The following is a 144,179-nucleotide window of genomic DNA, read 5'->3' as shown; positions in this document are numbered from 1 at the left end:
TTTTCCTGGTAAGGTTTAACTTTTCAGAGGTCAACTTCTGACTTTTGGTTTTCCAAGAGCGATAATGGTCTGCTCCCAGGTTTCCATGGTTACCACTCGGAGGTCAGCTTGGGATGATGTTGCCTTCCTGTATGGAAGCACGTGGCTTCCACAATGCACCTGATCACCACAGTGATACAGCTGAGAGCAGCAAGTACACCCGAGTTTACGTGTGTTAATCTGATACTCTACCCTCGCATTTAGTATTATGCAACACTAGAGTTCTAATGTGGTGGCTCACTCCTGACTGCTTATTAAAAATAATTGAAGAAATTCCTCTAACGGCTGAGGATAAGTGCATTTTATGTGCTACTGAAGCACACAGACCAACAGAGACACCAGGTCACTACTGAGTCAGTCAGGCTGAGCCAGAGCAGCACCTGGGGGCTCCAAAACTGACTGCAGTGACCTTGAACAAAGGGGAAAAAAACAGACTAAACTCATCTAGTACTTTCACTTATCACCCCCGTCCAGACATTGCTGCAGGAAAGTGTACAAGCGGGTATCAGGCAAGGTCAAGATTAGGCTTGACTGTGAAGCAACCCATCATTGAGTAAACAGCTGATATTGTCTGGGTGTATACTTGAAGGGCAGGGCACGGGAGACTGCCAGGAAAAGCCTTTGAAAAATCCTAGCTATTGCTGAATTGCATAAAGCCTGTCAATAGGCTACTTACACAATAGGAGCTAGAGTTGAATCGAACCTGTTCACTAATTACTAAACCAGATACCCGCTCCACGAGATACAGAAATAGTTTGTTCAAAAGGAGCTTCAAAACAGGGTGTGCACATGGCTATTGTGAAAGATGGTCCTATTAACAGGCCTTTCGAGTCCGATTTCTATTGCATACCTCAATTATTTACAATCTATATCAATGACTTGGATGAAGGGACAGAATGTATGGTTGCTATATTTGCTGATGACACAAAGATAGGTAGGAGAGTAAACTGTGAAGAGGACATAAGGAGTCTGCAAAGGGATATAGATAGGTTAAGTGAGTGGGCAAAGATTTGGCAGATGAAGTATAATGTGGGAAAGTGTAAACTTGTCCACTTTGGCCAGAAAAATAGAAAAGCAACATATGATTTAAATGGATAGAGATTGCAGAACTCTGAGGTGCCGAGGGATCTGGGTGTCCTAGTACATGAAACACAAAAAGTTAGTATGCAGGTACAGCAAGCGATGAAGAAGGTAAATGCAATGTGCTCATTTATTGCAAGGAGAATGGAATATAAAAGTGGAGATGTTTTGCAACAGTTGCAGGGCATTGGTGAGACCACATCTAGAGTATTGTGTACAATACTGGTTTCTTTACTTAAGAAAGTAAGTAACTGCATTGGAAGCAGTTCAGAGAGGGTTCACTCGACTGATTCCTGGGGTGAAAGGGTTATCTTATGAGGAAAGGTTGGACAGGTTGGGTCTGTATTCACTGGAGTTTAGAAGGATGAGAGGTGATCTTATTGAAACATATAAGATCCTGAGGGAACTTGACAGGGTGGATATTGAAAGGATGTTTCCCCTTGTGGTAGAGACTAAAACTAGGGGGAACAGTTTAAAAATAAGGGTCGCCCATTTAAGACAGAGATGAGGAGAAATTTTTTCTCGCAGAGAGTCGTGATTTTGTGGAACTCTCTTCCCCAGAGAATGGTGGAGGCAGGGTCATTGAATGTTTTTAAGGCACATTCTTGACAAACAAGGTAGTCAAAGGGTATTTAGGGTAGGCAGGAATGTGGAGTTGAGGTTACAATCAGATCAGCCATGATCTTATTGAATGGTAGAGCTGGCTCGAGGGGCCGAATAGCCTATTCCTGCTCCTGGTTCGTATAATAAATACATCGAGATAGAGTCATAGAGTGATACAGCACTGAAACAGGCCCTTCGGCCCACCGAGTCTGTGCTGATCAACAACCACCCATTTATACTAATCCTACATTAATCCCATATTCCCTACCACATCCCCACCATTCTCCTACCACCTACCTACACTAGGGGCAATTTACAATGGCCAATTTACCTATCAACCTGCAAGTCTTTGGCTGTGGAAGGAAACTGGAGCATCTGGCGAAAACCCACAAGGTCACAGGAAGAACTTGCAAACTCCGCACAGGCAGTATCCAGAACTAAACCCGGGTCGCTGGAGCTGTGAGGCTGCGGTGCTAACCACTGCACCACTGTGCCCAGTGTTGAAATTTCTACCAAACAAACTATTTTGTATCACCTATAACTGACATTTAGTTGTTAAAGTAAAAAATCTAATTAAGGACATTTCCTTAAAGAAATTTAATTTGCTGAGTCACATCCAGCTCCTGTCATGTGAGCAGTCTGCTTGCCTTACACAACTAGATGCATCACAGCCTGTCCTGGTGTGGAGTAATAATGCTGGGTGGTCTTTCAATTGTTCATTTTGTCCGTGGGCAGTCACACAACACAGTTCCAATACGCACGTCTTCACTATTTAGGAATCCAGAATGCAAGCACAAGCAGAGAAACTGGTTTCCTTTTGGAACTCAGCCTGTGACAGTTCAAAAACCCTAAAGGAAAACCCAACTTCATCAACACGGTCAATATTTAAACTCTGCTCAGGCATAAATTAGAATATATCTCATTCTGTGTCCAAAATGCACAATGGACAGGTTGCTGACAGATATTCTACTTTCTAGGAAAGACCATTTCTCTCTAACAGCATGAATATCTAATTATGAGGCTGATGAAAAAACTAAGCAACTAAAGGCAGCTATGATAAATAGCTAATGATTAGTGTCTACATTTATTGGGAGATGTTTACCAAGTAAGCTCCATTGCTCCTCCTTTTTCTCCACGGAGACACTTTTTTTTTTAAAGATTTAGATTTAGAGATACAGCACTGAAACAGGCTCTTCGGCCCACCGAGTCTGTGCCAACCATTAACCACCCATTTATACTAATCCTACACTAATCCCATATTCCTACCACATCTCCACCTGTCCCTATATTCCCCTACCACCTATCTATACTAGGGGCAATTTATAATGGCCAATTTACCTATCAACCTGCAAGTCTTTGGCTTGTGGGAGGAAACCGGAGCACCCGGAGGAAACACACGCAGACACAGGGAGAACTTGCAAACTCCACACAGGCAGTACCCAGAATTGAACCCGGGTCGCTGGAGCTGTGAGGCTGCGGTGCTAACTACTGCGCCACTTCTGCTTAAGCTGCAGCTGGTGTGCAAAATTCTTCCTCCTCCTTCCAAAGTTATTTTCTCACTTTTACGTATCCCACTAATATATTAACATTTTAAGTGGAGAAACAACTACATTTTACTTGGATGGTGTAAAGATGAGATAATATTACTGCTGAAATTCTGGCTTACTCTCATCATTTATTTGTGTTCAAGGTAAAAGAGCATTTCTATAATAAGACCTGCATCTCCCATAATCTAAAACTTGCAACAATATGGGAGACAGGAATCGGGTAACATACCACAGATAAATTTATTGTAGAGAATATAATTAAAAGCAAGTGAATACAGAAAGTAACCAGCAGTTCAATACTTAAAAACCTATGAGACTTTAAAAAAAAAAGTTCAAGATAGCAGCAGACCCATCCAAATTCTGTAATATTCTTCAATGAATGCAACTTGGGCACTCGGCTCAATGTTGCAATATAGAAACTGGCAGGCAAAAAGGGAACTAGAGATATGGGAAAGCCATAACCATTACCATTCTTGGAACTCCAAGACAAATTTCAACACAGTCAGAAGTTTTGCTTCCCTCCGTTAATCAAAGAGTTTTATTTGGATCAGCACTGTCTTTGTTCACTGTCTCAATGGGTATTTGATTTGATATTTGATAAGCTAGAAAGCAAAAATAGTTTAAAAGACATCAGATGTTCCAGTTTGAATGGCTGGTGCATTCTGTAAAAGCCAGATCATCTTAGGAAAGGAATGTGGTGAAGAAACAAAAAAGAGTCTTCGCGTGTACTCATCCATCAAGAACCTTGGTGCTACAAAACTGATTGTCTATCTTCACTGCTTCATCACAGCATTCAAAGGAGTAATTAATCCCTTGTAGACATTGCTAAGCACATTTATGTTTGATTATTGGACTATTCTAATATTTCATAATCCAAATTCTGAAGCTTTCCCGTGATCCTTAAATTCTAAATAAAGACTGGAGTTAGAACAATAGAATCATAGAAAGTCTACGGCACAGAAAGAGGCTACTTGGCCCATCACGCCTGGGCTGGCCGATAAACAATCCACCCAGTCTAATCCCACCTTCCAGCATCTGGTCCGTAGCCCTGTAGATTACGGCACTTAAGGTGCCTTGAGGTTACTTTAACCTGCAAGAGCTCCGATTTGTGAGAGGAAATTCGGTTTACCAAAGACTTGGTTACCTAACTTCTATAGAGTTTTCGACAATGTGATGGAAATCACACATGCCAAATGGAAACATATTAATTTTGTCATTTGGGATAATACTGGAAACATTTTACTGAACATTGCAAATAACTGGTTTAAAAAAAAGCAAAGCTGAGCGGCTGAAAACATGGTTGCACATTTGCATTCTGAGAGACAGTTGAATAGAGAGACAATTGGAGTGCTCCTTGATTCAATTAACAAGATTGGTCTGGACAATAGTGATGATCAACATCCTCTGACTGTTTAAAAGCCAGAACTCCACCCCCCACCTAGTGTGTCTGGAAAGCTTTGAAATCAACAACCCTCCAAGAAGCTGCTGTTTCAAACAAAGATGGTCACATGACCTACCTGCTGGTAAGACGAGGCTTTTTGAATTGTGTCTCAGAAAAAGAAAAAGACTGCAACTGGACTGGCAGAAGAAAAGTCCCTCTCTCTCTCCAGCAAAGTCCCAGGGAACCCAGGGTGGCAGCGTAAACTGCAAGACTACAGACAAAGCATCGCTTCGGTCTTCTGGTACCACCGAAGCAAGTTTGAAATTGTGCACCGGGCCCCAGCAAAAACTCCAAGACCTTAACTTCAAGCACGGACATTACATCAAGAACACAAAAGACAGTAGCTGTATTCCATTTATGGCCAACTCTACTTCAACCCCCCCTCCCAATTCCTTCTCCCCCTCTGTATCTATTCGTGTGTGTGTGTGTCTCTCGTGTGCGTGCAAGCCTGGTTGCGTCACGTATTGTAGTAATTTTAACTGGGTTAGAGTGGCAAGGCTAATAAACTTGCATCTTTCTTGTTTAAACTCAAGCAAACCTGTCTGATTGGTTCATTTGCAATAACAGTTAGAGTGCAGTGAACAAGGGTTGTGTTTTAAAAGATAAACCCTGTTACGGCCAAACCAGGTAAGGGGGGAGCCTGAGACCCCTTCCACACCCGGTCATAACAAGTTGAGTGATGCTGAGTCAATTGAGTAATTAGCAGCTCTGGGCTGTAAGGACAGATTGTGTAAAATGCAGAGCTTTCAGATAAGTCAGGGACAAGGTCTGCTTACAGTAATAACAGTGAAACAGCTGGAATGGAAAAGAGGTCTTTGACAACATGTAGCACTTGTCTCTTACAGATTTTGAGCTCATCGTTCAAAGTCCTAGAGGTGAAAGGTCAGTGATCTAAAACATACTGTAAATAATTGATTGTGAATCCATTACTTAAAATCCTACAACCGTAACTTGTTGCATTCTATTACAACATATACTTTATCTGGGATTTTGATCAAATATTATTAGCATGCAAGCATTTAGTTTTCCATTACTTTCATCTCTTATTTCTTAGTAAATTGGAAACACCAGAGAATTTCAAAACGATTCCAATAGTATCTTTTGAACAAATTAAGTTTCTACATTTATCATTGGTTGCTGAAAGTTCTCTATTCCAGATTATAACATTTGTTGCACCACACTGTCAGTACTTGACTATTCAGCTATTTCTTAAGAATGTTGTCCAGAGACTAGCTCGTTTGTCTGAATTTGACAGCTTGTCTGACATCACATCAACTTCCTCCAGCTGAACACTTTTTATCTCCCCCTCCCCCACTCACCCCAGTAAACACTTTGGAAGCTGGAAGTCATCGATTTCAGCTCCCAACACGTCCCGCTGCATGCCACAGGTGCTATACTCTCCACTCACTTATTCACACTAAACCAGAGGATGCAAAACCTTGCCGCATGTTCAACCATAAGCAGAGCTATAATACCCCTCATCCTATTCATCACCAACTGCTTATTCCAAATTCATTTCACTGCACGTCAGCAAAACCATGTTTTTGTCACCTCTGAACTAGATTCCTCGAATGCACTCTTTGATGGTCACATCCTTCATCCCCTCCATATACTCAATGACCCTGAAACACAAGCTGCCTGTATCCTGTCCAGCATTAAGTCTTATTCACCCATCTCCCTGTCCTCACTGACTGACACCCAAAACATTACAAACACCTTTAAATCGCTCAATGGCCTTAACTCAATCTTTGCAACTTCCTCCAGCCTTGTATCCCCTCTGATGTTCTCGAATCCTGACCTTTTGTGCACACTCTCCTCCCTTTGCCCCAACATTGTTGTTAAAGCCTTCATTGACCTCGATCCCATTCTCTGAAACTCTGCCTCAAATCTCTCCAGCTTTGAAAACCTTCTCAAAACTCGACAGTCCTAATCTTACCATCCATTCCCTTTATAGTCATACAGAGATACAGCACTGAAACAGGGCCTTTGGCCCACCAAGTCTGTGCCGACCATCAACCACCCATTTATACTAATCCTACATTAATCTCATTTTTCCCTCTCACATCCCCACCTTCCCTCAATTCTCCTACCACCTACCTACACTAGGGGCAATTTTTTTTTACAATGGCCAATTTACCTACCAACCCGCAAGTCTTTGGCATTTTCTCCCTCCATTCCTCAACTCACCAGCGTAAGTCATTTTGGAATGTTTTCCAGAAATGAAATTGAACAGAAAAGTGACAACATTTCAATCATAGATTGGTCTTCATGGCACTGCTCTCTCTCAACTTTACTGTCCCATGTAGTCACTGCATCTCCTTTAATGGTTTCTTGTCGCAAGCTCATGTTTACTCCTGGTACATCACCTGATTATGCCTCTCTGCCTCCACTGTTAACTCCAGAATTGGTGCTCTACTTCCTGACTACATTGTCCAACAAAGCCCTGGATGAGAGGACATTCCCTCCATCTCAACACTGGAAAACTGAAGCCTCTCTCAAACTAGCACCTTTCAACCTCGGGCCTCAACTCCATCAACCTTTCTAATGGTCCAATCAGGCCAATTCGGGAGATGCACCGTTTCAGCAGTCTGTTCATGCTACGTTTAACTTTTTACCAACAGCTGATCCATTGCCAAGAGAAAAACTCTTACATCTCAGCAATATTGTGTATTCCTTATTACTTCCAAATCCCTCATCCAGTTTCATCACTTCAAGAATAGACTTCTCCAATATTCTTCATTAACCCCAAGTTCGGCACAAACTCTAACTTCTTCACAACTCTCCTGTCCATACCTTCTCCTGCACCAAGTTCCACAAACCCATCCACACCTGCTCTCTAAACCCTCAACTTAATTTCTAAATCCCATCATGGCTTCACTCCACCCTATCTGACAGATGGATATTCTCCAGTTATACATTTCACACAGCACTAACCCTCCAGAAAACAATTTGCTGCACCATCCTTTCAATCTGTTGTTCATAAACCCCTCTCTCTGACGATGCCTTCAGATTCCACTCAGATTTTTTTCTTTTGAAGTAGACTTTTTTTTAAAGTTTCCAATGCACCAAAGAAGAACTGATGCCTTGGGCTCATCCAAAAGCACTAATAAAACAAATTAACTGGCCACTCATTTCATTTCTGATTGTGGGACATTGCTAGTGCAGAATGGTGCCACATCTGACAAATTAACCATCATTGCACTACAAAAATAAATGTTTGAAGGTCTTGGGAGATGTTTTCAGGATTTGTTGGTCATTAAAAAAACATTTATTTAAAATTACTTTGGGTTTATTTTGTTGCAGAGTGCTAAAATATTAAAACAATAAATCTCTTCCTAACATTTTGGTAGCTTTATTATTGCAATATTAGACTGCAATAAGCTGAAAACTTTTTTTAAAACCCATCCAGGACCCTGGAATTTTTATGGACTTATCAAAGAATTTAAACTGCACAACTTGTGCTGGATCTCATCAAGAGAGATCTTCAAACGGAGACTCATGATCTCCAATCACCAGTCAAAAGGCTGTTACCGCACCTGGATATTGATGGTCTCTGTTAGAATTGGCCCTTGTTTCCCACGTTGGGACCTGTGAAAAGGTAGAGCTGGAGTGCTGTCACAGAGTGATGCTGCCTCCTGTACACAGTATTGTTCCACTGACATTCTCTGGAGTTTAGAAGAATGAGAGGCGATCTAATTGAGACATACAAGATTCTGAAAGGGCTTGATAGGGTAGAAGCTGAGAGATTGTTCCCACTGGTCGGGGAATCTACAACACGGGGACACAGTCTCAGGATAAGGGGACAATCATTCAGGACTGAGATGAGGAGAAATTATTTCACTCAAAGGGTTGTGAATCTTTGGAATTCTCTACCCCAGAGGGTTGTGGATGCTCCATCATTGAATATATTTAAGGCTGGGATAGATAGATTTGTGATCTCTCAGGAAATCATGGGATATGGTGAGTGGGTGGGAAAGTGGAGTTGAATCCTAAGTTCAGCCATGATCGTTTTGAATGGTGGAGCAGGCTCGATGGGCCATATGGTTTACTCCTGCTCCTATTTCTTGTGTTCTTGTGGCACAAGGATTACAGTAAATCTGCTGCAAAGACCATGTCAATTTAACAGCGTCTTTTACAAAATGTATATTTTCAACTACTTGGTTGGCATTTCAAGTGATACTAACAAAATGCCCTTCGGATGAGATGTTAAACCCTGTCTGACTGCTCTCAAAGATCAAAGGCACAATCAAAATGAAGTATAGGTTGTCGTGATGTCCCATCAATATTCCTCCTTCAAGCAACCCCACTAAAAACAGATGAATTTGTCTTTCACATAATTTCTGTTGATGGACATTCTTGTGAGCAAAATGCTGCTTCAGTTGTCTACATAACAGTCACTTCTACTCCAAGCAATGTCTTTGATTGTGAAGCACTTTGAGATATAACCGAGTGCCACATAAACACAAGTCTCTCTTCACCAATTTGGAATCCTAATGGGCTTAAACACATGGTTCGGAATGCAAGTTTTATCAAATCACACTTGGTTAGATTCCAGCTGTAATGAGAAATTTCACATCGAATTACAAATAACTAGGAGCGAAAATGCTGGCACTTTAACTGATGGAGTTCAAGTGACATCATTATGAGCTTGTCATTAGAATCTCTGCATTACTCCACAATGGTGATGATATCACTCACAGCCTCTCTCTTCAGTACTTTACCCTATTCTCTTTTCGGCAGAGTTTGCTATAAATCAATGGGACGGTTTAGAGAGCTAAAAATCAGTCAACCTTTGCCATCATGATTAAATTACATCATTACTGTCTCTCAGCAATACAGCTTGGTCCATTATATCAACAACCAACTGGAGGCAAAACACAAAGAGAAGTGGAATGCTGCACGAACACCATTTGATAAAGTTTTCCATCACCATCTTCTAAATCATTAAGTTATTGCTGACTAGTCAGGGCACCATTTTATTGTAAGATACCTGGCGTGTTGGTCAAACAAAATGCATTAACATCCTATACATCACCTTTACATGACAACTCATAATCCAAACTTTTGAAAGTGAAATAAAACGAACAGAATATTCCTGTTCATGGTGTTAAAAGAAGTGGCTAGTGAGATAGTTGATGTGTTAGTTTTAATTTTCCAAAATTCCCTAGATTCGGGGAAGGTTCCTTTAGATTGGAAAGTAGCAAAATTAACTCTTTTATTCAAAAAGAGGGAGACAGAAAGCAGGAAACTACAGGCCAGTTAGCTTGACATCTGTCTTAGGGAAAATGTTAGAATCTATTATTAAAGACGTTATAGCAGGGCATTTAGAAAAAATCAAGGTAATCAAGCAGAGTCAACATGGTTTTGTGAAAGGGAAATCATGTTTAACCAATTTATTGGAGTTCTATGAGGGAGTTACATGTGCTGTGGATAAAGGGGAATCGGTGGATGTATTGTACTTAGATTTCCAGAAGGCATTTGATAAGGTGCCACATCAAAGATTATTGCAGAAAATGAAAGCTCATGGTGTTAGGGGGTAACATATTGGCATGGATAGAAGATTGGCTCACTAACAGGAAACAGAGAGTAGGCATAAATGGGTCATTTTCTGGTTGGCAAGATGTAACGAGTGGTGTGCCACAGGGATCTGTGCTGAGGCCTCAACTTTTTACAATTTATATAAATGACTTAGATGAAGGGACTTTGTATGGTTGCTAAATTTTCTGATGACTCAAAGATAGGCAGGAAAGTAACTTGTGAAGAGGACATAAGGAGGCTACAAAGGGATATAGATGGGTTAAGTGAGTGGGCAAAGACCCAGCAAATGGAGTATAATGTGGGAAAGTGTGAAATTGTCCACTTTGGCAGGAAGAATAAAACACAAGCATATTATCTAAATGGTGAGAGATTGCAAAGCTCTGAGATGCAGAGGGATCTGGGTGTCCTAGTTTATGAATTTCAAAAGGTTAGTATGCAGGTACAGCATGTAATTAGGAAAGCTAATAGAATGTTATTGTTTATCGGGAGGGGAATTGAATACAAAAGTAGGGAGTTTATGCTTCAGCTATACAGGGCATTGGTGAGACCACACCTGGAGTACTGTGTATAGTACTGGTCTCCTTATTTATGGAAGGATGTAATTGCATTGGAGGCCGTACAGAGAAGGTTTACTAGACTAAAACCTGGAATGGGTGGGCTATCTTATGAGGAAAGGTTGGGCAGGCCAGGCTTGTATCCGCTAGAATTTAGAAGAGTAAGAGGCGACTTGATTGAAACATAAGATCCTGAGGGGTCTTGACAGGGTGGATGTGGAAAGGATGTTTCCCCTTGTGGGAGAATCTCGAACTAGGGGTCACTGTTTAAAAATAAGGAGTCATCCATTTAAGACAGAGATGAGGAGAATTTTTTTCTCTGAGGGTCGTGAGTCTTTGGAATTCTCTTCCTCAAAAGGCAGTGGAAACAGAGTCTTTGAATATTTTTAAGGCAGAGGTATAGATAGATTCTTGATAAGCAAGGGGGTGAAAGATTATCAGGGGTGGGTGGAAATGTGGAGTAATCAGTTCAGCCATGAACATATTGAATGGTGGAGCAGGCTCGAGGGGCCTACTCCTGCTCCTAATTCATATGTTTGTGTGTTCACTGTTCATTTTCAGCGAACAAACTAATCAGGTCCTTAAACATTCCACAGATGCTGCCAGACCTGCTGAGTATTTCCAGCATTTCTTGTTTTTATATACCTTAAACACGTGGCGTAGGTAACTCAGAGAAAGACACCAGCACAGACTGGATGGACCAGGTGGCCTGATCTGTGCTATAAAATTCTATGAATGCAGTATTCCCTTTATTCATTCTATACAAACTTTACCCTGTCATTTCGAGTCACTGTACCCTGCCTTTAAACCACTCACCATTCCCTCTCCTGTGCAGTCTGAGGGTAGACTTTAATGTATTTTCATAAAATGACAATGAGACTTTTCATCACAGAAATACATTACATCCCAGGCCCCAAACAACAGCAGCTCACTACAGCCCACCAACACCAGCATCACAACCAATTCAAAACACTTGCAATTGGAATTTTAAACTAACGAAACCACCTAAAATAATCCGGAAATTGAAAACAGCTACAATCGCTTAGGAAGTTAAGGTATAGTTCGTGAAATGTCACAAGTGGAAAATGATCCATTTGTGAATTGGACTTCATTCATTCTATTTTTTTTTTTGTCTGACACCAGCCTACCCATGAATTACTTTCCCACTTCTTTAAAATAATGAAAATGTCAGGGACAGGAGCTCTTGCCAGCTGACAATCAGCCTGTGTTGGTTACCTGTACACCTTTCCACTGATCATTGCAGGGGAAGCAGACAGGCTCCTGGACTTGGCTCTCCCTCTGAGCTGGGATTCCCCGGAGAATTCCTCACCACAGCAGCAGTAACAGCCCAACTCTTGCTCCGTGTCCAGGGGCTCTGGGCCGAGAGAGGTTTCCTGGGTACAATCCATCATCGCCGCGTCAGGGATTCATGTGGAAAAAGTCAACGACAAAACTGCCTGTTCAGGAGAAAGACAGAGGAGGGGGGAAAATATTTCAAAACATGAAATATAAAAACAAAGTTCAATCACCCAATCTAAAGTTCTATTTAAAATAACTTTGATTGGTATTGCTGGATACATTCGGTGACCAATAGAAATCAGGAAACTCCAAGTTGTTACTTACTGAAACTTACACGGTTACAATGTATCTATTTCATTGGAACCCGGGCCCGGGCGCTCACTCCAGCGATAACGCCAGATCAACGCCGGATCAGCACCGACTCGCCAAAACCCGGAAACTCCCTTAAAGCTGCGCCGTTTATTCCGGGCCAGGGCATCTGCTCGTTACACCGGCAACGGAGGGCTGCCGTGCCGTTAGGCCGGTCTCAACAATGAGGAGCATCTGCCCACAGGCTCCGTCCGCACCGCCTTCCCCACATGCGCACTGCTGCTCTACCGTATTACCTCCAATACTCCCGGAGCTCATTTCTTTCATCTTCCTTCCTCCCAAAAACAATGTTTTTTTTCTCCCTCTCCCCACCCCATTACTGTTTTTCTAATGCAGCATTACAATCGAGTAACAAAGGCTCTGCTACCCCTATCCTAACCTCTACTTAGTCCTATTTATTCATCACCCCCCACCTTTCATTGACTTCCTGTCTACCAACTCCTCAGTTTAAATTCTTATCATCCTGTTTAGATCCCTCCATAGTCCCCCAGCCCTGTCTCTGCAACCTCCCCCAGCCCTACAACCCTCTGCGATCTCTGGTATATCCTCCACTTCTTGCGCCCGGCCGTGCCTTCAGCTGTCTAGGTTCAAAGCTCTGGAATTCTCATCCCAAACCTATCCAGCCTCCCCTCCTTCTAGATGCCGCTTAAAAGAAGTATCTCTTTGACCAAGCTTTGGGTCACCTGTCCTTTTGTCTCCCTCTTTGGCTCGGTGTCAGTTTTCGGCTGACTCTTGTGAAGCACCTTGAGATGTCTCGTTAAGGGTGTGATGTAAGTGCAAGTTGCATGACTGACTGAGCTGCTGATATTGGTGATGTGAGCCAGGAGATTTCTGATCAAAAAGATTAACCTAATTTTTTCCCGGTTAGAGTTCTGCGTTGATTCAGTCTTTTCTCACCACATGTTGACTGGTCTTTTGTGTATTTCCAATATTTCTGTTTTTGTTTCAGAATCCACCGAGGCTGTTGTTGAAATAGAGACAAGGCAGCATACTTGCAGCTGAAGGCACAGGGCACTACCTCACAAAGCTGTTTCACACTCTGCTTCCACAGGCAAAGCAACACCAATAGCAAACATTGAATTTGCTGCAACCTTGTGCCATAGTAAAGTAACATATACAGTGGACAACAATATGATGGTGCAGAAATTCCAGAACATTATGGTGTGAGTGCCTAATATACAAGTAACTATGGTGTGCCCCAATTTCCTGGGACTTTTGCACCAATCCACCATTACCTCTCCCAAAAACAGTTGGAAGATAAATAAAAATGGAAAATGCTGGAAATAGTCAGCAGTTCAGGCAGCATCTGAGGATTAGATTAGATTAGAGATACAGCACTGAAACAGGCCCTTCGGCCCACCGAGTCTGTGCCGAACATCAACCACCCATTTATACTAATCCTACACTAATCCCATATTCCTACCAAACATCCCCACCTGTTCCTATATTTCCCTACCACCTACCTATACTAGTGACAATTTATAATGGCCAATTTACCTATCAACCTGCAAGTCTTTTGGCTTGTGGGAGGAAACCGGAGCACCCGGAGAAAACCCACGCAGACACAGGGAGAACTTGCAAACTCCACACAGGCAGTACCTGGAATCGAACCCGGGTCCCTGGAGCTGTGAGGCTGCGGTGCTAACCACTGCGCCACTGTGCCACCCTAGGAGAGAGAAGCAGAGTTAACATTTCAGATCTGCGACCTTTCCAGCATTTTCTGTTTTTATTTCAGATTTCCAGCATCCGCAGTATTTTGCTCTTATTACAGAAGATAATTATAATAGCTCCCTCACTACATCGAAATGAATGGCAAGTGTGAATTTGCTGCATTTAAGCCGTTCTGCATATTGCTGCCACTTGTGCTGGAGAACTGGCAGCAGCTTGGGTTAGGATTGTGCTTGTTAAATTTCTCAGGGATTGGAAATCTTTGCACAGCTCAGCAAAGGACACACACCAACTCTTCCTTATTGATCCAGAGTAGCATGCAATAAACATTAATGAGACACAATCTAAGCCATCCTGATCTCTCCCATAATCAATACAAAGCTTTGGAATTATCCTGATCTTCTGGAACCTCATGCAAAAGTGAATTCCTATGAATAAAATATGGTGGTGAATCAGCCAATAATGAGAGCAATGAACTTCTATCAATGAGACCAAGGCAAAAAATCATGAGAATAGTAGCACATTGAATAAGTGAGTTCCTGTGAGAAATCAGGGAATTGTTACAAAACTAGTATAAAAAAAGCATTGCAGCAAATCTCTGAGAAGTAAATGCTGCAGTGAATCGCTCCTCAGTAAGAAATGGAACACAATCACATGCCATATTTATTTATAATAAAGGCCGGTTCGGGTCTGCAAATGAAACCCGACCAGAGCCCAACAGAACCACATCTGACCCAAGCCCGACCCGGCCTGAGTCCTTTCATTTTTTTTCCCGCGCCTGACCCGACCCAACCACAGGAATGTTCAGTTCACCTTGCTTCTGTTTTTCACTTTTTAAGCTTGTGCAGATAAGCAACAAAAACTGTAACTGGACTTGAAAGATTGTTTAAAAAATACATTAAGATAGGAGCCCACATACCGGAGGTGGTGATAGAGTGTGTCTGACCTGGCCCGACCCGAACCCGACACACGTCGGGTCCCGTCGGGTTCTGGTCTGGTAGCCACGCTCTATTTCTTACGTTCTTATATCCTCTTCCCCTTTCATTTTCTCAGATGCTCCTTAAAATCTATCTTTTGAACCAAGCTTTTGGTCACCTGTCCTAATATCTTTCTTTGGCTTGCTGTCAATTTTTGTCTGAATACTCTGCTGTGTAACATCTTGCGATGTTTTACTATGTTAAATGTACTAGATAAATGCAAATTGTTCTTTATATCTGGTTTATTATTTATTTATTATTTTACTGTGATGTAGGTTTTAATTTTTTTTTCCTTCATCTATTGTCAGAGTCATGTTTTAAACTGTTAGAAGAATGAATTGACTGATGAACAGACCAGATATTTTGAGAATTTAACCAATCTTTAAACACATATTACCACCCTCTAGAAAATTCACCTATCTTTAAAGGGACCCTGAAACTGAAGCAGACTCATGCAGAGTACAAAATTACTCTTAAAACCTTGAAAGTTTGGCATTGGTGAAGGCCACTGACTCAGAATTAGAATCAAAATTGAAGGACTGATACCTATCGTTGGAGGACTTTATTCCTAATTCTGGTTGCATTGATTCCTTTGGAATAGTTATTTTAGAAGTAAGTCTTTTGGATGAATTTGGGTGGGGCCCTACTTCTGGTGGACAGGTCTGAACCGAACAAGTGCAACTCGTCTTGTAGTTTCAAGGCCAAGATTGAGTCATCTAGTCAACATCGCTGGCAGCATAATCAGTGGAAATGAGCTGGAAACATTCCAAGGACAGGGTTGGAGAGGCAGCACAGGGTTGGAGAGGCAGCACAGGGTTGGAGAGGCAGCACAGGGTTGGACAGGCAGCACAGGGTTGGAGAGGCAGCACAGGGTTGGAGAGGCAGCACAGGGTTGGAGAGGCAGCACAGGCTCAGGTTTGTTGGGGGTGGGTGGGGGGGAAGAAGCCTGTTTGCAAGGACAGGTAATGACTAGGGCCCTGGATGAAGCTTCCCAGTGTTTCAGAAGACTAGAATGAGCTAGGAACCAGTTTGATGACAGTTTTATACCTTGCATGTGTCATAGGAGAGGTGAATTCCTTGATATTTGGTGGATTGCAAACTTTGTGAGAAAGAAATATTGTTAATCTCTGTTTCTAAAATTGCCATCATTTGATAAAGTTCTGCTTCTCAGGCTTTAATAGAAGATCAAGCATGTGGAACTATTGGCAATTTGACTAACTGGATTGGCAATAAAAGTAAATGGTGGTGATAAATGAGCAGTAGCATTTGCTGTTTATACAATGCAAAAATGATATGGAAAAGGGTACTTCAAGTACAATATTAGTACATTAGCTGACAGTAGTAATGTATGTGTGAAGTGAGCATTGCAGGAGAATTCTATGCAATTGAATGGAATGTGGACAGTTCAGTTGTGCAGGGTCTATTGGAAGGATGAGCTCAGTTGGCCAAATAATCTTTGTGAATCCATGCCATCTTTGTTTTTTCTAACAGGCTTGTCTGGTCATCATTTGACATGGACATACCTGTCCTTGGCTTACTTTGTAATCCATGCTTCCAATTGCAAATTTAACAAGATAGATTACTTCACAGATCCCTGAACAGAGTGAAATCAGATTTCTACTTCAAGAAAGCCCATGGGATTCAAGGGAATGTGGCAGGTTGGATCCAAAATCGACTCAGTGAAAGGAAACAAAGTGTAATAGTCGACGGATGTTTTTGCGAATGGAAAGCAGTTTCCAGTGGTGTTCCACAGGGCTCAGTGTTGGGTCCCTTGCTGTTTGTGGTATATATTAATGATTTGGATTTAAATGTGAGAGGCATGATTGGAAAATTTGCTAATGACACAAAAATTGGCCGTGTAGTTGATAGTGAAGAGGATAGCTGTAGATTCCAGATGAGTGGGCGAAAAAGTGGCAAATGGAATTCAATCCACAGAAGTTTGAGGTAATGCAGTTGGGGAGGGGAAATAAAGCGAGGGAATACACAATAAACGGGAGGATATTGAGAGGAGTAGAAGAAGTGAGAGACCTTGGAGTGGATGTCCACAGGTCCCTGAAGGTGGCAGGACAGGTAGATAGAGTGGTGAAGAAGGCATATGGAATGCTTTCCTTTATTGGCCGAGGTATAGAATACAAAAGCAGGGATGCAATGCTGGAACTGTATAAAATGCTGGTTAGGCCACAGTTGGAGTATTGTGTACACTTCTAGTCACCACATTACAGGAAGGACATAATTGCTCTGGAGAGAGTACAGAGGAGATTTACAAGAATGTTGCCAGGGCTTGAAAGTTGCAGCTACGAGGCAAGACTGAATAGGCTAGGATTGTTTCCCTTAGAACAGAGGAGTCTGAGGGGTGACTTCATTGAGGTGTACAAAATTATGAGGAGCCTAGATTGAGTAGACAGGAAGGACCCGTTTCCCCTAGTGGAGAGGTCAATTACCAGGGGGCACAGATTTAAGGTGATTGGTACAAAGAACAACAAAGAACAATACAGCACAGGAACAGGCCATTCGGCCCTCCAAGCCTGCGCCGATCTTGATGCCTGTCTAAACTAAAACCTTCTGCACTTCCGGGAGCCGTATCCCTCTATTCCCATCCTATTCATGTATTTGTCAAGATGCCTCTTAAACGTCGCTATCGTACCTGCTTCCACCACCTCCCCCGGCAACAAGTTCCAGGCACTCACCACCCTCTGTGTAAAGAACTTGCCTCGCACATCCCGTCTAAACTTTGCCCCTCTCACCTTAAACCTATGTCCCCTAGTAACTGACTCTTCCACCCTGGGAAAAAGCTTCTGACTATCCACTCTGTCCATGCCGCTCATAACTTTGTAAACCTCTATCATGTCGCCCCTCCACCTCCGTCGTTCCAGTGAAAACAATCCGAGTTTATCCAACCTCTCCTCATAGCTAATGCCCTCCAGACCAGGCACCATCCTGGTAAACCTCTTCTGTACCCTCTCCAAAGCCTCCACGACCTTCTGGTAGTGTGGCGACCAGAATTGCACGCAATATTTTAAGTGTGGCCTAACTAAAGTTCTGTACAGCTGCAGCATGACTTGTCAATTTTTATACTCCATGCCCCGACCGATGAAGTCAAGCATGCCGTATGCCTTCTTGATTACCTTATCCACCTGCGTTGCCACTTTCAGTGACCTGTGGACCTGTACGCCCAGATCTCTCTGCCTGTCAATGCTCCTAAGGGTTCTGCCATTTACTGTATACCTCCCACCTGCATTAGACCTTCCAAAATGCATTACCTCACATTTGTCCGGATTAAACTCCATCTGCCATTTCTCCGCCCAAGTCTCCAACCGATCTATGTCCTGCTGTATCCTCTGACAATCCTCATCACTATCCGCAACTCCACCAACCTTTATGTCGTCCGCAAACTTACTAATCAGACCAGCTACATTTTCCTCCAAATCATTTATATATACTACAAAGAGCAAAGGTCCCAGCACTGATCCCTGCGGAACACCACTAGTCACATCCCTCCATTCAGAAAAACACCCTCCACTGCTCCCCTCTGTCTATGACTGAGCCGGTTCTGTATCCATCTTGCCAGCTCACCTCTGATCCCGTGTGACTTCACCTTTTGTACCAGTCTGCCATGAGGGACCTTGTCAAAGGCTTTACTGAAGTCCATATAGATAACATCCACTGCCCTTCCTTCATCAATCATCTTTGTCACTTCCTCAAAAAACTCAATCAAATTAGTGAGACACGATCTCCCCTTCACAAAACCATGCTGTCTCTCGCTCATAAGTTAGTTTGTTTCCAAATGGGAGTAAATCCTGTCCCGAAGAATCCTCTCTAATAATTTCCCTACCACTGACGTCAGGCTCACGGGCCTATAATTTCCTGGATTATCCTTGCTACCCTTCTTAAACAAAGGAACAACATTGGCTATTCTCCAGTCCTCTGGGACCTCACCTGTAGCCAATGAGGATGCAAAGATTTCTGTCAAGGCCCCAGCAATTTCTTCCCTTGCCTCCCTTAGTATTCTGGGGTAGATCCCATCAGGCCCTGGGACTTATCTACCTTAATGCTTTGCAAGACACCCAACACCTCCTCCTTTTTGATAATGAGATGACTGAGACTATCTACACTCCCTTCCCTATGCTCATCATCCACCAAGTCCTTCTCCTTGGTGAATATTGATGCAAAGTACTCATTTAGTATCTCGCCCATTTCCTCTGGCTCCACACATAGATTCCCTTCTCTGTTCATGAGATGGCCAACCCTTTCCCTAGTTACCCTCTTGCTCTTTATATATGTATAAAAAGCCTTGGGATTATCCTTAATCCTGTTTGCCAATGACTTTTCATGACCCCTTTTAGCCTTCCTGACTCCTTGCTTAAGTTCCTTTCTACTGTCTTTATATTCCTCAAGGGATTCGTCTGTTCGTAGCCTTCCAGCCCTTATGAATGCTTCCTTTTTCCTTAGAAGGATTAGAGGGGACATGAGGAAAACCTTTATCACCCAGAGGGTTGGTGGGTGTCTGGAATTCACTGCCCAGATTGGTGGTGGAGGCAGAAACCCTCAATTCTTTTAAAAGGTACCTGGACATGCACCTGAAGTGCTGTAACCGGCAAGGCTACGGACCAGGTGCTGTAAGGTGGGGTTAGATTGGGTGACTAGTTTTTTCGGCCGGTGCAGACACGATGGGCTGAATGGCCTCCTTCTGTGCTGTAATTTTCCTGTGGTTCTACGGTTCTATTTTTGCTGAAAAGGTTTGTGTCTAGTCTCACTTGTAAATATTGGCGATTTGGGCGGGAAAGTGGAGTTGAATCCCAAGATCAGCCAAAGTCATATTGAATGGTGAAGCAGGCTCGATGGGCCATATGGTCTACTCCTGCTCCTATTTCTTGTGTGCTTTTGTTCACTGCAGAAGACAGTATATGATGGTTGAGGTACTATGTTACAGCATGCAGCAACATCTTGAGGAGCAGAGAGGAGGGGAGGGATAAAGATACTCAAGAAAAGAACTTTGCTGGATGACACCCTGTCAGTCTGAAGTTGCTTGATCTTTGAAATGAGGATGACCTTGATAATCCCAACACTTGAACAATGCAATGTTTGTTAATCTATTACTGTTACTGTAATTTTGATATTCTGTTCATTAACTGTCATTATATGAAGAGATCTGAATGAGAGTTTTTAAAATCTGGGGAATTTCAATTCTCATGATTAGTTTAGGCATGTTGTAGAGTAGCCTCATTATGATCTTTAATTAATTGAATTTTCTATGCACCTGGGTCTCTCCGTTGGGAGAAGGATTTCATTGTTGCAACATTAACTGACCTCCCTTAAAGATGAGTTATGTTATTGTTAACAATATGGCAGGAGACTTTTAAAGGGAGTTACATATTTTTCTACATGATTTGTTGGGGCATTAATATCCATGGAACAAAACTTTGCAATGTAATATTAAATTGAAATTGTATTCAGGGGAGCTGAACTGACTGGAGGTAATCAAGAAAGAGGACCTCTGCAAACGGACACTTCCACTTGTCATGGTTCTCAACTGTATGGATCGGCTAAAGTCGTGGTTCTCAAACTCCTTTTACTCCCATTACTTTCCAAAACCCCCCCCCCCCAAGGGTCTCTATGGATCCCCAGGGGTCCGCAGACCCCAGTTTGAGAAATACTGAGCTAAAGTAACTGCAAACTCACAGTAAACCAAGCTCTGAAAGTATCTCAATATCTCAATGCCCATCGCCCATCACACAGAAAGCATTCATTGCATTAAATTCTGGACAGAGATTCTCAAAGGTAGAGTGGTCTCATGCACATTAATGAGTAATACTCAATGAATCAGGAAGCTTTGTTAATATAACATTCACCTTTGGTTGTAGTAATTTGACAGGACTACCTTTTGAGACAGGGTCAGTTCTGGCCAAATTAAAGAAAATGTGAATTGTATTAATGTGTTTAAAGGGAGTTGATTCCATTTCAGACGATCTCACAGTCACAGGTGATAATTCTCACAATCCTAATCCCACTCTAAAAGTTTTGGAAATTCTGGAATTGAACAAAAGGGACTTAAGTATGTATTGATGAAACCACTGGTAAAATATTTGCATTTATCACAGATAAAGAACACCTACACTCATCCCATTTGACCATGACCTGGGAATAAGGCACCAGTCAACCAGGTGGGGTTCCGAAGAAGGGTCACTGACCCGAAACGTTAACTCTGCTTCTCTTTCCACAGATGCTGCCAGACCTGCTGAGTGAATCCAGCATTTCTTGTTTTTGTTTCAGATTTCCAGCATCCGCAGTATTTTGCTTTTATTATAACCAGGTGTGGTGTTTGGTAAAGAGAGCAGCAGAGGAATCTGCAGGTAGGAATGAATCAACTTTAATAAGAAATGCACTTAGAACTCTTGATGATGGATTTTTAAGAGTAGATTTGACGATGACACATGCCCTTCGGTAATTTATTTTTAATGTTCTCCCTATTGTCTACCTGTGCCATACCTCTGAGAGGACAGGTCCCTGCCATTGCTTTTCTATTGTGGTTGTTAACTGGGTCTCTTAAGCTGACTGGGTTCTCTGACTTCCCCTCCCTCACTGATCCCCACTTGATGCCTCTTCACAGAATCACATTTGAGACTGAGAGTCACTGCATACATAACTTTGTTTAATATCCAACATCCCACCAGTCCATGGCACATAACATGAGATTCTTTCCCATGCATCTTTAAACAAGATGGTATATTACAGTGCAGGGACAAGACAGCTTCATTTGTAATATGGTGCCAAGTAACTGAAATGAACAGAATGATATTGAGTATTAAAGGGACTCCACATAATTAGAATAATTTGTAATAAGCGACATTCAATTTATCTTTACACTCATGGTGGAAACAGAATGTTCAGGGCGTGTCCTTCATAAGAAAAAACCTCACAACCCATTTACACTTTTGATCTTTGTGATCTAATTGATCTTCATTCATGAAATAAGATGCTATTTCATTGTTACTGGTTAAATGCCAGTCAATAGTGATATTATATTCTGCTGTGAACATATGGAACAAAAAGAACATAAGAAATAGGAGCAGGGGACCATTCAGCCCTTCGAGTCTGCTCCACCAGTCAATACATGGCTGATCTTCTACCTCAGTTACACCTTCCAGCACTTTCCCCTTGGCTTTTGATTCCCTTAGTGTCCAAAAAGCTATTAATCTCAGCCTTAAATATACTCAGTGACTGAGCATCCACAACCCTCTGCAGTAGAGATTTCCAAAGCTTGACAATCCTCTGCCTGAAGAAAATTCTCTTCATCAAAAGTACAGGAAAATAATCACAATTTCTACAAAGCTATATTTGTTTTTGTTATAATAGTTTTGAAATCATATGTTCCTTGACAGCCGGTGATGATTTAGGACAGTGGCAGCTGTAACCTTCGCTAGTTCAGGGAAGGGGTTGCAAAACATGTAAAGCACTCGGAGCTTGGTCCTCTGCAATGATAACTGCTCTATAATCCAGCCATGCCTCTCACGACTCTTCCACTGTTACTAAATTATCAGATTGCTTATTCCACATCCAGTACCTGATGAGCAGAAATTTCCTCCAATTAAATATCGGGAAGATTGAAGCCATTGTTTTTGCTCCCCACTCCAAACTCCGTTCCATAACTACCGACATCACCCCTCTCCCTGGCAACATTCGAAGATTAAACCAGTCTGTTTGCAGCCTTGGCATCACATTTGACCCCAAGATGAACTTCCAACCTCATATTTGTGTCATCACTAAGACTGCCTAATTTCACCTCCATAACATCGCCCAACTTCTCCCCTGTCTCAACTCATCTGCTGCTGAAATCCTCATTCATGCCTTTGTTATCTCTAAACTTGATTATTCCAATGCACTCCTGGCTGATCTCCCACATACTAACCTCTGTAAACTTGAGATCATCCAAAACTCTGCTGCCCGTGTCTTAAATCGCACCAAGTCCCGTTCCCCTATCACCCCTGTGCTCACTGACCTACACTGTCAAGCAACATCTTGATTTTAAAATTCTCATCCTTGTTTTCAAATCCCTCCAGGGCCTCACCCCTCCCTATCTCTGTAATCTCCTCCAGTCCCACAATCATCCAAGATATCTGCACTCCTCTAATTCTGGCCTCTTGTGCATCCCCAATTTTAATCACTCCACTACTGGTGGCCGTGCCATCAGCTGCCTGGGCCCCAAGCTCTGAAATACCCTCCCTACACCTCTCTGCCTCTCCACCTCACTTTCCTCCTTTAAGACACTCCTTAAAACCTACCTCTTTGACCAAGCTTTTGGCCATCTGACCTAATATCTCCTTATGTGTCTTAGCGTCATATTTTGTTTTATAATGCTCCTTTAAAGCGCCCAGGGATGTTTTATTTTGTTAAAGGTGCTATATAAGTTGTTGTGATTGTCTCATTATCCTTTTCTTCTGATTTATGGTCCAGACCGATTTTATCTGTAACATCCAAATGATATGACCAAGAAATACCCTTCTTGTATCCTGCTGCCTCTTTGTTCAATTGATTTCCTGCAATGAAATATGGCCACTTTCCTATACATTCATTTCTGCCCCCAAACACTATCTATCTGCCTCTGCTTCCATCAGAATGAATAATAATTTGGGATAAAGCAGATTCCCTTCTTGGGATTTTGTCTTCTCAGGTTTGCAAATGTTTTCTTGCTTTATTAATTAAAAGTTGTAAGCTCAATGTGCTCTTAATCTGTTTTATGATGGAGAATTTGTTTAAATATATTATTATTGATTAAGGAGATACAGAAAGGTTAGGGTAAATTGATATTCTTGTCCTTTGGTAACAGATATCACCTTTTTCACAGAATCTTTAGCTCTTTGACCATCTCTAAACATAAACAAACATAAACATAAAGACTACATTTGGAAATTGTTGGCTTCTTTAATGTCATTGTTGAATCAACCACCTGAGGGAGCAGTAGAGCAACATGGGTTGACTCAACCTTGGATTTTTTAAATCAGTTCTCCTCAGCTTGGTATTTTCCACAGGCATCCCAACTCACATAACCTTGTGAAGTTACTATGTGAGGAAATCATGGACATGCCTCACAATTCTCTTGCTAAATCCAGGAAGTTCCTGGATCACACATGCCAGCTCCTAATAACCCACTGCAACGTCAGAATCCAGGAATCAGCACACATCACCCAGAGTCCTCATGTCTATATCAGGAGTGCTGTAAAGTGTACATAGGTACATACACAAGCCCTACTCCAGGATGTGAGTACCTAAAGTTAGGTTGATACTTCAGTGCAGTACTGTAGGAGTGCTGCACTGTCGGAGGTGTCATATGCCAGTTGAAATATTAAGCTGAGGTTCAGTCTCCCTGTTCAAGCTGATATAAAAGATCCCACAGTGTTAGTCAAAGGGCAGGGAATTCTTCCAGGGTCCTGACAAGCAGCCAAAAGAGATTAACTGTGCATTAATTTTGTTACTCAGACCTTGCTGTGAGCAAGCCTTTTGAGCTACTTTTGTCTATAAAACATGAGTGATTACATTTGAAAAATAATTCAGTTGCTGTGAGTTGCTCATGATAATGTGAAAGGCACTTTATAAACAGAAGTTCTCTCTACTATTCTGTAGAGGTCACTTAAGGGAAAGTTTGCTGCAAACCCATTTCCTTTAATGAATCCTTATGGATTGACAGGTTGGTTCGGTGGGACAACTGCTGTTGGAGCTTCCTAAATTGCAGTAGGAGGAAGGAGTTGGGCTAGTGTTCCTTGTAGCATTACAGTCTATAGTGCTCAGCAAATATAGGATTTCTATAAATTAAGGGCTTGAAAGGAAATCTTCTTGTGAAGTCAGAGGCCATGGTTGATATACTAAATGTGTACTTTGCACCTGTCTTTAATCAAGAAGATTCTGCCGGTGTCACAATAAAGCAACTCCATAACATCATTAGCAGCATCCCCAACACCGAACACCTATTCCTGCTGGGGGACTTTAATGCCAGGGTTGGGGCCGACCATGACTCATGGCCCTCCTGCCTTGGGCGCTACGGCGTTGGAAGGATGAATGAGAACGGGCAGAGACTGCTTGAGTTGTGTACCTATCATAACCTCTGCATCACCAACTCGTTCTTTCACACTAAACCCTGTCACCAGGTTTCATGGAGGCACCCAAGATCACGTCGTTGGCACCAGCTAGACCTCATTGTCACAAGGCGAGCCGCCTTAAACAGTGTTCAAATCACACGCAGCTTCCACAGTGCGGACTGCGACACCGACCACTCCCTGGTGTGCAGCAAGGTTAGACTCAGAACAAAGAAGTTGCATCATTCCAAGCAGAAGGGCCACCCACGCATCAACACGAACAGAATTTCTCACCCACAGCTGTTACAAAAATTTCTAAATTCACTTGTAACAGCCCTTCAAAACACTCCCACAGGGGATGCTGAGACCAAGTGGGCCCACATCAGAGACGCCATCTATGAGTCAGCTTTGACCACCTACGGCAAAAGTGCGAAGAGAAATGCAGACTGGTTTCAATCTCATAATGAAGAGCTGGAACCTGTCATAGCCGCTAAGCGCATTGCACTTTTGAACTACAAGAAAGCCCCCAGCGATTTAACATCCGCAGCACTTAAAGCAGCCAGAAGTACTGCACAAAGAACAGCTAGGCGTTGCGCAAACGACTACTGGCAACACCTATGCAGTCATATTCAGCTGGCCTCAGACACCGGAAACATCAGAGGAATGTATGATGGCATGAAGAGAGCTCTTGGGCCAACCATCAAGAAGATCACCCCCCTCAAATCTAAATCGGGGGACATAATCACTGACCAACGCAAACAGATGGACCGCTGGGTTGAGCACTACCTAGAACTGTACTCCAGGGAGAATGCTGTCACTGAGACTGCCCTCAATGCAGCCCAGCCTCTACCAGTCATGGATGAGCTGGACATACAGCCAACCAAATCGGAACTCAGTGATGCCATTGATTCCCTAGCCAGCGGAAAAGCCCCTGGGAAGGACAGCATTACCCCTGAAATAATCAAGAGTGCCAAGCCTGCTATACTCTCAGCACTACATGAACTGCTATGCCTGTGCTGGGACGAGGGAGCAGTACCCCAGGACATGCGCGATGCCAACATCATCACCCTCTATAAAAACAAAGGTGACCGCGGTGACTGCAACAACTACCGTGGAATCTCCCTGCTCAGCATAGTGGGGAAAGTCTTTGCTCGAGTCGCTCTGAACAGGCTCCAGAAGCTGGCCGAGCGCGTCTACCCTGAGGCACAGTGTGGCTTTCGTGCAGAGAGATCGACTATTGACATGCTGTTCTCCCTTCGTCAGATACAGGAGAAATGCCGTGAACAACAGATGCCCCTCTACATTGCTTTCATTGATCTCACCAAAGCCTTTGACCTCGTCAGCAGACGTGGTCTCTTCAGACTACTAGAAAAGATCGGATGTCCACCAAAGCTACTAAGTATCATCACCTCATTCCATGACAATATGAAAGGCACAATTCAACATGGTGGCTCCTCATCAGAGCCCTTCCCTATCCTGAGTGGTGTGAAACAGGGCTGTGTTCTCGCACCCACACTTTTTGGGATTTTCTTCTCCCTGCTGCTTTCACATGCGTTCAAATCCTCTGAAGAAGGAATTTTCCTCCACACAAGATCAGGGGGCAGGTTGTTCAACCTTGCCCGTCTAAGAGCGAAGTCCAAAGTACGGAAAGTCCTCATCAGAGAACTCCTCTTTGCTGACGATGCTGCTTTAACATCTCACACTGAAGAATGCCTGCAGAGTCTCATCGACAGGTTTGCGTCTGCCTGCAATGAATTTGGCCTAACCATCAGCCTCAAGAAAACGAACATCATGGGGCAGGATGTCAGAAATGCTCCATCCATCAATATTGGCGACCACGCTCTGGAAGTGGTTCAAGAGTTCACCTACCTAGGCTCAACTATCACCAGTAACCTGTCTCTAGATGCAGAAATCAACAAGCGCATGGGCAAGGCTTCCACTGCTATGTTCAGACTGGCCAAGAGAGTGTGGGAAAATGGCGCACTGACACGGAACACAAAAGTCCGAGTGTATCAGGCCTGTGTCCTCAGCACCTTGCTCTACGGCAGCGAGGCCTGGACAACGTATGCCAGCCAAGAGCGACGTCTCAATTCATTCCATCTTCGCTGCCTTCGGAGAATACTTGGCATCAGGTGGCAGGACTATATCTCCAACACAGAAGTCCTTGAAGCGGCCAACATCCCCAGCTTATACACACTACTGAGTCAGCGGCGCTTGAGATGGCTTGGCCATGTGAGCCGCATGGAAGATGGCAGGATCCCCAAAGACACATTGTACAGCGAGCTCGCCACTGGTATCAGACCCACTGGCCGTCCATGTCTCCGTTATAAAGACGTCTGCAAACGCGACATGAAATCGTGTGACATTGATCACAAGTCGTGGGAGTCAGTTGCCAGCATTCGCCAGAGCTGGCGGGCAGCCATAAAGACAGGGCTAAATTGTGGCGAGTCGAAGAGACTTAGTAGTTGGCAGGAAAAAAGACAGAGGCGCAAGGGGAGAGCCAACTGTGCAACAGCCCCAACAAACAAATTTCTCTGCAGCACCTGTGGAAGAGCCTGTTACTCCAGAATTGGCCTTTATAGCCACTCCAGGCGCTGCTTCACAAACCACTGACCACCTCCAGGCGCGTATCCATTGTCTCTCGAGATAAGGAGGCCCAAAAGAAAAGTAGAGAAATCAGATAGGGTAAACATAGTTAAAGAGGAGATACTAAAAAGATTGGTAGTGCTCAAAGTAGAAAAGTCTCCTGATCCAGATGGGATGCATCCCAGGGAAGTAAGGGTTGAAATAGCTGAGGCTTTGGCCACAATCTTTCTATCTTCCTTCGATATGGGAGCAGTGACAGAGAACTGGACGATTGCAAATGTTACAACTATGTTTGAAAAGGGGGAGAGGGATAAACCCAGCAAATACAGGACAGTCAGCCTGACATCGCTGGTGGGGAAACTTCTAGAGACAAGAATCTGGGACAAAATTGTCACTTGGAAGAACAAGAGTTAATAAATGACAGCAAGCACATATTTGTTAAAGGCAAATCGTGTCTGACTAACTTGATTGAGATATTCAATGAAATAATGGAGAGGGTTGATGAAGGTAGTGCAGTTTATGTTGTGTATATGGACTTTCAAAAGGCACTTGATAAGGTACTACATAATAGACTTGTTAGTAAAACTGAAGGTCATGGAACAGTGGCAGCGTGGATATGAAATTGGCTGCGTCTAAGGAAGCAGAGAGTAATGGTGAGCAGGGGTTGATATTAGGACCACTGCTCTTTTTCAATGATATTAATGACCTGGACTTGGGTGTGTAGGGCATAATTTGCAGATGACAAAAGCTTGGAAATGTAATAAACAGTGAGGAGGATAGTAGCAGACTGGTAACATGCACAGACAGGTTAATTTGGCCAAGCAGTTGAAATCTAATGTAGAAATTTAGGGTAGTAAGGGGTGGAGTGGAACCTATTAGGGACCAAGAGGTAATATATGCTTAGAGGCACAGGGCAAGGCTACTATACTTAATGAGTGCTTTGTATCAGTTTTCGCAAAGGCAGTCGAATCTGACAAAATATCAGTAGAAGTGGAGAGAGTAGAGGCAATGGACAGGATAAAAATTGAGAAGGGGAGATACTAAAAAGGCTGGCTATGCTTAGGGTAGATAAGTCACCTGGTCCAGATGGCTTGCACCCCAGGTTGCTAAAGGAAGTGGGGATGGAGATAACGGAAAGACTTGCCATAATCTTCCAGTCTTCCCTGAACTTGTAAAAGGCAGATTGTGCTTGACTAATCTAATTGGTTTTTTGATGAAATAACAGAAAAGGTTGATAAAGGGAATGTGGTGGATGTTGTTTATGTGGATTTTAAGAAAGTATTTGATAAAGTACCACATAAAAGGCTGGTTAACAAAATTGAGGCTCATGGAATAAGAGGGTCAGTGTCCAATTGGATAAAAAAAATTGGCTTAAGGACAGAAAACAGCGACTTATAGTAAATGCTTGTTTTTCAGACTGGAGAATGGTAGACAGTGGTGTTTTCCAAAGGTCAGTGCTGGGACCACATATAGCTTTTTTTTGCTATATGTAAATGACTTGGATCTTGGAATGCAGAGCAGAATCTCAAAATTTACTGATACCAAACTTGGACTTATGGCAAACAGTGAGGATGTTATGAACCACCTACAACAGGACACAGATAGACTAGCAGAATGGGCGGACAATTGGCAGATGAATTTAATACTGACAAGTGTGAGGTGATGCATTTTGGCAGAAAGAATAGGAAGAGGCAATATATACTTAATGACACGGTTCTAAAGAGTGTGCAGTAACAGAGGGACCTGGGGGTGCATGTACATCAATGGTGGCAGGATAACCTTCTCCGCTGTGAAGAACTTCAACCTGAGAAGGAGAAGGATGGGGAGGCAGCTGAAACCAGCGACCCAGCACCTACCCTGTACCCGGAAACCCCTCCTCCACAGACAGAATCAATGGAGGAGGAGGCAGCAGATGGACAAACAGGTCAGTGGCAAGTGGTCCAGAGGAAAACCACAAAAAAAACCCATCCAAAAGCAGAACAGGCCACCACCCAAACCAGTGGCAAGAGGAGGCTACCTTCTGAAACAGACTGCAACAACTCCTCTTCACTGGATGGGGAAATGCTGGAATGACAGCCCCTTCAAAAGAGGCGGCAGAACTCCAAGGAGAGCTTCCCGGGCACGGCTCCGGGAAGCCGGGAGCAAAGACACGTCTGGCGCACCTCAGCTCCGGGAAGCCGGGAGCAGTGATGTTTTCGAGGAGGAACAGCAGAGGAAAACCCAATCCTTGCTGCCTACAAGACCCCCCCCCCGATGTCACCCCAGCGGAACAAACCCTGCATGAAAAACCAGGAGGGGTTTCTGAGCCCAACTGATGTGAAACTGCATGCTCACACGATGGGTATGCAGGAACATCCCGAAGGACTGGGACTAACAAGGACAAATGGTATGGGAAGCAACAACTAACTTTTAAAAAATGGGTGTAAGGATTGCTTCCATTAATGTGCGGAGCATTAAATCTACTACGCGATGTGTTTCAACCTTGGATTACCTCGCCAAGGTCAAAGCTGACCTACTGTTTCTGCAGGAGTGTGGAATACCACACCTCAGCACCTACAGGCAGTGGTTGCGATGGTGGTCCCACGGGCCATTGATCTGGTCAGGGGGTAATGATTGCCGTTCCTCCGGCCTGGGTATTCTGCTGCGGGGAGGTAACTTCACCATCTCTGAAGTTAAGGAGGTGCTGGGCGGTCGCCTCCTCGTAGCAGACGTAATGTACAACAACGCTCCGCTCCGGTTGATCAACGTGTACGCCCCGGTTCAATGCAACGAACTGCTGACCGTCTTCCAGACGATCCGGCAGTGACGACAGCAAACTGGACGCTACGTCCAGATTCCTAATAGAAACAGTTAAAGATGCCAAACTGCACGACGTCTTCAGCAAACCTGCAGACGGAGCGCAGCGCAGATACACATGGTCAAGATCGGACGGGTCTGCCCGTTCCAGGATTGACTTCCTGTTTGTATCCCGTGCTGTCACGGTCAGATCCACCGACGTCAAGCCGGTGTTCTTCACCGACCACTGCCTCTTACTGGCCGACTGTCACTTACAGGACGACCAGCGGGTTGGAGGGGGACATGAAAGCTCAATGCTACACTGCTGACCCCAGAGAACGTTGAGGAACTCAAAAGGGATTACAAAGGTTGGAGGACTGTGAAACCCCTCTTTGAGTCTCCAGTTCACTGGTGGGAAGCGATCAAGGAGAACATCAAGAGGTTCTTTATCCACAAAGGTGTTCAGAGGGCGAGAGAGAGACAGAGGGAAATGTCCCGACTCCAGAAGAGTATGCAAAATCTGCTCCGGCTGCAGTCGATGGGGGTCGAGGTCAAGGAGGACCTCCAAGAGGGACGTGCTTTCCAAAATGGTGTTTGGGGAGGGAATCTGCAATTGGATCAAACTGCTCTACACAAACATCAGTAGCGCAGTCTCAATCAATGGGTGGGAATCGGAAAGTTTCCCGATCAAATCTGGAGTCAGACAGGGCTGTCCTCTCTCCCCGGTCTTGTTTGTTTGCTGTATTGAACCCTTTGCTGAGTCTATCAGGAGGGATGCGAGCATAAGAGGGGTGACAATCCCAGGCAGCGGAGGCACTCGGGTTAAAACCTCCCTGTACATGGATGACGTCGCCGTCTTCTGCTCGGACCCGCTGTCTGTGCGCAGACTGATGAGCATCTGCGACCAGTTCGAACTGGCCTCGGGAGCCAAAGTTAACTATGGCAAGAGCGAGGCCATGTTCTTTGGGAACTGGGCCGACCGATCCTTTGTCCCCTTCACCGTCAGGTCAGACTACCTGAAGGTGCTGGGGATATGGTTCGGAAGGGCCGGGGCGTGCATCGAAACCTGGGAGGAGCGAGTAGCCAAGGTACAACACAAGCTGAGCATGTGGGGGCAGCGATCTCTCTCCATTGTGGGTAAGAACCTGGTCATCAGGTGTGAGGCGCTCACGTTGTTGCTGTACGTGGCGCAGGTCTGGCCCATACCCCACTCCTGCGCCGTGGCAGTCACCCGAGCCATTTTCCGTTTCATCTGGGGATCTAAAATGGACCGGGTCCGGAGGGACACGATGTTCAAATCTCTGGATAAGGGCGGGAAAAATGTACCCAACGTCGTCCTCATCCTGATGACTACCTTCATGTGCGGCTGCATCAAGCTGTGTGTAGACCCCCAGTACGCAAACTCCAAGTGTCACTATGTGCTGAGGTTCTATCTGTCCCCGGTGTTGCGAAGGACGGGCCTGGTCACATTGCCGCGGAACGCTCCATGCAGTTGGACCGTGCCGTTCCACCTATCCTTCATGGAGCAGTTTCTGCGGGAAAACACCTTTGACCACCGATCCATCAGGCGGTGGTCTGCACGGAATGTCCTCAAGGCCCTACGGGAAGAGGAGACGGGGGATCCTGTCGGATGGTTCCCCGAGCAGACCTCCAAAGTCATTTGGCGGAATGCCTCATCACCAGAACTTTCAAACAAGCACCAAGATGTAGCTTGGCTGGTGGTGAGAAGGGCCCTCCCCGTCAGATCTTTCCTGCACGCCCGAAGTCTCGCCCCCTCCGCAAAATGCCCCCGCGGTGGCTGTGGTGGGGAAGAGACGGTCGCCCACCTCCTTCTGGAATGTGTATTTGCAAAGCAGGTGTGGAAAGAGATGCAGTGGTTTTTGTCGAGGTTCATCCCAAGCAGCTCTGTAACACAGGAGTCTGTGCTCTACGGGCTGTTCCCAGGGACGCACACCGAGACAAACATCAACTGCTGCTGGAGGACTATCAATTCGGTGAAAGACGCCCTTTGTTCTGCCCGAAACTTGCTGGTCTTCCAATGCAAAGAGTTGTCCACGACCGAATGTTGCAGACTGGCACATTCCAAGGTCCAGGACTACGTGCTGAGGGACGCACTAAAGCTTGGGGCAGCCGCAGCAAAGGCTCAATGGGGAAAGACCACTGTGTAAGGTCTCCCCCGCCAAGCTGAACTGAGGGGCTGGATCCATGGGAAACACCTCGAACTGTATCCGGAAAATTTTCATTTGCTGTAAAATGTAAAAATGTATCTGGCATGGCAAATGTGAAATGGAAGGGTTGTGAAGAAACTCATGATTGTACAGAAGGAAACTGATCACCTTTGCACTGTTTGTATTTTTTGACTTGGTGCTGTTTGAAACTGGTAATGTAATTTTTACAGATTTTCATGAATAAAGTATATTTTGGAAAAAAAAATAGTGGCAGGATATATTGAGAGAGTGCTTAGTAAAGCATAGGGGATCTTGGACTTCATAAATAGAGGCATTGAGTACAAAAGCAATGGAGTTATGCTGAACCTTTATAAAGCTCTGATTAGGCTCTAACTAGAGTATTGTGTCCAGTTCTGGTCACCACAGTTTAGGAAGGACGTGAGAGTCCTTGAGAGGGTGCAGAGGAGATTTACCAGAATGGTTCCAGGGATGGGGGATTTTAGCTACAAGGTTAGATTGGCACCAGAGATGAAAGACTTCAGAATGTGGAAAGACTGGAGAAGCTGGATTGTTCTCCTCAGTGAAGGTTAAGGAGAGATTTAGTGGAGATGTTCAAAATTATAAGAGTTTTCATGGAGTAGATCGTGCTAAACTGTTTCCACTGACAGGAAGGTCAGTAACCAGAGGATGGGAGATTTGTTTTAACTCAGCGAATGGTTGTGACCTGGAATACACTGCCTGAAGGGGTGGGGGAAACAGCTTCAATAGCAACTTTCAAAAGGATTTGGATATATACTTGAAAAGGAGAAGCTTACAGGGCTATGGGGAAAGAGCAGGGAAATGGGATTAGTTGAAAATGGGACTAGTTGAAAATGGGACTAGTTGAAAATGGGACTAGTTGAAAATGGGACTAGTTGAAAATGGGACTAGTTGAAAATGGGACTAGTTGAAAATGGGACTAGTTGGGCCAAATGGCCTACTTCCATGCTGTAGGATTCTACAATTTAATTAACTCTGTGTAAAATCTGAATAAACATACTCCTTCCTGCTCGACTGAATGCTGGAAATGCAGAACAGATTGATCAGTATCTAAAAGAGAAAGATTGGCTGGAGTTTCCACTGTTGAAAATTTAACCACTTCATTTGCTTCACCCATGGAAATGAGAGATAGTGCTCATCCAGTCTGTCCACTTCATGCACATTCGGCCACAAAGGAGGGTGCCCATTGGCATCAAAGATGGCAGCTTTCGCCAACAGTGCATCTAACGCCTATTCATCACAGATCAGCCCCTGAAGCATTAATCTTTCAGTTACTGTTTGACCTGGGGCGTCCTTCAAATAATTCTTTGTTTTTGTTTCTTTGCATGATAGTAATTTGTAGGCCAAGGTAAATGTTATTGTTGTTATGAAAGATATTCTCCTATCTAATTTTGAGCGGTTTATCAGGTTTCACCCACTTTTTTTGTTGTTTGATTATAGTTCATGGAAAGAGCAGTTCAGCTGAATTGACTGTGATTTCACTCAGAACCTTGGTTTCACCCACAGGTGGCGCTCAGGTACTGTTGGCGCAAGCGGAGCCTCTGAATTGCTTTGGCAATCTATGTCCATTAATTCATAACCTTTTCCTAAACAGAAAAACAATCCAATCCCAAATTTACAGAAGTCAATTCTAGCTGCTCAGTAACAGTGGTCTATTTCTAAATACAAGCAAAAGTCTGGATTGAAACAAAGTGGTTGAAATCCTGTATCTTCTTTGGCCTCCTTATCTCGAGAGACAATGGGTAAGCGCCTGGAGGTGGTCAGTGGTTTGTGGAGCAGCGCCTGGAGTGACTATAAAGGCCAATTCTAGAGTGACAGGCTCTTCCACAGGTGCTGCAGAAAAATTTGTTTGTCGGGGCTGTTACACAGTTGGCTCTCCCCTTGCACCTTTGTCTTTTTTCCTGCCAACTGCTAAGTCTCTTCGACTCACCACACTTTAGCCCTGTCTTTATGGTTGCCCGCCAGCTCTGGCGATCGCTGGCAACTGACTCCCACGACTTGTGATCAATGTCACGTTTGCAGACGTCTTTAAAGCGGAGACATGGACGGCCGGTGGGTCTGATACAGCGAGCTCGCTGTACAATGTGTCCTTGGGGATCCTGCCATCTTCCATGCGGTTCACATGGCCAAGCCATCTCAAGCGCAGCTGACTCAGTAGTGTGTATATGCTGGGGATGTTGGCCGCCTCGAGGACTTCTGTGTTGGAGATACGGTCCTGCCACCTGATGCCAAGTATTCTCCGGAGGCAGCGAAGATGGAATGAATTGAGACGTCGCTCTTGGCTGACATACGTTGTCCAGGCCTTGCTGCCATAGAGCAAGGTACTGAGGACCTACATTTATTCTGAACTGACGTGTTATAAATTGGAATAATTTCAAAACTTCTGAGTGTAAACTTTGCTAACAAAAAAAATTCTAACTATAATGGCACTCACTTGGACAAGGATCAAGTTTGAATCGTTTAGGGTGCGCTTAACTCGTACACATACCTTTATTTCATGTTTGTGTCCTCATGTCCCTTGCTAGCTGAGCAGCTGTTTTCCTCATGTCTATTTGTGAAGTAACTTGGGACATTTATTTACACTACAGACACTATATAAGCATAAGTTGTTGTTGTTGTCATGCAGGATTTGCCATGCAAATATTCCCAGTGCAAGAATGAGCTAAATAATAATTCTGTCTTGCTGTGATCAATGTTTATCAAACTGAACTTCTCAAAATGTGGAAACTGATAGACATCATATTCCTTTATTGATAATCCAGCCATACTTTTCACAGTTAAAATAAAATTGTTACTTAACATCCTGCACACCTATATTAGAGTTAGAACAGGGCCAATCAAGGATAGTAGTGGGAAGTTGTGTGTGGAATCAGAGGAGATAGGGGAAGCGTTAAATGAATATTTTTCGTCAGTATTTACAGTAGAGAAAGAAAATGTTGTCGAGGAGATTACTGAGATACAGCCTACTAGGCTAGATGGGATTGAGATTCACAAGGAGGAGGTGTTAGCAATTTTGGAAATTTTGGGAAGCCAGGGAGGAGATTGCAGAGCCGTTGTTGTTGATCTTTATGTCGTCATTGTCGACAGGAGTAGTGCCGGAAGACTGGAGGATAGCAAATGTTGTCCCCTTGTTCAAGAAGGGGAGTAGAGACAGCCCTGGTAATTATAGACCTGTGAGCCTTACTTCGGTTGTGGGTAAAATGTTGGAAAAGGTTATAAGAGATAGGATTTATAATCATCTTGAGAAGAATAAGTTCATTTGCGATAGTCAGCACGGTTTTGTGAAAGGTAGGTCGTGCCTCACAAACCTTATTGAGTTTTTCGAGAAGGTGACCAAACAGGTGGATGAGGGTAAAGCCGTGGATGTGGTGTATATGGATTTCAGTAAGGCGTTTGATAAGGTTCCCCACGGTAGGCTATTGCAGAAAATACGGATGTATGGGGTTGAAGGTGATTTAGAGCTTTGGATCAGAAATTGGCTAGCTGAAAGAAGATAGAGGGTGGTGGTTGATGGCAAATGTTCATCCTGGAGTTTAGTTACTAGTGGTGTACCGCAAGGTTCTGTTTTGGGGCCACTGCTGTTTGTCATTTTTATAAATGACCTGGATGAGGGTGTAGAAGGGTGGGTTAGTAAATTTGCGGATGACACGAAGGTCGGTGGAGTTGTGGATAGTGTCGAAGGATGTTGTAGGGTACAGAGGGACATAGATAGGCTGCAGAGCTGGGCTGAGAGATGGCAAATGGAGTTTAATGCGAAGAAGTGTGAGGTGATTCACTTTGGAAGGAGTAACAGCAATGCAGAGTACTGGGCTAATGGGAAGATTCTTGGTAGTGTAGATGAGCAGAGAGATCTTGGTGTCCAGGTACATAAATCCCTGAAAGTTGCTACCCAGGTTAATAGGGCTGTTAAGAAGGCATATGGTGTGTTAGCTTTTATTAGTAGGGGGATCGAGTTTCGGAGCCACGAGGTCATGATGCAGCTGTACAAAACTCTGGTGAGGCCGCACCTTGAGTATTGCGTGCAGTTCTGGTCACCGCATTATAGGAAGGATGTGGAAGCTTTGGAAAGGGTGCAGAGGAGATTTACTAGGATGTTGCCTGGTATGGAGGGAAGGTCTTACGAGGAAAGGCTGAGGGACTTGGGGTTGTTTTCGTTAGAGAGAAGGAGGAGGAGAGGTGACTTAATAGAGACATACAAGATAATCAGAGGGTTAGATAGGGTGGATAGTGAGAGTCTTTTTCCTCAGATGATGATGGCAAACACGAGGGGACATAGCTTTAAGTTGAGGGGTGAAAGATATAGGACAGATGTCAGAGGTAGTTTCTTTACGCAGAGAGTAGTAGGGGCATGGAACGCCCAGCCTGCAACAGTAGTAGACTCGCCAACTTTAAGGGCATTTAAGTGGTCATTGGATAGACATATGGATGAAAATGGAATAGTGTAGGTCAGATGGTTTCACAGGTCGGCGCAACATCGAGGGCCGAAGGGCCTGTACTGCGCTGTAATGTTCTAATTCTAATTCTATATCTGCAATAGTGACCTCAGATTAATGTTAATACATTTTACCAGTAGCGTTCTGCACCTTAATATCTTTAAGGCAGAATACAGCTAGTGGGGAGGTGAATCATTATCACTTTTACCTCCAGTGAATTCTCAGCTACCTTTTATTCAATTACTCAATATTTTTACTCACATATTTAGGCGAGTAGGGCAACAGCATTATTAATCCTTCTAAATATTGAGCAAATAATGTTACTGAGGACTCCCAGTTGTGTAAAATTCATCCAAGGACATTAGTTTCGAGTGATGGAAAGAGAAAGAATGTGTGTTTCTTATGCATCTTTCACAGTCAAAGGATGTCCCGGCGTGCCTCATAGTCACTTGAATTATTTTTAAAATAGTGTTACTGTCATGTAGCCAAATGCAGAAGTCTACTTACACACAGCAAGGTCTCATAAATAGCAATAAGGTGAATGACCAGAGGCAAAAGTGTGACCCACTGAGTCACGGCTAACTTTGATTCACTAATCTGGGCACCAATGCCAAATATTTATGTTATTTGTATCTACAAAGTATTTTTTAAAATGAGAACCCATTGCTTTAAGAAAATGTGCCATTTTAGGTAAATTACTACCAACAGAATACATGTTATTTCACTTCTTTTAAATATGAAGATGTGAGCTGAGTACATGAATATTCAGAGAAAGTAAATGTGAATTGTACAGCCTGTTAGCAAGACTGTCACATATCATCAATGCTGATTTGAAGTGGGATGGTGGATGTTTTAAATGAAACAGAGTTACCTCCATTTGAGGTGAATTAGGCTGTCATCCTCAGTAATAGTTTCACTGATATAGTTTCAAGCTGCGTGCAGAACTGTGTTGTGATATTTACAGAAATACTGTCACATATCACACATTGAGGTGGGCTCCATCACACTTGCACATTCAAGATTCTAAACAAATACAGACCTGTCGGTGTTTTATTTCTATTACTTTAGCAGGAAAAGATTCTGCTTATATGCTAATTATTTTCTACAAGTTCTGTACAGTGAAGAATGAGTTTTTTTAACGCTTGCATACAGTGGCACTGCTATTCCCAGTTAGTGTGGAGATGATTGGGTAATTCCACCATCAATCATACCTGGAGACCACACTATTGTAAGTGACTGCGGTTGGTTTGGGGTTTTTAATGAAGGTGTTATAAACATCAGAGGCAGCAAGTTCTCTTGATATCCTGGTCAACTCCAACCAACTCAGAAATTTGTGTGTTCAAACCCCATTCCAGAGACTTCAGTACATCATGTAGCCTGGCACCTCAGTGTGGTACTTAGGGAGTGCTACACTGTCAAAGGTGCTGTCTTTCAGTTTGAAACTCCATTTGCCCTCTCAGGTGGATGGTAAAGATCCCATGGACCTATTTCGAAGAGATGCAGGAGGGTTCTCCCTGGTGCCCTGGCCAATATTTATTCCTTATCCAACAACACTTAACAGATTTTCTAGTCATTATCACATTGCTGTTTGTGGGAGCTTGCTTTGTGCAAATTGACTTTTGTGTTTACTACATTACAAAAGTGACTATATTTGAAATGTACGTAATTGGGTGTAAAGTGTTTTGGGATGTCCTAAGGTTGTGAAAGGAGCTATAGAAATGCAAGTTCTCTCTCTCAAAATGACAATTTAGTGCTGAACCACAAGACTCTGCATTGAAAAAAATATGCCTAGACTGATTGTAGTATTTAATATATTTAGAACAATTACAATATAGTTAGTTATCTTAAATACAAGGTCCCAAATAAATTATGCAAGATCAACAGAGGACAAATTTCATAAACTATTGAACAGTAATTTAACACCCATTACGGAAAACTAATATCTTCCAAACAGTCATCACTCATATATGACTTAGACCAATAAACATTGGTTTTGTTGTATCTATCCTGTTCACCAATTAGCAGTTTTGTAATATTGTTTCACATAATAGAAATAGTTCATAGCAATTCACAGTGAAATATTGGGCTGGATTTTATGGGTCGCCCTGAAGGCGAGGTTGGAGGTGGAGGGGCCCATAGAATCGCAATGGGTGGCAGGGGGGTTGAGGGCCCGTCACCACCCCGTTGTCAAGTGATCTTGCTGGGGGTGGGATAACCTGATGACAGCCTTCCCACCCAGAGGCCAATTGAAGCCCTTAAATGGCCTATTAACAGGGCCTCTTCCCGCCGCTGCTGGGTTCTAACCAGTGGTGGGTGCGCCTCCACCACATGGGAAGGGTGTCTTGTAAAACGAGGCACCCTCCTTGCAGACGTGGGCGTGTGCGGGTCCTCTCTCTGTGGGAAATCTGTGGCTCTCAGAGGGCCCCGTTTGGGAAACAAAGGACCGCCCAGGAACCCTTCCCATTGGACTTTATGACCAGCCCCTCGCTGGGGCCCTCTGGATTGGCCCCAGTGATCCTGCTTCACTCACCTTGGGTCTGGGGTTCCAACCCTGAGCCTCTGCAATATTGGCAGTGGCCACAGCAACCTGTGACGCTGCCGATACTGCCTTTGGAGGCGGAGTCGCTGTCTTTAAAGGGATGGGGATCCCAGCATGGGACACAGTCAAAAAAAAGATTGCTCTGGGAGTGCATGGAAAGGGGATCCCCGCCATTTTGGCCCAGCACCAGGAGCCCCACCTCTTACTTTAAATCCAGCCCATTGTTGTTGGAATGCAATGACTGTTGTTATCTGGCAGCTATTTTGCACCAACAGCATTCCACAAATAGCAAAGGGACAAATGATGAGTTAATGTATTTATTTTGCTAGTACATTTGAGGGAGGAATTTGAATAGTGCATTGGGATCTTTAATGCTTCCTTGAACTGGCAGACAGAACGGCCAAGAGATATCACGGCCTGTGTTGCAACCACAGCTCAAGACACAGTGGTCTTATTATCGTCTTAGAAGAATGAAAGGCTGAACAAAATTCTCCTAGGATTCAATCCCAAGACCTTTTTGTCTTAGATTGAAAGTTTTGAATCTATTCTTTGAACTGATTCAACTCTAATCAGCCAGCTGGTATTTCAAAACTGGTTAGTGCCACTTTTCATGTGGGGAACTCTACAGACCTCATTCAGGCTTCATGCAGGTCGGCCCCCATCCTGTGAGATAAATCTGTCAAGAAGGCAAAGGACTAAAGAGATTCTTACAGCCACAGTTCTATCAACATGCTTGAGCTTTGTAACCATCATCACATGGCAAACACCCCTGATCTACAGTAACTTATTCAGGCAGTGGGTATACATTGGGGAATAGTGTATTAGAGATTCAGTTGTAAGTGGCTGCATAAGCAGTTACTAAGCACTACCAATCAATGGCCATTGCATTTGCAATGTGTGTAACAAAATGAGTTGCTCCAACTGCACAGCATGCATAAATTGTGCAAACATCTCTGTTCTGCAACACCTGATCACAAAATATTACAGTACAGACCAGGCTATTTAGTCCAACAGGTCTATACCAGTATTCATACACTACACGGGCCACTTCCCCCCTATCAACATATCCTATTCCTTTCTTCCTTATGTACTTATCAAGCTTCCTCTTGAATGCATCTATGCTATTCATCTCAACTACTCCTTCTAGTATTAAGTTCCACATTTCCATCGGCCTCTGGGGTAAGCAAGTTTCTCCTGAATTTCCTATCAGAGACTGGTGGAAGTGTAGTTTGTACTGCAAACCATTCAAATGTTAACACTTCTAGTGGGTAGCATTATATACTGGCCAGAAGCTCCAAGAGCCAACTCTTCTGCATCAAATACAGAAATCATGATGACAGTTATCTCCCAAATCCTTTGGTTAATCTGGCATATTGAGAAAATATTCTTTCAGGAATTTCCCCCTTCTAAAGAATTGGTAACCTGTCCATTGTCACTGCCTAGTCAGGAACTTGAAAAACTATGGAAATATTTTGTTCCATTTCTTGAAAATCAATCTCTGAACTGAGTACTTTTAGAGATGGATCCATCATTTTGCTGTTTGCTGAGTTTTATGCTGCTCACATTTGTCACAAACTAATACATCTGTGGTGTATTAAGGCTAAGAGCTTGAGATTCTTATCTTGCCAACTGACATATCACACTACAGCTATGCTGTCAGGCCACACCTTCAAAAACCTATTTGGGACGTTTTATGTGAATTAATCCGGCACTAATTATGCAACCTTGAACTAAAGCCACTTTTATGTGCAAAGTATCAGTTAGCAGACAGAAAAGAACTTGTACCTACCCTTTGTGCAGATGGAGCCCTATCTTTGAAGATTCATTTGTCATGCATCACAAAACCAAGATGATTAGAGCCACAGGCATATCTATAGATATGTAACTTGACTACTGTATGGCAAATGTCTTTGATTTTTGTGGTAGTAAAAAGTACAATGGAGAACTTGTATAACAAGAAGGTAATTATAAATGAATGCACAAGTTATTTGGGTTGTTATTACCCAGAATACATAAGTAATGGTTTACTGGCAGCTCAGATGCCACGTGGATTATGACATTCAGCTAGTGTTCACAATACATCTATCTGAAGGGACAGTGAACACTATTTGTCCTATCAGGAAGTGAACTCTTACAAATAGATTGTCTGGCACAGTTGGGATCTCTGGTAAATAACTACAATCCCAGACATTCTAGTAGTTCCAGCTCTGTAACCTTATCAAGTACTTAGATTACAAAGCAATCCCTCCCATGCCAGTAGGTAACAAACACATATTTGGTAAACACTGTGGGTGAATGGAGTAGCTTTTTTGGGGTAGTGCATGCTGTGTGCAAATTGGCGAGCATATTTCTTACAAGTGACGACACTTCAAAAGGTACTTAATTGGCTGTAAGGCATTTTGGGATGTCCTGAGGTCATGAAAGGCACTATATAAATGCAAGACTTTTTCCTTTCAACCAAACCTCTCCTGTGGACTTCTCTGATCCCACTATGGACGTTATATATACTTCACACTCAACACAACTAGTCTTGCTGCATCTCAAACAATCTGTAGAATGATGTTCAATTTTTCCTTCAGAGCGAGATCTAGAATTGACGGGAAGTTTCATATACTTTTGAGGGCTACAAAAATAAAAGGAGTGAAATCAAGTTTCCTGATCAGCAGAAATTTGCTCTACAGCTTAAGCTGTAAAAACACCTTGTCTAATAGGATTTTGCCTGTGTATTATTGAGCAGTCTTGACAAAATGACTCCCTGAACATTTACAAGGATAGAAGAAAATGGAGACAGTAGCCTTATGCAACAGGTGAAACTCAAAGCCATTGCTTGAGATAGTGTATGATTGCCTGTTCCTTATGAAGTTGTATGGCTTAAGGAATCACAGTAATTGATGCACAATATGGGAAAAAGGGCTCCTTCTGGAAGTCATCCTGATGCATAGTGCTTGGAGTTGAGCTGTCCTTGGATTGAGGGGACCAATACCTTTTGAAGTGCAGGATTGGTCCATGTGGTTCTGCCTGACCAACTTACATGGAAATTCTTGCAATATCCCATATTTGATTTAAAAACTCTCAAAATTCACCTCAATCTAGACTTTAAAGAACCTGATGCTTTAAAAGAGTAACTTCAGCAAACTTTCCTTGATATTGCACGGAAAACCTAAGATTTTAAACCAGACAAAATGACATGCCTTGTAGATCATTCTGGAGAGTAACCAAGACTTGCTGGAGACTTGCGATCTAACCAGTAATATGCACATAAAATATGGCAATCCTGGTGCATCTTGTGATTACAATCTCCCTACACCACCTGGACTTCTGTACTGATGAAATCCAAAGTGCTTTATTTTTATTTATTTATTTAGGGATACAGCACTGAAACAGGCCCTTTGGCCCACCAGGTCTGTGCCGACCAAGAACCATCCATTTATACTAACCCTACATTAATCCCATATTCCCTACCACCTACCTACACTTGGGGCAATTTACAATGGTCAATTTACCTATCACCTGCAAGTCTTTGGCAGTGGGAGGAAACCAGAGCACCCGGCGAAAACCCACACGGTCACAGGGAGAACTTGCAAACTCCGCATAGGCAGTACCCAGTACTGAACCCGAGTCGCTGGAGCTGTGAGGCTGCGGTGCTAACCACTGCGCCGCCTATTAAAAGCAACAAGGTAACATTGGTTGGGATTCTCTTTCAGGTGCAAGTGCCATATGCTCTTTTGTCTGGAAAATGCAAGACTGAAAACTACCAGAGCTCTGTGGTAGATGTTGTCACTTGTGAACAGAGTCCAAAACTAGGAATTATAAATACAGCATCATCACGAATAAATCCAGTAACAAACTCAGGAAAAACTTTATGCAGTGGTTAGAATGTGGAGCTTGCTACCATATTAGTTAAGACAAATAGTGTAGGTGCACTAAGGGGAAGCTAGGTAAATACATAAAGGAGAAAGGAATAGAAGAAAATCTTTAGAGTTTGATGAAGTAGACAGGGAGCGGGTTGTGCAGAGCATGAACACCAGCTAGACCTGTTTGTGCTGCAAATTCCATCTAATTGAGTCAACGGCACAGTGACGCAGTGGTTAGCACCGCAGCCTCACAGCTCCAGCGACCTGGGTTTAATTCTGGTTACTGCCTGTGTGCAGTTTGCAAGTTCTCCGTGTCTGCGTGGGTTTCCTCCCACATGCCAAAGACTTGCAGGTTGATAGGTAAATTGGCCATTATAAATTGCCCCTAGTATAGGTAGGTGGTAGGGAAATATATGGAATGGTGGGGATGTGGTAGGAATATGGAATTAGTGTAGGATTAGTATAAATGGGTGGTTGATGGTCAGCACAGACTCGGTGGGCCGAAGGGCCTGTTTCAGTGCTGTATCTCTAATAGTAATAAAAATAGAGCTCAGAAGCTAAAGAAATCACGTTCTACATTCTTTTGATTTTAAAACCAACTCTTCAAAGTGAGGTTGAGTAAGTTTAAGAGTAAATTGACTCCACAGCAACAGGTTAAACAGCAATTACTTGATAAGGAGTGGGAGTTTTGGCAAGAAACAATGAGCTCAATTCTTGGAAATCTGATTTGTGGTTGGTTACATGCCTTAAAAAAGTTAGAAGTTTGTGACAATGGAAACTGTAAATGACTTGTGGAAGGAATTGGCTTCGTAGGCTAAATGGCTTCCTTATTTCCAGGTAGCCTCACTAGCTGGACCCATATCAAAACATCACGGCTGAAATCTTGTTTTGAGTGATTAAAGTAATGACAATTTTAAGAAAAATGACAATATTCAAGCTGCTCACCTGACTTCAACCTGTCCATTTTAATTAGGGAAATTAAACTATGCAACTAGCAAAAAAACAATGAAGAAATGAGCATGGTTGTGTAGTTACTTGCAACAGCATTTCTGCAATTTTTATCTGTAATATTGGGCGGCACAGTGGTTAGCACCACAGCCTCACAGCTCCAGCGACCCGGGTTGATTTCTGGGTTCTCCGTGTGTCTGCGTGGGTTTTCTCCGGGTGCTCCGGGATGGTCAGCACAGACTCGGTGGGCCGAAGGGCCTGTTTCAGTGCTGTATCACTAAACTAAATATGCAACACCTGCCCATTTAATTATAAATCTGAAATTCCTAGAAATGTTAAAAAGCAAACAATCAGGCAGCATAAATCATAGCTTGATGAATCTTCACACCAGAACAAAATTGGTGCAAGTGTAACCAGTAAATTCATAAAGCGTCACTAGGAGGCTACCGAGCTGCACCCTTATAATAGTGGTGGCATGCTGTTATGTGGCATGCAATTACAACAGTGCTTTTATTTAAGGCATTTGATTTCATTTAGATCAACTGATATTTCAGCAATTTAAACAAACATCTTTACCCATCAAGATCCCTGCACAAGAGGTGTAGTGTTAGTGATATTTCTGAACTAGACCTTTTAAATTTTGGACAGTTCATACTTTTAAATAAAAATTTATAACCATGAAAAACCACTTTGATAAATGACTGACTCACTGGACAGTAAAAATATTACAGCTCAGGATAACTGAGAGGAAGTAGGCCTTTGACAGAAGTTTAAAAACATTACATAGTTGACACAAATTTAGTATTTATACACAATTCAAGCTCCTTGGATGAATGTATTGTATGAAAATCATTGTGCAATGCAGATCAGGAGTGTTTCAGGTCTGACCTCCAATCTGCACTAAGATTACCACCTTAGCCAGGAGACTCCATCTTAATCATTAAGCAGACAAGAACAAGCCCAACTATGAGATTTGGGCAGTCACTATTCAGGCCCGTCATATTTCAGGAGTCACCTCATCCAGGATTGGGAGAGTAAATAAACTCAACATACAAAACAATCAACTGCATGAGAAAAAAAAGATGGTAGAATTTCTGACAATGGCAGCTTAAGGTTAGTATTTGTTTATTAGTCCAATTTGCTTTGACTAGAAATCATACATTCATAGCATGCAACAAACATGGTACAGTGTACATGATATTGTGCAATAGCAAGTAAGCCTTGCAAAGGAGTCCAAAGACAACAATGGAGACAAGTTCTGGGAGTGGTGCTGTTATGGTGTATGTTGTGCTTGCTAAATCAATGTCCAATGTGTTCTGGCTGTGATGCCTTCCACACAACAGTCCATTACCCTACTCTAGTTGGGTGCAGCAGGCCCTGCCATGCAGTGAAGTGTTGCTGACGCCGCACCTAACAGCTGAGAGCAGGCCAGGAATGGGAATTGGATATTACCAAATTTCTTCTGATTCTGTGTCAAAAGCTTTTGAAATTTCTAATTAATGATGGAAATCTTGCTTTTGCAAGTCTATGGAAATACGTCACGAAAAGTAACCAGCCGAGACATACCTCATGTCAAACTGCTTTATTACATCTTAAATAACAGTACATTTTAATATAGTTATCTATCTTGCATCCAGCTTTCTTGTAGTACACCGACTTCAAAATTAAATACAAAAGGCAAAAGGAAAGGAGTGAGGAAAGACCTACAGAATTAATGGAAAGGGTTGCCGGTCCAGGCCTACGCACAATTACAGCACATCTGTACAGGTTTGCAGGAACAGAATGAGAAAGCCACTAATGCTAGTAAAGAGCACTTCTGTTTACAGTAAAGTATGGTGCAGAAAACTCTGCTGTTTAACTTAGCAAAATCAGAAAGCCAGAAACCTGTTCTAGAAAATGATTCTAACATTAAGCTTTCTACATAAAGAATTTCATTTTTTAATGTATAAACAAGATGGTTTGTTTCTTTTAAGAATCATTCAAGGTGAAGATCATTTGAACAGGCCAAGTTTGTTGAGAGCGCTACTCCAGAAAATGCATAGCTTTTATTCTTCATTGATTTATGCACAGAGTAGCCATGATTACAGCTGCAATGGTTACAATTTAACAGGTGTCTTAAAAGAACATCTACTGACTTAATTCCATAAAGCACTTTTTGCAATTCTACAGCATGCTTTTATAAGAGTAAACCCTCCCATGGCAAAAGGAAAAACAAAAAAAAACCTCCCCAAAAAAATTAACTTAGAAACCTCAAGATCATTATTTTCAACATTGACTTACATCATTTGATACACACATTGACCAAATCCAAGCACAGGACATCTGCTGCTGCTACAAGCGGGAATCTCCAAGAAGTATGGGCAGAGTGAGCCCTGAGCAACTTTACTGAGAAACCCAGCAGCTTAAAATTTATTGGGGACTTTTAATTTTTCGACGTTACCCACAAGGTGAGGGGGGGGGGGGGGGGGTGGGTGGTAAGAAAGAGGAGTGGGAGTACATTTTAAAAACAAGCATTCATTACCAGGACTGTGTGTGCTTGGTTAGTTTAATTCCAACATATTTTAAATGCAAATTATGTGCAACAAAAAGGTCCGTAATACAGGACAAGACCAAAAAGAAGATAGCTCTGGGACTAATTTACAGTCATTGACAAACCAGGACGATGCTGGTCTAGGACTCCCTTGTTTAGCAGAAAAATTTCATACCAGCAAATTCCTTAGCTAAAAACACAACTTAAAATTGAGATGCGTGTTAAAACAGAGCTTTCAAACCTTAACTGACAGCAAATCTTCATGGTTCTAAAATTTTAAACTGAGAAAATTAGCTGTTTATTCATGATTACCAAGTTCTCTTTTACAGTTACATTTTGTGGGAGAATAGTGTTTTCTCAAGACAAAAACAAAATAATGGTCCCAAAAGGAATGCGCAATCTCATTTTTATACCACAGAATCTTCCATTTAAAGATGCCTAACATTGTGCTCTTCATTATAGCAAAGGTTAAAAGTACATTTTGCCCTTTGAAGTTGGGGGTGTCCAAGTCAGTATCAGTGGATCGGATATGCAATGTCATTGAATGTGGAATGGTCTTCCAGTCACCATGGAGTCCGTCTGCAATCTGGAAAGAACGAAGAAAATTTGATTTAGTGAGTATTGCCCCATTGCTTCTTGTTTGGGCAGAAATTGAAAATAAAAACTTCCTGACTGAACTAGCAACCTGCTCACAACTTAACGTTCTGTGCCCTGGCTGTTAAGCCAACAACTCTACATCATACTGGTCAGAATGTCATGATTTGATTTGTTTTTTAAAAATAGGTTGCTCATCCACGGTGTTACTTCCTTTACAGATGAAATCCCTTGGTTAACACCATATTTTTGCACTCGAAGCACATGGAATACCCCTAAAGATTCCAAATGCAGTGTAAGGCATTTTGATCCAGTAGGTTATTCTTACAAATATGAGTCATTTTATTCTCGTGTGATGACCATCAAAAAGATCCTGTTGGGTTTTTCATCAAATGATAGCGATCCCCTATATTGTAGCTTGAAGGGTTCTGGGAAAATCATGTCAAACACATTCATCATTGTCTTGTACTACTGGAGCTGAATTAACTGTTGAGATTGTCTAAATTATCATGTATGGGACATTTACCTCGGTGCTCTGCAAAAATCTAGAAATTATGTCCTATTTTCAATTGTGTGGCAGATGAATGACAGGACAATTCCTTCACTCAAATGGAATTTAAGATTCCCCCAAGAGGTTTCATCTGTGGTCTGCCCTGCCAGAATATCGAATCAAATACTGATGAAGCTGATGTACAGCAGCTTGAAGTTGGCACAGTAACTGCAAGCCACACTAATGCTAATAAGACAGCCTTTAACGGAGAACCAAACACACTCAGTTGAAGAGCAAATGTTGGGTACAGTACCTTGAAGAGCGAAATTATGGCCAGAGAACCACTGTGGGTCTAACAGCATAATTTAAAAAAAATCTTGCATAAAACATGATACCAACAGCTGATTCCCTGACAATCCAAATAGATCATGAGACTGAAGTATGTGGAATGAAGGAGGATGCATTGCTCATGGTACTGTAACTTGCTGTCCACCAATTGTTTTACTCAACACTAATAAATATGGTAGCCAAGAAAAAAAAATCAAGATTTTTCATGCTGATTTCCTTTCCCCCCTCAATTGCTTGTATAGAAACTTGTGAAGTTACACTGCAGGAAAGTTTTTTTTTCACGTTTGTGCAACGAGACTTGGAAAACAGATTTTTCTCTTCACAAATCATGAAAAGCAAAAACTTTATTATTCAAAAAGAAAGACACTGAACCAGTCTATTTTCTGGGTTTTTATAAAATAGCGCTCAAAACATGGAGGCCAATTTGGAAGAAAATTACCACCAGATTCTCTGCATTATCACCAATGATGAACTGCTCCACTATTCACTTGCAGCAGAATCTTCATAAACAGAGATAAAGAAACTGTACAGAATGTTCGCATACGGAATGGCTGCAAAATCAGATAAGTCAATAGCTATTAAAAACAGAACTGCTCGTGACTCCTTCAGCTAAACAAAGAACTGCCTTTGCAATCAAACTAGTTTTTCAGAATAACTTTGAACTGAATCTAGCACAAGAAACAAGCTTACATATAACCCAAATATGCTAGATCTTATTCAGCTGCAGACCACTACTGCTCAACGAACCTACAGGTTTAGTTCCAGATCTTCAGAAAGCTATCCCATGATCCTGTTGCAACTGCCATGCCATCATCAGTAACACCCAGGCAGCTCACACGGTTATCATGGCCGGCCAGAACACCTGAAATAGTAAAGGGCAAAAACTTTTAATCGTACAAAAGTACAACTCACTTAGATTTTAATGGGAAAAGGGTCAATAGTATAAAATTGAAGATTGTCCTTCTCCATCATCAATTTGGATTTTGGACAAATTTGAATTATCAAATAATATGCAGTCCAGATTTAGACCGCTACTGATTCATCTTTGGTGCTTAATGTTATTTGAAAAAAATTAGGCAACATATTTGCTACCATTTTATTACTGTTTGTGATAATGATGTGAGCAGTTATTAAACTGCATCGCAACACTCAAAACAGTCCTGGGCAGTAGAACAAAATTTACTTATCAGACATACACAATGCACAGGAAATATTCTCGTAATTTACTAAAAAAGGCATAATTAGAATGAAAATGTATAAAGTACCAGCACGATCAGCTTTGAGAGTATCCCAAACATTGCAGTTGAAGTCATCATAGCCAGCTAGCAGGAGACGACCGCTCTTGGAGAATGCTACAGATGTAATGCCACAAATGATGTTATCATGGGAATACACCATCAACTCCTGATCAGCACGCACATCAAACAGCCTGCAGGTGGCATCATCTGAACCAGTTGCAAATGCATTTCCATTAGGGAAGAACTGGAAGACAATAGAGCACAGTAAACATGTACCTGCAGAAAGATTTAAAAACTTTTACTTATATAGCGCCTTTATCGTAATGAAACATCCCAAGGTGCTTCACAGAGGCATTATAAAACAAAATAGGACGCCAAGCCACATAAAGGGATAATAGGGCAGATGACCAAAAGCTTGGCCAAAGAGATAGGTTTTAAGGAGTGTCTCCCCAAGAGGAGAGGGTAGAAAGGTGGAGGGAGAGGTTTGGGGAGCGACTTCCAGAACTTTGGGTCCAGGCTGCTGAAAGCATGGCCCCCAATGGTGGAGCGATTAAAACCGTAAAAGGCTGGAATTAGAGGTCTGTAGGACTGGAGATTAGAGATAGGGAGAGATGAGACCATGAAGGGATTTGAGAACTAGAATGAGTGTTTTAAAATCGAGGCGTTGTTTAACCAGGAAACAGTGTAGGTTAGCAAGTACGGGGCAACGTATGAACGGCATCTGATGCAAGTTAGATACAAACAGCAGAGTTTCGGATTATGTTAAATTTTACGAGGGTAGAATGTGGGAGGGAAGAGTCAAATCTGGAAGTAACAGACACAGATGAGAGTTTCAAGAGAATAGCTGAGTCGGGCAGAGACGGGTGATGTTATAAAACTGTAAATAAGCAGTCTTCGTGTCCATGCAGATGTGGTTGAAAGTTCATCGCGGTCAAATGTGTCATCGCAGTTGCCAACAGTCTGGTTCAGCCTCAATTGTCGGAGAGGGATAGAATTGGTGGCGAGGAAGCAGAGTTTCTGGCAGGGCCCAAAGACAGAAGTTTCAGACTTCCCAGTATTTTATTGGAGGAAATTTCTGCTCATCCAGGGGGGAAAAAAAAGGATAGGAAGAAATATCTATTCTGAACATTCTACCTCGCTGAAATGGCTATTTTGTATTTCTGGGCTCCTACCCTCCTGAAGTGCTCGAGTAATGTCAATTACATGCGTCAGAGATATCACATTTTAAATGGGGTGAAAATTTGGGATTTAACTGGCAGCTGACCCAAAACTGATTTACCAAATTATTCGAGCAGTTCAACATGCAGTGACGCTCACCAGCAGCGCTTTGCCCCCGAAGCCAGGTGACTGCAGATGGCCTATTATTTTGTATGCTAAGGCTAAACTAGTGGGAAATATTAGTTGCTCCAGCCTTTGCATAGCTATGCAGAAATAAAGTCACCAAGCCTGTCTGCAAGTAATTTAAAGGAGCCTTTCTGGGTAATCATTCAATTTTAAACTTTAAATGCAAAAGAGCACTCAAAATATGTTTGAACAAAGACTTTGTCTAAACCGGAACGAATCTAGTTCGATACAGTATATTTTCTCAAAGTTAAACATTCCAATACATGGCGAACAGAGAAAATCTATTCAGGAGTGTGATGGAATATGCCCCACTTGCCTGGATGTGTGCAGCTCCAATACTCAAGGAGTCTGACACCATCCAGGGCAAAGCAGCTCAATTGGCACCCCACCCATCACCATAAACATTCACTCCCTCCACTACCAGTGGTGCACAGTGACAGCAGTGTGTACCATCTACAAGATGTACTGCAATAACTCATCAAGGCTCCTTCAACAGGTCCTTCCAAACCCAAGATCTCTACCACCTAGGAGGGCAGCAGGTGCATGGGAACACCACCTACAAATTCCCCTCCAAGACACACCATCCTGACTTGGAAATATATCAATCACCATTCCTTCACTGGCACTGGGTCAAAACCCTGGAATGCTCTCCTTAATAGCTCTGTGGGTGCACCTACACCACAAGGACTGCAATGGTTCAAGAAAATGGCTCACTGCTACCTCAACAGCAATTAGGGATGGGAAATAAATGTTGGACCTGCCAGTGATGTCCACATCCTGTGAACAAATTTTTTTAAAACCTTATCTAGGAACCTTTGTGATCAAATCTAGCCTGACAACATATATCAATTTGACATGAGAATCTGGAAAGCCTTTTTTTTTTAAAACTCCAAAAAAAATTCTCAAACCTTATTTTTGTGCCATGGACTTACTTTAACATAAACATGAACTAAACAATGTAAAATTATCATTTTGCAGATATTTTACAAAACCAGAAGGCTCTCAAACAATATTTTATTGGTTCTGACTGACTAACGATTAAAACAATGTCACTCCAGTCACACCTTTAACAAACCCACAAAAGAAAAAGCTGAACTTACACAAATGGCATTTATATCAGACTCATGTCCAGTGAAAGTCTGCCGACACATGCCATCTCGAATGTCCCAAAGTTTGCCAGAGGCATCACAAGCACCCGAGACAAAAAGTCTTGTATCAGGGCCGAGAGAAAGGCTCATGACATCACCAGTATGGCCAGTGAATGTGGTTGTTTGCTGCCCAGTTTCAATGTCCCAAAGAGCACTGATGATAGAAAGTGTATAGAAGTAAGTAGCTTAGATGCAAAAGAACACTTCAAATTACACCATAAATGCACAATATACAAGATAGCATTTCAATAATCTCAGCCTCCAATATAATATTTCATCTCGAGAAATCCTAACACTTCAAATTGTTTAAATCTGCATACAACGTTAACCCTAGAGTTGATCTGGGGATAACCAGACTGAGAAGACTGTCAATTTAAGCAGAATCTCCAAATTCTGCAAGATTAAACAAAACATGGAAATATAAAAGTGCCAAGTATATCCTCCTGATTGCACCCATTTGCCTAGATACAATAATCATAGATTTTTATATAAAACTGAAGACAAGGCCAACTTATTGACTCTATCCTTTTATTTCCATGCACATGGTTGACAGGCCATTTCAATCTCCCCCCGCTAAATCCATGAGCCAAACAAGTAAGATACAACTCACTTCAACTGCAATCACGAAGCAACATTTAATATTTGAACTAAGACTGGTATTCAGCGTGGAAGTGGCAGCTTACGTGCAATTTATTTACCCCTTAAGTTATGTTTAATGTGTAACTATGCCCTGATATTACATCCATCCGATTCTTTATGACCTGAAAAAGTTACGAGCAGACATTTTGCTTTCTTTCCCCAGATCTTTTTCCAGTAATTTAGCTTGGTGACCCTTTAACATACTGTTCAAGGATACAATCATTTGTGGCGTTTCAAAGTAGATTCAATGCTCATGGCATAGAAAAGGTGAAATTGCCTTACTTGCATTCAATACCCTGAATACCAGATGAAAATAAGTTGCTCACTTGACAGCATGCTTCAAAGCGTACTTTGATACAGATTTTTGGTCTCAGGGAATTAAGGGATATGAGGAGCGGACGGAAAAGTGGAGTTGAGGCTGAGGATCAGGCATGATCGTATTGAATGGCAGAGCAGGCTTGTGGGACCACATGGTATACTCCTGCTCCTATTTTGCATTATGCTAAAAACATGAATTGGTTTAACCAGTCTGGTAGTATTGCCAATGTGATATTAATGCTCACCAAGTGGTGTCTCCTGAACTGGTTACAATTTGATTATCATCCAGGAAGCGGCAACAGGACAGGTAACCTGAAATCAAGAACAATTAAAGCAGAAATCATTAAAACTGCGTACGCATACAAAAAAAGGCTAAAATCTGTATCTTTAATAATCCTCCCCATGCAATCGAATCAGTTAAAAAATACAGTTAACTATAGTCATGTGCGTATTTTCAATAATTTCCTTCTCTTCAACTTCTAGCCTCAGCATGGCTCCGTGGGCATCTCAAGTCTTTTTGTAACTTGCCCAAATGGGCATAGTTGTGGGACAGTTTAGACACCCGCCAAGCTAATTTACCTTGTGGGAATCTCAGTCGAGCCCATTCCTATCTTCATCCATGTCCACATATTTCCTGTAGGATCTACAGCTGGTTTTCCCCTCCAACTCAGGGCACTGATGAAAATTGTAATATCCTTATTACCATATGGCTGAGATCAGCCAACTCGGTGTAAATCAAGGATTGAATGTGGGACTTTCCTGCATGACTCAGGTACTCAATTTGGCATCAAAGGAGCATAATATTCCTTATCTTATCAATACACAATTTTGGGAATTGTGGGATGAATTTTTTCCCCATTTTTATACTGATTAGTTACTGCAGGTTCAATCTTCACAAACAAGAGAGCACACCATTATCTAACACAAAGACAGCATCTCTTTTTAAGCGAGTCCGATTAGAACTATAACCTAGGTGTTAACTCCACCTAGCTTTTTACAGTGGACGCTTAGACCATCCATCACTGAGGGATGCTCCATAAGCTTTTGAAAGCCACAGTAATTGTTCAGTGGAACCAGAGCTGCCCTTTCTGTATCTGGTTCTCTATCTACAACAATACTGTCTGAGGGCTCAAGAGGGTGGGTGGGTGGGGGGGTGAGGAATGCCGGAGTGTCTGAAAAGCAGTCAAAAGCAAGATTGCAAGTAGGTTTCTTCTCACAAAGGGTATAACAGAAGTTGGAGTAAAGATTTGCCACACCAATTTTTCAAAGATCAGCCCTCTGAATAAAGGAATGTTCAAACATTGTGAGGATCTAACACCCTGGAAGACACTCAACTCTGATTAAAGAAATTTCTCTACATTCAAGTCTGAAATAGCTGACCCCTTATCCTGAGACTATGATCCCCAGTTCTAGACTCTCCAGCCACAGGAAACAAGCCTTCTACAATAAAAGCAAAATATTGCAGATGCTGGAAATCTGAAATAAAAAGAAATGCTGGAAATACTCAGGTCAGTGACCCTATATCAGAACTGACAATTAGAAATGTACAAAATTTTAAGCAAGGAAAGGGGAGGGGGGGGCAAGAGATAACAAAAGAGGTGTTGATAGGACAAGGTCACAGAGAATAACTGACCAGAAGGCCTTCTAAACAAGCCTTCTAAATGGTTCCATTTGGATTTTTCAGTGAATGGGGAACTGACAGTCATTTCTATTGGGCTACAAGAGAACATTGTACACCTAGCCAAGTATCTTTCCCAAGAACAATACTTTATGCAACAAATTTGCCTCGCACTTCCTGACTAACTATGATGGACTATTATAATACCTTGCAAGATTTAGCAAATAGGAACTCTAAACCCAACAGCAAGTTTGTAAATGCAGTTGACCTAATAGGATTAATAAGACTGGTTTAATTTGGAGGGTGTATTGTGAGTTTAAGTATAGACATCAGTTATCCAATTGCACCGATTCTAGCAGATATCACAATTTGCATGGGGATTTCCCATATTTGCCTGCATGCAGAAAATCACAACATTTGCAGGTTTCACAAACAAATTATGCAAAATTGGTAGGCAAATGTTGTGGACATTGGTTACTTGAAAACACTTATTCAATGCCGGATCCTGCCACCAAATGGATTAAAAGATCCACTGCAGCTGAAGCATTGATAACTTCAGATCAAAACTTCACCGTAAACAAGTCTTACAAAGACTTGCACAGAACATCTGCCAAGATTTGTCAGCAAAATCAGGTATAAAACATCAACTTAAACTGGCTAAAGGACTTGATCAAGTGGACACAGACCAAGTCAGAACTGACGGTACTGATAGGTTAATAAAAAAAACTAACGCAGTGGAGGATGGGGCCTTGAAAAAAAATTGGGAAGAGAATTTGATCAAAGTGGCTCCACAGGGAACAAAGCTCTTCAGCCACAATGGTTGCCCCAGAGTATTTATTCGCAAGTACCAATGAACATCGTTTAATACTTGTCAAACTTTATACATTGGCTGCAGCACAAAAACAGCATAAACCTGCTGCCATTTTATCATTTGTGAAAGCAACATTGAATAATCTTTGCATTTTTGCAGAACCTGCAACTATTTTTACCTAACTAAAAATAACTACAAATAAAGACAAGCACTTTTTGCAGGATTTAATGAGAAATTTTTGAACTTAAAACATGGATGTTTTATTCCACTATTAAATCAGAGTACAATCTGATATTAATCCAAAAGTTTCAGATTTCCAATGACCATTTGTACTACAAAATAAAAATGAATTGTCTTGTACTCAGTCTGCAACACAATCAGGTATTAGTATAGTAAATTTACTCATCATTGGGCAAAGCACAGCCTTGTGCAGCGTCAAAATGCCCTTAAAATCAATACAAAGACCAATTTACTCATGTCTTTATATGACTTATACCCACAACCTCTAGCAAGAAAAATAGTCAGGACTGCTTACCTGTATGCCCAGCCAGCTCACGACTCACACGGACATTTCCTTCACGGGTTTTCAGATTATAAATGGAACAGATGTTATCCAAACCACCACAAGCAACATAGTTACCAGAAGGAGCGTACGCACAGGTCATGACCCAGGAAGACCGCAGAGGAATGGCATGAACCTATTGTTCAAACACAAAGGACAAAATACATCTTGAAGTGGTGCCCCATTTCTAATATAAAAGCAAAATACTGCAGATGTTGGAAATCAAATAAAAACAAAGTACTGAAAATACTCAGCAGGTCAGGCAGCATCTGTGGAGAGAGAAGCAGAGTTAATGTTTCAGGTCTGTGAAAGGTCACATCACTTTCTGTTTTTAGTTCAGATTTCTAATACATGCTTTTAAGATTTTCATTCCCTCCAAACCAAGTTTACAAATTCACATCACTTAGCAATGAGGTTACAAGATATGAACTTCCTTTGTTTCTTCAAATCCAATTTTGCTTATTTACATTAGTGTTTGTTCTGCCTTAGTTTAGCAACGCAGTATCACAAACAGCAACCACATAAACAAAGAATGCAACTCAAGAATCAAATCCTTCTGCACTGATACTTGGCTGATCAAAATTTGTGCAACTCAAGAAATGTACGACAGGGATGGTAACACTTTCAAGTGGAATATTTTCCATACCAGATGGTATACTGCACTTCTGCCTCTCCACAAGATTTCACAAGTTCAAGAAACCAACTAAGCACGAAATAAAATGAAATGCTCAAATGTGAAAAACACTCCCATCACCAGCTGGATTTAATAGACATTTAATCCTTAATACCAATCTATGCAGTTACAATTGTCACATTTCTTCCTTTTGGAGAATATAGATTGGTTACTCATTTCTCAATTTAAACAAATGTTCTGAAATTTCCCATTTTATTAACATTCAAGCCTGAACAGAAAAACATGTTGGACAAAGACACCAATTAAGCATTTCCATGAAGCCAGTGCAGATGTCAAAAACCATTTTCAGAAGACAAGACATCAACTGGTCAGTCTCAATGCAGTTCCTAGTGGGCAGAGGCACACAGCTCAAGAGTGCCTCAAAATGCAATCAATGAATGTGTAAGAAAATGAAACAAGTAACAATGGAGCAAACTAGCATGCTCGAGTTTGTATTTGAGCCATGCCATTGGGACAGTGTTACTTTGCAACATGAATTCTATACATTATCTGTTAATGCACCGCTAATTCACCAGCACTGAGCAGCGAGAACGCAGTTGCAAAAAAGTTTTATTAAACTGAACCTATCGAAAAAAAATGTATTTCATTTATGATGCTGATCCAAAACATGTATTCTATTCCTTTGCATTAACACAATTCACTATGACGAGCACAAAATCCAAATTAATTTAATTTGGCAGGGGGATGGCGACCTGAGGGTAGACTCAGTTGGGACAAAATCAGAAATGAAAATGGAAGGCAGAAAACTAATGGATGAGTCTAGAAGAGAGAGGAAACAAAGGTTAGACAATGATAAAAAAAAGTTTGGCAATGCTCAAGGATATCTATTTTATTGCAAGCAGTATAGCAAATGAAGCAGATGAGCTGAAGGCTCAGATAGACACGTGGCAGTATGATATCATAGCTAATACAGCAACATGGCTTAAGGAGGGACAGGAATGGCAGCTCAACATTCCTGGTTACAGGGTTTTCTGATGCGATAGGGAGGGAGATAAGAAAGGAGGGGGAGTGGCAATTTTGCTCAAAGAAACTATTACTGCTGTGAGGAGGGATATGTTAGAAGGTTCATCAAATGAGGCCATATGGATTGAGCAAAGCAACAAAAAAGGGGAAATCACACTGCTGGGAGTGTACTGCAGATCCCTAAAGAGTCAGAGGGAGATAGAAGAGCAGATATGTAGGCAAATCTGAGAAGTGCAAGAATAGGGCAGTAATAGTAGGGGATATTAATTACCCCAATATTAACCTTTCCTATCCTGAGTGGTGTGAAACAGGGCTGTGTTCTCGCACCCACACTTTTTGGGATTTTCTTCTCCCTGCTGCTTTCACATGCGTTCAAATCCTCTGAAGAAGGAATTTTCCTCCACACAAGATCAGGGGGCAGGTTGTTCAACCTTGCCCGTCTAAGAGCGAAGTCCAAAGTACGGAAAGTCCTCATCAGAGAACTCCTCTTTGCTGACGATGCTGCTTTAACATCTCACACTGAAGAATGCCTGCAGAGTCTCATCGACAGGTTTGCGTCTGCCTGCAATGAATTTGGCCTAACCATCAGCCTCAAGAAAACGAACATCATGGGGCAGGATGTCAGAAATGCTCCATCCATCAATATTGGCGACCACGCTCTGGAAGTGGTTCAAGAGTTCACCTACCTAGGCTCAACTATCACCAGTAACCTGTCTCTAGATGCAGAAATCAACAAGCGCATGGGTAAGGCTTCCACTGCTATGTTCAGACTGGCCAAGAGAGTGTGGGAAAATGGTGCACTGACACGGAACACAAAAGTCCGAGTGTATCAGGCCTGTGTCCTCAGTACCTTGCTCTACGGCAGCGAGGCCTGGACAACGTATGCCAGCCAAGAGCGACGTCTCAATTCATTCCATCTTCGCTGCCTTCGGAGAATACTTGGCATCAGGTGGCAGGACTATATCTCCAACACAGAAGTCCTTGAAGCGGCCAACATCCCCAGCTTATACACACTACTGAGTCAGCGGCGCTTGAGATGGCTTGGCCATGTGAGCCGCATGGAAGATGGCAGGATCCCCAAAGACACATTGTACAGCGAGCTCGCCACTGGTATCAGACCCACCGGCCGTCCATGTCTCCGTTATAAAGACGTCTGCAAACGCGACATGAAATCGTGTGACATTGATCACAAGTCGTGGGAGTCAGTTGCCAGCATTCGCCAGAGCTGGCGGGCAGCCATAAAGACAGGGCTAAATTGTGGCGAGTCGAAGAGACTTAGTAGTTGGCAGGAAAAAAGACAGAGGCGCAAGGGGAGAGCCAACTGTGCAACAGCCCCAACAAACAAATTTCTCTGCAGCACCTGTGGAAGAGCCTGTCACTCCAGAATTGGCCTTTATAGCCACTCCAGGCGCTGCTTCACAAACCACTGACCACCTCCAGGCGCGTATCCATTGTCTCTCGAGATAAGGAGGCCCAAAAGAAAGAAAACTGGGATAATTTTATGTGAAAGGAATTGAGGGAGCAAAATTCTTGAGGTGCATCAGGAGAACCTTTTGCCCAGTATGTAGCAAGTCCAACAAGAAAGGGTGCAGTTTTAGACTTCGTTTTAGGAAATGAAGATGGGCGGGTGGAAGGGGTGGCAGTGGGAGAGCATTTTGGTGGCAGTGATCACAATTCATTCAATCTGAACAATTATGGAAAAGGACAGATAGGACAAAAGTTAGAGTTCTCAATTGGGACAAGGCCAATTTTACAAAACTGAGGAGCGATTTGGCGAAAGTGGACTGGAAACAGCTACTTGATGGTAAATCAGTGTCAGAACAGTGGGAGGCATTTAAGGGGAGATTCAAGGGGTTCAAAGTAAACATGTTCCCACAAAGAAAAATGGTGAGACAGCCAAACCTAGAGCCCTATGGATGTCAAAGAGCGTACAGGCCAAGATAAGGCAGAAAAGGAAAGCTTATGTCTGACACCGAGAACTCAATACTACAGAAAGCTGAGAGGAGTATAGAAAGTGGAGGGGTGAAATCAAAAAGGAAATTAGGAAAGCAAAAGAGAGGGCACAAAAGAATATTGGCAAGCAAAATCAAGGTGAATCCAATGTAGACATGGTTCTTAATGAATACTTTGCATCTGTCTTCACAAGAGGGGGACAATGCAGATATTGTAGTTGAGGAGGAGTGCGAAGTATTGGATGCGATAAACATAGGGAGAAAGGTAGTATTATTGAAAGTTGATAAATCACCAGGGCCAGATGAATTGTACCCTAGGCTAAAAGTAGCAAGAGAGGAAACAGAAGGTCTGACCATCATTTTCCAGTCTTCACCGGATACAGGTGTGGTGTCGGAGGATTGGAGAACTGCTAATGCTTTCCCTCTGTTTAGAAAGGGGGCGAAGGATAGACCGAATAATTACAGGCCAGTCAGTCTAACCTCAGTAGCGGGCAAATTATTGGAGTCTATTCTGAGACACAGGATAAACTGTCACTTATAAAGGAAAAGGTTAATCAAGGATAGTCAGCATGGATTTAAGGGAAGATCTTTTCTGACCAACTTGATTGAATTTTTTGAAGTAACAAAGATAGATAGATGAGGGTACTGCAGTTGATGTGATCTACATGGATTTTGCAAGGCTTTTGACAAAGTCCCACATGGCAGATTGGTTTTTTAAAAAAAAATCCCATGGGAATCAGGGAAATGTAGCAAGGTGGATACAAAATTGGCTCCACAGCAAGAAACAAAGGGTAATTGTTGAAGGGTGTTTTAGCGACTGGAGGGCTGTTTCCAGTGGGGTTCCGCAGGGCACAGTACTGGACCCCCTGCTTTTTGTGGTATATATTAACGATTTGGATGTAAATGAAGGGGGCATGATCAAGAAGTTTGCAGATGACACAAAGATTGGCCGTATGGTAGATAGCGAGGACGACAGTTGCAGGAAGATACTGATGGTCTGATCAGATGGGCAAATGGCAAATGGAATTCAACATGGAGAAGAGTGAGGTGATACATTTGGGGAGATCAAACAAGGCAAAGGAATACACGATTAACAGGAAAATACTGAGAGGTGTAGAGGAAGTGCGGGACCTTGGAGTGAATGTCCACAGACTTCATTATGGGCGGCACAGTGGTTAGCACCGCAGCCTCACAGCTCCAGCGACCCGGGTTCAATTCTGGGTGCTGCCTGTGTGCAGTTTGCAAGTTCTCCCTGTGTCTGCGTGGGTTTTCTCCGGGTGCTCCGGTTTCCTCCCACAAGCCAAAAGACTTGCAGGTTGGTAGGTAAATTGACCATTATAAATTGCCCCTAGTATAGGTAGGTGGTAGGGAAATAAAGGGACAGGTGGGGATGTGGTAGGAATATGGGATTAGTGTAGGATTAGTATAAATGGGTGGTTGATGGTCGGCACAGACTCGGTGGGCCGAAGGGCCTCTTTCAGTGCTGTATCTCTAAACTAAACCCCTGAAGTTAGGACAGGTCGATAAGGTGGTAAGGAAGGCATATGGAATCCTTTCCTTTATTAGCCGAGGTACTGAATACAAGAGCAGAGAGGTTTTGCTGGAAATCTATAACTCATTGGTTTGGCCACAACTTGAGTACTGTGCGCTGTTCTGGTTACCTCATTATAGAAAGGATTTAATTGCACTAGAGGGTACAGAAGAGATTTACGAAGATGCCAGGACTGGGAAAATGCAGCTATGAGTTAAGGTAGGATTGGCTGGGGTTATTCTCCTTGGAAGAGAGAAGGGTGAGGGGAGATCTGATTGAAATGCACAAAATTTTGAGGGGCCTGGATAGAGTGGAGGTGAAGGGTCTATTCACCTCAGCAGAGAGGTTAGTGACGAGGAGGCATAGGTTTACAGTGATTGGTAGAAAGATTAGAAGGGGAGGTGAGGAAAAACCTCTTTACCCAGAGGGTGGTGGGGATCTGGAACTCACTGCCTGAAAGGGTAGTCGAGACAGAGACCCTCAACTCATTCAAAAGGAGTCTGGATATGCACCTCAAGTGCCGTAATCTGCTGGGCTAGGGACCAAATGCTGCAAGGTGGAATTAGAATAGGTGGGACTATTTTTTGGCTGGCACAGATGCAATGGGCCAAGTGGCCTCTTTCAATGCCTTAAACTTTCTATGATTCTAATAAAAAGTGAATACATCCATGAAGCATAGGAAAATGTCCAGAGGTCAAAAAGATCAAAAGCAGCTTAATAAAAAAAACTTCCATGAAATAATCAGAAAAAACACAATCCATTTAGCTACTGCCATACATCTACCAGAAACAACCACTGTATCCTCCAACTCATCAGGAACAAAACCACAAGAGACCCATAATTCAATAAATTTATAATGGTATACATGAGTTGAACCAGAGTGACAGAACTTGGTTTCCAGTGGAAACCGTTTAAAGAGAAACCAGGACAAATGAAATACGTGTCTCAAGAGTTTCAGTTGAAGCCAATTTGTTTTTAAATAGATCACAGGTAATAAAATTGTCATCTGAAGAACAGCTGGAGAGGTGGGGTGGGGGCACTGGAGGGGAAGGCGGAAGAAAGCTTGACTTATAGTAGTCATATACGCCAATGCAACTTTTGCCCTTCTCCAACATGATAAATGTAATCTTCAAAGCTGCTTTTAAATGTAATAGTATGGAAAAAAATAAGGTACACAATAGACCAGGAAGGTGTATTTTTGCCAGTCTTCTGATCAGATGGCTATCAAGACCAAATTACATTACAAATTGAACATGTAATCACCTTTTCATTAACTTTTAACTTTATGGTTATTTGCTATTGTACTATCAAAATGCCAACCATTACAGATCCAAAAGGAGGACCTTTGATTCTGTACGATGCACCAGGATCTAATTATTGCAGCACAGTGAAGTCATAATGCCAATGTTGAATATCTGATTGACCTTACGAAAAAAAAGTACAAACTAGAAGCCCTTTATCGAAATTATTTTGCAAAGCTCAAGAAACATCCCATGTGGACCTGCATTTTTAATATATCCAAACTTTACCGTCTCCCATTTGGTTTAAAAATTTCTATTTTTAAAACAATTACAGCAATTAACTACCTGCATTTACATAATGCCTTCAAGAAAAACATTCCAAAGCACTTTACAAAGGCAAACAGTGTGCCAGTGAAGGAAGCATTGGGGGGGGGGGGGTCACCAAAAGTTGTCAAAAAAGTGGGTTTTAAGGAGGGCCTCATGAACACAGTGCCAGAGGGGTTTAGGGAGTAAATTCAAATGTAGACCCTGGATGTGTTAAGATGTAACCACTAGTGGCGAAGCAGAGGGAGATGACCGACCAAGTGTTGAAATCCATGGAAATCAAGTGGGAAACTCTTCACTGATTGGAGTCACAAGTAGCACAAAGGAAGATGGTTGTGGTTGTTGGAAGCCAATCTCAGACCCAAGACAATGCTGTATGAGTTCCTCAGCACAGTGTCTTCAGCTGCTTCATCAATGACCTACAATCCGACATAAGGTTAAAAGTGGGGATGTTTGCTGATAATTGTAGTGCTCAGTTCCATTAGCAACTACTCAGATACAGAAGCAGTCAATGCCCACATGCAACAAGACCTGGACGACATTCAGGCTTGAGCTGAGAAGTGGCAAGTAACATTGCATCATGAGTACCAGGCAATGACCATCTCCAACAAGACAGAATCTAACCATCAGCATCATAATCACTGAACCCCCACCACTGACATCCTGGGGTTTAACCTTTGACCAGAAACTTAACTAAATCAACCATATAAATACTGTGGCTACAGGGGCACATCAGAGGCTGGGAACTCTGCAGTGAGTAACTCGTCTCCTGACCACCCCCCCCAAAGTCTCTCCACTACCTACAAGGCACAAGGTCACCATCCAAGACAAAGCAGCCCATTTGATCAGTACCCCATCCACTACCTTAAACATTTACTCTATTACTGGCGCACAGTGGTTCCTTTTTTCCTTTTTGGCCTCCTTGTCTGAGAGACAATGGGTAAGCGCCTAGAGATTGTCAATGGTTTGTGCAGCAGCGCCTGGAGTGGCTTTCAAGGCCAATTCTAGAGTGACAGACTCTTCCACAGGCGCTACAGGTAAAGTTGGTTGTCAGGGCTGTTACACAGTTGGCTCTCTCCTTACACTGCAGTCTCTTTCCCTGCCAACTGCTGAGTCTCTTCGACTCGACGCTCTTCAGCCTCACCATTATAGCTGTCTACCAGCTCTGGTGATCGCTGGCAATTGACTCCCATGACTTGTGGTCAATGTCATAGGACTTCATGTCACGTTTGCAAACATCTTTAAAGCAGAGACATGGATGGCTGTTGGGTCTGATACCAGTGATGAGCTCACTGTACAATACGTCCTTGGGGATCCTGCCATCTTCCATGCGGCTCACATGGCCAAGCCATCGCAAGCGCCGCTGGCTCAGTAGGGCATACATGCTGGGGTTGTTGGCTGCCTCGAGGACATCTGTGGTGGAGATACTCGGATTTGTGTTCCGTGTCAGTATGGCCTTTTCCCACACCCTCTTGGCCAGTCTGGAAATAGCAGCAGACGCCTTTCCCATGCACCTGTTGATTTCTACAGAGAGACAGGTAAAGGTTGAGCCCAGGTAGGTGAACTCTTGAACCATTTCCGAGGTGTGATCACTGACATTGATGGATGGAGCACCTCTGACGTCCTGTCCCATGTTCGTTTTCTTGAAACTGATGGTTCGGTCAAATTCGTTGCAGGCAGCCGCAAGCCTGTTGGAGTCTCTGCAGACACTCTTCCATGTGGGATGTTAATGCAGCATTGTCAGCAAAGAGGAGTTCCCTGATGAGGACTTTCTGTACTTTGGTCTTCGCTCTAAGACGGGCAAGGTTGAACAACCTGCCATCTGATCTTGCGTGGAGGAAAATTCCTTCTTCAGAAGACGTAAACGAGCGAGAGCAGCAGCAGAGAGAGATGATCCCAAACAGCGTGGGCCCGAGAACACAGCCTTGTTTCACACCACTCAGGATGGGAACGGGGTCTGATGAGGCGCCGTTATGCTGAAATGTGCCTTTCATATTGTCATGGAATGAGGTGATGATACTTAGTAGCTTTGGTGGACATCCGATCTTTGCTAGTAGTCTGAAGGGACCACGTTTGCTGACGAGGTCAAAGGCTTTGGTGAGATCTATGAAGGCAACATAGAGGGGCATCCGTTGTTTGTGGCATTTCTCCTACAGCTGGTGAAGGGAGAACAGCATGTCAATAGTGGATCTCTCTGCTCGAAAGCCGCACTGTGCCTCAGGGTAAACACACTCAACCAGCTTCAGGAATCTGTTTAAAATGACTCAAGCGAAGGCTTTCCCCAATGTGCAGAGCAGGGAGATTCCACGGTAGTTGTTACAGTCACCGCGATCACCCTTGTTCTTATAGAGGGTGATGATATTGGCATCACGCATGTCCTCTGGTACTGCTCCCTCATCCCAGCACAGGCAAAGCAGTTCATGGAGTGCTGAGTGCATAGCAGGCTTGGCACACTCGATTATTTCAGGGGTAATGCTGTCCTTTCCAGGGGCTTTTCCGCTGGCTAGAGAATCGATGGTGTTACTGAGCTCCGATTTTGTTGGCTGCTCGTCCAGCTCATTGATGACTGGTAAAGACTCGGCTGCATTGAGGACAGTATCAGTGACATCCTTTTCCCTGGAGTACAGTTCTAGGTCGTGCTCCACCCAGCGAACCATTTGCTTGCCTTGTTCAGTGATTGTTTCCCCGATTTAGACTTGAGGGGGAGGGGTGGGAGGGGGGCGATCTCCTTGATGGTTGTCCCAAAAGCACTCAATGCCGTCATACATTCCTCTGATGTTGCTGGTGTCAGAGGCCAGCTGAACACGAGCGCATAGGTGTTGCCAGTGATCATGTGCACAACGCTTCTGGCGGCTTTAAGTGCTAAGGATGTTAACGCACTGGGGGCTTTCTTGTAGTTCAGCAGTGCAGTGCACTTAGCGACTATGACTGGTTCTATCTTTTTTTTTTTTAAAGAGATACAGCATGAAACAGGCCCTTCGGCCCACCGAGTCTGTGCCGACCATCAACCACCCACTTATACTAATCCTACACTAATTCCATATTCCTACCACATCCCCACCTGTTCCTATATTTCCCTACCACCTACCTATACTAGGGGCAATTTATAATGGCCAATTAACCTATCACCATGCAAGTCTTTGGCATGTGGGAGGAAACCGGAGCACCCGGAGGAAACCCACGCAGACACAGGGAGAACTTGCAAACTCCACACAGGCAGTACCCAGATTTGAACCCGGGTCGCTGGAGCTGTGAGGCTGCGGTGCTAACCACTGCGCCGCCTCTCTTCAAAGAGAGACTGAAACCAGTCTGCATTCTGCTTCTCACGTTTGCCAAAGGTGGTCATTGCTGAGTCATAGATGGTGTCTCTGATATGGGCCTACTTGGTCTCTGCATCCCCTGGAGTGTTTTGAAGGGCTTTTTCAAGCGAATTGAGAAACTTGCAACAGCTGTGGATAAGAAATTCTGGTAGTATTGATGAACAGGCAGCCTGCTTGGAGTGATGTAGCTTCTTTGGTTTGAGTCTAATTTTGCTGCACACCAGGGAGTGGTCGGTGTCGCAGTCCGCACTGTGGAAGCTGCACGTGATTTGAACACACTTTATGGAGGCTTGCCTTGTGATGAGGTACAACTGGTGCCAACGTGATCTTGGGTGTTTCCATGAAACCTGGTGACAGGGTTTAGTATGAAAAAACGAGTTGGTGATGCAGAGGTTGTGATAGGTACACAACTCCAGCAGTCTCTGTCCATTCTCATTCATCCTTCCAATGCCATATTGCCCGAGGCAGGAGGGCTATGAGTCATGGTCGGCCCCAACCCTAGCATTAAAAGTGCCCCAGCAGAAACAAATGTTCAGTATTAGGAATGCTACTAATTATATAATGGAGTTCCTCGTAGAACTGGTCTTTAACTTCAAGTGGGGAGCAGTGTGTTGGAGCATAGACGGTGAGCAGTCGGATGGACAGTATCTGTTCTGAACCATTTGTAGGTGGCTCCATCAGGCTGAGCAAAGAGTTTCTGATGGCGAAGCCCATCTATGCTGTCTTGGTTCTTCTGGATCCCTACCCTGCCAGTAGAAGGTGTAGTCTTGCTCCCTTAGTGATCTGCTTGCAAGGAGGGGTATCTCCTGAAGTGCTGCAATGTCCACATTGAGTCTACTGAGCTCGTTTTTAATGATGGCAGTCTTGAGAGTTGTCGATTTGTGTAGGGTTTTCCGACAGGCCAGGACACAGTTCCAACGAGCAAAACGAAGGGCTGGTACCTTCTTTCCTTTTTTTGTCATGCTGTTTGGTGCGGTATTACAGTCCACTTGTCAGGCAATGACCCTGAGCTCCAAGCACCCATTGAAGCAGGTGGACTGTGGCGGGACAGAACCTCTCTGGCTGGGGGCTGCCTGGTTTGAGGCGGATGACAGCCGTCCAATTAGATGAGACGACCTCTCCCACTGACAAAGGCAACCCGTGGTGCCCAATCTCTATGCCAATTGAGCTGGACGTAAAACCCCTAAGTGCTGTCTTCTGTGTTGTTTTGGTCGCTGTGAGGCGACTATGGAGAGACCTTTCCATGATGCATGCCTGGGTGGAATGTATGGAGATTGTGAATTGCCCAAGCATCAAAACCCCCCTCTCAGCCTTCCTAGTGGGGTCCAAAGGAGTGCAGAGCATGATGGTTGGCACCAGTTTGGCTGCAGGAACTGCCGGAAACATACCAAAGGTGACACATGCCTTAGGGGTTCCACTCCGGATTTTCTGTTAGGGTTTACTCCCTTAGCCTTAGTCTCTCCTGAGACACCCACAAGGCAGTAGGGTTGTTAGCTCGTATCCCTGAGCAGGAGCCCTAACAAGTAGAGTACACACTCTGTTCCCCCTATTACCGCGTGATTCTCCCTATTTTTACCCCATCTACTACCTTAAACATTTACTCTCTCCACCACCAGCGCAGTGGTAGCAGTACGATATACAAGATGCACTGCAGCAACTCAACAAGGCTCCTTTAACAGCCCCTCCCAAACGCATGACCTCTACCACTTAGAACAAGAGAAGACATACGAGAACACCACGACCTGCAAGTTCCCTGCCAAGTCACACACCATCCTGACTTGGAACTATATCACTGTTCCTTCACTGTCACTGGGTCAAAATTCCCAACAGCACTGTGGGTGCACCCATACCTGCTCGAGGGCAATTAGGGATGGGCAATAACTGCTGGCCTTGCCAGCAATGTTCACATCCCATGAATAAATTGAAGTCAGAGGAATGGAATTATCATAGAGGGCTGGGGTGGGGGGCAGCAATAGGTTGCACAGGGAGGGTGTAGCGCTGTAGGAATTGAGAGATTGGGTGGTGTAAAGCCATGAAGGGATTTAAATGAGAGGATAACAATTTTAAACTGGAAGCACTGGAGGATTGGTGATCAATGTAGGTCAGGAAGGACAGGGTGATGGATACTTGATACAGCATAGGTTAAGGGCAGCAGGGTTTTGGATGAGCTGAAGATTAAGGAATGTGGAGTATAGGAAGCTGACCCAGCCATATTTGGAGTGGACAGGCACAGATCCGTGTTTTAGCAGGAGATGGGGTGAGGCAGAGCGACTAGGGTGGGGGTGGTGTGGGGGAATTACTTTACAGATGTTAGCGTGAGCAGTCTTTGTGGCAGGGAGGATACGGGGTCAGATGCTCAGCTGAGTGTTCAGTAGGACACTAAAGCTGCAAATCATCTGGCAGCAGCTGGGTGGGGGATGGAATTGTGGTATTACAAAGGAAATACAAGCCTTCTCATCTAAATCGCTTATAACCCTCTTTTCCCTCATATGCTTTTATTTCAGATTTCCAGCATCCGCAGTATTTTGCTTTTATTTCAGTGTTTAATTAACTGCCACTTCTCTTCCAGGAATGCCTACCCTGAAGTAGTTCTGCTCTTCTCTCAGATGGAATTTTTGTTTGTCTCTTTTGCCCCACCCCCGCTTTACTTGCTTAAAATCTTCTACATTTCTTATATCTGCCAGTTCTGAAGGGTCACTGACCTGAAACATTAACAGCTTCTCTCTCAACAGATGCTGCCAGACCTGCTGAGTATTTCCAGCATTTCTTGTTTTTAATCCTCATATGCTTGTCTAGTTTCCCCTCAAATGCATCTATACAATACGCTTCAACTATTCCACGTGGTAGCGAGTTCCACATTCTCATCATGCTTTGGGTAAACTTTCTTCTGAATTCCCAATTGGAGTTTTTTGATGACCATCTTATACTGACGGCCTCTCATTATGCTCTTCCCAAAGTGGTCCAAACACCAAAATTCAACACCATTCACGACTCCTCAGATAGGGAAGCAGCCCAAGTCTATATGCAGCAAGACCTGGACAACATCCAGGCTTGGGCTGATAAATGGCAATTAACATTCGTGCCACACAAGTGCCAGGCAATGACCATCTCAAATAAGAGAGGATCTAACCATCTCCCCTTGACATTCAACGGCATTACCATTGCTGAATCCCCCACGATCAACATCATAGAGGTCACCATTGACCAGAAACTGAACTGGAACAGCCACATAAATGCTGTGGCTACAAGAGCAGGTCAGAGGCTAGGAATTCTGCAGCGAGTAACTCACCTGATTCCCCAATCTACAAGGCAGATGGGTGCAGCTCCAACACTCAAGAAGCTTGATACCATCCAGGACAAAGCAGCCTGTTTGATTGGCACCCCATTCACCACCTTCAACATTTACTCCCTTCACCACCAACGCACAGTGGCAGCAGTGTGTACCATTTACGAGATACACTGCAACAACTCACCAAGGCTCCTTCAAAAGCACCTTCCAATCACACAACCTCTACCACCTAGAAGGACAAGGGCAGCAGATGCACGGGAACACCACCTGCAAGTTCCCCTCCAAATCACATACCATCCTGACTTGGAACTATATTGCCATCCCTTCACTGTCACTGGGTCAAAATCCTGGAACTCCTTTCCTAATAGCACTGTTGGTGTACCTGCACCACCAAGGACTGCAGAGGTTTCAGGAGGCAGCTTACTGCCTCCTTCTCAAGGGCAATTAGGGATGGACAATAAATGCTGGCATAGACAGTGATGCCCACATCCCCTGAATAAAAGTGATAATATCCCCTCTATCAAAACCTTTCACAATTTTAAACACCTCTATTAGGCTAACCCACAGCTCTCTTTTTCAAGAGAAAAAGAGACCCTGCCTGTTCATCCTTTCCTGATATGCATACCCATGCATTTCTGGTATCATCCTTGTAAATCTTCTCCACATCCTCTCTAATGCCTCTACATCCTTGTAATAATGACAAACAGAACTGCGTGCAGTACTCAATGTGGTCTAACCAAGGTTCAATAAAGGTTTAGCATAACTTCCCTACTTTTCAATTCTATCCCTCTAGAAATAAAGCCTAGTGCTTGGTTTCCTTTTTAATAGCCTTACTTGCTCTACTCCAGTTACACTTGCACCTTTCAAGTAATATGACCTCCCTATTCTTCTTCCCAAAATGTACTACCTCACATTTATCGGTGTTGAACTTCATTTGCCTATTCTGCAAGGTTATTAATGTCCTCCTGTAATTTGTTGCAGTGGTCCTCAAAATCGACTATCCCCATCTAATTTGGTGTCAGCTGCAAATTAGAAATTTTGTTGATTCCAAAGTCCAAATCGTTAATGTAAACTGTGCACAGCAGTGGTCCCAGGACTGATCATTGTGGAACACCACTTCCCACCTTCTTACACTCTGAATAATTACCCTTTACTCTCACTCTCTGCTTTCTGTCTTAAAGCCAGGTAGCAAATTATTCTGCCACTTGTCCACTGACTCTGCATTCTCTGACCTTAATTAATCAATCTAATATGGGACACCTTAGTAAAGAAGTTTTGAAAATCCAGATAAAATTATATCTACTGCACTACCGTTGTCTAGCCTCTCTCAGTTACCTCCTCAAAAAATTCAATAAGGTGCAGCAGGCCATTAAAGGTGGTTGAGGGCTGACTGGTGCAAGGGGAAAGGGATGAGGGAATGATTGGCATGGGTAGTGTGTTTGAGGCAGGGACCAAAAATGATCTTCAGTTTTCCTAATGTTTAACTGGAGAGAGGGGGACCAAGAATACATGCTTCGGGGAAGAAACACGACTGCTTGCAATTCTGTGGCCACAGTTGGATAAGCAAGAGTGGAAACAAGTAAGGGTAGAACAACGAAGAGGCATTGTAAAGGGAGGGTGCAGTCAACCCTGCTAATAGAAAACATAGAAATGTAGAAAATAGTAGGCCATTCGGCCCTTCTCCGCCATTCAAAAAAGATCATGGCTGATCGCCTAACTCAGTACCCTGTTCCCGATTTCTCCCCATATCCCTTGATCCCTTTGGCATTAAGATATCTATCTCCTTCTTGAATATTTTTTAAAATCTTATTTAGGGATACAGCACTGAAACAGGCCCTTCGGCCCACCGAGTCTGTGCCGACCAACAACCACCCATTTATACTAACCCTGCAACAATCCCATATTCCCTACCACTGACCTACACTAGGGGCAATTTACAATGGCTAATTTATCTATTAACCTGCAAGTCTTTGGCTGTGGGAGGAAACAGGAGCACCCTGCGAAAACCCACACGGTCACAGGGAGAACTTGCAAACTCCGCACAGGCAGTACCCAGAATCAAACCCGGGTCCCTGGAGCTGTGAGGATGCGGTGCTAACCACTGCGCCGCAGTGGTCTCTAGAGAATTCCACAAGTTCACCACCCTCTTAGTGAAGAAATTTCTCATCTCAGTTCTAAATGACATACCACGTATCCTGAGACTGTGACCCCTGGTTCTGGACTCCCCAGCCATCGGGAACATTCTCCCTGCATCAGGCCTGTCTAGTCCTGTTAGAATTTTATAGGTTTCAATGAGATCTCCTCTCATTCTTCTAAACTCTAGTGAATATAGGCCTGGTCGACACAATCTCTCCTCATACGTCAATCCTGCAAACCCAGGAATCAGCCTAATAAATCTTCTTCGCACTCCCTCCAAGACAATAACATCCTTCCTCAGATAAGGAGACCAAAACACAAGGTGTGGTCTCACCAAGGCCCTGTATAATTGCAGTAAGACGTCCTTGCTCCTGTACTCAAATCCTCTTGCAATGAAAGCCAACATACCAATTGCCTTCCTAACTGCTTGCTGCACCTGAATGCTTGCTTTCAGCAAGTGGTGTACAAGGACACTCAGGTCTCGTTGCACCGCCCCCTTTCCCAATCTATCACCATTCAGATAATCTGCCTTTCTGATTTTACAACCAAAGTGGATATCACATTTATCCATGTTATACTGCATCTGCCATGCATTTGCTCACTCACTCAACTTGTCCAAATCACACTGGAGCCTCTTTGCATCCGCCTCACATTTCATTCTCCCCCACCTTTGTCTCGTCTGCAAACTTGGAAATGTTACACTTAGTTCCCTCACGCAAGATTAGATTTAGATTTAGAGATACAGCACTGAAACAGACCCTTCGGCCCGAGTCTGTGTCAACCATCAGCCACCCATTTATACTAATCCTACACTAATTCCATATTCCTACCACATCCCCGCCTGTTCCTATATTTCCCTACCACCTACCTATACTAGGGGCAATTTATAATGGCCAATTTACCTATCAACCTGCAAGTCTTTGGCATGTGGGAGGAAACTGGAGCACCCGGAGAAAACCCACGCAGACACAGGGAGAACTTGCAAACTCCACACAGGCAGCACCCAGAATTGAATCCGGGTCGCTGGAGCTGTGAGGCTGCGGTGCTAACCACTGCGCCACTGTACCTTGTGAATATCTGGCGCCCAAGCACTGATCAAGGCGGTACCCCACTAGTCACTGCCTGCCACCCGGAAAAAGACCCGTTTATTCTTACCGTTTCCTGTCTGTCAACCAATTCTCAATCCATGCCAGTATATTACCCCCAATCCCATGTGCTTTAATTTTGCACACCAGCCTCTTATGTGGGACCTGATCAAAAGCCTTCTGAAAATCCAAATACACCACATCCACTGGTTCTTCCTTATCTATTTTACTAGCTACTTCCTCAACAAACTCCATTTAGGTTTGTTAAGCATGATTTCCCTTTCGTAAACCCATGCTGACTTTGTCCAATCCCATTTATGCTTTCCAGGTGTTCTATCACATCCTTTACAATAGGCTCTAGCATTTTCCCCACTACTGATGTAAGGCTAACTGGTCTGTAATTCCCTGTTTTCTCTCTCCCTCGTTTTTTAAATAGTGAGGTTACATTTGCCACCCTCCAATCTGTAGGAACTGCTCCAGAGTCTATAGAATTTTGGAAGATGACCACCAATGCATCCACTATTTCCAGGGCCACTTCCTTTAGTGTAGATTATCAGGCCTTGGGGATTTGTCAGCCTTTAACCCCATTAATTTCCCTAGCACTATTTTTTTTTTTACTAATACGGATTTCCTTCAGTTTCTCCCTCTCATTAGACCCTTGATTCCCTAACATTTCTGGGAGGTTATTTGTGTCCTCCTTTGTGAAGACAGAACCAAAGTATGTGTTTAACTGTTCTGCCATTTCTTTGTTCCCCATTATAACTTCCCTCATTTCTGACTGTAAGGGACCTACATTTGTCTTCACTTTTTTTTTCTCTTCACATATTTATAGAAGCTTTTACAGTCAGTTTTTATGGTCCCTGCAAGTTTACTCATACTCTATTCCACCCCCCCCCCCCCCACTTAATCAACCTCTTTGTCCTCCTTTGCTGAATTCTAAACTGCTCCCAATCCTCAGACGTGCTGCTTTTTCTGGCAATTTTATGCACGAACTCTTTGGATCTAATACAATCCCTAATTTCTTTTGTAAGCCACGGTCGAACCACCTTTCTAGTTTTATTAATTTGATGCCTGCAGAGAGGATCAGGAGGAAAAATGCAATATAACAACCATAAAAGATGACATCTGTGACCTTGATTAGGGCTGGTTCAGTTCTGTGACAGGGTCGGAGACATGATTCGAAAGATTTGAGAGAGTTGCAAGAAAGATGGGCACTAACCTGGAAAGCGACAATACATTTAACAACTTTGGAAAGGAAAGAGGTTGGAGATCGGGCGATAGTTTGCAAGGATGGATGTAATCATTTGTTTTGAAAGGGAGGTGGTAACAGCAGCTTTGAAAGGGAGGGGACACTATCTGAGACAAGGGAACTATTTACATCAGGTAGCATAGAGGCTTGCAAGGGAAGTTGGATATTTAGCAGTTTAGTGGCATTGGGAGCAGGAAACATATTTCATCGCTAAGACGCACTTGGAGAGCACATTAGGGGTGACAGAGAAACAAGAGAAAAGTGTGGGTTTAGGGCTTGGGCAGGGGAAATCTGATGGGGTTTAAGGGAGGAAGGTTTAGCTTCCTAAGCAAGGGAAAACAGGGGAAGCAGAAACTGATTGACGTGAAAGCAGAGATGTCACTATACAACTTTCAAAAATACGTAGTCGGAGTGAATATGATGGGTTTGGTGTGTCTCCCAGCTGAAAGCATTTAATTTTTGCAATGTCTTTTAATAACATTTAGCAGTCATATTTTTGCAGCATCAGTAAATTATTTTTGAATGCAAAGTCCAGAGTTTTAAAAGACAAAATGGTTAATAGACTTATTACAGAGTAAAGTAAATCTAGTTTAATAATTCAGGTGATTTGGTGACTTATAACACAAGGCATTAATAGTGGCTGTATGAGAGAATAGCCATATATAGTGTCAATGTTGTGTTTGTTAACTCCACTTCAGCATCATCCTCCTGTACTACAGGTGAACCAGTCTTTATGGAAAGTGCGACTGTGCATCACATCGAGAATTTCCAGCTGACTATGGCAACTCGTTAGTCAGTGAACAGATTCTGAACATTTCAATACTTCTGTGCACCTTCTGAAAACACTACACATATAACTACTGATACAGTTCAGGTCTGCAGCTGTTTATACGTGCAATTAAAATATAATATTTCAAAATATAACTTTTCTGCACTATGTTGTATTTTAATGAGGGAATTATCAAGCATAAAGTTATAGCTCACGCTTATAATCACTTTCTCAATATATGATGTCAAAAACCCTTCTGTACCTCACAAAAGACTATTTGTATAAAAGGCAGCAAAGGTCGTCAGTAGTTTTCCTGACCGTGGAAGGCGCAACTGAGCCTGATCGGTCACCACCTGACATTCATTTACAGCCATCAGGGGTGGGAATTATGACAGATTTTGCTCCTTCCCTAAACTAGGCACACAGGTCAGTTTAGCGTTTCTAGATTGGGATTAATCATTACCCTGCATATATAGTTTACTTATATACCTGGTGATGCTTTTATCCAGAGCTAGAGATAATTTTACAAATATTTAAGTTATATAATTACTGCGGTCCAAGGGGATCAAGTGCAGAGGCTAAATAAAATTAGTGTTCAAGGTGCTGTGGGTATATTTTGAATGCTTGTTTGTAGTGTTAAATGTAGCTATGGAAACTTTTGAGCCAAATTCGATTCCAAAATTCAGACTGTACTCACCTTGTTTGTGGTGTAGCTATCCCAGATGATCAACTTCCCATCCTGGGAGGCACTGACTAGCAGTCTATAGGGAGAAAAATACAGCTGATACCACTTTCAGAATTATCTGGAATAAGTCCACCCACAACAGTTCAAAAGTGATCTTTAAATTCTAAAATATATTCAAGTATTTTGACACTTCATGTATACCTAGAAACAAGTTTATAAGGCACGAGTTTACAGAAATTAATACCCACAGGTGTATGCTGCACATGACAAATACAAGCAAACTGTATTCCCCAAAACATTCAACTACCATGTGGTTAAACATAGGCAAAGAACAAGGTTTGCATCTGATTTTACCTCAATCAGATTAAAGCATTACTCATCTCTCTCAAAATGACTATAAGATTTCGCCGCTCATCATATGCACTAAACCAAGTTCAGCGAAATACTAAAATTATTTAAAATGGAATTTCTTGACTAAACATTTCAGATTTAATGCAGAAAACTGCATGCTGGGTTTCTGCATTGCTTGATTTGAGAAATTTCAATACCAAACCTTTATAAATATACTTCATTATAAAAGATGGTTCTTACTCTTTTTTTTAAAGTAAATTTTAATTCACAGTTTAATGTTTTGGGAGATAAACATTACATTACACTTTAGGAATGTAAATAAATGGACCCATTTATGTCACATACCTAGTGGGATTAGTCAACTTTAACTTGGTGCATTATTGTATGTGGTAATCAGGTGGCAGTGCAATTATAGAAATTGAAGTGACTGTCATTGAACAGTACTAGGCACAATTACATTTTAAAATTTTGTAATACAGATACAACAGTGAAGTTAATTTTTCTCCACATTTTCATAGTAATAAACGGGTCTCTTAACAAGTGCAGCTATACACACCTGAGATTTTCCTTTGTACGTCATTAATTATCAAGGGTTTAATAACGGAGCAATAACTACGAAGGTCTGCAACACTGAAATCTAAATGATTAAAACTAATTGTCTTTGTATGCTTTTGCCTGATCTTACAGTTAGCTGATATCAATTTTAGAATGGAACTAAACAGGGGCTAAAGCAAAATATACAACTCTAATTTTTGGTACTTCTCTTTAGGGCAGTTTATTTTAATTATATTTTAGTTACAAGCACTTTGATAAGTCACATTAATCTAATCAATATGCAATTTAGCTTTCTGCATATTGTTGCTGTTATGGGACAAATATTCTAAAATTTAATCTTCAAATACAATGCATCAAATTAGAGTGCTTCTTCAAAGATATACTGCTACTATATTCTGCAATTAGGATGTTTTATAAACATGTATACTTCCACATGAGATTTAAAGCTACAGTGGCCTGTAACTATCAAATTTAATATCCCATTCCATAAATATAACAAACTTTGCGTGCAATTATTTTCATGAAACATAGCCGTAAACAACAGCTGGAAGAAATGGTAAACAGCAAGCCACCTGACTAAGTGCAGGAGGGCTTTGCTGAGTAAATGCTTCACTCGCATAGAAGAAACAATGGAATGTTTACTAAAATTTGTGTTGCAAAAAGCAAGCTTGATTTAGTAGTAAACATTTTGGAAACAATAAATACATCTCTTATGGAATTACATTTAACTTTTAAGTGGATGGCCAAGGGACAAATATCTAAACTATATAAATGCACATGTCTGATGAACAAAGGGAGAAGTTTATTTTGCCTGTTTGACAAAGTTGCAGAAATGATGGGTCATATGGCTCATCTACAGATGAACAAGCCCATTCCCTGATGGACTCAAGGGTATAGGTGCATCTGATAACACAGCAGTTAGATTTCCCTATTGGTCTAATCCACACCTGCTTCAGTTTAATTAGCTGAAGTCTTGGTTTGTGCATTTATCCATCCATACTTCTAAAATCTGGATGCTTTAACCCTTCTTTGCATGAAGCATCATCTTGTGTCGAAAATGAAAATCCTTCCAATGTCAGAATATGAAAAGCTTAAGATATAATCAAAGAATCAATTGTGCTGCATTATTAAACCTTCTATTGGCACATTGGTTTTTGTTCCATTTATTGTCCTATTTCAAGAAATCTGGTTTGACAGAATACTGATACTCATTATTGAAATATGCAGAAGTATGAAAGCAACCCAACAAGTCTCCACAATGTTATTAGGTTAAAGTCAACACCCTCATGCAGAACAGATCCAGTGCTAAGTAACTACTAATACAGTGCTCTATTAGATAAATTCTTCAAACCTTAATTGCACTGTATTAAAAACACTATACAGTTAACATTTCAATGTTTTCATCGAATATCACTCAATTATTTATGTTGTGCATTGGTCTTCTCTCCAGAGTCATTAGATAATGAAAACAAGCCTTCTGGGGATATAAGCAGCAAACAAAATTCCATTTAAAATGGCACTGTGCCAATGACTAGTCTGTTTGTTAACTCAATATTTTTTTAAAAATCCCAATGAACTTATTTTATCCCATGCTACTGCTCCACACAGTCACTATCCATCAGAATAGATAGAAACACTTAGAAAACAAGAGAACTAATGATTACACACCTGGAATCAGTACCCCAGTGCATTGCATAAATTTTAGCAAGGTGGCCTCGTAGCGTTCGCCTAGTACGCATCTGAATTCGACCCACGGGATCAATGTTAGCTGTGATCTACAAAGGGAATAAGGAAAATGTCAGCTTACAGAGAACTTTTCTCATTAATTATTTCATAAAAAGTTTAGAAATCACTATCACAATAACTAAAAATCTAACATCTAGTATTGAAAGGTTTTTCAGTAGCTAAATCAACAAGCTTTTGTATTTATATTTATGAATCTGGCAAATTGAGAGAAAGCCAACAGGTTAATAAATCAAAGGTGATATTGGTCGCATTAGGTTCTTTTAAGTATGATTGACCAGTAATTATGAATAGACACTCAGACGGACTCCCTACTGTTCTCCCTAGTTCAGGATCTCCTTCCGCAAATGCATTACCCCACTGCTATCCAAGCTGAGATCAGTTAGCTCAACAGAGAAGATCCTGATTTATATCTTTTAGTATTAGGCAGAAAGCTTAAAAGGTTGTGGGATAATTAGTTACTTGACATAAAAGTGGCAAAAGATCCAGGAAAACTTAAAAAACCTGACTGGGAAAATGTAAAAAACAGTGAATTGCAAAAAACCTTAGAAACTAAAAGGCTACAAGAAAAAAAAAGTATTTTAGTCACTGATTTTGAAACAAAGGGGGTGGGAGATTTATGCAGGGGCTGGTAGTTAAAGATGTCATGAGTTATGACCAAGTTCACCAAGTGATTTATCTTTTCTGTGCAGCATGTCCAGTGGTATGTCTGTGGATAAGTGGGCTAGATGCACTGAAGGTCAGTTCCTGCCTAAAAATTAGTTACAAAAATTTTAAGGATATTTATATTAAATCCTTCGCATTCACCAAAATCTACGGACAACAAACCTTATCCTACTCTAACAACTTGTGTGAAACCTTTGAATTAGACTGTAGCACAAATTACAGAATTAAGTTTATATAAAAACTCTACAGACCAGTTATAACATGAATCAATCCTGAGCCAAAGTGCTGGCATGTGGCAACAATCATGTTAGGACTGTGTCTCACTCCAAGATGAAAAGAAAAACTAATTTAATTGCAATTACTTAAGATATCTTTTTGTTTGAATTTTCCTGCCACATTATAGCACATCTAGGATGGAAATTAAAATCCAACAGTAGAAATAAAAAGAAAAGTTTGTTGTCTGAAGGTTGAAACAGGTGAATCTAATCATCTTTGTTAATGTGAACTCAGCCATTAAATTGTTTGCTGACTTGTATTCTAAGTTTGAGTCAACATTTTAAAAAAGCCTTAAAAAAAGGGGATACAAACATTTCAATGACCATAATATCTCCACATTATAGATTACAGAAATTCATCCAAAACTGTTATATTTATAGAATCACAGAAGTTACTCAACAGATTGTAGTTTGGACCATTACAGATATGTTAGCTCTCCAACTGAAGATAAAAGTCACTCCAATCCTCTCTCTCTTTTAAATACTTATTTTGTTTTCTTTGAAATGTTAATCTTTGTTACACTTTTTGACAAGAATCGTGCCAAGAAAGAAAATAAATTCTTATATCCCCCTTCACTATTCTAGAGATAACCTTGTTTTTAAAATGACTCATTACAAATCCCATTATTTCATAATTACCTTCTCAAAACTTAATAGTCTTCAGAACTAATAGATCACTACCCCTTAACCTTCCATTTCCAATTAAAAATGTTCCTTTTGTTTTCTTCATCACTATGACCTTCAATTCCTGATAAAGTTCTTCACATAACTAATATTGTTCCTCTAATGAGATGCCTAGAACTGCAAACATCAAGGTCTCAATGTCTTGTAGAATGCATCAACCACTTGTCGTAAATCCTTTATATTTAAAACACAGAATGCCATTGGCTTTTTAATGCCCCATTTTACCTGTACCACCACTTTTGAAGTTATATCTGCAAAATATCTATTCTCTACATCATATTTTATATATATTTACATATATATTCTTTCACTGTTCTTTTCCCCCTCTGCCCAGATGTACTGTCACATTTCTCTTCAATGAACTGCATTGGTCACAAGCCTACTTCACTAACCTGTTTATATCTTCCTGCAGATCCCCGAATTCTTCCTGTCAGCTTGCAATGCTCTCTAGTTTGGTGCTACCCAAATTTCAATGTTAGTTCTCCTCTGCCTACGCCCAAATCATTTATACAAACAGGACAATTGGACAGGGTTGCAGGACAGACCCCAATTTGTTAAAAATGCATTTACACCTATTTTCTGCCTTTCAACTATTTGCTACTGCTGTAGCATTCTCTTAAATACCACGTGTTACTTTTTACAAGTTTCTTCCACAAATCAAATACTTTTCGAAAATCCATATACATTCACAGCATTCCCTTTGTCAATTCGTATTCCAATTATCTCAACCAAAACAAAATCAATTAAATTGGCCAAACACAACCCACCCTTTACAACTGCATACTGATGGCCCGACAAGCCTATATCTAAGCATGCATTAATTTATGGACTTAATTACCCACAACTGATGAACGACTATCATCTTGCAGTTACCCTTTCCCTTTCTTGAACAGGTATATTTTCTGAAGCTTTTAAATACTTAAAATATGAAAAAATGGAAAAACTTGCAAAAAAAAAATCTAAATCTGAGTATGCCATCACTAACTATATCCTTACCTGGGCCAGAGTGGCATCTGCACATGCTTTCCTGGCATCCTAAAAAGGAAAAGCGAAACAATAAAAATGTGCTTCCAATATAAGCCCATCCAGAAAGATCGATAGCCTAAAGAGCATTAATGCAATTCTAATACTTTATCCCTTTCAAAAACTTTTCCATTAGTCAATTTTGATCCTTTTAATTCATTGGGATGTGGAAGACAATGGCAAGGCAGCACTTACTGCCCACCCCTAGTTGCCCCAAGGACATTGAGAACACAATTTGTGGGATTGGCCTGACCAGGTATACCAGATATAGGTGGCAGGACATTCATGAACTAGTTGGGTTCTAAATCCAGCAGCTTTCAAGGTCATCTTTTGGATCTAGGCCAAGATGTATTGAATTCAATTTCACAACTTGCTGTGATGGGATTTGAATTCATGACTTCTGTCCAGTTGCTGTTCAGTGCTATAACCACCAGTCTACTGTACCCTGCTTAATCTGAAAGCGTTCACAGAACAGCAATAAGTTTTGAACAGCCGCTCAAAAGTGAAACACAAGTAGGAATACACTAATGTTGATCACTCTAGTTTGAGCTCAGTAAAATGATGCTTTAATTGCCTGGCACACAAATTTATCAGGCCAGTTATTTCATTTAGTTTAGTTGTGCTTACTCCCAAGATATACAATTACCAGAAATGATAGTAGTCCTCTTCTGTAGTTTCAAATGACTTCAAAAACCCACCAACTTCTTCACTAAAAAGCAGGGTTAAAAACACTTTATGTTTGATAAAACTATTACTTAATGACTCTGCGTCTGCATACTTTTCCAATATATAAAAACAGGCTTTACTTTCTCAGACTAATAGAGGAAATTCTTACAAGATTTTAGAGATCTTATATCTCTCATTGGAAAATGAAAAACTTGTAGTGTTTGACTTTAAGAGCTCAATTATCCATTAATTTAATTTTAATCCTTTACACTTGTGAAAAAACCTTGAGACCCATGATACCAGAAAAAAAACCCAGAAATGTAACCTATTTTTCTGTGTTTCAAAATGACACTGCACCAACTTATCCAATCGCTAGCTGGCAGCACCAGTCTTGTGAACTCAGATGAGGTATTGCCCTTGCCTTCTGATTCTACCTTCAATGGTTTTCTCTTTTCTCCCAACTATAACATTGTGTCAAAAAGGGAAACCCAAGAACAACTTCCACTGAGTAAATCATCTCAGGCACTTTCCTTCATGTCCTGGCGAAAATATACAGCCAACAGGAGTCCAAATAGCAGACCTTTACTGGTAGCTCAACCCTTCCAAGTTGAACCTATCTTATCCGACATACCCCCTTCATCAAATTATGTATCTGAATTGAATTCTTGTATCAAGAATGGGTTGCAAACTTAGTTGGTTCATCTTAAAAGCTATCCAGCTGGACTGGGAGGCAGAGAACATTTGGCACTGGCTATTCATGTCTGGGTCCCGAGTACAAATACAAGCCAGATTGATGAAATTAAAATCTCCTCTGCCTGATGGTTGCTTGGTAATCTCAATATAGCAATTGGGGTTATGGGCCTACAGCATGAGTCTGCCCTAAGTTACAGCAAATTGACTTGGAGAGGCCACAGGATGGCTTGTACGCGAGGTGGGAAAAAATGCCACATAGATGCAGCAGAGTGCTTTGGGGCCAATGCATGTTGCATAATGTAGACACCAGATGCTTGAGATGAGAAGAGCTTCTTTTCCCAACTGTAACACCTTCACCTTAAGCACTTCTTTTTAAATGGCTCACACTTACTCAATTTTTTCTGAAGGACCTTAACCAACTGGAGAAACTGTCTTGCTTGGCATTTTTTTTATATCAGTTTGTTCCTGGCTACATAATAATCAGTGCACTTCAAAAAAAAAATTGTGAAGCATTCTGAAACTACTAGGGTGGGAGGAGCGCGTGGAGTGACCTCAATCACCTAGAAGGATAAAGGCAGCAGACACATGGAAGCATCACCACCTGCAAGTTCCCATCCAAAGCCAAACCATCCCGACTTGGAACTGTGCCTTTGTTGATTCACTGTCACTGGGTCAAAAACCTGGAACTCCCTTCCTAAAGACACTGTGGGTGCACTTACACATGGCCTGCAGCAGTTCAAGGCGGCAGCTCAACATCAACTTCACAAGGGTAATTACAGATGGGCAACAAATGCTGGCCTTGCCAGTAACATTCACATCCCAGGAACAAATATTTAAAAAACATACCAGCAGACAAGTTGGGCTGAACCTGTTTCGGCACTATAAATGCTATCTAATACGTAAAGGCATTTATGTACATAAGCAGCTGAACCAGTTTAGGTACATTGCACCACAGATTTCACCAACATCCGCAGCTGCACGGTACCGATGTGTTTAGATTCTTCACCCATTCAGCAATGAAATCTTTGCTGTGATAGGTAATTTGTACCATGTGCATGACACCACAGGGAAGTCAGCTGCCAACCAGGTAAGCATGTTTTGCAGTTAATGAGGCCCATGAAACTTTTTGCTCAAAGCCAAAGCTACATTTTCACAGTCTAATGGTCCCCATTCGAGGTAGAAATCAAATGTCTGAAATTCTCTGACCTGCAATAATAGACTAATACCTGGAATGGGTGGGTTGCCTTATGAGGGAAGGCTGGACAGGCTAAGCTTGCATCCGCTGGAGTTTAGAAGAGTAAGAGGCAACTTGATTGAAACATAAGATCCAGAGGGGTCTTGACAGGGTGGATGTGGAAAGGATGTTTCCCCTTGTGGGAGAATCTGTAACTAGGGGGTCACAATTTAAAAATAAGGGGTCGCCCAGTTAAGACAGAGATGAGGAGAAATTTTTTCTCAGGGTTGAGTGTCTTTGGAACACTCTTCCTCAAGAGGCAGTGGAAGCAGAATATTTTAATATCTTTAAGGCAGAGGTAGATAGATTCTTGATAAGCAAGGGGATGAATGGTTATCAGAGGTAGGTGGGAATGTGGAGTCGAAGTTACAATCAGATCAACCATGATCTTATTGAATGGCAGAGAAGGCTAGAGGGGCCAAGTGGCCCACTCTTGCTCCTAATTCATATGTTCATAACATTCAACAGGTCTTTGATAGGTTCCAAACCGGAGTGTTCAGGAACACTGGTTCCTAAGCTGGCATTGTACATTCATAAAAATGAGAGAGTCAGGAACAAAGAAATGCTGACATTCAGTATCCTGAACCCCTGGAGAGTCCTGACTTGCTTACCCTTGGTTGAATAATTGCAATTAAAGCACTGGTGCACAATTTTGGGGAAGGGGGTTTAAATTGCAGGGTGCAGATTTAAAAAACTAGCTAATCAGCCCCACCAAATAATATCCCTACAGGCCGATCACAATGCAAGAGTAGGCCAGAAACACATTTCTTTCACTTCCACCCCTACCTCCCCAAACGAAAACATGCCAGCTGAACATGCTATAAAGGAAATTGCAGTCAAACCCACAATCTGCAGTGTACTGATCAATGCAGTCATTCCTTTCAAGTTTAACTTTTAAAAATCTGCCTACTTGTGAATTCAGACCAAACTAAAATGTAATTTTTGTTCTGCAAGTGTGGGCCAGCTGCTGTAATACTCACTCGGATCTGATTCTTCAATTGCTCGGCCTCCTGACGTAACTGATCCAGCTCACTCATTTTCCTGTACTAAATTTGTGCTTTATTGCCTCCACTGGATCACTCCGATATCTAAAAAACAAACAAACAGTAGCATGTCACATACTCTGTCAATGATCAAACAGACTGGAGAAAAAAAGTACTTGCCAGAACTCCTAATGTAGCTAAAATGTAGGAGGAGTTAACACAATAAAGACAAAGAACTGCAAAACTGATTTTTTTTGAAAGGTGCATTACTTTTAGTCATCAGCAAAAATTAAGGAAAATGTATGCAAACTGTGATCAAAATTTCAAAACATTTTAACAGAATGAACTTATAAAATCTTATTCCGCATTTTTCTAGCGTCTCGATAATATATTTATATAAATCAAACAGATTAACAAAAATACACAATTTACAGATATAACAGCTTTCCAAAGTTACATATTTCTGTTTTTCTTTTAAATGCTCTTAGTACTGAGGGGAAGACAGATAATCTCCATCAGCAGCGCTGTCTGAACCAGGAAATCTTCAAAATTTTTCAGTTGTTATATACTTACAATTCTTTTCAGTTTCTAAATGTCAGCTTGTCCTAATGGTTCAACACTTTCCTACAGTCTAGTCCATTTGCTAGGTGTGTATGGCTGCGTCTTTCACAGCAGTATAATTCACTCAGGCTCAGTGTTGTTGATTCCGCTGCTAAGCCAAATCGGTTTAACAAAAACCTGCTGATTATACAAACCTACCACAATCCATGACCCAAATCCAGTTACTGCCACAGGACAACTCAATTTACATTTACACCACTGCCCCTCTCCATGTTAAGCCAATAGAAAGCTGGCATTTAGATGGAACAATGGCCAGGTTTCATTCATAGCTAGAGGTGAAATTACTTGAGATGTTATTTTCTGAGAAACCAGAAATATGAAAGTCACTTTTGCTTGTTTCTTTTCCTCTACTAGAACACGAGCAGAGAATCTACTTGGCATTTCAGAGACATTGACAAATCAGGTTCTATGAGCTGAAATGATTGTCCCAACTAATTCTGCCACTAAGTACATTAAAAATACAATGGCTAAGTCATGTGCACAGCTCCAACGGGACTTATTTGGATACTACACTTTTTTGTTACAAGGCCATCCACTTTGAAGGGTTTCTTCAAAAATCTAAACTATAGAAGTGAACTGACCAACTGAACTTCTCAACTGTTAAGACTGTCTTGCAGTTAAAAAAACAAACTGGCAATTTAAGCAAAATGTTAAGCACTTGTTTTTAAAATCTCATTGAATAATTCTGTATTTTTGTTACTACAGATGAAACTTTACAATAGGAACTTAAATGCATCTATGGCTGACAAAACTTACTTGCCCAACTCACCAAGATGCCACTTTTATTTGGTGAATAGCTGGATCAGTACTGTAGCAGTATTAAGTCCCAACTGCAAAATGGCTTCTAACCTGCATGTTGATTGGCCCATTCTCCTAAACTGGGTTTGTGGATTGGCAATGACACCAAATCCTTTAATCTTTTTATGAAAAAATATGCCAGGGTTAATGCTATCAGAATAAGATCTAAGCTATAGGGCTGTCAGTACTATTTACTGCTCAGTGTAATGAATGACCTCTATATCATTTTAATCACACTAATTTACTCACTTACAGTGTAGCTGTAACTTTCTCCTCAGTAGCTGATGCAACTAGACAGCTTTAGTATACAACGGAGGTCAAATTTGGGCCTTGCTATGTTACTAATGCTATTCCTATCAACTGGGCCAGTGTTATAGTATTTCAGTTATTCTAATGTGTTTAGTCACTCTTATAATGCAGGGTCAGAGAGACTATGCATTGGTTCCAACGTTCACTACGCTGGCCCATGGATCACAAATTTTTGTATGCAAATCCCTTGGTTAAATAAATTTGACTATTTTCAGAAGTAATGTGAGCCCCAGGAATGGTTGATCGGCCATTTTCAAAGTCTGCACGACAATTGTGGTGACAGTCTTTAGAACGAAGATTTCTGACAAGTCTATCAGCAAAATTCATGTTCTGGTGTCAAGATGTCTTGTAAGTAAACTGAAAGTTGCAGCCAGTGAGTGAGCAATTTTAACAAAATCTGCTCACTGGTAAAGAAACTAGCTGGCATTGAACATTGTGCTACAGGCGCTTCAAGCTAAATGATGGATATTTCAAGGGCTTCAGCTTTTGTAGGCGCTGGGTTTAAATATACCTTGCCTGAAAACTGCAGATACTAAAGAAACATTTAATACCACTGCCCACAGGGCCTGAAGCCCTCAATTATTATTATATATATTTTTTTTTAAAAGTAATTTAACTGTCTTTTACATATTTTCATTTAAATACGCCATGAGAAGTTTAGTTTAGTTTAGAGATACAGCACTGAAACAAGGCCCTTCGGCCCACCGAGTCTGTGCCGACCATCAACCACCCATTTATACTAATCCTACACTAATTCCATATTCCTACCACATTCCCACCTGTCCCTATATTTCCCTACCACCTACCTATACTAGGGGCAATTTATAATGGCCAATTTACCCATCAACCTGCAAGTCTTTGGCATGTGGGAGGAAACCGGAGCACCCGGAGGAAACCCACGCAGACATAGGGAGAACTTGCAAACTCCACACAGGCAGTACCCAGAATTGAACCCGGGTCGCTGGAGCTGTGAGGCTGCGGTGCTAACCACTGCGCCACTGTGCCGAAAATACATAGTTGAGTGTACATACTAAACTGATTTTTAACAACGTGCTCAGTTTACTTAATGCAGTTTTTCATTTATTTTGCAAGATATTCCGATTAATAAAATGCTGGCATAAAGTGATCAGTAACATGTAAACAGGGTGATGAGTATATTGGGACTGAAGTACCAACTATGAATAAATCAATTGCCAGGTCTGCCACACATTTTAAGATGACTAGTCTAAATGTCTGTATAGACAACCTTTTTAAGCATTGCCAGTTTAGAGTCAAGTGTTTAAATACTGGTTTTCAATCACACTCATTATGTACAGTCCAGATATAGATATATATATATATATATATAGTGTTAAAATTAATATACCAAAAATAATGGGAATCAGTAATCCAATTATCGAACTAACTAAATTTGGAGACAGGGGTTTACAGGTTATCCAATAATACATTGGCAAGGACAAAGTAATTTACACCCCAGGCATTTGGTTTAATGTAGTGGCTATTAGGCACAACGCAGTGACACCCAGGCCACATGAAAACTCTCCAATATTGAGGGTTACTTAGTCCAAACAGCTGACTGGCCAAATTTGGTTTGGGACCAAAAAGAAGAATTGTATTTCTACAGTGCCTTTCACAACCTCAGGACACCCCAAAGCACTTTACAGTCGAAATACTTTTGAAGTGTAGTCACCTATGATGCTGGAAACAAAGAAGCCAATTTGTGCACAGCAAGCTCCCACAAATAGCACTATGATAATGACTAGATAATTTTTTTAAATGGTGATCGATTACATCTATAAGCATGTTCTTACAGCAAGAAAATGTGTGTCTGTTGCAGTCACTATTTTCAGTTACTGTTCTTCCATTCTTTCCAACTCTACGCAGACTGGTTTAAACTGGATTGATCAACTTGGATTACACACAATGGCAGATACAGAAGATATGTTGTAAAGAGCAACTGGGAATGGGGATGAGGGAAGAAAATTAAAAAGCAAGGAAATAGAGAAGAAAAAAATGAAACAGGAAGACAAGACAAATGATTAAAAAAGATAGAGATTACCCAATACTCAAATTCACAGTTTACCTTTATGACTAGGGGGAGGCAGTGGCATAGTGCTAATGTCACCGGATCTAGTAATCCAGAGCCAAGGCTGGGGGCATGGGTTAGAATCCCACCATGGCAGATGGTGAAATTTGAATTCCTTTAATAAATCTGGAATTAAAGAGCTAGTCTAATGGTAACCATGAAACCATTGTCGATTGTTGCAAAAACCCATCTAGTTCACTAATGTCGTTTAGGAAGGAAATCTACTGTCCTTACCTGATCTGGCCTACATGCGACTCTTAAATATCCTCTGAAATGGCCTTGCAAACCACTCAGTTCAAGGGCAATTAGGTATGGGCAATAAATGCTGGCCTAGCCAGCGACGCCCACAACCCACAAACGAATTTAAAAAATTTGACCCCAAAGAAAGTGGACAAATCAAACTTGCGACTGACTGCTGGATCAAGGAGTAAAACTTTTTGATGGACAAATGTTGACCCATATTCCATCATGCTCACTATAGGAAGACAGCTAGATGTGACTAACAGGATAGCATAAATGTTGGTAATTTTGATAATGACTAGAAAGAAAAGGTTTAAAAAGAGGATTGCAAGAAGTACCCACCAACCCCACTCCCCCAAAGCGAATGCTGGGAGTAAATTCCAAGAAAAACTAAAGATTGTGGAAAAACAACCAATGGTTGCATCTTCCAGCTGGACAAGTTTGAATACCAATTTAATGTACTGCAGATTAACCACATCTGTCTTAATATTAGCATACATTATGAGCAAAACCTTGGACTCTTAAAACCTTTTAAAGTGTGGAGTTTAAGGGCATAAATTTTCCTTTTAGTGAAAGTATTTGACTAATGAAAAATCAACATTTTCAGTATAATCTTAAAATTCTTTTAAAAAGGCCATTTAAATGCACTTTGAAGATATGCCTGAAAAAAACTTCAACTATAAAAGTTTGACCCGTCAACTTGAAGTTGAAGGTCAATAAAAACGCTCTCAATCAGCAACAGTGACATCATAATACCACTGAAAGACCAGCAAAACACTACAGATGCTGGAAACCTGAGAGAGAGAGAAAATGTTGGAAGCACTCAGCAGGTCTGACAGCATCAGTGGTGAAACAAAGTTAATATTTCAGGTTGCTATGATGAAAGGCCAATGACCTGAAACATTAACACTGTTTCTCATTCTACATATACTTCTTGACCTGCTGAGTGTTTCCAGCATTTTCTATTTTTATTCCATACCACTCGCCTGTTAAAAAACTGATTATCCACTTTCGGTGTGCATATTGGGAGGTGTGGGCAAAGAAAGTTGGAAATGTGGATATAGATACTAGAGTACGGAAGAATGATCTGATTAGGGTGGTCTGTCCTTCTGCAGAAATCAGACTCCTATTTAATTCACAGAACAGTACATCAGATACATACTATGGTAATACTATGTTAATCATTTTCCAATTCAATTTCACATTATCTAATCAGCACATTATTCAATTCACTGATGCCATCACTCAACAGCATATATGAATGCAGAAGTTCAGTACTCATAAGGCCCAAGTGGGTCTGAACACCAATTTTGTCATGAAACAGTCATTTTCAATCTTAATTGGCTTTCATGCGAGTTATTCTTTTAAAGTCAGGTTCAAATAATGATTCAAGTATGTATTGTATGTTATCAATTCTCCCAAGTGTCCTACATAATGGCTTTTCCTTTATTTAAGGAATTTACTCCTACCCTTGGGTAGAGACATGAATCAGCTGCATTTATATAGACACCTGCAGGCTTTTCGTCCCACCTATACCTGAAGCACAAGATGAACTTGGCAGAATCACTATGGCCAACCCAGGAAGATCCATTTTTTTTTTAAACCAGATCTTCCTGGACTAATCCAGCAGGTCTACATTAAGGTTTCTGCAGGCAATACAAATGCATGCTTTGAGAACCAGCAGTGCAAACAACACATCACGCAATATAAACCAGTTCAACCAATTTTACACTAGCCACCTTGGCTTAGGCCTCCAGATTTGACCTGAAGTCATTCCCTACATGTGCAAACTGTTGGGCAAGATGCCAAAGCAGCAAAATTGGTGGGCAAGTACCTAAATGGACTCATGGATAACTAAGTAAATCGATTAGCTATTTCTGAATTGCCTTCCGGGCTTAAGATACACCTGAGGAGTTAATCACCTAGGACATTTCAAAACCTCAAGAATCTAGCAGCATGAACAGCAATAGTTTCAACTAATGCATAGCACACAAAACAGTCTGATGTTCCCATGAAAAGTTTTCGCCCCACAAGGTACATTTAAAAATTAAAACGGACAGTGAATTGTCTTATTTGTACAATAAGCCTAAAAATAATGGAACTGGAGGTTTAAATTCAGTCAAAATAATTTTCATCTGTTCAAGTTATTGTTTAAAATAATCATCTCTCATTGATACCTAGTGACCCCTGTTGGAAAATATATATGTGGATGAAAGTTTAGATTCAGATGTGGTCCCTATTCAAATTACTTGATGCTGACAAAGGTTAACATGAGGAAGGGCAATACCAAAGGACGAAACCACAGAGCCACAACTAGCATGCACCACTGCCAGAGAACAAACTAGCATTTGCATCATTTTTTTAAATTTCCAAAATATACTTTATTCTTAAAAATCTGTAAAAAAAAAATACATGACAAAACAGTTCTAAACAGCGCCAAGTCAAAAATTACAAACAGTGCAAAGGTCAGTTTCCTTCAATACAACCATGAGTTGCCTCACAACCCTTCCAGAGCATTTGCATCATGCCTTTGACGTCCTTAACACTCAAAACATTAGCCAATTAAGTTCTTTGCAAGCATCGTCATTCCTATAGTTCACACAAACTGTTTTAGTGATACGGTTGAGAGACAACCAGAGATGTCCTACTCTTTTCAAATAGTGCCATGGGAGTTTTATGTCCACCTGAGCAAGGAGACTGCACCCTGATTTTATGTTTCAAGATAAAGGAGAAATTTGGGAATGGGTGCAGGTAAAAATGATTTGTTTAGCATATTAATGCCAATACATGGTCAAAAACATTGCACTTAAGCCAATATACTCCAGCTCCAAAGAAGGGTCACTGACCCAAAACGTTAACTCTGCTTCTCTCTCTCCACAGATGCTGCCGAGTATTTCCAGCATTTCTTGTTTTTATTCCAGATTTCCAGCATCTGCAGTATTTTGCTTTTATTATGCCAATATACTTATTATGGGATGTTCTTAATGCATCAACCTTTCATTGTTCTCAATTAAGTTACCAACAGCAACCCCATTAATTCCAGTACATATCTCAATACATTCTCCTGACGCAATCAATGTTTGGAAGAATAAAACTCCATAATGGCACTCCTAGCTAGATTTACAGTTGAAGTGGACACAGAATATGAAAATGTCATTCTTCACTAAATATCAGTGACCACACTGGATTCTTGCTCAGCACTTATTCAGTCACTGTAGACAGTGTAATGTGAGATGGTCCACATTCCACTGCTTGCAAACTGAGTTTAATTTGGTGATTAAAATGGGATAGGTAGAGGAAAATACAGCTGCACAGAGCTGGCAGTGGGAGAAAAGAGGCTTCCATTCAGGTTGCGCTTTAGGATCCGGGGCATTGACAAAGTCAGGTCATGATAATATCGGAACAAAATGCTCCATGAACGAGGAAGCAACAAATTCAAATTATGCTTAAGTCAGGTCTCAGCACAAATAAGGTATTATTGTATTTCTGGACGAGAGGAAAAGAGTGTTGTTGCTTCAAAAAATAAATATTTACAATTTATTCCCAGAGAATGAAAATGATCCAATTACAATTCATAATGAAAGTTAAAATACAAATTATATGTATTAAGGGATAGCACCAAAACTCCAGAGGCCTAGATACATCAGTTTTTTAAAAAATATTCATTCATGGCATGTGAGCATCACTGGCAAGGACAGCATTTATTGCCTGTTCCTAATTGCCCTCGAGAAGGTGGTGGCGAGCCACCTTCTTGAACCCCTGCAGTCCATGTGGTGTAGGTACACCACAGGGAGTTCCAAGTTTTTCGCCCAGTAGTGAAGGAGCAGTGATATAATTCCAAGCCAGGATGATGTGTAGCTTGAAGGGGAATTTGCAGGTAGTGGCTGCTCTCATGTGCCAGCTGCCCTTGCCCTTCTAGGTCGGAGAGGTCATGGGTTTGGAAGGTGCTGTCGAAGGATGCTTGGCAAGTTGCTGCAACCCATCTTGTAGATGGTACACACTGTAGCCACGGTGCGCCAGTGTTGGAGCAAGTGAATGTTTAAGTTGGTGGATGGGGTGATCAAGCAGGCTGCTTTGTCTTGGATGGCATCAAGCTTTTTGAGTGTTGTGGCAGCTGCACTCATCCAGGCAAGTGGAGTGCATTCCTTCACTCTCCTGACTTCTGACTTACAGATGGACAGGCTTCGGGGAATCGGGCGGTAAGTTATTCGCCACTGAATTCCCAGCCTCTTACCTGCTCTTGGAGCCACAGTATTTATAAGGCTGGTCCAGTTAAGTTTCTGGTTACCCCCAGGATGTCGCTGGTGGGAGTCTCAGTGATGGTAATGCCGTTGAACATTGAAGTTACTAAGCCATTCTTCCTTAAAATTCAAACGTTCAAATTTACCAACTGCTTAGTATTTATAAGCAGTCACTTGGAACAGCAATTGCAGTATTTAAAATCATAAGCAATGCTAACTGCGGTGACGTTCACTAAGAACTGATAAAATCCAACTCAGTGACTACCTGAATTCTTCTTTCTTCTTTTGGGCCTCCTTATCTCGAGAGACAATGGATACGCGCCTGGAGGTGGTCAGTGGTTTGTGAAGCAGCGCCTGGAGTGGCTATAAAGGCCAATTCTGGAGTGACAGGCTCTTCCACAGGTGCTGCAGAGAAATTTGTTTGTTGGGGCTGTTGCACAGTTGGCTCTCCCCTTGCGCATCTGTCTTTTTTACTGCCAACTACTAAGTCTCTTCGACTCGCCACAATTTAGCCCTGTCTTTATGGCTGCCCGCCAGCTCTGGCGAATGCTGGCAACTGACTCCCACGACTTGTGATCAATGTCACACGATTCAATGCCATGATAAAGTTCAATATTCTACTGTGCTACAGAACTTTTTGAATACACAGTATTTTTGATCCCCTCCCAATGCCTGCCACCTCATTGCAAACACGTACTATTACATGTCCAATTGAACATGAGGTATACATGATGGGAGCAGATGGTCAAGTTTTAAGTGAAAAGTTAGTTGTTACGACCAGGCGGGAGGAGTGCGCTGTTAATTCAATCCCTCTTCTCCACAGGCCACAACAGATCAGTAAATTTTCCCACTTACCGAAACAGCCAATTAGATACTCTATTTGTCCCCAGAATAATGCGCACTAACTAGGTTTCTATAATAAACAAAATTATCTGTTTATTATAAACCAAGTCTTAACTAATAATGAAGTAAATATGTGTGAATTGAAATTTTAAAGCCCCATGTTTTTATCCTAGCCCTCATGCATCCAAAAACTGGTTAACCGGGGAAAAATAGGGATTTTTGTTTACAGCTGTTACAAAGGAATAGAAGGAATTTTAAAAAACTTTTACTGATGAGATGAAAGTCCTTTGTTCTGGCGAGGTGTCCCAAAGTCGAATTTTTGTCTGCCAGCAGGAATCTTTCCCGACGAGGTTGAAGAACAGTCTGGGTAGGCGTTCAAAGAAATTTAACTGCAGATAGGTCTCCCATCAGGTATGAAGCAGATGTTCCAGTACTCTCATGTTTGATGTAAAGTTCATTTGAAAATGAAAGGTTTCTGCAATTATTCACGAGTTATCAAAAATACAGGAGGCAAGAGTACAACTTCATACAAGTTTTTGCTTTTCAAGAGTAGGGATTCTTTAAAGAGAGGTAGCAGTTTTCATCTTAACTCCTGGCAGGTCCATATGCCGATTCCAACTGCCTGTTTTTAGTCCAAAAACCAGCATCTTTTAACAGTTTGTGAAACCAAACTTTTTTTCCAAGTCTCATACTAATCAAATTTTCTCATCACAACAAAATAGCTAAGTCAAACCCCGTGTTTACTTGAAATCACCTGCTTTCCAGTAAAATAAAAGCTTGTTTACTGGTTAATCTTCTGGTGAACTTTCTTTAAAAAAAAACACCCAAAAGTCAGCCTCTTCAGTTTAAAAATACAGATTCCAAGTTTTAACAAAAATATATGGAAACTCTCATTGCTCCTGCTGCAGTAGTTACTTTAAACTGATCCTACCTTGGTACACAAGAATTGAATTGAAGCCATGCACGTCTCCTACAGTAATTGGCAAATATTCTACCAAGAAAAGCCGAGCTCAACTAAGAATGCAACTGGAATGGGTTACAGGAGGGCTGAGACCCGTGGAACCATAACCTAAAGGCACTTGCAGTAGGGAATAAAAATGAATTCCCACTGATCACACAACATACTTCTGTGTGCTATGATGGGAGGAGAAACTTTTGTGCATTTAACCTGCTTACACAAGTCATTGCAAAGTAATTAATTGAATAAAGCACTTCAAGAGATTTTGGCATACTAAGGATCTGTGTAAATACAAGTATTCTTCTATTCATTCTTAACATGCTATTTAATAGTGAGGTTGTGTAATGAATGTTCTGCTGGGGGGTATTAAAACCTGTACATCCTAGACAGGTCTTTGCTGCTTGGAAAGATGAGGGCTAAATCTCAAAAAGTCAAAAAGGCCCGAGATCATGACTGTGGGTTATCAAACATGTTTAGACTTCTAGATGCAGTAATACCCAGCAGATGCAATACTAAGCACTTTGCTGAGCACGATCTGGGGCAGCTAGTGTTCCTCTTTATGTGAAAGTATCAGGGATGAGGGACGGTGTGATTGCTCTGATGAATCTTACCCTGATATCTCAGTATATTTTCCCCGAGAGCAGAACTAAAACAAATGAATATCAGTTTCTAAATTTGCAGAGGGTAACTAATGATCTTCCCAAAACTCTGTTCTAGAATTTTGTGTTATGATCCATGGAAAGGCAGCAGTGATCAGTGACTGGCAATGGAAGGTTATAACCCTTTTATATGGTCAATTTGAGCTTTTATGGTGAGAATACAAAATAACGCTTTGAACCAAAAATCTATGCCCAAAGGCCAGAACAGCATTCTACTTTTGCTACTGGAGCAGTATAAAAACACGAAAAATGCAGAGGAAGTGTGAAAAGCCAGATAGCTAGAATGATGGGAGTTGTGTTATGCACTGCTAAATAGATAAAGCTACATTCATAGATTATACAGGCTTTGGCAAAACCAACTGCAATCTGATTTATACATTACACCTACCAGTAGTTTTCAACCCAAAGACAGTTTAGCAAGTATTCCAGTAAGTCACACCCAGAGAGCTGACTCTCAGCTCTTTAAAAAATAAACTCCAATATACTGTATTTCAATGATTAAAAGGAAATAGAAGCTAATCACTATAAATTATGGTGTTTTTGGCAAGTGCTTTAGAATTACATTATAGACACAGTACCTTTAATACATAAAACAATTGTATCTGTACACAATGTAAAGAGCACAAGCATAACTGCAATTTAAGACGAATTAAAATATAAAGATGGTTACGTTCTATTCAACTACAGTAGCTCAATTATCCACAATTGCAGGACCCCCACTGGGTAACTGGCTGAGCAGCAAGCTGCTGATAGCCTCTCTGCGCACACGCCATTCCAATGTCTTGAACAGCATTCAATTACTTCAGTCAGCAAGTATCAGCTGGCATTAGAGCTGATTAATCCCACTCCCAGACATGCAACCAGGCTCTAATATCTCTAATTTGTAAGCACTATCTGAGGCTGCTTCTGGTGGGATCACTGGAGATAAGAGGACATAGTCTCTTTAGTGCTACCTCTATGGTTGGTTCACATGGCACTTTTGTTGAGCTCTCAGGTATGCGGCAGGTCCAGCAGTTAGAGTTTGGGAAAGCTGTGAACCAGCAGAGCTGACTGATCATCTGATGCAGCACCACTAAAAAAAATGGCAGCTCAAATGGGGAACAAAAAACATGCTGAAAGCCTCAACTCCCACTAGTCTCCCATTACCAGCTAATCATTTTTGTGAATATTTGAGAATGCAAACCATCGACAAGGAGAATTGATGTTCCACTTGAGTAAAATGTATGATTTACTCCTTATTTGGATGAAAGCAATTAGAATTTCTGCTCTATGCATTACAATAAATTAATGCATTTAGTTTAATTAAAAATGTGCATTTACTGCACATATTTCACAGCCATTTGTTACACAGCAAGATCCCACAAACAGGAATTAGATAAATTACTGCTTAATCTGCTTTGCTGATGTTCGTTGAGTGCTCAATGTTGGCCAGGGCACCAAAAATACTCTCAGCTCTTCAATTAGTGCTTGAACATCCACCTTAATTGGTAGGCAAAGATATGGTTTAATGCCTTACCCATAGGACTGTACCTTCCACTTAGTGACACTTGCTCTGCACTGCATTGGATTGTCAGTCTAGAATTAGGGCGGTAGAGTGGTTAGCACTGCAGCCTCACAGCTCCAGCGACCCGGGTTCAGTTCTGGGTACTGCCTGTGCGGAGTTTGTAAGTTCTCCCTGTGACCGCATGGGTTTTCGCCGGGTGCTCCAGTTTCCTCTCTCAGCCAAAGACTTGCAGGTTGATAGGTAAATTTAACCATTGTAAATTGCCCCTAGTGTAGGTAGGTGGTAGGAGAATGGTGGGGATGTGGTAGGGAATATGGGATTAATGTAGGATTACTATAAATGAATGGTTGTTGGTCGGCACAGACTCGGTGGGCCAAAGGGCCTGTTTCAGTGCTGTATCTCTAAATAAATAATGAAGCTCGAAGCCTCAACTTCTAGCTCAAATACTACCAACAGAGCCAAGTCAACAATTATGCATCATAATGCCCTATAGATACTCCGCAAGTATTCTTAGAGCAGTGAAGGTTCAGAGGTAATTTGATAGAGATGTTCAAAATTGAGAAGGGTTTTTGACAGTATCTCCTTATTTACTCTGGTTTGCATTGGCAGAAGGGCTGGTAACCAGAAAATAGATTTACGGTGATGGGCAAAAGAACATGAGGATTTTTTTTTTTTAAATGCAGGTGAGTTGTGCTCTGGTATGCTCTGCCCTGAAAGATAGAGGATGCAGATTCAACAGTAACTTTTAAAAAGGAACTGAATAAATACTTAAAGGGAAAACATTTATAGGGCTGTGGGGAAAGAGCAGGGGAGTGTACTAATTGGACAGCAGTACCAAAAAGCCTGCACAGGAACAACGGGCCAAATGAACTTGTTCTCTGCTGTATTGTATGATTAGTTAAACACTTACATTCCTCTGAATTGCTGAACATTTTGTGGAACAACTCATGTCTGGAGGAAACATTTTCGATTTAAAGTTGCAATCTCCTTTCTTCTATCCGTCCCAGTCAGTATGCCAGTATCGATGGAACCATAAAGTCAGTTGGTTGCGAGTTCAAGTCCCATTCCAGTGATCTGAGGACAAAATCTAGACTGAAACTCCAGTGCAGCACTGTCGAAAGTGCAGTATTTTGGATAAGACGTTTACCTGAGGCCCCTCCTCCAGCCTCAGATGGACATAAGATTCCATGGTACCATTTGGAAGAGCAGGGGAGTTCAACCTCAACCAAATTAACTCAAAAAAAGGGAGTATCCTCCAATTATTTCATTACTGTTTGCAGAAGCCTGCTATGCATAAATTGGCTGCTGCATTGCCTTCATTTCAACAGTGACTACACTTCAAAGATACTTAATTAGCTGTGAAGCACTTTGGGATGTCCTATGCAACTGTAAATCAGTCTGTCGTTCTGCAAACCAACAATAGTCATCACCTCTAGAAGAGGAATAAAGGGACAATTATAGAAAATTTTAAACACTTGCTGATTGTGTGCATATTGTATTCACAAGTATACCGTAGTGGCATAAACATAAATCTAATCAAATATTGTTCATTTGAGCCAAGGACTGGCAGGCATCATGAAATGGTAAATATTAACGGTGTTTCACACCATGCCACAGCACTGTATAGTGATGTTTCAGCATCAGCCAAAACTTTTGAATTCCTTAAACACAATTATAGCAGCACCAACACAAGGACTGCAACATTTCAAGAAAGCTCAGCACCTTCAAGGCAATGTGGGACAGGCGATAAATAAGACTTGCCAGCAATGCCCACATTCTGAGACCAAATTAAGTGCAGACACTGCACAAGTTCAAAAGGAATTCGTAAACAATTAGATAAAATAATTGCATTAGATTATGAGAGAAGGGGAGAATGAATCATGCAAGCCCTCTCAATGTCAGTCCTTTCAGGCATTTGAATGTGGAGAGACTGGAGTATGATAGATCCTCTTTATTTTATCTTAAGAAATGCCACGCCAGGGAGTTCGGAAGCTGACCTAAATATTCTAATTTTCTCTTCTCTATGGGGACGGATCCACCCATTCAGCTCAAATTGGTGTTCCTTTTCATATTCTAATGTGACTCTCGAGCCAATCATCATTTTGCAGAAAGAATCGCTTTCTGGAAGAAAGTGGGCATAAGACCACATAAATGTCAGCATAGACCATGTCTGGGGATGTATACATTCACCAGTAAATTCCTAAGAAAACCTCATAGCATCACTGCTTGCAGTTCTGATGGGAAACCTGCAACTCTCAGTCAGGTATGATTGAGAGGACCAAGCCCCTGAACCATACAATAGGATATCTGAAAGACGTTCAAAATAATTAATGGGAAAATTGGTAACCTGTTTAACATGCCACTTTATCTTATTTCCCATTTTAAGCAGCCCTCCTTATATAGAATTATTCAAAGAGAAGAGATAATTGGCCATTTATAGGCCTCCTTTCTAAGAAAAGGGCTTCAATGTTAACCGCAAGAGAGATTACACTCCTGTAATCACCCACAGATATGAAGTACAATGCATATCCTTGCTTTAAAGAGAACACTGTCATCTGGACAGGCTAAGAAGAAATTGATCACCCACTATTAAATCTGCATTTAGCAAACAGCAAGAACTGAAATCAAATATGAGTGGTTGCGTTTGGCAAGTGACATAAAATAAGAATCCTCTAAGGGTCAGCGAGTCAAAACTAGGACATAGTCACAAAATATTTCCCATGTGACAATTAAAATGATCAATAAGAGGTAGATATAAACTGCATATAAAGCAAATATTTACCAGGCAAATGTGGTATCGCACTGCATTTAAACAAAGGTGTTCCAAAGACTGCAGATGACATACTTACTAAATACCATTTTTCCCCCATAAGTAAAATCAAGTTATATGGATAATAGCGAATGGTGGAGTGCACTACAGAACCTCAGTCATGAGGTAAAGCTTTAACCATTCTTTAGAGGTATCCCTCTGCTGCATTGAAAAGCTGAAGAAAACCTTTTATATATTGCCATAGCATTTCAAGGTACTTCACAATCCATGAATTACTTCTGAAATCATTTTTTGTAGGCTATGTAGCAGCCAAACCACATACAGCACAGTCCCCTGAACAGAAAACGAGATAAATGGTCAGTTTTGGTGATGTTGATTCCAGGAGAAATTTTGGCCAGGATGCCAGAATTCCTTTCGTCTGAATTTAAAAAAAATTCTTTGCTGGGATGTGGGCATTTGTTGCCCATCCCTAGCTGCCCTTGACAACTGAATGGCTTGCTAGGCCATATCACGGGGGCAGTTAAGAACCACATTGCTGTGGGTCTGGAGTCACATGTAGGCCAGACCAGGTAAGGACAGCAGATTTCCTTCCCTAGAAGACATTAGTGAACCAGATGGGTTTTTAATGACAATTGACAGCTTCATGGCACCGTTACGGAGTTTTCAAATCCAGATTTTATTTGAATTTAAATTTAAATTCCACCATGTCCCCAAGGCATTGGCCCAGGCCTCTGGATTACTAGTTCAGCAACATTACCACTACACCACTGACAATAACGCTATGGAACCACTAATGTAGAAAAAATCCCCGAAGTGACATACAACAGGTATGGGGGAGAAACATGGAACCTGTACCACAGGTAAAATACCTTCATGTTTTCAGGATATCTCAAAGCACTTTAAAACTAATGTAGTATTTTTGAAACATAGTCCCTGCTGTAATGTAGGAAATAAGGAGACATTAGGAGGGGTAACCAAAAGCTTATTTGAAGAGGTGTTTTAAGGAGGGTTTAAGGAGAGTATGGGGGAGAGAATTCTAAAGCACTGGGCTGAGGCAGCTGAAAGCACAGCCACCAATGGTGGGGTGAATGGAGTTGGGGACACATAAGAAACCAGAGTAAGAGGAACGGAGCGTTTGGGGCAGGGGATTGTAGCATTGGAGAAGGTTACAGAGGAAGCGCCATGGTCAAAGGATGAGAATTTTAGTTGAGATATTAAGGCATCAGGATCAAGTAGGCCAGCAAGTACAAGGGTGGTGGATGAGGGCGAGTTGGCAGAACTAAGAATGAGCTGAAGTTTATGGAGTGGAAGATGAGACACCAAACAGCAGAGCATGGAGATAGTAAAGTCTGAAAGTTAGAGTAAGGGTTTTAGTGTTAGATGGGCAAAAGTAGATGTTAAGAAGTGGAAGCAAACTTGTGACCAAAAGGGAAAAGGGTCAAAAGCACAGCTCGGAGTTGAATAGGATACTGGGGCTGACAGAAGTCTTGTTCAGCCCAAGACCATGGCAGGGGAGAGAGATGGTGCTGGTGACAAGGGTATGGCATTTTGGGGGAGGGGGGGGCACCGGTGAATGATTGTGGCCTTGATCGTCCCAACATTTACCTGTGGGAAACTGCAGCTCATTCAACACCTGATATAAGTCTCATAGGGCTGAGACAATCGCGAGGCCAAGAGAAATGCTGTAGAGTAGAGCTGCGTGTCATAGTGCACACAGAAGCTGACCCTATGCTGGTGGATGATGTTGACAAGAGACAGTACGTAGATGAGAGAAGCAGTGGGACCATAAAGGACTCCAGAGGGAACCGCGCAAGGATGGAAAGAGAACCTGTTGATAGAGAAGCTCCAATTATCAGATAGATAAGAGTGGAACTAACCGTTGCCAGTTCTGACGAAAGGTCATGAGACCTAAAACATCAACTCTGCTTCTCTCTCCACAGATGCTGCCTGATCTGTCAGAGTCAGAAACAGGCCCTTCAGCCCATAGTGTCTGTGCCGGCCATTAAGCACCTATCTATTCTAATCCCATTTTCCAGCACTTGGCCCATAGTCTTGTATGCAATGGCATTTCAAGTGCTCATCTAAATACTTCTTAAATGTTGAGGGTTCCTGTCTCTACCACCCCTTCAGGCAGTGTGTACCAGATTCCAACCACCCTCCGGGGGAAATTTCTTTTCCTCAAATCCCCTCTAAACCTCCTGCCCCTTACCTTAAGTCTATGCTCCCTGGTTACTGACACCTTCGCGAAGGGAAAAAGTTTCTTCATATCTACCTAATCTGTGCCCCTCATAATTTTGTATACCTCAATCAGGTCTCCCCTCAGCCTTCTCTGCTCTAAGGAAAACAACCCTAGCCTATCCAGTGTCACTTCATAGCTGAAATGCTCCAGCCCAGGCAACATCCTGGTGAATCTCCTCTGCACCCTCTCCAGTGCAATCACACCCTTCCGATAGTGTGGCGACCAGAACTGTACACAGTACTCCAGCAGTGGCCTAACTAGCATTTTATACAGCTCCACATAACTTCCCTGCTCTTACATTCTATGCCCGAGTACTTCCAGCATTTTGTTTTTATTTCAAGGGTGCAAGTGAGGCAGTCACACTGAGCCAAACAACAGGCGAGTCATAAGGATGGCATGATTAGTCATGCTGAAGATTGGATAGAAGTCAGATGGGTAATGCATGATCACGGTCTCAGAGAACATGGTTTGCAATTTTAAATAGGACTGTTCAGGTTACTGTAGGGCAAGAAATCTGATTGAAGGGATTCAAACACAAGAGGTCCCACATAAGAGGTTAGTGTGCAAAATTAAAGCACATGGGATTGGGGGTAATATACTGGCATGGATTGGGAATTGGTTGACTGAAAGGAAACAGAGAGTAGGAATAAACAGGTCTTTTTCCGGGTGGCAGGCAGTGACTAGTGGGGTACCTCAGGGATCAGTGCTTGGGCCTCAGCTAATCACAATATATATTAATGACCTGGGTGAGGGAACTAAATGTAACATTTCCAAGCTTGCAGACGACACAAAGCTGGGGGGAATGTGAGCTGTGAGGAGAATGCAAAGAGGCTCCAATGTGATTTGGACAAGTTGGGTGAGTGAGAAAATGCATGGCAGATGCAGTGTAACGTGGATAAATTGATGCTATCCACTTTGGTTGCAGAGACAGAAAGGCGGATTACCTGAATGGTGCTAGATTGGGAAAGGCGGAGGTACAACGAGACCTGGGCGTCCTTGTACACCAGTTGCTGAAAGCAAGCATTCAGGCGCAGCAAACAATTAGGAAGGCAAATGGTATATTGGCCTTCATTGCAAGAGGATGAGAGTACAGGAGCCAGGATGACTTACTGCAGTTATACAGGGTCTTGGTGAGATCACATCTGGAGTATTACGTGCAGTTTTGGTCTCGTTATCTGACGAAGGATGTTCTTGCCTTGGAGGGAGTGCAAAGATGATTTACTAGGCTGATTCCTGGGATTGCAGGATTGACCTACGAGGAGAGATTGGGTCGACTAGGCCTATATTCACTAGAGTTTAGAAGAATGAGGGGATCTCATAGAAATCTATAAAATTCTAACAGGACTAGACAGGCTAGATGCAGCAAGGCTGTTCCAGATGGCTGGGGTGTCCAGAACCAGGGGTCAGTCTCAGGATACGGAGTATGCCATTTAGAACCGAGATGAGGAGAAATTTCTTCACTAAGAGGGTGGTGAGCATGTGGAATTCTCTACCGCAGAAGGCAGTGGAGGCCAAGTCATTAAATATATCCAAGAAGGAGATAGATATATTCCCTAATGCCAAAGGGATCAAGGGATGTGGGGAGAAAGCGGGAGCAGGGTACTGAATTAGACCATCAGCCATGATCTTTTTTGAATGGCGGAGCAGGCCTGAAGGGCCTACCCCTGCTTCTATTTTCTATGTTTCAAATGGGGAGTTGCAAAGAGAGATGGGGCATGGATCTGGGAGACAACATAATCAAGGACTGGAGATGAAAGAAGTTCATGATGGGGGTGATGGCATGCAAATATAGAGGAGTTGAGGTGATTTTTTTGATGAATAGGCAATGACTGCAGTTTTGAAAACGACAATGCCAGCTAGCATGGGGCCACAAACGGAATTTGGATGCTTAGTTTAAAAGGTGATGGGATCAAAGGAGCAGGAGGTGGACTTGTGGATGAAATGGGCTCTGAGATGGTATACAGTGGGGAGTTGGTGATGGGGGAGAAAGATTGGGACAATCTACCAGACATCCAGTGGGGGGGGGGGGGGGGGAAGATGGGGTGGGACCAGAGTGGAGGGATGTCTTGATGAGCAAAGGAATTGAGACCAGGCAAAGGGGGCATATATACACCTATTTACTACACCTATATAACACCTTTTGGGGACTACTGGCTGTTCCATTTTACCACTTTGGCTTCTTACTCTATTTGCACTAACTAATTTGTGATCCAATGGGTTGCATATTATAGACAAGACAAACGATCAAATTAGAATTTACTGAATGCTAGTGAAATTTAAGACTTCACTCCATCAAACTGACCATAACATTTTCAAAGAGAACCAATTTGGAGGGCAGGAAGAATTTAAGGTTCTGATGTAGGAACAGGAAGCATCTTAAAAGGAATAGATGCTCCTTGTGCTTTCTACCCAAAGCAATGGATTTTCCTTTTAAATTAAAAGTCTTTAACCCACCAGCTCACATAAGAAAATGGGTTGATGACTAATAATGCTCTTGAAATGTTGCTAGCATTTTTTTAAAATTGCTTGGCTTAAGTTTTAAAAATTTCACAGGCAATTTAAAACAATTCGTAGACTTTTCCTAAATAGACTTAGAATGATTATGACAGCAGTCACTCTTGCTGTCTTGTACAAAGATTGGGGTGATTTAAAAATAATTTTAATGCTTACAGTACAGGCACGATGGAGCGAATAGCCTCCTGGTGCATCATTCTATAATTCCATATGTATGTTTTAGCAAATAAACACATCCCATTTGCACCTTTTGTCACCATGCTTGCCTTTATCAGCCAGGGTTATGGCAGGGTGGGCTATGGATCTCTCTGCAGTTGCAATCAATGCTGTTCTGACACACCATGATATAAAATTCTTAGTCCAGTGGTAACCATAACAAAACTGTTATCAATTAGAGTTAAGATAAATTTGAACAACAATGCAAGTTATAATTCCAAATGCCTTTTCAGTTCAATATTGTGTTAGCTCCACAGCTTGCTCTGTATCTTTTCTTTCTAAACTTGGCAAATTACCTTCTGGAATAAGAAAATTATTGTAATTTTTGTGTCAAAGGTCCCAGAGATTCAGTAAGGAATGTACAATGTCCATATAACTAATTTATTTTGTTCCTGGAACTGACATTTCAGTGTTCAATAATTCATGGTGTCATCTTGTAAAAACAAAGACCTTTCATAAGGCAACACAGTGAATGCTGTTTACTCAACATCTGTAGAATTGCCAGCTGCAAAAATGCATCACTGGTTAAAATTTTAAACTCTGGGCTTTCCAATATCTAACCATTTTAGAATTCAACATTCATCTTTAAAAAAGGTTTTTAAAAAAACTTATAAATAGACTTGGAAATTGCATTATACAAAACTCTGACATCACTCTCTTTGATCAGAGGATGAACCATGGTGTCAAAGCACAAGAGAAATTCTAACAGCCAATCTGAGAATGACTTACTTACAGGAATAGCTCTGGCAAGCATGGAGCAGATTTACAGATTTCACCACTGGCTCTGTCACACAATGCTGACATATGAAATGTTGACACTCATTGATATAGCAATGGCCAGTTGACCCAGTAGATCAGTGAGGTGTGGTAAATGTTAGTGTAACAGAAAATTGTACTGATGGTGTAATTACTTTCATGCATTTTGGCACAATGACTACTTACTGGTGATTTTATGGCTTGAGACGAAGTCCAAAACACATCCTTTACAACTTTGAATTAATGCAGAAAAATGGTTCAGCTGCTGTTGATTTTGGTTGTATATTTTCTGACATGGACTTATTGGTGGCACAGTTCAATGTGTTGCTAAAGTTTAGCTTCCACAGAATTGTCAGCTGGGCAAAAGATTATAGCTGAAGCCAGAGTGCACAAACATTTGAATCAAACAGAATGGCCAATGAAGCTTTGGTTCAACCCCATGTCTGCCTACTGGAGACATAACAACTGCAGATTTTGCAGGGCTATGGAGAAAGAAGAGGTAGTGGGACTAACTGGCTATCTTTTTCGAACAGCTGGCACAGACAATGACCAAATGCCCTCCTTCTTCACTTTACGATTCATTAAGTTAATGAAGGAGATGAGACAGAGTTGGATGTCATCATCTGAATCTGAAATCTGAATCCTGGCTTATGGATAAAAGTGTCAAAGGGTGATATGTAAATGATAGAAGGGGCCAGAAATGGAACCACTGGATACAAAGATAACCATGTGGACAAAGGAAAAACATTTTGATGTGATGTAATGCCTGTTGTGTACAAGGTAGAAGTGGGACCAAGAGTAAGATCTACAGGGGTGTTCTGTGGATAAGAAACATGAGAAAAAGGAGCATGTGACTTGTGTCAAAAGGCTGTGGAAAAGTCAAGATATGGATAGTAAGCTGGACAGTCACAAGATGCTACTGGTAATCAGCACGTTTCAGCATGTCTGCCCAGGGTTCAGAGATACCTCAATATAGCTTTATTTACTGAGATAGCCCCAATTGTGGACAAAGATGCCACAGCCTGAAGAGGGGGTAGAGGCAGGAACCCTCTACATTTAAGTATTTAGATGAGCAATTGAAATGCATACAAGGCTACAGGCCAAGTGCTGGAAAACGGGATTAGGATAGGTGCTTGATGGCCAGCACAGACACGATGGGCCGAAGGGCCTGTTTCTGTGCTGTATAACTCTGAGCATGAGAAATTATATTCTCATGCCAAAGAATACATCTGACGATGCCACAGAATTGGAGGCCCTGCCTATTTGGATATGCAAATGCAGTAGTCAGTCAATAATTAGGGCGGCACAGTGGCGCAGTGGTTAGCACCGCAGCCTCACAGCTCCAGGGACCCGGGTTCGATTCCGGGTACTGCCTGTGTGGAGTTTGCAAGTTCTCCCTGTGTCTGCGTGGGTTTTCTCCGGGTGCTCCGGTTTCCTCCCACAAGCCAAAAGACTTGCAGGTTGATAGGTAAATTGGCCATTATAAATTGTCACTAGTATAGGTAGGTGGTAGGGAAATATATAGGGACAGGTGGGGATGTTTGGTAGGAATATGGGATTAGTGTAGGATTAGTATAAATGGGTGGTTGATGTTCGGCACAGACTCGGTGGGCCGAAGGGCCTGTTTCAGTGCTGTATCTCTAATCTAATCTAATCTAATTACTCAACTCTACATTCTCAAAGTCTTGATGCTACAGCCAATAGAGATTATTTAAAATACTGGACAGTAACATTCCAGAACATTTTAAAAAATGTTGCTCAATCAAATGCTCTTGTGCAATAGCAGTGAAGTGCAGTACAGCAATTATTTGTCATAAACAAACATGACAAATCAGTAAAGCACTCTACACTTGGTTTAAAAATTCTTCCACTTTCTTTCCTCAAAAGAGCTCTACACAAAAGTTTACAAATTACCCCAACGGTTGCGCAAATTAACTTCATTCTCAAGTTACATATGGATGGGGTGGGCCACTCAGCCTCTGCATCCAGAAAACACATTATCTATTGCTTTCAACAGTAGTATTTACATTCAAAGCAACTCCTGACAACGAAGCAGCCCGCCGATGTCATCAGAGCCCTCCAAGCTGCGCACGTGCACTAACAGTCTCCTGCTCTCGGTGAGATGCTGTGCATGTGCAGCCTACGTCTTGCCAGGACAAATCGGTGCATGTGTGGCAGAACGTCATCAGCTACTCCCTCCCGCCTCACTGGCTGCTCTCCCCCCTCGGCCACTTGACGCTTTCTCCCCCTCCACTGGCCGCTTCACCCCTCACCCCCACTCAGCTGCTCGCTCCAGACCTCACCGCTGCTCTCCCAATTCCCCTGGGCCGATTGTTCCCCGCTTGCTTTCTGCACCCCCACCACCACCCCCCCCCCCACCACCCATCATCCCACTAGCTCTAGGCCGCGCCACTTCCCTCCTCTCAGCCACCCGCTCCTACTTCGCCCTGTCACCCCTCGTGGCCCACCTTGCTTCTTCAGGCGGTGTGCAGAGAATGACTGAATGCGGGAGCGAGTGGCCGAGATGGCAAAGGTGGTGCAGCCTGGAGCAGCATCTGGAGGAGCAGGAAGCGAGTGGCCCAAGAGCGGGTTGGAAGTGGGATGAGTGGCAGGAAGCCAGGAACAATCGCCAAAGGGAGGGGAAGGGGGGAAAGCAGTGGCGAGGTCTGGAGCGAGTGGCGGTGGGGGGGGACAGCGAGACTGTAGCAAGCGTGAATGTGTGGATTGGGAGAATGGGAGATTGCGGAATGGAGGCAGGGGTTGGGGCAGCAGAAATTCAGTTATTTCTTCCATAAACCTCACAGTGTAAATGTTGACTTTACCATCCCATAGAAAGTTGCTTTACATTCCAAATTTCAATGGCAGCATCATACCAAAGATCTTGTCTTTGTCAAAATAAAACAGTTGAGGAGACATCCAAGAAATGATACAATTGAAGCAATGGCAGGAGGGAGCGGGTGACTGTTGGGAGTGGGATGGAAACGACGGTGGCAACCATTGAGGGGATTTTCGGGTTGAAGTTGTTTTTCTGTGATAAATTGAGCAGCGTCATCTTTAATTCTGGCAGTTGGCTGAACGTCATAGACAGTGACGTTTCAGTGGAACAGGCTGCACTTGCGTATGTGCTAGTACTACGCCACTGAGTGGTTGCATTGTCAGCAAACGCAGCCATTTACACTTGCAGATCTCATTCTAGAGACATCAGTGTAGCTTATGAAATCAGAGTGCCACCGATGACAGCACAGCAAAGTTAATATCACCCCCTTCAAAAACCTTCTAAATCAAAGGTGGAATATTTGACTTAATAGGTTTACTGAGACACTGTAGAACAGCCACCATTTTGGAAAAGGTTTTCCCGTCATTTTTAAACTATTATAATGTAACATTTTAAAGACAATTTGACATCTTGGTCAAACAGCCCACCTTGACTCTCATATTACTGGCCACTTGAGCAAAGCATCTGAGGGGCCCTGGGTCCGTTGGAATGTATACAACATTTGGGGCATTCAAGAAAACTAGCCTGACTGTAACTTCATCTATACTACCTTTAGCCAAAGGTCAAGAAATCAATATAAAGCATAAAGTTGAAATATTCAGAATTATATTTTCATTTTAAATTACTAATATGTAAAGAAACCCAAGTAAATTATAAAGTCTTGCTTTTTTCCCCTCAGTACTCTACTAGTAAGAACACATTTTTCTACTTTTGGAATGTAGATCATTCATTTCACTTAGAGATTACACCATATTGTAAAGTAGAACTGACTCTTTATTCTGTAGCATACATTTTGATGAGCTTTGCCCTTAAAGCAAGTGTGTCACTGTGTGTTAAATAGAATACTTCTGCATTCTAACAGCAAGTTGCAGCAACAAATACTCTTTTTCTCCACCCCAAAGCACAACAATCCAACTGCACTAGCATGAATTTTTCAACTTCCCCACTCGAGATGAGGTTACCTATTTAGTCGTGAGCAGACTTCTGGGTTGGCTCATGACCATTAAGACTAAATTCAGATTACTTTTCAATCTCCTGACTGAAAAGAGGTGACTTTCTGCACCAAAATTGTGAAAACATTTAGTTCAATGCATGATCAGATAATGAAGTGCTTTCACTTAAACTCATCATTTTGAAATAGAGTGAACACACAACTGGATTTTTGCAAAGTAGACTCACCTTTAATAAGTTAACATTACACAGAATAACTTTTAACAATTGTGTAAAAAAAATTATCTACTTCACACAGTTACAATGCTTGCCTTCATTAATTCCATCAAGAAAGGAATCAAAGGAATGATGGCTGAGCATAGTATGCTTCAACTTGAGGAAGAGCTATGAAATACAGTATTCACTAAATAAAGTCAAGAAATGAAATTTCAGATTGTATTCCCTTTGACAACTTCAATTATTAAGAACCCCTAGGCTAGACCAGCATGCATGAAATGCATCAGAATCAACCTTAAAATAATCAGCAGTGCATTTTAAATTTGGAGACAAGTATGGAACAGTTGAACAAATTTGGAATCTTACTTTATGTTGATTTCACACTTTAAAAATGTTCTCAAGCACACTGGTTTACTCCATCAGGATTATTCCTTGCCTGGCACAACCCTCAAAATACCTTGATTGCGTTAATACTCCAATCATTTTATACCATGCTGGACTTCTCACAATGATTAGCTTATGCTTGGCCTGCTCAATCTTATTTTATTGTAGCTGTGCAGGGGGCAGAGGTTTGGGTGGGGTGAGGTGGGATTTGGCCAACCCACTTCTTACCAAGATGTTTCTCGCACCCTATCTGTCTTCAAGAAATCAAGTGTCTTGATAACAGAGCTCACCCACCAGCTTTCGTTAATTTAACATTTAAGATATCCAAGATTTCACTGGAGTGGGGCAACTTGTGGAGCTCCCTGTTAAACATTTTGCCCTCATCCTTCAAGTTTGATCATTTTTTGCCGTGCCAAGTTGTTGGAAACATGAACTGGTAACAGCACAGCAAGGATAATGGGACATTTGGGACCTAAACCACAGATTTAAGGATTAACAAATAAATGATGGGGTGAATTAGAGTCAGATCAGATAAAGAAAAAGATTGGATCAAGAGACAAAAACAAGGGAAAAAGAAAAAATTATTTTTAAAAATCTCTAACAACGATTTACTACCTGTAGGAATGAGATTCCGCAGTTCTGCAGAGGTCGAGTCGCATTGCAAGAAAATAAATCTCTATCCATTAAGTAGCAGCCGTAACTTTCCACCATGAGTTTAATTGACAATTTATGCGCAAATGCAGCAATGTCATAAAGCCCAGGGGTGGCTGAGGGCGAGCTGCTGCCAGAACAAAGCAAACTGCCCAGCAAATTCTGGTGAATCTCAATCTACCAGGTATTTCTTCCTTGCCACATGCTGTCTGACTATTTGCACATGACCAACTGCATGCGTCAATAAATGTGCGTTACTTTGGCAGTAAATTTGGGTCAGTGAGAACTTGATAGCTTAAAGCTACTTTTCCTCAGTTTAATGCTTGGTTAATTCATAACAGAAACTGTATTATTCATGTAATGTATGCAACAACACAGGTTTGAAATGAATTCCAACTTGCCCCCACGGAGAACTTTCACTTAGAATTTGGATACAAACTCAAATACACCTAGCCCTATTCCTGAACAAAGCCATAAATTTGAAATCACACTGCTCACGTAGTACACTTTCCACAATTTACCCTTAAGATTTGAGAATAAAAATCAAATTCAGATCCCTGTCTCCAAGGTCTCACTTTTAGTGGCACGCTCAATAAAATTAATGGCAGAATGAGACACTTTAAAATTTCTGAATCTGTACTGCTAAGCACAGATTATTTAGACAAATATTGGCTGCACTGATTCAGTACTGGTATATTCAAGTACCTGTGTAGATACAAGATTATTTGGACCCATGCAAAATTAGCATAACCACCATTTGTGGAGTTCTGCAACTAGACAGAAAATCTAATTACTTGCACACTTTCAGGCAACTTGTTAATACCAGTAGCATCTGGTGAGTGGTTCCAGCATTTCTTGTTTTTATTTCAGATTTCCAGCATCCGCAGTATTTTGCTTTTATTGTTAATACCAGTACCTGAATTAACAATAATTCCATTAGACAGAAACAGGAATGCTATCTGGGTATGGTCTGCCAAGATCCAGAGATGACAATCTAAAACCCACATAAAAGGTTCACTTAGCAAACTCAAAGTCCCCCAAATATCAACTTATTTTGAATCAGTTTAGCAGCTTGCACGGTCAATGTAAAGCTTTTTAAAAAGAGTGTAATTCTAAGAACATGAATACTTTCAACATTTCTATACAACAATCACATAGGATAAGAGACAACAAGCTAAATATCAAAATGCTGGAAATACAATGCGAGTCAGCAACTGAAAAGAAATGAAGAGCATCCCAGTTGAGAATTTTTAATTTCACATTTCTCATGCAATTTATATTTCTAACTATAAACTGATCAGATTTGATCAGGCATTATATGCAATGGTTTGTAAATGAATTTTAGATGGCAGTGTGTTCTTTTCCTTTTGTGTAGTTTCAAGGAAGCCACGCCCATCACATCTACACAGATGCAAGGCATGAATTCACACTGAGGGACTTCAAAACAACTCTGCACAAAAATGCTTCCTTCAAGACCACACACAACCCAGCAGTCTTTATGAACGGAAAACAAAAATCTTTGATCAGTATTTTCTGCATGAACCCAAATGCTATTGTAATAATATTCTAACGCACTGCAGAACACTTCTGAAGTCCTTAGAGGGTGATAGCAACACTGGTCCCTCAAGCTATAATTCCTACATAAATTAAACCTAGCATACCACCTGTATTTTCACAAGCACACAATCTCAAAACAAAATGCATGTATCCTTCTATATTCAAGGTAAATTTAAGGATCGTAAAGATGGCTGAACAGTTTCATAAACTTATTACAATACAATTAGGAATGTTTCAAAACTTGCTTACAGAATGCCTATGAAATGCAGACAACTGACAAATCATCCTCAGGGTTTTTAGCCTTAAAGGCCACACCTTAACATTGCAACCAGTGTGTGCTGCAGCTAAGAGCTGCCCATTTTCATTTAGAAGAAATGTTTGCACATTGTAAGTCAAATAAGAACAAGGGGAGAATACATGAACTGTAGACTTTAAGCTCCTCATCAATAGGTCTTAGTTTCCACATCCTTAGAAAAACACAAAATGGCTGCTGTGTGTGCAGAATGCTGTGGATAGAACAATTTTACAGGTTGAAATGATACACATTCATGCCCCAATTTTCCAAATACTCCAGTTATAAATGGTTAGACTGGATTTCTTGTCCTCTCCAATCCCCCTTGTTACTTGTCTAAGATGTACTTAAAATAAGGTTACATTTATATACGCAGCATATCCAGGTTTACACATTGCGAGAACAGCTAATTTAGTGAGGTATTGGAGGATGGTGCCACCAATTAACCTTCAGGAGGAGGGGCAAGGGGAAGTGGAAATTATGCAAATACTTAAATTAAAAACTCCCTATTTTTCAAAAGCCAAACTCAGTTTTACACCAGTCTCTTAACTCTACTAAGTTAACAGTGGGGAGGTTAGTTTAAATTTCAGATAGCCGGATGACCAGATTCTCTCTGCCTGTGTGCAATACTGATACATGTATCCACATGGAAATCTGGGCCTACATTTCTACTACTGGGATAGTGATTTAGCACAGTAAACACTAGCAGTTAAGTGATGCTGCCATTACCAATACACAAGTCAACTCAAAAAGAAAAATTTAACAGTAGGAGTAATCAACTGTATTAAGCTTTTTAAAATCACTAGTTGAAATCCCATGGCACGGCATACAAGAAGTCAAGACAAAGTGCAGTCTTCAAATCAAGCAGCGTTAGAAGTTGGAGGGTGGTGGGGTGGAAATGGATCAAGGCGGAGAACAAGGAAAAGCAAAGAAACCACTTCAGCAAGGGTGGTTTTGGCAGGGAATATTTCAATACAAGTGACGTGAACAGCTTGAAGTCGTCTGATTTTGGAGAATACAATTAGCGTCTGAATTTCCCAAATTGGAGAAGGATCCATTTTGTTTGATTTTAAAACCAGAGTGGGATACCTACATGTACAAGTAAAGCTTCTTCATCTCTGAATAAACACCAATACTTCAGAATTTTGTTGAGATAAGACACACTGGCACAAGACTGTGTAATGAATTCTTGCAAAACTCACTGAAAAGCTACATGCATTAACAGATATTGCAGGTAAACATAAATATATAGGACAACTATCCCAAGAATCAGCAGACATGGGGCTTTTTGCATTTTGAAATAGAATGTCACCTACCACTATTTTAATATGAAATAAATTGGCCACATACTACTTCAAAATGCATAACCTGATTTTTGTCCATCAAGACACAAACCATACATTTCATTCAATCCCCAGTCTGTGTTGAATTAGCTCTCAGCAGCTGGTGTACTACAAGTGGCCTCATTGCCCCCCAAGGTAGTTTGGGAAAAATAGCTAGGATTCATGTTGCTATCAAGCGACTCCTGTTGGAAAGTATGCATATGACTATTGCGTCAGGAAGAGATCTATTTTGGCTGTGATATCACACCAGACAAATGCCTTAACAATATTCACCAATTAGATACACACATGAAAATGGCCAAATACCTTCAGTAGAGAAGAGGAGAAACAAGATACCTCATAACATCTTTCAAATTTGCATTTTTAGCTGAGGAATAGAACACTTTCTGCATTAATTTTGCACCTTGTGGTATAGTGCCAAATTAAATGGCCAAGTTAGATTGCTTGTGCACTCAGGCAAGTTTAGTTTAAAAAGTACAATGAGAAATCAGCGCGGCAAAAGTTACAAGACTACCCGCAAGAGGCAATATTGTCTCACTGCTGCTGTACATCAGCTGCAATATAACTATGGAGCTGACTTTTTCATCTCAAGACATTTCTTTCACAAAAAATCACTGATGGCAATATGCAAAAGAGCTTTTCAAACAGGTCCCTGGGCCTCAAGTGGATCCCAGGTGAAGAGGTTATCAGATATCAATTTGTCAACTTACCACAACATATATTTAAATAGTGCCTTTAACATAATAAAACATACCAAGGCACTTCAGAGCAGCATTTTAAAGCAAAATTAAGACAATGAAGCATATAAGGCAGATAGCCAAAAGCTTGGTCAAGGAAGTAGGTTTTAAGTAGTATCTTAAAGAGAGAGAGGGGGAGGGGTTTCGGGAAGGAATTCCAGAGCCTAGGGCCCAGGCAGCTGAAGGCACGGCCACCAACGGTAGAATGATTAAAATCGGGGATGCTCAAGAGGCCAGAATTAGAGGTCCACAGACACGTTGGAGGGTTGAGAGGCTGCAAGAAATTACAGAGATAGGGAGGGGGTAGGCCATGGAAGGATCTGACAAAGATGAGACTTTTAAAATCAAGATGTTGCATGACTGGGAGCAAAAAGAGGACAACAAGCAAAGGGGTGAACGGACTTGGTGCGAGTAAGGACATGGGCAGAGTTTGGGACGACCTCAAGTTTATGGAGGGTATAATGTGGAAGGCCAGCCAGGATTAAAGAATTATAACAAAGTATAAATTTAAAATCCTGAAGAGCTGTTGAAAAAAAAACAAGGATGTCAGAGCTGGGGAATGCAACAAGTTTTGTGTTCTCATGTAGTTTCAAACATTTCCAGATCATTTCAGAAAAGAGTAAAGCTCCCCTATACTCTATCTTGATAATGTGCCTTGCAAAGCCCCCTCCCTCACTGATTTTATTCCCCTCTTCCTGCACCAGCTGTCCTTAAAGAGCAGTATTTCAATACTATAACATTCTTGGCAGGAGTATTACAGCTTTACTTTCTTTTCAGAAGTTAGAACAGAAGATCCCCAGTAGTGTCAATATTTGCAGGCTATTGATGGTAGTATATCAATATTTGCCAAGAATTCCACATAGACAAATTTGAAAACCACTGACTTATTGTACTGCTGTTAAACATTCCCTATTAGAGAAGATCAAACCACTCCAGCTTTTCAACATTCAGAATTTCACCAACAGCTGGAGCCAGTCGGCAGAAATACACATTTACTGGTGCATTTACAATTGTAGCCGTGGTGCAAAATGGTCTTGTTCCACATCAATAATGCAGTTGTAATCTAAGTGCAGCCTGAATTTAGCCAGCATCTGACCTGAGCCAGAGTGAAGTGAACTGAGAGTCTGGAAGACTCACCATCTACTCTGCTTCAGTCAGTTCAGACCTTGAAATCAGATTTAAAATTTTAATGCAGAACTGTTTTTCTTGATTCAAAAGAAGTGAAAACAGACACCATTAACTCTCACTACTCAAATATTCCCTTATCAGTGTTACTCACTGTGCTAAGTAAGGCGATCATGTTAAGACTCAACCACATGGTGTAGGGAAAATTTTTTTTAATGGGAATGGCAGCCGACTGTAAAGCGTGACCTCTCGACCCAAACAGACGACATGTCGGGTCTGGGTTGGGTCTCTCTTTCGGGTCCAGCATTTGGCCTCTGGTCGGGCTAGATGCGCACAGTGCTGCTTTGCTCCAGGAAGTAATCTTCAAATGAACATTCAGGACGTCAAGTCGGGAAACATGCAGTCCAGACTCCGCACTCTACATTAAAGCCTGGCTACTTGATCAAACCCAACTACACGTGTCGGGTTCGGATCAGGCATTTAAAAAAATTAAAGGACTTGGGCCCGGGTCGAGTTCTGGTCAGCTTTGTGTTGAGTGGGGTTTTAATTTTATACCCGAGCCAGGCTTTAGCTGACTGGTTATTATAGTGCTGGACTAGCAATCCAAAGGTTCAAATTTCACAATAGTAAACAGTGAAAGTGAATTTAATAAATCTGGACATTTGTTTGCTAACATTATGAAAGCTGCTGGATTGTTCATTGTCATTTAGGTGTAGGTACCTTCCATCCCTACCTGGTCTGGCCTACATGTGACTCCAGTCCCCTATTATGTTGTTGACTCAATGCGCTCAGGGCAACTACAGATGGGCAATAAATATTTTCCATCCCAGTGTTGCCTACATTTCAAAAATAAAAATGCCTTATGGGTATTACAACTGGCACCAATATTTCAAGATGAGAGCAAAATGGTGAGCGTTCCTGCTCCTAGTTAGCCAATAGGAGCTGACTAAACTGAGCATGTGCAGAGGTTAAGTAATCTCATACTTCTATGCAAATTGATTATTTTAGCAAAAAGTCTGACATTAAAAATTGCAAACATATCTACCAAAAAGGTTGATCGGGGAAACCAATCAAAAAATTATTTCCAAAGGAATTGCACTATTCACTTTGAATTGTAAATTAACTCTTATGCAGAATCAAATAACGTGCAAAAAGAAATGTTTAGCCCATCTTAATGGGCATCAATGTCTTTCAAGCACTGCCTGATAAAATGACGTAACACTCATTTCAGTACTGTGCCCAAAGAACCAGCCAAGGTGATGCATCAACAGAGGAAAAAAATCAAAATTAGCTCTGGGGGTCACAGAATAGCATCACAGAAAGTTTACAGAAGAGGCCACTTGGCCCATCGTATTTGTGCCAGCCGAAATAAGTTCCACCCATTCCAATCCCACCTTTCAGCATTTGGTCCATACTCCGGAGATTACGGCACTTGAGGTGCATATCCAGACTTCTTCTGAATGAGTTGAGGGTTTCTGCCTCAACTACCCTTTCAGGCAGAGAGTTCCAGACCCCCACCACCCTTTCCTCATCTCCCCTCTAATCTTTCTACCAATCACTTTAAATCTGTGCCCCCTTGACACCGATACCTCTGTTAAGGTAAATAAGCCCTTCACCTCCACTCTATCCAGACCCCTCAAAATTCTGTACATTTCAGTGAGATCTCCCCTCAGCTTTCTCTGTTCCAAGGAGAACAACCCCAGACTATCCAATCGTTCCTCATAGCTGCATTTTTCCAGTCCCAGCAACATGCTCATAAATCTCCTCTGTACCCTCTCTAGTGCAATTACATCCTTTCTGTAATGAGGTGACCAGAATTGCACACTGTACTCAAGTTGCGGCCCAACCAATGATTTATACAGTTCCAGCATAATCTCCTTGCTCTTACATTCTATACCACGACAAGGAAAGGAAAGGATTCCATATGCCTTCTTAACCATCTTATCAATCTGTCCTGCTACCTTCAGGGATCTGTGGACATTTACTCCAAGGTCCCTCACTTCCTCTGCACCCCTCAGTATTTTCCCATTAATCGTGTATTCCTTTGCCTTCTTTGACCTCTCCAAATGCATCACCTCACACTTCTCCAGGTTGAATTCCATTTGCCACTTTTCTGCCCATCTGACCAGACCATCAATATCTTCCTGCAGCCTACAACTATCCTCCTCGCTATCTACCACACGGCCAATCTTTGTGTCGTCTGCAAACTTCTTTATCATGGCCTCCACATTTATATCCAAATCATTTATACCACAAAAAGCAGGGGACCCAGGATTGGCCAGTAACCTCTTTACCGCTGCCTCATTGTTGGTTGTAGGGAGAATCTTTCCCATTTCCCTTCCTCTCCCAGCCTCTTTTGGCCATTTTCCTCTCATTGGTCATTTCATTCAAACCATATTTTATTCTGACAAACCAAATTTATTTTTAAAGGTTCCGTGTGAGATTCATATTCAAATCTGTTGTGCCAATGGCAAATTAAAAGTTAATCTGCAAACAGTGTGATCCAAACATAACTGTTAATTTCACTAAACAATAGTATCAGAAATGAGAAACCTGAAATCACTAATTTGTGTATTTTAAAGCCTTAACTGTCATAGTACCTGACATCTGTATTCAATTTCCTTCAGTCTGCATCATCTCCTGCTTATATGTAAGTTGAGCAATTGTACAATAAAATCCCATCAATGCATTAGTGCTATACCACATAAATGGTTTTAAATAGCTCTAAATAATGGCACATAGACAGTTAGCCTGGAACAACCATCCATTTCCCGCCTGTGGGGAGAAGCACCGACAATAGCTCGCCTGGTCCCAATGGAAGAAATGCACTAATAAGCTGAGCTAACCACCTCCCTGATTCAGGCGGAAAAATATCTCCCCTGGTACAAGAGGCCCAGAGAAAAACAAGGACATCTGTACATACAACAAATTATTCCATAATAATCAGCTTCTTAAAACTAATATACTTTCAAAGGAAATGGAGCCTTACAAAGTAGGATCACAACCCTGCCTGTAAACATGATTAACTGTAATGGTGATTTCAGAAACAGGATCAGTTTAAAATCACATGTTTGTGAGTGATTCCATGTAATCGGGATTAAAAGCTACAGTCTGCCTAACAGAATTAGATCCATATTTTACTAAATATTTAGTAGGCAACATATGGTACACAGTGCTAACAACCCTTCTGTATAATGGAAGCCAAAATGGTTCTTTGTGCTGTTGCTTCACAACTGAGATCCAGCACAGCACAGATTTCTTTTAATGGAGCTTTTTTAATGCAAAGATAGACTAGGAAAGGTATTTACAATACAATCACGAAGGTATAAACATTTCTACTGTTAAATTAATGCCAATAAAATCCCCTAAAGTATGCAAGATCTTGATCCTAATCAGGTGTGCACCCCACAAGGACCACACCCTATTTCAGTGAGACAAAAATAACTTGTCCATTTAGTACTGGGAAGAAATATATTTGAACAAATAATCTGAATTCAGATCACACCCCAAAGAACATTAACGTTTACATTGCAAACAGTCTGCTGTGAACCTGCAATATCATTCAGTTCAGATAGAATTACATTCTGCTACTTAGTAAATTCAAAGAAAAACTGAATGAATTTGGGTGAGTAGCCCAGCAAGCATGTTCATCCTCAAATACTTTCTTATCCAATCCCTACCCAGGTGGTATCTATCTACATCACGGCAGAGCCCAATCCTGTCTTCACCTGACATCTACACAAAGTTTCCTGAAGGCGAGTGGATTTTGATCAGAAGCAGTAATTATGGCCAATTTTCCTCTCCCTTACCCAGAACTTCTAAAGCCAATTACAGCACACCTGCCATCCCAGCTAACAGTATAGAATAGGATTTGAACCTGGGATCTACATGGCCTATATGGCTGCCAAAGGATGTCAACAGGCAGAGTTAGTTATGTACCAGTGGAGAAAAACATTAAGTTTTGCAAAGAGTATTAATTGTTTTTTCAAATGTTTGGGGCTTTTAACTATGTTGGAAATGATATTCAGTTGACATTAAATTCTTACAAAATAAATAATTTTAAACTTGCAGGTTAAAAAAAAAACCACTTCTGTCTATAATACATTATATAGAATACAGAAGTGTCATTTTTACTCTAAAAACAAGCACACTTTTAAACTTTATTTTCAGGGTGTATCACTGACAAAGCTGGCAGTTATTGCGCATACCTAGTCTTCCTCAGGCTTGATACAATGGAGCAGCTTTTCACTTCACTGGGCAGTGAAGAATCAATCATGTTAGTGTGTAACTGGGGCAACAAAAAGGCTAGAACAGGGAAAGATGATAGCTTCCCTTCCCTAAAAGGACATTAGTGAAGCTGTTGGATTTTTGTAACAATCTGATAACTTCACCGTCAGTTTTACAGAATTTTTCCCCCACATTATATATTTTTTAAACTGACTTCAAATTCTCAAATTTCTCAAACTGCCACAGTGGGATTTGAATTTACGTTCTCTGGATTAGTCTATGCCTCTGAATGTTAGTCCAATAACCATTGGGGGGGGGGGGGGGGGTAGATCTAAATTTACTCAAACTTACCAAGACCGCAACTAAGGTCCAATGTTTTTATGTCAGAACTACATTTCAGTTACAAGGATGCATTTAACTCCAGTATCCTTTGCACAATTCCACCCAAGGCTGCATTTAAATACAATGTGAAACTGGAGGGGAGTCCTGCTTTACTTCACTCCAGTGAAATGTGCTTCAGTCTTAAGATTCCCACTTTATGGAATAGAATCATAGACCAGTACAGCACATAAGGAGGCCATTCAGTGCAGTCTGTCAGCTCTTTCAAACAGCAATACAGTTAGTCCCAAATCGTGCACACCTACTCCATATTCCTGCAGTATTTTTCCTCCAAGTATTTATCCAACTTTCTTTTGAAGGCTACTCCTGAATCTATGAGCACCACCTATCAGGCAGTGCATTCCAAAAGAAGTAGTTTTTAACATTGCTTCTGGTTCTTTCGTCAATTACCTTAAATCTGTGCTCTCTGGTTATCGACCCTTCAGCCACCCCAACTTCTCCAGTCTACCCATGTAACTGTAATCTCTTAACCCAGGAACCATTCTAGCAATCTTCTCCAAAGCCTTCACATCCTTCCCAAAGTGTGGTGCCCCAAATTGGGCACAATACTCCTACTGGAGTCAAACTAGTATTTTATAAAAGTTTAGCATAATTTCCCAGCATTTTTACTCTAAGCCTCCATTCAAAAAGCCCATATGCTTTATCAACTGCTTTGTTAACCTGTCCTGCCATCTTCAAAAGATTTGTGCACAAACACCCCCAGGTCTCTGTTCTTGCACCCCCTTTAAAATTAAACCATTTAGCTTGTATTGCCTCTCCTCATTCTTCCTACCAAAATGTATCAACTCACTTTTCTGCATTTAATCTCATCTGCCACGTGTCAGCCATTCCACCAGCCTGCTAACACTTTGGTGTTTGTGCTTTGCACGACTACAAAAATTGTAATGCAAGTGCAGTCCATGTCATAAGATTTAAGTACTACAGCTAAACAAAAATAATTTCAAAAACTCAGTCGCAATAATGCTGGAACTTAAATATTTTCAGAAGTCAGTATGGAAATTCCTTACATATACTGAAGAGACACTGCACTATTCTTTTAATTTGGATGTGAAAGTGGAGGAACAAATGAGTAATGTACAACAGGAATGACAGTTGTCCCAAGTTCCACATTTCTCTACTTAAGTAGATTTCGTACAGTTTACTGTGGATTTTTACATACAATGCTTCATTCAGGAAACTGCCGCATAACATTTCAAGATAAATGTCTGAACATTGCATATCAGTTGTGTTGCAAGTAATAAGGACAGTACAACAAAATTAGTTAGTGCTTCTAATTATTGAGCTTAAGGAATGACAGGACATGGTTGTACTTCGGATTCCCAAATACCTGTTTGTTCTTAATGGCATGAGGCTAGGAACTGTAGAGGTGAAATGAGATTGAGGTGTTAAGCACACAATTCACTAAAAACTACAATTTACACATTCACTAATAGGTACAAATACCAATGGAATGTTGGCTTTTATCTCAAGGTGGGTGTAATACAAAGGGAGGAAGGAATCCTTCAGTTGAATGGCGTCTCAGTCGGGCCCCATATGGAGCAGTGTTCAGTTTTGGGCAACACGCTTGAGGAAGGTAATATTGACCTTACAAGGAGTACAGTGCAGATTCCTCAGAATGATAACAGCGATTGAAGGATTAAATTAAAGCTGGACCCTTCAAGAGTGAAGTACTTTTACACAAAGTAGCGGAAATCTGGAATTCTCATCCAAAAGTGGCAGCTGCTGGGATAAATGAAAATTTGAGACTGATCAACAGACCATCATAAGAAAATGGGTATCAAGGGATATGGATCAAAGTCAGCTCTGATCTAACTGAATGGTGGAACTGGCTCATGGGGCTGATTTACTCACTGATGTTCCTATGATCTTAACCCATATGTCATGGGCAAGGTATAACCCAAAATATAAAAAGATAATCTGAAAGCACTCCAGCATACTTCCTAATATTTGCTGCTTCACCAACACTAGGAAAACCCTCAAGAACAGGCCACCTTGTCAGCTTTCTGGGTACGAAATGGGATTTATACACAGCATGAAAATATGAGCATTAATGTAATAGCCCAAACATCAAAAGAGCAATCCAGTTAGTCCCACCTTCCAACTCTTTCCCCATATCCCTGAAGCTGCTCATACGAACATACAACTTAGAAGTAGGCCATTCGGCCCCGAACCTGCCACACTCCCATCTACCCCCGATAACCTTGTCTAACAAGAATCTATCTACCTCCGCCTTAAAAATATTCAATGACCACACCTCCATCACCTTGCGGCAGAGTGTTCCAAGAGTTTCGTGAAATAGTCGAATATTCCTGGGTACCATCAGAACCCCAAACACTTCATATTCTTTGGCAAAACTCCAAGTCATCTATTATTTAGTAAAAGTAACATAGAATGGCAAGGAGACAATGAAATCAACGCCCGCAGTCTAAGTGGGATCAGGAGAAATCATCGCTGGCTGATACGTGATACCAGATAAATGGTTAATAGGATTAGAAGGCTGTTAAGTGAACCACAATTTTCACAGAAAGGGGGAAAATTGGCTGAGAAAAAATATTTTAAGTTAAATGCACTGTTAAGAATACATCTATGCAATGCATTGTTAGGTGAATGCACTTGATTTGAAGTTACAAAATATACTAGAATCTAGATAAAATATTAGACCAAGTTAGATTTTAAAGAGTGCATAATATCTAAACTACAATTCTAGAGCAATGAAAACATTTGACAATGTGCAAAGATGGACATCCTACACAGCAACCAAAAATAATTGCCAATTGTTTTACGAGGAAACAATATTTTACAAAGTTGCAGGAAACAGACTACAGCAGCATAACTCAATGCAGAACGTAAATATTCAAAACTTTATTTAAATGTTTTAAAAATATGAACTTCCATAAAACTATCACTATACTGCACAAAATCTTGGCCAAGATGGGGGATTGAATAGTTTCCATTCCATTTTTGGCAAATCAACACTAATAAAAGTAGTTTGTGCTAAGGCTTGGAACATCAAAACTTGAGCACTGTAATTCCATGTACTACAAATTCCAATTACTGAATCTACTCATTCCATAGCTTGAGCAAGTTACTCGAAGCTTACTGAAACTTTCTAATCATCTAAGTCATACATGTAGTGCCTAATTACTGATTGAACAGAATAAAGATTTTCTTGGAGAGGGAATGATATTAATTTAACTGGTAGATGCATGATAGGTGTTTTATTAAATACTGAATGCAGTCTGAAACACATCAGATACACTGCTAGATTTGCTGCTAAACAGTAGGCCAAGAGACTTGTTTGAAACTAATTCTATAGAAATGCTAAAATGTCAGGAATTTTACCTGGTGCTTAATGGTTCAGTTAATGCCCTGCCATCTCTTGAGATTAAAAAATAATCTGCAGCACTATAAGTGGCACATGGGTTTGCACATACATTTCAGGATGAATTAGCATTCTATCAGAGGTATTCCCAACAAAGATTACACACTTAAAAGCAGTAGGGAGCAAAAAATAAATCACTTTGGCATTGCCCCTGGCCACCTCTGCATATACAAGGCACATTTACAAAACATGGGCAGGCGTCCGAGACACCAAGCTACCCTTCCAGTCAGAGTGAAGAGTGGTGCACTGAAGGGAGAATGAGGAATGAAGAAAACCACCAGCTGACCTTCAATGCTAGCATTTCCCTCTACACATAGTGTAGAGAAGTGTATGGATATTTGTATCATTTATGATATAAATCTGGAGAACAGTAGTCCAAAATTAGTGACCATCAAGTCATTATTTCTTTTCCAATTTCACCATCTTGGTGTGGATTAACAAAAGGGTCAGAAAAAAAGTGCATGCAGACAGGGCTTTGTGAAGATTAACTGCCCAGCAGTACAGCCTCCCTTCATTTGTTGGACTTCAATTATAGACAGTGATCCCTAACATAAATTTCAAGAACTGTTCCTCCCTTAACATGCAGTGTATATACCAGGGTGCTAGTAAATAGAAAAATACAATTTCAGTGATAGAAAGGATTGGTTCAAATACATGACCCCACCTGCTCAATTTCCTACTCTATTTCCCATTACTCATCATTAACTCAGTGTACTAAGGAATAAATCTCTTCGTTGCACACATTTAACTATTGTGTAGCATTTAATTGTAAAAAAAAACCTCATTTTAAATCCTATGCACCACATTACATGCAAAAACGATTGTGGACTAGTAAGGCAAAACACAAGGAAAGGGGTTAAAAACAGACCAACGCAGAAGTCCCTCTTTCATTAAAAATTACAATGGAAAAAGATTACTGTTGGCAAAAATGATTACCAAATAGTCTTAACATGACACTGTGGTTGATCAATTATAGGTTTTCGTGCCGATAATAGACATGGTTAGGGAAAAAAATGACTCTTGGCAAAAGTCAAAAACCCGGCGCACCACTAATTGTATTAAAGCAAATCTTCAGCAATGAGCGAATTTCAGTCCCTGAAAACACAGCCCTGCAAGAAATAAGGAGGAGCCCCCAGCACAATCCCTGAATGTGAAAAGTCTTTTCGGTAAAAATTGGAAACGGCACATTTGACCATTTCAGGGGCAGTGAGGTCGCCAGCAAATGGAATGGAGAACTCAAACCCGTCGAAGTATTTTCGCCAAATTCTGGGATTCACACCCAATTTACCCTCATTATTTCTTGAAATGAGGGGAAAAAATTGCCATCGCCATGTTTGGAGTCCGGGCCCAGATTGAGGAACTCATTCATTATTACAGGGGAGGAGGGGGCAAATCCCCCCTTTACCGAGTAGAAATTAAAGCCATTCCAACCACACTCTAAACCCCGGGATTTAACATTAGTATTCCCCGAGCAAGAGGCGGCTTTTTATGGGGGAGGGGCGGGAAGAGACCAATTTTTTTCCTCACAAACACCGCCGACCCCCGGTTCACTCCCCCCTCCCTCCTCACACTCGGGGCTAACCCCCCGGCCTCACCTACAGCTCCTCGCCCCCGGCCAGTAGCATCGAACTATCAGCCCGGGCAACGCGGCTTCGGCTCCGGAGGCGGCGGCGGCTTCTTTCCTTCCCCCCCCCGCCCCTCGACACTCGCTCCGACTGGAGGCCCGACCGTCAGCAGCAGCGATTTTTAAAAATGCTATCGGAGTTTCTTTATTCTTTCGCTCTCTCTCTCAGCGATGGCCGTACGGAGATGTGTGTTGTGTTGTGTTTTTTTTTTCCTCACACGGTCTCTGGCTGCCCGCTTTCTCTCCTTCCCCCCAGCTCGCTGTGGGCTTCGGCACCGTCTCTTTCCCCCTCAGCCGCTCCGAACGCGCCAGCCCGCGGCCATTAGATGGAGACACACTCGCGCTGCTCACCCGGATGGGCGCGGCCCAGCACCGCCCCTGCGCCGGCCGCCCGGGAAACCCCGCACGCTCGGCCCCGCGCTCCCCCCATCACTCGCGCCGCGCCCATTGACGGGAACGCGCGCCGCCGCGCCCATTGACGGGAACGCCATGGTGGAGGGGGGCGCGCACGGGGCGACCACGTGTCCCCAGACTCCGACCCCGACCAGGAGCAGCGCCCTCTATTTTACCAAGGCAGCACTGCAAGTCAAGTCGGCACAAAAATCATTTGGCCATAGAGAGAAAAACATCAGAAAGTAAGATGTTCCCAAGAAGGGTCACTGACCTGAAACGTTAAATCTGCTTCTCTCTCCACAGATGCTGCTAGACCTACTTAGTATTTCCAGCACTTTTTGGTTTTATTTTATATAAGAAAGTAAGACTTGCATTTATACGCCACCTTTCTTGAGCACAAAAAAGTCAAGGCTAATACTGCAGTGCAGTACTGAGGAAGTGCTGCAATGTCGGAGGTGTTTTTTCTGCTGAACTGTTAAACCGAGGCTCGATCTGCCTGCTCGGGTGGGTGTAAAAGATCCCATGGCACTGTTTCGAAGAATTAGGGGAGTTCTCCGCAGAGTCTCAGCCAATATTTATCCCTCAATCAACATCACAAAAACAGATTATCTGGTCATCATCACATTGCCATTTGTGGGAGCTTGCTGTGCACAAATTGGCTGCTGTATTTCTGACATTACGAGAGTGATTACACTTCAAAAGTACTTCATTGGTTGGAAAACGCTTTGGGATGTTCGGTGGCTGTGAAAATGCTATATAAATAAACGCAAGTCTTTTTTTTCAAGACAGACATCTCAAAGCACTTTACAGCCAATGAAGTATCTTTGATGTGTAGTCACGGTTGTAATATAGTAAACGCAGCAGCCAATTTGTGCACAGCAAGCTCCCAGAAACAACAATGTGACAATGATCAAATAATCTGTTTTTGTGATGTTGATTGAGGAATAGGTATTGGCCAGGACTCTGGGGAGAACTCCCCTGCTCTTTTTTGAAATAGTGCCACAGAGAGGGCACAAGGGTCCTCAGTTTAACATCTCATCCAAAAGGCAGCACCCCATCAATACTGCAGTGGAGCATCAGCCTTAATTTTTGTGCTCAAGTCCTGGAATGGAACTTGAACCCACAACCTTCTGACTCAGAGGCATGGTTACTGCCAACTGAGACACAGCTTATACATAAGCACATAAAACTAGGAGCTGGTGTAGGCCATTTGGCCCTTTGAGCCTGTTCCACCATTCAACAAGATCATGGCTGATCTTCTACCTCAACTCCATTTTCCTGCACTATCCCCATATCCCTTAATTCCCTTAGTGCTCAAAAATCTATCAACCTCTGTCTTGAATATACTCAACAGCTGAGCTTCAAATGATTCACAATCCTTTGAGTGAAGTCCTAAATGGCCGACCCCTTATTCTGAGACTGTGACCCTGTGTTTTAGATTCTCCAGCCAGGGAAAATATTTTCTCAGTATCTACCCTGTCAAGCCCCTTAAGAATTTTATGTGTTTCAATTGGATCACCTCTCATTGTTCTAAACTCCAGAGAATATAGGCCTCGTCTACTCAATCTCTCCTCATAGGACAGTGCCCTCATCCCAGAAGCCAGTCTTGTGAGACTTCTTGTACTCCCTCTAGGGCAAGTATGTCTTTCCCTCGGTAAGGAGGACAAAACCACACTTAGTACTCCAGGTGTGGCCTCATGAATGTCCTGCATAATTGGATTAAGACTTCTTTACTCTTACACTCCAATCCCTTTGTAACAAAAGCTAACATACAATTTCCCTTCCCAATCACTTGCTGTACCGGCATGTTAACTTTCTGTCACTCGTGTACAAGGACACCCAGGTCCCTGTTGATTGCAAACATTTCCCAGTATCTCACCATTCAAACAACATTCTGCTTTTTTTAATTTTTCCTACTGAAGTGGATAATTTCACATTTTGTCACATTATATTGCATCTGCCATGTTCTTGCCCACTCACTCAACCTGCTTATATCCCCCTGCAGCTTCTTTGTGTCCTCCTCAACACTTACTTTCCCACCTAACTGTATCGACAGCAAACTTGGTTTTGTTACACTCAGTCCCCTCATCTAAACCATTAACAAAGACAGTAAATAGCTGAGGCCAAGATACTGATCTTTGCAATACCCGGCTTGTTACAGCCTGACAACCCGAAAATGCCCAGAAAAGGTCAGGGAGTTACCTTTAATCTTTATAAAATGCCAGCTCAGCCCCAGCTGGAGTTTTGTGTCCCAATTCTGGAATTTAGGAAGGATGTGAGGCTTTGGAGAAGGTTACTAGAATGGGTCCAAGGATGTCGGATTAGAGCTAGATGAATGGACTGGAGAAGCTGAGGTTGTTCTCCTTAGAGCAGAGAAGGCTAAGGAGAGGTTTGATTGAGGTGTTTAAAATCATGAAGAATTTAGATAGAGTAAATAAAGGGAAACTCTTTCCAATGTCTGAAGGGTCAATAATGAGAAGGCACAGGTTTAAGGTGATCAGCAAAAGACTCAGAGGTGACATGAGGATAAACATCTTTACACAGCGAGTAGTTAGGATTTGGAATGCACTGCCTGATAGGATGGTGGATACTGATTCAATAGGAGCCTTCAAAAGGGAATTGAATAAATACTGGAAGGAGAAAAAAATGCAGGGACATGAGGAAAGAGTGGGGGAATGGAACTAACTGGATTGCTCTTTGAAAGAGCAGGCACAGAGTCGATGGGTGGAGTGGCCTCCTTCTGTGCTGTACTATTATTCTATGATTCTATAATGTACTCAAAGTCCTAATGAGGACTCTGTACAGGTTTGTTTATTGTAAACATTTTCTTTCTGTTCTATGCTGATATATGTATACACTCTTGTAAAGGAAACAGTGCAGTGTTTCAGCTCCTCAGGTAAATACAACGCAGTACAGAGCACATTTTCCACAAAGACTAAAATAACTTCCAGTGATGAACCCCAATCAAGACTTATGTTATGAATCTTTGATTTTAGTCAATTTACTTACCAGTGTCAGTCTGACTCCTCAGATAAATCCTGAACATGTACCTTTACTTGACGCCACTGAGATTAATGGGCTGAAACCTCAGTCACACACGCACCCAGTTAAAGATCTATCTGGAAGGTGTTGTAATGTGTTGATGGTGTTTTACACAGCTGAACTCTCTGAGGACGTGACGCTGATCCCTGGAGAATGATTGTATTGCCAGTTTGTAGGTTGCAGTTTGTAGTACTCCCAATTTTAAAAGAAGCTGGCATCATCAGAGTCAACCCTAGCAATCAACAACACACTAGTAACAACAACTTGCATTTATATAGCACCTTTAACAAATAAAAATTAACCGAGGTCTTCAGAGGAGCGTTATCAAACACAATTTGACACCAAGGCACATAAGGCAATATTAGGGTAGGTGACCAAAAGCTTGATCAAGGAGGTAGGTTTTAAGGAGTGTCTTAAAGGAGGAAAGCGAGGTGGAGAGGTTTAGGGAGGGAATTCCAGAGCTTGGGGCCCAGGCAGCTGAAGATGCAGCTGCCAGTGGTGAAGTGATGACAATCAGGGAGGCACAAGAGGCCAGAACTGGAGGAGTGCAGATATCTTGGTGGTTTGTAGGACTCAAGGAGATAACAGCAACACATGGAAGGATTTGAAAACAAAGATGAAATTTTTTTAATTGAGGCGTTACTGGACCGGGAACCAATGTAGATTAGTGAGCACAAAGGTGATGGGTGCACAGGAACTGGTGTGATTTCAGATACAAACAGGAGAGTTTTGGATGAGTTCAAATTTATGGAGGGTGCAATGTGGGAGGCTGGATGAGAAAGGATTGGAAGAGTTGAGTTTAGTGGTCACAAAAACACAGATGAGGATTTCAGCAGCAAGTACATCTAACCTTTCATGATGTGACTTTATGATATCCTTATGTATTTATGAATATCTTATATGTTGGCTCTTCGTGTTAAACTGGAGCTGAAATAATGTTAATCTATTGGCAGACCATCAATTTGCACTGGTCTTGCTGCTGACAGGTCTATATCTGAATGGTAGCTCTGCTATTACAATCTCATTACATACCTCCTCCAAATCTACCTCTTTGAACATACTTTCAGAAATAACACCTACATGCAGAGTAAAATGATCCAGCCAGATCAGGTGATGGATGGCTAAATTAATGCTGCATCAGATACACTAAAGTCTGTGTTCTCTGAACATGAGGGAGTGAAGTTGGGGGCTATACTAGGGGTATTGCTCAGGACGTGAGAAAATAAACATTTTTCTGGAAACAAGAGCATTCATGAAGCACATAAACAACTAATTGAATGATGGGAATGTGGAACAGTCCTTGTTTACTGCGCAAAGCTCATATGGGTACCATATCTAGATATAATGTCTGTAATGCTTGAAAATGCAGACTAGTATGCAAGAATTTAAAAAAAAACCCTCGTACAGAATACCAAATATCACAAGAACTGTGTGATAAACTATCGTTGTTAGTGCAGTGAAACCTCAGTGTAACAGGCATCCCGCTAATGCAATCCCATTCGAACCATGAATGTTCATGGCTTCCTAAGGTGATGCATTGTCCCAACTGTACATGTAATGAAGTCAGCAAGCTTTCTGCTGTCAAACCCTAACCATAACCCTAACTCTTTCTCCCCTGCTGCACTGCACAGCTATTTCAAGTTAATGGTGGATGATTTGTTGATCAACTGGTAATTGTATTTTTAGTAATGTACTGACACAAACACTTTAAACAACTGAACAGCCTTTCAAAGGGAAAAGGCCAAGTAGAAGATTTACCGACTGCACGTAGGAACATTTGACAAGTACAGTCAGAGCATCAAGTGCTATACATGGGATTGAGTTATTGGGAGGTCTCCTACACTGATATTCCACTGGTCCAGTTAATAATTTATTAAGCAGCTCTTGCAATATTTAGTAGTGTAACTCTAAGGAAAAACGTCCTACTCTCTTGAAATAATTTTCCCTAATAAAAGCACCAGATGAAGAACTTGCTTCTTTTATTCCCCCATGTTCATCAAGTTGCTGGGGATTAGAAATTCCATGGATTGTTATTGGTTTATTTTATCCGTCAGCACCCTCACTCTGGGTTGGCCACAGACATTTGAGGGTGGGGTGAGATGGAATTTTAATCTTCAGCAGTTTTCGGGTGGTGGAACACAGGGCAAATGTGAAACACACCCACTGTCTGAAACTTCAGGCCCTGGCCATTTTAACCCCAGGCCTCAACTACATGCTGCTAGTAAATTGACCGACTGAAATTTAAGAAAAAAGAAAGACATTATTCATAACCATGAGATGTCCCAAAGTGCTTGACAGCCAGTGAAGTACTTTTAGAGTGTTGTTACTGTTGTATTGTAGGAAATGCAGCAATTAATTTGCGCAAAGTGACTCCCACAAACAGCAATGTGATATTGACCACATAATTTGTTTTTAGTGATGTTGGTTGAGGGATAAATATTGGCCAGGACACCGGGGAGAACTCCCCTGCTCTTCTTCAAGTAGTGCCATGGGATCTTTTACATCCAGCTGAGAGGGCAGACTGGGCCCTGGTTTAATGTCTCATTTGAAAGACAGCAGCTCTGAAAGTGCAGAACTCCCACAGTACTGTACTGGAATGTCAGCCTGGATTTTTGTGCTCAAGTGGGTGGAAAGCAGTAGCTGGCAGACAGGAGAGGAAGTTCAGGTGAGCTGGGGCTGCCTGCAGGTGCTATGCAATGGCTCATAAGTACACAGGTAAGTTGCATGGTTATGGGGGAGGGGTGGGAGGATTCAACGTGATCCCATGGTTATGATTATGGCTCTGAAGAAAATCCAGCATTTTGTTTAATGGTCCTTTAACAAGCACTAAGGTGCTTTAACATTACTTTGAAGAAAATTCTCACTAGTCCTAAACGAATTCTTTGTTACATATTAGTAAACCTCATAGTACTGATCAAAACAAATGGTTGTTCTGGTCCTGGAGATTACTATTGACTAGAAACTTAACTGGACCAGCCATATAAATACTGTGGCTATGAGAGCACGTCAGAAGCTGGGAACTCCCCAAAGTCTGTCCAGCATCTACAAGGCACGTCAGGAGTGTGACGGAATACTCTCCACTTGCCCAGATGAGTGCAGCTCTGACAACACTCAGGAAGCTTGACACCATCTAAGGCAAAGCAGTCTGCTTAATGCTAGATTGGCACCCCATCCACCACCTTAAACATTCACTCCCTCCACCACCAACGCACAGCGGTAGCAGTGTGTACCATATATAAGATGCACTACAGCAACTCACCAAAGCTCCTTCAACAGCACCTTCCGAACCCATGGCCTCTACCACCTAGAAGAATGAGGGCAGCAGGTGCATGGGAACACCACCAACCTCTGCAAGTTCCCCTCCAAGTCACACACCATCCTGATTTGGAACCATATTGCTGTTCCTTCACTATCACTGAATGAAAATCCCAATAGCACAGTGGCCCTGGAGAGAATACAGAGGAGATTTACAAGAATGTTGCCAGGGACTGAAAATTGCAGCTATGAGGAAAGATTGGATAGGCGAGGGTTGTTTTCCTTAGAACAGAGGAGGCTGAGGGGTGACTTAATTGAGGTGTACAAAATTATGAGGGGCCTAGATAGGGTAGACAGGAAGGACCTGTTTCCCCTAGCAGAGAGGTCAGTTACCAAGAGGCACGGATTTAAGGTGATTGGTAGAAGGATTAGAGGGGACATGAGGAAAAACTTTTTCACCCAGAGGGTGATAGCTGTCTGGAATTCACTGCCCGGATTGGTAACCCGGAAACCCTCAACTCATTTAAAAGGTACCTGGACATGCACCTGAAGTGCTGTAACCTGCAAGGCCACGGACCAGGTGCTGGAAGGTGGGATTAGAATGAGCGGCGAGTTTTTTCAGCTGGCGCAGGCACAATGGGCTGAATGGCCTCTTTCTTTGCCATAACGTTTCTATGGTTCTTTTCTTTTGTACTCTAGTTCCATTGCTTTTCCCCAATTTCTCCTCAGCCATTACCATTTAGTATTTTTCCATTACAATTAGCACTGCAAGGTAATCATGGCCACAAAGTACAAAACCACTCCAGACCAAGCTACCAGATGGTGGCCCAATTATGATGAGGGTTTTTTTTCTGCATCTTCAATTTAACACTACATCTTTCTGGAAACAAGAGCTCTTAAAATGTGAAAAATTACTTGATTCTGTGACATACAGACTAGGATTTCGTCTAAAAGATGAAAGCATTAAAGGCAGATAAGATCAGAGTTCAATTAAACTTACACTGTTTTGTTTTAAAATAGATTTCACATTATTGGCGTGCATCTAATTATTGAATTAGCGATCTAAAACCCCATTTAGAAAAGTTTAAAAGCTTAAAGTACGTAATGAATTATTCAAGAGATTATTGTTTCTACACAATCTAAAATCAAGAACATGAAAGTTGCAGAAGAAAGATTAGATTAGATTAGATTAGATTAGAGATACAGCACTGAAACAGGCCCTTCGGCCCACCGAGTCTGTGCCGAACATCAACCACCCATTTATACTAACCCTACGCTAATCCCATATTCCTACCAAACATCCCCACCTGTCCCAATATTTCCCTACCACCTACCTACACTAGTGACAATTTATAATGGCCAATTTACCTATCAACCTGCAAGTCTTTTGGCTTGTGGGAGGAAACCGGAGCACCCGGAGAAAACCCACGCAGACACAGGGAGAACTTGCAAACTCCACACAGGCAGTACCTGGAATCGAACCCGGGTCCCTGGAGCTGTGAGGCTGCGGTGCTAACCACTGCGCCACTGTGCCGCAGGAAAGGGAGGAGAGTTCATAAGATATTGCTCTCACTTTTTGGATATTGTCCTTTGAACATCTGCTACAGGAAGAACTTCAATCCCAATTCTACATTCCCTTTTGACAAATGTTGGCAAATACAAACACAACAGAATACACAGCCAGAATAATGTATCTTAAACTAAGCATACAGACGTGTTAGTCCATTTATGTAAAATAGGTTAATCCCTGTGTTATAAGGCAATCAAAGGCTTTCATCCAAGCGTTAAGCATTCTCACTGTAACATTTCACAGTGTGACATCTGGGCTATATCAATGCACAAGAATCGAGCTACATGAATTATTTCATTAATAAAATTCAAACTGGAAAACAACTATTTTGTTAAAACTGTGCATGAATCATGATTTCTACCTACAGTAAATAAATACTGGTGTTTTACTTTTAATGTTAGAAGTCCACATGAACTTTCAGTTGATGATACTTGCAGTCAATGGAATTGGATACCAGGCAGTTGGTATAACAGGTGCCCGATCCAATACCACCTGCTCTGTTCCACTGCCAAAGGTGAATCCCCCAATGCCAGATGAAGTACTCTTTAGACCAGGTATGACACAGCTAGCTGCAAAGTAAAGCTTCCTCTACATTGCATAAATACATGACATAGCACCAAGCTCCTTGACTATACTAGCATTATAGCTCTAGTTCCCCACCAGCCTCCTCTACGGGTATATCCGAATGGGATTGGTAAGTTGGGGAAGTTCCGTGCTGTGGGCCTAAATCTGCTACAAATTCAGTTGAGCCTGCCAAGACATATTTCACACAGGACCCTGACAACTAATAAAGTCAAGAGACCTTCGCCAATCGTTGTAAGTTTGAATTGAACCCAGATTGCACTAAGATATGTTGTTGCTCATCCAGCATCTGGGGTGGTTGATAGGGTTCCGGTGGGTACCTAAGTAATTGCTAAAGCTGATCTGCACCCGGAAGGTATAAGGTATAGCAACAAACTGTACAACCCTCTTCCTAGCTGTGAGTTCCTTATAATTAAATGCAACATTGTTGTCAGAGTATTGTATTTATATAGCGCCTTTAATGTAACAAAACATCTCAAGGCACTTCACAGGAATGTTATCAAACAAAATTTGACACCAAGCCACCTAAGGTGATAGATATCAGGGCTGATGGCCAAAAGCTTGGTCAAAGAGGTAGGTTTTAAGGACCATCTTAAAGGAGAAAAGAGAGGTAGAAAGGTGGAGAGATTCAGGAAGGGAATTCGAGAGCTCAGGGCCCAGGTAGCTGAAGACGCAGCCACCGATGGTGGAGCGATTAAAATCAGGGGTGCTTAGGAGGCCAGAATTAGCACAGTGCAGATATATTGGAGGGTTGTGTGGCTGGAGGAGATTACATAGATAGGGAGGGGTGTGGCCATGGAGGGATTTGAAAACATGGATGAGAATTTTAAAATCAAGGTGTTGCTTAACCAGGGGCCAATGTGGGTCAGCGAGCACAGGGGTGATGTGCGAATGGAAATTGGTGCGTGTTAAGACACAGACAGCAGAGTTTCGGATGACCTCAAGTTTATGGCAGTAGATTATGGGAGGCTGGCGAGGAGTGTGTTGGAATAGTCAAGTCTAGAGGTAACAAACTCTATATTGGAGACGTTTGCAGGGTCAGAATCAACTTTGAATGATTCACCAAGGTTGGAAATTTAATCAAATAGGATACCCTTGAGATTTTAATGGACACTTTGTATTACAAACTAGATTTTAATACATTTACACTGGCTCAATATGTCCAGTGAAGAATGCAGGGTTAATTTAACATGATCAATAACCATTTGATAGAATATGAATCACGCAGCTCCTTGGAATCAGTGTAATTACCAATAAACCAACATCTGTTCAAATTTACAGAGAAATACTAAAAAAAAAATCAATTTATTTTACTTTTGTTTCCCTCACTGACCTTTACTGATATCTGTGTACTTTTACACAACATTAATACCTGATAAAGAACACAGGAATGGCAGAACTGTATTGTCTCAGTCCGTGTACTTACTGATGCCAGATTTTCTCTTCCTGGGAGAAGTGGCTGTACTGTTCAATGATTTGGTGGGGGCATTGGGACTAATTTTAAAATATGGAACTGAGGTGAGACATAACTCATGCCAAAAAAGCGGGCGGGGGCACACAGCGTTTGTGCCCACAATCTGCTGTAACTTTCAGTGCAGAGATTATTTACATTTGTTTCAAGTAATTGCACATTGAAAGTGTACAGTGAAGAAAACTTATTTTTCCACTAAGTCAGAGGGGAGGGGAGGCTTTTCGTCCTGAAAGCAAGTTCACCCCAACTTCAAAAAGTACTCTCATGTATCATCAACCATTGGAAAATCTAAATTTAAAACAAGAATAAGAATTAGATTCCTGATGAGTCCAGAATAGGTTCAGAGGATTATTGATCAACTGACAATAAATGTGAGAATTCAATGCAGAAAGATACTGTAAAATGTCTTTAATGCAGAGAGGATAACAGTAACTGGCTGTGGTTTATATACTAATCTCATTTATTATTTTGTTTCTGTTTACCAAGGAATTTATCAAGAGACACAAACAGCAGGGTTTTTGTGAAGCCTGGTTTTGGGACAGACTGCATTTCCTTTGGGCACTAAAGGGTAAAGATTCCTCCTGCTGACTGTGAGCATTGACAGCCCGAGTGGGAGAAACTCTCCCACCCTCTCGTTCTCATCAAATCACAAAGGCATTGGCCCAAATGTTACTGTTAAATTAACGGCGAGGCTTGTTGTTATTTATGCGCAAATACCACAGCAGCTTCAGGCAAGGGGAAATGCAAAATTAAATGCAGAAATTGAAAAGCTGTTGCTGAAAATGTGCTGCTCCGCTATCCGTTTGGCGAAAACAGCATCTTGCTGTGTGGCTGTTCATTCAAATGCATTGAGCAGCCTAACGTTCCTGTACTTGCACGGTGGATACAAAGCAAACTTGCTACAAAAAGTTAAATCAACTTATTTTGCGTCTAAGTACCCTTTCAACAACATGACAATTGTTAATGGCTACCAGCCAACCTCTCTGGCACTGAAAATTAACTATTATAAATGTGGAGTTCCTTCAGGTTTTAATTGTTGTTTAAGATATTTAAAAATACTTCATTCCTGTCTCTTTTTCTCTCTCTTCAGACAATTTTTCTTTCCCTCTATTTCTATTTCTTTTGCTGATTTGACATTGCATTCACCCATTCCACCTGTTAATTTCACAATCCTTCAATCTGATTGGTTAAGGAGATACACAGTTGCACAGATCACCAACCTCAGGCCTTGTAGTTTCCATCTCAAATTCCAGCAACCTGCAGCACCAAATATCATGGAGATTAAACAAGCCAGGGTAAATCTAACTAACAGCATTCACTGGCCTGGAACAGCAATTTTTGGGACAATCTACAAGAGAAAACCAGAGGAAATGTTTATGTTTTTACAATGTCACTAACACATTGCACAAAAGAACCAACATCACAGAAAAGTGAGCTGGGAGATTTACACAGTGGAAAATTCCAAACAAGAACCACAACACATTTAACTGCCCTAGTTTATCTATAAAATATTTTTTCAGCTTTTCAGTTGCAGGAGAGCAGAAATTTGACAGATACACATTTCCTATTTAACCTTGTCATCAACCTTTATGGCTGGAATGGTCACTGATGATAGTGTTGTCTCTCAGGACTAACAACACATCCAGACCCTTCAGTCAACACCATACACATTTTGGCAGAGAGCATCCAGGGTGAGACTGTCTATACAGTGGCAAAGCCTGCAGGGCGGCACAGTGGCGCAGTGGTTAGCACCGCAGCCTCACAGCTCCAGGGACCCGGGTTCGATTCCGGGTACTGCCTGTGTGGAGTTTGCAAGTTCTCCCTGTGTCTGCGTGGATTTTCTCCGGGTGCTCCGGTTTCCTCCCACAAGGCAAAAGACTTGCAGGTTGATAGGTAAATTGGCCATTATAAATTGTCACTAGTATAGGTAGGTGGTAGGGAAATATAGAGACAGGTGGGGATGTTTGTTGGGAATATGGGATTAGTGTAGGATTAGTATAAATGGGTGGTTGATGTTCGGCACAGACTCGGTGGGCCGAAGGGCCTGTTTCAGTGCTGTATCTCTAATCTAAAATCTAATCACTTCAATCACAGGACTCAGCTGCCAGGAGGAGAGGGCCTCCTCAAACTCGTGCACACAGAGTAACTGGCCTCAGGCACGCCTGGCACTGTATAAGAACCTAGAAAAAGCACAAGGCTAGGCTTAACAAGAGATTCATCGCACATTGCCAGCAAGGGAAAGTGCCATGGAAGCAAACACTAGGCACATATACACACGACATGGTTTGAAATTAAAAATCTCTTTTTATTAAAGTTGGTTCAGCCTGGAGTGTCCTTATGAACATATTTCATTGTAGCATAAATGTGGTATTTACGAGTTTCCTGGAAGAGTTATGACACTGTTGGTAGAGACATTTTGTGAAGAGAATGGAAAGCTATGGACAGTTAACACAGTGATCACATTTCCATGTTAAGAGGAGGGGTCTTGTATCAAAGCTTGCCAATTGGCTCTTGCAGATGGTATTGAGGATTGCTCTCAGCCTGTTCAGGTATTCAGGTCCTCCTGCACCTCCTTGTGGTCCGCTGGATGCAGGGTGGAATTGATGCAGCATGCTGCTAAACAACAATAGCCAGTCTGTATCATAGGACATCCCACATCTATACCACAGGACATCCCATAGGACATCCCACATTTTTCCTATAGCACATCCCACATTTATCCCATAGGACATCCCACATCTATACCACAGGACATCCCGCATCTATCCCATAGGACATCCCATATCTATCCCATAGGACATCCCACATCTATACCGCAGGACATCCCACATCTATCCCATAGGACATCCCACATCTATACCACAGGACATCCCATAGGACATCCCACATTTTTCCGATAGGACATCCCACATTTATCCATGTTATGCTTGAGGATTGTTATGGTGCATGAACGGACCTCATTATATCTGTGCTTAGCTGGTGTCCTGGGATACTATGGAGATATAGTGAAATTCCTATGGAGAAACCACAGTGGCACTGTTGCGGCTACTGAAAAAAATGGCTGGCCCACAGAATGTGCCACAAAGGCTTCTGAAAAGGTAACGACATTTAATGCATGTGATCAAAGTGGGAAATGCTCTTTTATAATGCACTCAGGACGCTTCCTTTACAAATAAGGAAAGACACATTGCTTGATTTAGTTCTTGGAAATAAAATAGAGCAACTAACTGATGTAAGAGTGAGTGAAATAGTGATTACAACATAATTAGGTTCCATGTAAAAATAGGAAATGGATAGAGTCAAAAAGAAGGGTGCTGGCCTGGAAAAAGAGCAAAGTTCAGTCCAATAAAAACCCTTTCATGGCTGGATTCATATCCGCTGCCAAGGAAGGTGGTTGTGATAGTGAGAAATCAGTCATTAAAGCCGCAGGGCAGCATTGCAGGAGTTAATCAAGGAAGTGGCCTTCAGTTGCCTCATCAATTTATCACAACTTGTTAGATAATGAATCAACTCATGTCAGAATACAATGGGACCTGAATAACAGCCAGACTGGGCTGACCAGTGGCAGGTAATATTTGCATCAATTAAGTGGTATGTAATATTATTCTTAAGCACAATGACCTAGGTTTTCAAGTGGCCACAAGGAGGAAAATGAGAATTGTCTCATTATTTGTACAAATTTGAAAGAAAGTATCTTTTGGAATGGTCCTGTCATTAGCAAGGCCAGGGAAGGTTGGATTGGGAAGGTGTTATTAACATTCAGATATACTCACTAGGTCAAGTGCCCTGATAACTTATTCCCACAAATTCTGGGGCCAAACGAATGTATTCTTAATGTATATCTTTACCAACAGTGTCGTAACTATTCTGGCATGCACCCCTCATATTAACAAGCACAAAAGACAAATTGCCAAAAGTATGAATTAAAATAAGAGGAAAAATATGTTTATTAATACAGACTAGTTCAACTAAATAGGGTTGGGAATCAACTTACATTGAAAGCCAATGGCTGCATGAATCTAGAGATTGAGGTGGTGAAATATATTAGGAAACACACATCCTGAAATCAAAATGAGCAGTGCCTTAAAAAAAATGTAGATGATATGTATTACGCCCAGTTCGAGTCACCACACTTTAGGAAGGGTATGAGGTTCCTTGAGAGGGTGCAGAGGAGATTTACCAGAATGGTTCCAGGGATGAGGGATTTTAATTACAAGGTTAGGTTGAAGAAGCTGGGGTTGGTCTCCTTTGAGCAAAGGAGATTGAGGTCTGCAAGATTATGACAGGTTTACATAAGGGTAGACAAAAAATACTGTTCCCATTAGCTGATCGTACAAGGATTAGAGGACACACTTAAGGTTTTGGACGAAGATACAAGGAGGATGTGAGGAAGATCTTTTTATGCAGCGAGTGGTAATGACCTGGAGACCCATGAGGGTGGTGGAAGTGGAGACGATGAATGATTTCAAAAGGAAATTGGATGGGCACTTGAGGGAAATAAACTTGCAGGGCTATAGGGATAGAGCGGGGGAATGGGACTGACTGGATTGCTGTACAGAGAGCTGGCATGGACTTGTTGGACCGAATGGCCTCTTCTCTGCCATAATGACTCTGTAATATATTGGAAGGGGGAGTTTAGGTCTCTGGGTATGTTATAATTGTTTCAAATAAATATAATTATTCAAAAGTGTTAATATTTATAGTTTAGAAACTTGCATTTAGCTGTAGTGGAACAAACATTTGGATAAATTCTTTCATTTTTTGTTAATATTGCTCAATGATTGTGTTGTACCAAGTACTGATATGACAATGAAAACATGATGCTTACACAAGGTCAAAAATAATATGTTTTCATGATTCCACATTTCCCATGGCAGTTGTTACATAAAGTTATTGGTGCTTTGAGGGAGCGATCGGCATTGAGATAGGAAAAACTGAACAATCGGCAAGAGCATCAGAGCAAGTAAGCAACAAATCATTACATCATACTGACAAAACAGTCCTAAACCTCTGGGCAGCATCAGGCCCCTTGTCCATTAGGCAGAGAAAGTGCATTAATCAATAAATGTTATAGTCCTGCAGTCTGGTGCTCCTGGTAATTAGCTGGCACGGAGGCAGAGAATCTATGGGTACAAGATAAATAGTTTACATGTTGAGAACTTAGGAGACTTCTATAGATCTTTAAGAAAAACTCATTTAGACTAAGGATGGATGAAACTAATTTCAGTTTTGGATTATTTCTATTGACGGATACTGATTAGTAGTTTAATTAAAGCAAAAGCCACTTCATAATTGTGTGCATTTCTAATTTACTTTTGTTGCCTACATGACAGATGGCAATCAGGCATAGTGGCTTGGACTCCCCTCTTGTTGTCAAGGTTACAGTGAGGTGGTCCTAATGGTCATAAATGTGAAACAACCACCAGCCAGCTAATTCACTCCCATAATCTTCATTAGTCAAGCCAGAAAACTGCCCTTCATTGGCTTATCACCATTGGGAAGAAGGAAAATACAGTTCCAGTGTTGCAGCCAGTTCAAGGATAACCACTTTTCAGCAAGGTGGTTGGAGGAAGAACAGCCTTGGGGATGTCAGCAGCTGGACGAGTCACCATATTTTAAACCCCATCCAGGGAGGTGCAACTGGCAGAAGCAATGACTGTCTGATTAGCACTGAGGGCAGGAGGCCCCATAAAAGAGTGAAGCAGGCTGTCAGGAGGGAGTGACAGAGGCAGTCAGTTCAACCTCCATCACCCCAAGGCAGCTTGAGCACATTGGGTTTTTGGTTCATTTCTGTGTAGGAGCTGGAGAATGACAGGGGAACTGTATACTTCTGAAGTATGAAGAACCTTAGCAGATGTCTTGGAAGGCGAGGGACTGATTAAGGATGCATGGTGGAGTGGAGAACAGGTAGCTGTGAAATTCTTTATTAGGTGAATCAACTGTTATTTATTGAAAATTCTGGGCTATTGTTTGTGCTCTCCTTGGCAACTGATCATTGTCTTACCTGTTCCACTTGCTCTCCTTCTTGGGCACTCTCATTATACTATGGGCATATCTAAGCCAGACTAACTTGGTGTGCAGACCCTGGTGAGCATAGGTCTATGTGTGGGGAAGAGATACCTTTGGTGGTTCTTGATTCTAAGCTTCCAACCTAACCCCTTCCATGTCTTCGTTCTCCTTGTCATAAGATCAAAACAAAGGTTTCACTGTTGAGAAATACCTGTCTAATGTGCAAAGCTGAGTAAAGATAGTGCTAAAATACCTGATTCAACCCTTAAAGTAGTAAGAAGATTGTTAAGCAGGCAAAAAAAACCAACCTTCAGTAGTAGCACACAAAACAGCCTCATGGGTGTGAGCACTACCTAGAACTGTACTCCAGGGAGAATGCTGTCACTGAGACTGCCCTCAATGCAGCCCAGCCTCTACCAGTCATGGATGAGCTGGACATACAGCCAACCAAATCGGAACTCAGTGATGCCATTGATTCCCTAGCCAGCGGAAAAGCCCCTGGGAAGGACAGCATTACCCCTGAAATAATCAAGAGTGCCAAGCCTGCTATACTCTCAGCACTACATGAACTGCTATGCCTGTGCTGGGACGAGGGAGCAGTACCCCAGGACATGCGCGATGCCAACATCATCACCCTCTATAAAAACAAAGGTGACCGCGGTGACTGCAACAACTACCGTGGAATCTCCCTGCTCAGCATAGTGGGGAAAGTCTTTGCTCGAGTCGCTCTGAACAGGCTCCAGAAGCTGGCCGAGCGCGTCTACCCTGAGGCACAGTGTGGCTTTCGTGCAGAGAGATCGACTATTGACATGCTGTTCTCCCTTCGTCAGATACAGGAGAAATGCCGTGAACAACAGATGCCCCTCTACATTGCTTTCATTGATCTCACCAAAGCCTTTGACCTCGTCAGCAGACGTGGTCTCTTCAGACTACTAGAAAAGATCGGATGTCCACCAAAGCTACTAAGTATCATCACCTCATTCCATGACAATATGAAAGGCACAATTCAACATGGTGGCTCCTCATCAGAGCCCTTTCCTATCCTGAGTGGTGTGAAACAGGGCTGTGTTCTCGCACCCACACTTTTTGGGATTTTCTTCTCCCTGCTGCTTTCACATGCGTTCAAATCCTCTGAAGAAGGAATTTTCCTCCACACAAGATCAGGGGGCAGGTTGTTCAACCTTGCCCGTCTAAGAGCGAAGTCCAAAGTACGGAAAGTCCTCATCAGAGAACTCCTCTTTGCTGACGATGCTGCTTTAACATCTCACACTGAAGAATGCCTGCAGAGTCTCATCGACAGGTTTGCGTCTGCCTGCAATGAATTTGGCCTAACCATCAGCCTCAAGAAAACGAACATCATGGGGCAGGATGTCAGAAATGCTCCATCCATCAATATTGGCGACCACGCTCTGGAAGTGGTTCAAGAGTTCACCTACCTAGGCTCAACTATCACCAGTAACCTGTCTCTAGATGCAGAAATCAACAAGCGCATGGGTAAGGCTTCCACTGCTATGTTCAGACTGGCCAAGAGAGTGTGGGAAAATGGCGCACTGACACGGAACACAAAAGTCCGAGTGTATCAGGCCTGTGTCCTCAGTACCTTGCTCTACGGCAGCGAGGCCTGGACAACGTATGCCAGCCAAGAGCGACGTCTCAATTCATTCCATCTTCGCTGCCTTCGGAGAATACTTGGCATCAGGTGGCAGGACTATATCTCCAACACAGAAGTCCTTGAAGCGGCCAACATCCCCAGCTTATACACACTACTGAGTCAGCGGCGCTTGAGATGGCTTGGCCATGTGAGCCGCATGGAAGATGGCAGGATCCCCAAAGACACATTGTACAGCGAGCTCGCCACTGGTATCAGACCCACCGGCCGTCCATGTCTCCGTTATAAAGACGTCTGCAAACGCGACATGAAATCGTGTGACATTGATCACAAGTCGTGGGAGTCAGTTGCCAGCATTCGCCAGAGCTGGCGGGCAGCCATAAAGACAGGGCTAAATTGTGGCGAGTCGAAGAGACTTAGTAGTTGGCAGGAAAAAAGACAGAGGCGCAAGGGGAGAGCCAACTGTGCAACAGCCCCAACAAACAAATTTCTCTGCAGCACCTGTGGAAGAGCCTGTCACTCCAGAATTGGCCTTTATAGCCACTCCAGGCGCTGCTTCACAAACCACTGACCACCTCCAGGCGCGTATCCATTGTCTCTCGAGATAAGGAGGCCCAAAAGAAAAAGAAGGGTGTGGTATCCACCTCAGGAATATGTTACGGCAACTCTTACCATCACTGATTATTTGGGGTGGAATTGGAGTGGAAGGATTAACTACTTCACTTCATTTAAATGTGGTGGTCTTCTGGAAGGAAAAGACCAGTGCGTTTTTTGTGGAAAATTTGAGGGAGTAAACTTTAGGAACACATTTTGCAGATTCTCCATGAGACAAATGGTAATTCAGAGGAGAATCCAAGCCAATTGCTCCACATTCCCAGACAAATAATTTAGGAAGGAGAACCCAATAGCCCAGTCAGAAATCCTCATTTATTGACCAAAACACAAAGAACTATTGGAAGCTCTGCATTACCAAAACACTTTGCTCAAATTTCTTCCTTTGGATTTGCCATAGAAATCTCTATTGTTCATGTCATAGAGAGATACAACACTGAAACAGGCCCTTCAGCCCACCAAGTCTGTGCTGACCAACAACCACCCATTTATATACTTTTATATACCCATTTACATTAATCCCATATTCCCTACCACATCCCCACCATTCTCCTACCACCTACCTACACTAAGGGCAATTTACAATGGCCAATTTACCTATCAACCTGCAAGTCTTTGGCTGTGGGAGGAAACTGGAGCATCCGGTGGAAACCCACGCAGTCACAGGGAGAACTTGCAAACTCCGCACAGGCAGTACCCAGAACCAAACCAGGTTGCTGGAGCT

The 144,179-nt window shown here is 42.0% G+C and overlaps 2 protein-coding genes across 4 annotated transcripts in view; both read right to left on the bottom strand.

The window, feature by feature from the left end:
• The window catches only part of LOC137351960 (NAD kinase-like), a 111,696-nt gene extending 99,023 nt beyond the window's left edge, over positions 1 to 12,673 (bottom strand). The window contains exons 1-2 of one of the 2 annotated variants that reach the window (XM_068016862.1): positions 12,426 to 12,673; positions 12,039 to 12,259 (exon numbers count right to left, since the gene is read on the bottom strand). In XM_068016862.1, coding sequence (XP_067872963.1) covers positions 12,039 to 12,214 — 176 coding nt within the window. In that variant the 5' untranslated portion in view covers positions 12,215 to 12,259; positions 12,426 to 12,673. The remainder of the gene's footprint in view (positions 1 to 12,038; positions 12,260 to 12,425) is intronic. The other variant, XM_068016863.1, reaches the window with a different exon arrangement.
• Positions 12,674 to 46,091: 33,418 nt separating this feature from the next.
• LOC137351958 (guanine nucleotide-binding protein G(I)/G(S)/G(T) subunit beta-1) lies at positions 46,092 to 125,295 on the bottom strand. 2 transcript variants are annotated; one of them, XM_068016860.1, is made up of 11 exons: positions 124,884 to 125,295; positions 84,273 to 84,380; positions 80,673 to 80,711; positions 77,977 to 78,083; positions 75,415 to 75,478; positions 56,138 to 56,300; positions 53,419 to 53,485; positions 52,169 to 52,370; positions 49,752 to 49,968; positions 49,234 to 49,348; positions 46,092 to 47,640 (listed from the first exon to the last, which is right to left on the bottom strand). In XM_068016860.1, the coding sequence occupies exons 2-10, from the start codon at positions 84,327 to 84,329 to the stop codon at positions 49,242 to 49,244; spliced, it is 1,023 nt and encodes a 340-aa protein (XP_067872961.1). In that variant the 5' UTR covers positions 84,330 to 84,380; positions 124,884 to 125,295; the 3' UTR covers positions 46,092 to 47,640; positions 49,234 to 49,241. The 2 variants fall into 2 exon arrangements, with proteins under 2 accessions (XP_067872961.1, XP_067872962.1); XM_068016861.1 differs by having other exon boundaries at positions 49,238 to 49,348.
• Positions 125,296 to 144,179: the final 18,884 nt, after the last annotated feature.

The sequence above is a fragment of the Heterodontus francisci genome, chromosome 37 (assembly GCF_036365525.1).
Source record: "Heterodontus francisci isolate sHetFra1 chromosome 37, sHetFra1.hap1, whole genome shotgun sequence".
Lineage (NCBI taxonomy): Eukaryota > Metazoa > Chordata > Chondrichthyes > Heterodontiformes > Heterodontidae > Heterodontus > Heterodontus francisci.
Note: the sequence above shows the minus strand (reverse complement) of the source record. Positions and strands in the feature narration are given on the sequence as shown.

Excerpts from the sequence above, each read along its gene's own strand:
- LOC137351958 (XM_068016860.1), bottom strand. The coding sequence starts at position 84,329 with ATGAGTGAGCTGGATCAGTTACGTCAGGAGGCCGAGCAATTGAAGAAT. Across the intron at positions 75,479-77,976 it reads CACTGGGGTACTGATTCCAG|ACTGCTAGTCAGTGCCTCCC; the intron begins GTGTGTAATCAT and ends TTCTCCCTATAG. Across the intron at positions 56,301-75,414 it reads ATAGCTACACCACAAACAAG|GTTCATGCCATTCCTCTGCG; the intron begins GTGAGTACAGTC and ends TTTGAACAATAG.